Source organism: Macaca nemestrina, chromosome 13 (genome assembly GCF_043159975.1).
Source record: "Macaca nemestrina isolate mMacNem1 chromosome 13, mMacNem.hap1, whole genome shotgun sequence".
Classification (NCBI taxonomy): Eukaryota; Metazoa; Chordata; class Mammalia; order Primates; family Cercopithecidae; genus Macaca; species Macaca nemestrina.
In genome coordinates, this window is record NC_092137.1 from 38,278,654 (window position 1) to 38,422,832 (window position 144,179).

Below are 144,179 nucleotides of genomic sequence, written 5' to 3' on the forward strand. Positions count from 1 at the left end.
GTGGGGTTTCACTGGGGACCCACCCCTGTCTGTCTAGGCTTTTGGCTGCCTCCTGTTGCTATCAATAATCATTCTATTTCCTCCCTTTCCTCCACGCCGGATCACTCTTTTAGTGTTGCTTGTTTGTTATTTTGTTTTGTTTCCTGTTTTGTTTTGTTTTTTTCAGATGGGGTCTCCTTCTGTCACCAAAGTTGGAGTACAGCGGCGCAATCACAGCTCGCTGCAGCTTCCACCTCCCGGGCTCAAGCGATCCTCCCTCCTCAGGCTTCTGGAAAGCTGGGACTACAGGCACATACCACTATGCCTGACTAGTTTTTATATTTTTCATAGAGACAGGGTTTCGCCATGTTGCCCAGGCTGGTCTCGAACTCCTAGGCTCAAGCAATCTGCCTGCCTCGGCCTCCCAAAGTTTTGGGATTACACATGTGAACCACTACACCTGGCACTCTTTTAGTGTTTACCTTAGAATTGTTACATACACTTTTATTACTTAATTTGCCAGTTTTAAATAGCATCCTTTATCCCAGGTGGTCAACAAATTTATTTCATAAAAGATTAAATAGTAAATATTTTAGGCTTTGTGGTTCAATTTCTATCACAACAGCTTAACTGCCATTATAGCATGAAAGCAGCCATAAACAATCAGTAACAAATGAACATGGCTGTGTTCCAATAAAACTTTATTTATACAAAAACAGGTGGTGGGCTAGATTTAGCCTGTGAGCTGTAACTTGCCCATCCCTGCTTTAATGTAGCAATTACAGTAAGCACTTATATAACTTTTTGCCTTCTTTCTCTTGTTACTTTCCAACTTTTGTTAGTTACATATGGTTCATATCATCAAGGAAAATAATATTTACATTCTCTTATGTCACCCTAATTTCCATATTTACCTAGGTCTAGGTTCTACAGTTCGATGGATTCATTCAGTACTCACCACCAATGTTTTTATCAGTTTTCCAGCCTTCTTGCAGTTGAATATACTCTTTTATCTAGTAAATTCCTTAAGAAGGGTTCATGGGAACTATATTCCCTGAGTTCTTGCATGTTCAAATGGTAAGTTGCCTCTATAACTGAATAAAAGACAGGCTGGATACAAAATCTGCAAATCAAACTTTCTTTCTGGGAGGATTTTGGAGTCACTGCTGTTTTTTGTTTGTTTGTTTGTTTGTTTGTTTTTTGAGACAGAGTCTCGCTCTGTAGCCCAGGTTGAAGTGCAATGCGCAATCTCCATTCACTGCAACCTCTGCCTCCTGGATTCAAGTGATTCCCCTGCCTCAGCCTCCCAAGTAGCTGGGATTACAGATGCCCACCACCACTCCTGGCTAATTTTTATATTTTTAGTAGAGATGGGGTTTCGCCATGTTGGCCAGGCTGGTCTTGAACTCCTGGCCTCAGGTGATCCACCCACCTTGGCCTCCCAAAGTGCTGGGATTACAGTCATGAGCCGCCGTGCCCAGCCTGTTTTCTAACATTGAATGTTGCTGTGCAGAAACCAAAGCTCAGTCTGCTTATGCTTTATACATGACTTGATCTTATTGCCTAGATGATAAAACACAGCAAAGAGTCTATACCGTGAAATATTTACAGAAGTGGTCAAAACAAAAGCACAATATAAAATAACATAACAGACTTATTTCTTGTGTAAATTAAAGAAAAAGACTTCTAGACGATCTCACAAAAAAAAAATCTAATTCCATCTATTGTTTCTTTTGCCTTATAAGAAAATAACTAAAATGTTTAAAAATTTAGGAAGGTTGACTATAAAAGAATGGCAAAATGCCAAACAGAAAGAACATAGAGGTTACGATTATGAACTCAGACAATGCTCCCAGGAGTCTTTAAATAGAGTTCAATTGCAGTATATTTATTAAGATCTGTCTTCATGTGGATCATTCTTGGTCAATTTTCTCTGAAACCCTATTTACTTTTCCATTAAACACATTCAAGTCACTTATCGCAGGAAGTTGTGTTGAATTATATCAATAAATTTGTGTTCTGTCCCATTAATTTGATAATTTTTCTCTTGATCCTTCAGTTATTCATATTTCCTTTCCCTGTCTTCCCATTTCATCATTTTCTTTCAACCTTTTTCTTTTTCATTACCAAATTTTAAGTCTTTTGTTTTGTTTTGTTTTTAAAGTATTTGCTTTTTACTTTTTAGTTTTGCCTGTTTCAAATAAGCATGCCTTTACTTTTTATACTTCAAATCCTTAAGATAATATAGTACTATAAATGAGACTATTTTAAAAAATCCATACATCAATTTGTAGAAGGAGGAAACTCATTTTACAGAAGGTAAAAGGTAAGAGTCTGTTCTAAGAGTACACAGGCTAATAGTGTCTCCTAGCCTTTGAAATCCTTACTTTCTTTTTGTTTTACTCAGATTTCTCATGTATATCCTCTACAATCAACAGTGTCGGTTTTCCTTCATGTTCCTTCCAACAGAGCCCTAATTTCAATTATAGGATCTGTTTTTGTTTTTGTTTTTGTTTTAATTCTAGGCTCTGTGCTTGTGGGGGATGATAGATGTTTGACAGCGTTCTCACTTGCTTCTAATGTAATCGGTTTATATAGATATGTTATCATCCCTTGAAACTTATTTGGTAAACCATATTATCCCTATTTATATATCAGCAACTTTTAATTCAACACATCCCCCCCCCCCCCCCCGATCTTTTTGTCTCTTTGTTTTGGGTCCTTGGTTTAATTACTTTGTAAATTAATTCTAAAATATTTGCCTTTTTTTTTTTTTTTTTTTTTTTTTTTAGACAAGGTCTCACTCTGTGGCCCAGGCTAGAGAGCAGTAGCGTGATCGTGGCTGCCTGCAACCTTCATCTCCCAGGCTCAAGAGATCCGCTGGGCGCGGTGGCTCACACCTGTAATCCCAGCACTTCGGGAGGCTGAGGCCGGTAGATCACCTGAGGTCAGGAGTTTGAGACCAGCCTAGCCAACATGGCAAAACACTGTCTCTACTAAAAATACAAAAATTAGCTGGGCGTGGTGGCACACCTGTAGCCCCAGCTACTCGGGAGGCTGAGGCAGAAGAATCACTTGAACCCAGGAGGCGGAGGTTGCAGTGAGCCAAGATTGTGCCACTGCACTCCAGCCTGGGCCACAGAGTGAGACTCTGCCTTAAGAAAAGGAAAAAAAAAAAAAAGAGAGAGAGAGAGAGATCCTCCCGCCACAGCCTCCTGAGTAGCTGGGTCTACTAGCATGCACCTCCATGCCCAGCTAATTTTTTTGTACTTTTAGTACAGACAGGGTTTCACCATGTTGCCCATGTAGGTCTTGAACTCCTGGGCTCAAATGATCCACCCACCTCAGCCTCCCAAAGTGCTGGGATTACGAGCCACTGAACCTAGCCATAATTTTTTTAAAATAGACTTTATTTTTTAGAGCAGTTTTAGGTCCACAACAAAATTGAGCAGAAAATACCGTCTTCATATATACTCCCTGACGGCATGCGCATATAGCCCCCACTCCACTATCAACATCCCCCACCAGAGGGGTACACGTGTTATAAATGATGAGCCTACAATGACAAATCAGTATCACCCAAAGCAATAGTTTATATTAGGCTTCACTTTTGGAGTTGTACATTCTATGTATTTGGACAGATACATAATGACATGTATCTACCATTATACTATCATACAGAGTAGTTTCACTGCCCTAAGAATCCACTGTGCCCTGCCAATTCAGCCCTCCCACCACAGATCTTATTACTGTCTCCATTGTTTTGTCTTGTCTAGAATGTCATATAGTTGGTATCATATGAAGCCTTTTCAGATCGGCTTCTTTCACTTAGTAATATACATTTAAGTTTCCTGCATGTATTTCCATGACTTGATCGTTCATTTCTTTTTAGTGCTGATTAATATTCCATTGTCTAAATGTACCACAGTTTATTTATCCATTCACCTACTGAAGCATATCTTGGTTGCTTACATGTTTTACAGTTATAAATAAAGCAGCTATAAACATTTGTGTGCACGTTTTTGTTCATTTGGGTAAATACCAAGGAGCATGATTGCTGGATCATATGGTAAGAGTATATTTAGCTTTATAAGAAACTAGCAAACTGCCTTGCAAAGTGGCTCTACCATTTTGCACTCCCACCAGCAATGAATGAGAGTTCCTATTGCTACATATCCTTATCAGTATTTGGTGTTGGCAGTGTTTTGGATTTTGGCCATTTTAACAGGTATGTAGTGGTATCTCCCTTTTTTTTTTTTTTTTTTTTTTTTTTTTTTTTAATAAGATAGAGTCTCACTCTGTGCCCAAGCTGGAGTGCAGAGGCACGAGCTTGGCTCATTGCAACCTCCACCTCCCAGGTTCAAGCAATTCTCCTGCCTCAGCCTCCCACGTAGCTGGGATTATAGGTGCCTGCCACCATGCCTGGCTAATTTTTTTGTATTTTTAGTAGAGATGGAGTTTCACCATGTTGGCCAGGCTGGTCTTGAACCCCTGAGCTCAAGCAATCCACCCACCTCGGCCTCCCAAAGTGCTGGGATTACAGGCATGAGCCACCATGCCCAGCCTCGTTCGTTTTTTAATGTCATAGTTTTATGGCCTGGGCTGCAACATTCTTCTAGAGTCTGTACTTCATTTGATATTTGTTTTTCCTGCTACTTTCCTTCTTTCTTGTTGTAACATGTTTGTATATTACAAGATCCTGTGATGGTTCCTTTTTTATTACTTTTTATAGAAACAGGTGATTTTTTTTTTTCCTGTATCAGCTGTTTGCTTTCTTACTCGTGTGATTTTCCTGTATTAGCCAACCAATTATGCTGAAAATGGAGATACAGAAGGACGGGGGGAAATGGGGCAACTCATATTTCCTTTTCCCTTCAGTTGTTCTTTTTTCTTTTCTTTTCTTTCAAAAAAGAGACAGGGTCTTGCTCTGTTGCCCAGAATGGAGTGCAGTGGTTCAATCATGGCTCTCTGCACTCCTGAGCTCAAGCGACCCTCCGGGCTTAGCCTCCAGGGTAGCTAAGACTACAGGCCTGCACCACCACACCAAGCTAATTTTAAATTTTTTTGTGGAGATAGGGTCTCACTATGTTGCCCAGGCTGGTCTCAAATTCCTGGCCTCAAGTGATCCTCCCCACTCAGCCTCCCAAAGCACTGGGATTACAGGTGTGAGCCTGTGTACCCAGCTCAGTTTTTCTTTATTCATCAGTAAGTCAAAGGTACAGGCTGTTGGTAGAAAGTCTGCATATCAAAAAGTGAAATGAAAACAATCTGAGTTCATTTTGTATAGCATTTCCATTGTTCTGGTAAACACAAAATATATATGCATATAAAAACTAAGAAATATAAATTGTATAATTTTAGTGATTCTGCATAAAATTTAAATGTTCTTCTATTTACATTTAAAATTGCCATTTTATGCTAATATTATTAAATTTAAATTTTTCTTTTCTTAGAACAACAATAAATTTTAAAAACTTCATGACAAGTCGAGAGAGAAAGTGCAGAGGGAAGGAAGGAATTTTATGTTTTAGTAATTTTCATGTCACTTTTTCCTTGATTTTTGAAGGAGGGCCCTGCATTTTCAGGCCCTGCAAATTATGCAGCCAACCTTGCATAGGAGGTTAGTGCTGGAAAGACCTTAGAGATTATCTAGCTCAATCCATTCATCATACACGAAAGATGAACTGAGAAAGATGAAATGATATTTTGATGAGGAAATTAAAAGGGGAAAATCTTCCTCCATCGTCAGATCTTCAGAAGTGAACTGGAGTTTCACTGAAAGACACTAAGTCCACGGGGAGCCGCACCTCTCAGATCTGTCTCTTTCCAGGTTCTCTAACACCCACTCCCTCCCATGTTGATCTGGGCTTCTCTCACATTAGAGGGCAGTAGAGCCAAGTACCCAGCATCCTTTGCAGCTGCTGCATATTTTGGCCCCGTGTCCACCATTCTGGGTTTCCCCCAGTGGGTGTCCTTCCCACACATTCAACATCCAAGCAAGATCCTTCACCACCAACAGAATCCTGTCAGCCGTGGGCACCTACGGGGACTTCCAGTGGACACGTGTTCCATTCTTGGGAACGTTTGGTTTCTAAGAAGTCCACAAAGCCTTTAAAAATTTGGAAAAAGATTTGAAAAGAATTGTAAGAGGTGAGATTTAGAGGAGAACGGGGAGTCCCAGTGCAACTCCCTGAGTCTTCCTCCCTTAGACAACTTTTTCCTTCCTATGAAGACAGTATGCAAGGAAAAAAAGAGATTGCTAGAACTGAATTGGGAACAATGCAATGTCTCTTTCTATTGCTCTGGCAAAATCCTTGCTGAGAAACTGAGAAGTATTGATTATGAAGGTTTTTTTTAGAAATTCTTGCCAAGGCAACTTGATTCAATAACACACTTAACAAGAGTCTTTTGTTAGACATCCCGTCCTCTGATATTTTAGAAAACACCACACAGACACACACACACACACGCATGCTTGTATGCACACACACTTTCTTTTCACTTTTCTTCCCATCCAGTGCAAGGCATGCCCAGAGCATAGCAAAGCAACGCTTGCAGCTTTGAAAGGACACCATGTCCTTTCAAAACATGATTTTGAATTTCACCCTGCCTTCTTTCCACCTACATTAAAACTCTTGAAGGACATTTTCTTCTAAGGATATCTTTTTTGGGACTTCTTCATGCTGCCTGCAAATTATCTCTTTCCGAATCACAGCATTTTGGGCACAGACCATCACTGCCCATGGAGTGATGAAGCAGACTGGGGCTGTGGTTACAGAGTCAGAAAGAAGGGTCTCCTGCCCCAGGGACCACCGCACCCTCTCCCAGCATTCAAGCTGCCCAAGCTTTCTCAGAAAACATCTTTTCAGGCCATCACCACCAGTGGGTTTTACCAAGAAAGGCCCTCTCTCTGGCTTCCTTGCTGATTTGTGGGCCTGGCTAGATCCACCCGCTCACACACGGCCCTCCCTACAGACCGCTGCTTTGGCTGGATTCTTCCCTTCCACTGGCTCCTACATGCTGGACTTCTGGATTCTCATTTGCTTCCTGAATTTTGTCACCAGGACTCAGAATTCAGTCCTCCTGTCCAGTTCTGCTCTTGCAAGAGCCAACTCACATGCAAACCCTCAAATTCTTCCTCGTTGCTCTGAAGCTGGTTCCGGAGCACTTGAGCAGGGCCTGTATCCTAGCATAGTGTCATAGTGTTGCCTCCCCCACTAAACTGTAAATCAGGAGCAATGACTCCAGGCCTCCCCTTCCACCCAAATGCCTGGTGCTGGACTGGTATGCCAGTACACGTTACATGCTCAGTAAATAATTGCTGTCTGAAACGGATGTTCTCCACTACAAGCACAACATTCCTTGTTAACATACCTGCACAAAAACCCAGAAAATAAATGTGGTTGTAACTTTGATTTCAGTTTGATAAACGTCTTTCAGTTGTGTTTCCAGAACCCCTCCTCCATCAACTTCAAAAGGCTGTGAACCAGGAGGTTGTCACACGCGTAAGATCCAAAAAGCCACGTGGACTGCTCTGCCCAGCTGCAGGGCACTAGGGGCTGTTGAACTCTGAACAGACCCTGGGATCCTTTATCATTGAAATTCAGACTCCGAGAGCCTTTAGAGTCATGAAGGAATGTATTATTCTCCTTCCCCACGTGTTTCTCCTCTGTTTTTCCCACCTCCCCCTCTGACCTGACATCCGACCACACTCACAGCAGGCTTTTCAGATCCCCCAGGCCTCAGAGCACCTGTGCTTGGCAGACAGCCGCCTTCCTGCTGGACTGAGACCCACAGACCACCTGCACGCCCACACATACCCTTCTGACTGCAATGGAGCATCAAAGACTGAGAGCGAGGACCGGGTGGCCAGCTGAGGCGGAAACTCCGCCAGGGCTGACTTACTCCCAGGCTTATCTCAGCAGGGGGCTGCAGAAGTGGGGACAGGGAATTGAGGCCACTGTGAGTTTTCGGTGTAAGCTTAGTCCCATTTCCAATCCACATGATCGCCTCCCTGCCCCCTTCCCCTCCGCATTCTTGGCCTCAGCCAGTCCCTCCCATGAACACAGCAAAGGCCAGGTGACCAAGAAAGTGGAATAATAAAGGATTTTAGACTGGGGGAGGCAACTAATGATCTTCTAAGCCAGTGAATAAAAAACTCTTTTAGCTGCCCAACCTTTCTTCAAAAGAACCTTATTGGAAAGTCAAACAGGCAAAACCTATAAAAACCCGGAAAGAACAATCCACACTTCTGCTCTCTGGTTTTGCTTCTATCTGGCCATGATGTTTTCATCATTTTACTCTTCTGTCTTAGTTCCTTTTCATTCCTGACAAGCAGAGGCCTCTGACATCTCTGAGCCCAAACACAAACATGGGTACAGCAGTGCCTCTAAAGCCAGCAGTGCCAGGCCAGCAGCAGAACTTCTCTTGCCCATCCGGGAATGGTGTTTACCGAAAACCAGAGAAGACAGGCACATTGATGAGTGCATCAGTCAGAATATTCTTTCTTGAGAGTGGCTGAAACCTGTATTAGTTTGTTCTCACATTGCTATAAAGAAATACCTGAGACTGGGCAATTTATAAAGAAAAGAGGTTTAATGGGTTTATGGTTCTGCAGGCTGTACAGAAAGCATGGGAGCATCTGCTTCCGGGGAGGCGTCAAGAAGCTTCCAACCATGGCAGAAGGTGAAAGGGGAGTAGGCATCTCACATGACAGGAGCAGGAGCAAGAGAGGGACGTGGGGGAGGAGCCACACAGCTTCAAACAGCCAGATCTCACGAGAACTCACTCACTATCATGAGAACAGCACCAAGGGGATGGTGACAAACCATTCATGAGACATCTGCCCCCATGATCCAATTACCTCCCGCCAGGCCCCACCTCCAACATGGGGATTACAGCTCAACATGAGATGTAGTTAGGACACAGATCCAAACCATATCAAAGCCCAATACAAATAAGTTTAATTAAAACGGGGCTTTATTGGAAAGATAGTGGAACATCCACACACATACCTGGGCTCCCAGTACCTAGAATCGGGCCTCAGTGCCATGAGGACCCCTCTTTCTCTGCCTCTCCTCTCTCATTCTCTCCAGTAGAGATGGGTTTTCTCTGTGTGACTGCAAACACAGCCTCTGGGAGCTCTAGATTCCCATCCCTCCACACTCCCTGAGCCAAAATGCCGTCACCACCACCTTCTTTTAAAACAATCCTAGGAAAGCCTCTGATTGGTCCAGATTCCGCCATGTGCCCATCCCTGAACCAATCACTGTAGCCAGAGGGATGGACACATGTTCTCCCCATGGCCAGGGTGCAGAGTTCTGGGACTGGCAGCTCCCTCCCGGTCACCGGCAAGGAGACCAGGAAGAAGTAGTTCCCTGTTAGCCGGATGGTGAACAGCACAGGTTCTAAATATTTCGATAGAGACTCTCTTGGAAACTCCTATAACCGAAAAGATGCCTTAACCAAAAAGATTGTACCTTTGACTTCAGAATCAAAGTAACTGTAACTGAATTCCATAACTAAGAATTTAGTCCTCCTGACCAGTTCTCTCTATTGCTCTTGCAAGAAACAACTCAAATGCAACCCCTCAAGGCCTTTGTCATTGTTCTGAGGCCTGTTCTGGAGCATTTGAGCCGTGCCTACATTCTAACATAGTATCTGATCTAATTAATGTTTGCCTCCTCCATTAAACTCTGACTCAGGAACAATGAGTTCAACTCCAAGCATTAGAGGCTGGGGCAAGAGAGTCTTGCAGAGCGCCTCAGACCACCCGCAGAGAGAGCCCCCACTCTCCTTCCTTACACACCAGAATTAAAAACCAAACATTAGCTGGGAATGCATGTGTTGCTCTTCTTTTGAGACTTGATTCAACTTGAAAGGACTCTTCGTCTTATCTTGTGCAAGTGAGCAAGGGGAAGAGTGTTGGTTCTATGGTGCAATAAATAACCTCTCATTATAAGAGGCCTCTCTCCACTTAGCCATTTGGAAACCATAATCTGACATTACAGAAGCTTTCCTTGTGAGACCAGAGATATCTGAACCACTTCTCTTTTCAAGCGACTTCAGCTCATGGCTTTCCATGCTATTAGTGGAACAAGTCCAAGCTATCTTTGATTTGTGGTCGCTTGATTGGGTCCTGAAAGGAGAGGCTCTGCTTTGCAAGGAGGGATAATTGCCTGGGAATCCTGCAGAGTAATTTAATTCCTGTGCAGTTGGAGGGACCACAAATTTGGAGAAACTTAACTCCTCTGGAGAGATGACAATATATGCGAAGGTTCCTCTCTCCCACGCGGGCCCTTCCTTTCATCTGACAGCTCACTTCAGCCCTTTCTGCCTCATCAATTTTCCTGACACTGGGAATGTTTTCCTAGAAAAGAGGAGGTTCTTCTCAGATCCTGCCACACAAAGCCTGAGGCCACTTAGAAAATGATCCAGCTGCATAGCCTGTCTAACAGGTCAAACCGCCGTATCCTTAGGCACAAGGTCAGCATCTAAACTCTTGCAAAAACCAGCTCAAATGCAACCCCTCAAGGCCTTTGTCATTGTTCTGAGGCCTGTTCTGGAGCATTTGAGCAGTGCCTACATTCTAACATAGTATCTGATCTAATCAATGTTTGCCTCCTCCACTAAACTCTAACTCAGGAACAATGAGTTCAACTCCAAGCATTAGAGGCTGGGGCAAGAGAGCCTTGCAGAGCTCCTCAGACCACCCGCAGAGGGAGCCCCCACACTCCTTCCCTATACAGCAGAGTTAAAGACTCTCTGTCTGAATTTCAAACTTACTCCAGCAACCGTAGGGCGGTCAGAGTGGGAAGGTAGTAGTGTGTGAGGCCAAGAAATTGACCATCCTTTACTAATAGGAAGGGAGAGACCAAAGCTGCCTGAACCCGAGGGCCCACGGGCCCATTATAGGAGTCTTTGGTACCATTTGAACCAAAAGAGTTGATAGATCACTGCTATGGGTATTCACAGGTTGAAGGAAAGATACCAATGAGATCGCACTTGTTTTGATGTTGGAAACCTAGCTTCATTTTCAGAACCATAACAACCAAAGGTTATCTCAGGCTAGGAAGGGACTTTTTCTTCTCAATAAACTTTCTGTTTTGGAATAATTTGAGAAGTACAGAAAAGTTGCAAATACAGTACAGAGTTCCCATATGCCTTTGACCCAGTTCCCACTAGTGTTAACATCTTTCATTACTATGCTACATTTGTCAAAACTAAGAAATGAACATTGGTACAGTACCATCAACTAAATTTCAGACGTGATTCAGATTTCATCAATTTTTCCATTAATATTCCAGGATCTCATCCAGGATCCCACATTGAATTTAGTCAACATGTCTCTTTCATTTCCTCTGACATGTGATGGTTTTGTAGTTTTTCCTCATTTATCATGACCTTCACAATTTTGAAGGATACTACTCAGATATTTTGTAGAATGTCCCTCAATTTGGGGTTTGTCTCATGTTGTCTCCTGATTAGACTAGGGTTATAGGGTTTGAGGAAGAAAAGCCAAAAGTGAAGTGACTGGAAGGGATTTTTTAAAAGAAGAACAGGTGGATAAGAAGTTACAAACTGACTTATCTTCAAGCCAAATCCTGTTTTGTTTGTTCCATCCCATGTTTCTTAGAAATGTTGTATTAATTTTGTACTGATTTTTTCCAATTCAGATTTCCAGTGTCTCTTAAAAAGTAGAAAGAGCTAGTGACTCCAGGCCTCCGAGGTAGTCAGAGGTGGGCACTGAGAAATGGTTGGCCCCTCCAGGGCTGTGTATTCTTTGGGTCGCACCAGTCCTGTGGCCTACTCAGCGTGGAGGTCCAGCATCAGCTACCACTGATCATGTCCATAGTGCTGGTTTTCTTACAGAAAAAAGAATTCTTTATATTTCTATAATAACAGAAACAGACCCTGTATTAGTCCGTTCTCATGCTGCCAATAAAGACATACCCAAGACTGGGTAATTTATAAAGAAAGGAAATTTAATTGACTCACAGTTCCCATGACTGGGGAGGCTTCACAATATGGCAGACAGTGAAGGAACAAAGTCACATCTTACATGGAGGCAGGCAAGAGAGCTTGTGCAGGGGAACTCCCACTGACATAACTATCAGATCTCATGAGACTTACTCACTTTCACAAGAACAGTATGGAGGAAGCCACCTCCATGATTCAATTATCTCCACCTGGCCCTGCCCTTGACATGTGGGGATTATTACAGTTCAAAGCGAGATTTGGGTGACACAGCCAAACCATATCGGACCCAAATAATCTCACCCTTCAAGAGGAATAAGGCAAGAGCAAGAAATGTGGGGAGCTGAATCTAAGGAAAGCGCATTTAACAGGAAGTAGTGTGGATGCACTCTCTAAAACCTCCATGTGACTCTCTGTGACCACTGTCCATGTGACATGGTCCTCACCTCTTACTTGGCAACAGAAAAGAGAGATGTGGGTCAGAAGGGAAACCAACTGTAAAGGAAGTGGATGGATGAAGGGAAAGGATGGTGAAACTTATACCTGCCCTGACTTCCTCCCAAGACCTTTCCCTAGGCCAAATCCACATCACCTCCTGGGGATATCCTGTGGCCTGCCAGGACACAGTCATCTGGCACAGACACTGGATTTCCAGTGCTGCCAGTTCCTCCTCAGAAGCCTGTTAGAGGCATGGTGAGGGTCTGCCTGAGGTCTCCCCTCCTCTCCCGTTCATGTTGCCTGTGAATGAGATGTGCCCTATCACAGGAGCTAGACTTCTGAGCCCCAGTCTCCCCTTCTCAGGAAAAATGGTGACAAAATCCCCAACTTCTCTTCTTCCTCGTCCTCCTCCCCTTTCCCATCCTGCCCCAACACTCTAGCCTTGAAAGCTTTAGGATCTGCCTAGAATGTGGCCACAGCAGGTGCCAAGGCAGTGACCAAGCCAAGTCTCCCAGCACCTGCTCATGTGATAAGGCCTACCCAGTACACCATAAAAGCAGACCTGGGGCAGGACAGGGGGTGAGTGGGTGGGGTTGTACCTCAGGTGAAAGGAGTGAGCACTGGACCAGGAGTCTGAGGATCTGGACCCCAGTCCTTGTTCCAGTGCTGTGTGGTGCTAGGCAAATCACTTAACCCCTCTGAGCCTGCGTTATCTCAGCTCTCAAATCAGGTGACATTTTTACCTGCCTTGCCAACCTCCTGACTTATGCGATGTATAAAGATAATCAAGCCTGACTCGTTCCCTTTACTCCCAAGCCCAAGTTATATCCTTCTCTATCTGTCCATAGCAGCCCAACTTTCTCTTTCACTGTACTTATATCACATTCCCTGCTTATCTGTTAAACCTGCACCCCTGCCATTAATAGAATTGCCTTGGAGACAACATACACATATTTAGACATGGGGCCTAGTGCAGTGATACCTGTTCTGGGACTTGATATAGGACGTGCTCAAGAAATGTTAAATGAACAAATGAATTCAGCAAGCAAGTAAATAACATAGCGTGTGTGAAAGTGTCTTTTCAACTATCAGGCTTGATCTAAATGTAAAGGACCAGGGATGAGACCTAACTAGTTCCTGGGTAGCTGACCTGCCCTGGCCCACAGCCAATGACAATTACCTGCCCCTGCCCTCTGGTCAAAAGCAATTGGATTCAGGGTTGACACCTAACTCAAATCTGTTCATCTATTGGCTGACAAACAGACAACCAGACTCTTCCAGTATTTGAACTGTCACAGAAATAATAAATCATGAGATGAAAGTGGGTGACTGAACAGAAACATTATGTAGAGTCATGGCTGGGACAGGCATATTGGTCCATTACACGAGAAGCAACCAAAGAGAGGGGAGACAGAGAGACAGATGAGAGAGATCATCTAGGCCTTAGAATTGGAGAGGAGATCTCAGTTCCCAACATTCCAGTCACATTTCCAGTCTGACTGTACTTTGTGTCTTGTCTTTGGAAGTCTGAGAGATTTTCCGTTGACATTGTAGAAGAAATCCTTTGCTTAGGCTGGGGTTGGAATGGGGATTGGAGTATCTGTCTCTTACACTCAAATAATCTTTCATTAAAACACTGGGAAAACAAGATACAATCTCTTATTAACAGGTACAATCTTATCTACAAGGAGAAGAAAAAGACACCCACAAGGGCTGAGGCACATGTACTCATTGGAGGCAGGAGGAAATCTGAGGATTCTCCTCTGGTCCAGAACAAACTGAATCCCAAGGCTGATGGTGGGAGTGATCATTCGTGGGAGTGATCATTCTCTGAGGATGTTCAAAGATACTACTCTTGGATGAGCAGAGGAGGTTGAGCCAGACACCAGGAAAAAGTTCCAAAGAAATAAAGTGTCAGCCTGGCATGTTTTTGCTGGAGCTGAGGGCCAACAGTTGGTGGCCAGTGCAGGCAGTCTCCCAGGACCCGCTGCAGAGACTGGCTGACTAGGGCTGGGAAACCCACCAAACCAAGAGATGGCCAAGCTCACAGTAGGCCAAAACGCAAACAAATCATATGCACAAAGCAACATAACTAAGAGAAGGAGACATGGCCAGCTTCGGGCATGGTCACTGGGATCCTGGTAAGAATAGGTTCCTCATCCAGAGCTGTAAGTAACTCAGATGGTGTTTGTCATAAGATTATGAAACACTGTGGGACTTGTGGTTTCTGTAATTTGTCTGCCTCAGAAGAGCTAATGTTTATTGATTTTCTTCTGTACAAGGCAGAATCATCCATTTGGTTTCCAGTGTTGAAAGCTATTAGGTTTCTGGAAGAAGCACGAACCAAAAGAATTAAAATGAGTATCTCTATATCAGCTTTCTTCCTAGTCACAGAGAGTGAATATTGCTATCATGAAAGCTTTCGCAAACATCCAGAATTTAATTCTTTGGCAAGTCCTCAGAAATTGAAAATGATGGAAGGAAATGAGCATTTATTGAATACCTGACATGTGTCAGGCAGTGAGCTGGGGCCTTTCACAAGACAGCAGTGAACTTGATCCTTTCAAGACCTCCAAGAGTTATTGTACTATTTCACTGAAGAGAAAACTGAAGTTTACAGAAACTAAATAGCTTGTCCAATGCCCCACAGCTGTTATGGAGCCAGACTGAGATTCTGACCCATGTCTGTCTCTCTCAAGTCCCTGGTTTTTGTGTGTCATCATACTGCCATTCTATGACTGGCTTCCCTAGGACCTTAGGAACCTAAAGAGCCCATGAAGGAAAGTACTTAGGCTGCTTGTGGGGCGCTCATTCTTGACTTACAGTTTCATGTGAAAGTCTTGGGGCAGAAAGGATGGGAAACATGGAAACTCCTTTTATTAACATCCTTTTGCTAATATGCTGTTTTAAATTTTTTTTTTTTTCTGAAATGGAGTCTCACTCTGTTACCCAGGCTAGAGTGCAGTGGCACAATCTCGGCTCACTGCAACCTCTGCCTCCCAGGTTCAAGGGATTCTCCTGCCTCAAGGGACTACAAGGCCACCATGCCCAGCTAGTTTTTGTATTTTTAGTAGAGACAGGGTTTCACCATGTTGGCTAGGCTGGTCTCGAACTCCTGGCCTCAAGCGATCCACCTGCCTTGGCCTCCCAAAGTGCTGGGATTACAGGCATAAGCCACCATGCCCTAGAATAATATTTTTAATCCACCTGGAATTTATTTTTGAATGAGATCTGAATTAGGAGGGTTTTATTTTTGTCGTAAGGCCTACCCATGTATGATAGTACAATTTGTTTTTTAAAGTTATCCTTTTCCCATTGAATTGAATATGACACCTTTGTCATTCATTATGTTTTTATATTCATTCAGTCTGATCCTAGACTGTCTTCTTCTCTCCACTGGTCTATTTTAGCACCAGTTCCTTACTGTCTGAATCCTGTAGTTTTGTTTTAAATTTAACTACCTGGTAAAGCAAGTCACCACTCTTAACTCTTCTCAGATACTTATTCTTCTATATCATCTTTAACATCTTTTTGTCTATTCCTCTCCACTCACTGAAAATAATCATTTTGATTCCAATTAAATTTAATTATATTTGCATATTAATATGGATTATAAATAAGAATTAACATAAATCTTACATTATAAAATTAGTGTATATTTCTTCATTTATTCAATTTTGTCTCATGTCTTTTAACACAGTTTGATATTTTTTTCAAGTATGTCTTTTACTCATCTTATTGGACTCATTCCTGAGTATTTTGTAGTTTTTGTTTCTATCAAGTTTTTTTCTTATTTTCATTTCTAACTGGATGTGCTCATTTAGAGAAAAGCTATTGATTTTGTATGTTTCTCGTATTCAGTCACCTTAATTCTCCTCTCCATCCTGGTGAGTTATTGAAGTCACTAAATTCTAACAGATTATCTAAGTAACTGAATTATGCTTATATTTTTCTGCAAAAAAAAAAAAGAGATAATTTGTTTTTCTCTAATATTTTACACATTATACTATTGCATTATTTAAAACTTCCAAAACAATACTAAATAATGGTAATAAGGGTGGGAATGGTGGCTCGCACCTATAATCCCAGCACTTTGGGAGGCCAAGGTAGTCAGATCACCTGAGGTCAAGAGTTCGATGGCCGGGCGCGGTGGCTCACGCCTGTAATCCCAGCACTTTGGGAGGCCGAGGCGGGCGGATCACAAGGTCAGGAGATCGAGACCACGGTGAAACCCCGTCTCTACTAAAAATACAAAAAATTAGCCGGGCACGGTGGCGGGCGCCTGTAGTCCCAGCTACTCAGGAGGCTGAGGCAGGAGAATGGCGTAAACCCAGGAGGCGGAGCTTGCAGTGAGCCGAGATCGCGCCACTGCACTCCAGCCTGGGCGACAGAGCAAGACTCCGTCTCAAAAAAAAAAAAAAAAAAAAAAAGAGTTCGAGACCAGCCTGGCCAACATGGCAAAACCCCTTCTCCACTAAAAATACAAAAATTAGCTGGGCGTGGTGGCACACACCTGTAGTCCCAACTACTCAGGAGGCTGAGGCAGGAGAATCACTTGAACCCAGGAGGTGGAGCTTGCAGCAAGCCCAGATTGTGCCACTGTACTCCAGCCTGGCCGACAGAGCAAGACTCCATCTCCAAAAAATAATAATAATGGTAATAGCAGGCAATCTCTTGTTTCTGATTTTAAAATGGCTTCAGTATTTCATAACTTGCTAGAGTTATTATGTTTAAAAAGTTTTATTCTCCTATTTTACATGGAGTTTTTGTTAGTAATTTTTAAATTTTATGAAATACCTTTTATTATCTACTGTTACAATACAGTTGTTTTCTCTTTTCATCTGTTAACCTAGTAGATATATTTTTTTGATGAATACTCTAGTTTTAAACTATCTTTACACACCTAAAATAAACTTGATTCAATTTCCATGTATTATTTTTACAATTTTCTACAGGATTTCATTGACCAATTTTTGCTTAGAATTTTTGTTTCTGTATTTGTAGATGAAGTTGCCTAGTTTTTTCTATCTTTATCATGCTTTAGTATTAATTATTCTAGCTTTATAAAATGAATTTGGAGCTATTTTCATATTTTCCTATGGCCTAGGATAGTTTAAATAATAGCCTGCTACTGTTTCATGGATACTGATACGACCCTCCTAGATCAGAGACAAAAGACAATTTATTACTCATAGCAATAGCAGTAGTCAGATATCAGCATCTGTGCACAAATGTCCTAAGCCCTATCTCCCCCAGGCCGATGTGAAGAGACACAGCTGACACCTGCACCTACAAAAGGTTGGATCACAGGAGAGGCATCCCGAGCTTAGGAATCTGACTGTTTTATAAAAAGCATTAAGCATAACTAGACGCAGTATCTTCCAAGGTTGTAAGCAAACCTACCCTTTACTCTGAAGATAAACACTATCTCCATCTTCCAAAGTTATTTACTATACTAACAACCTTGAAAAGATAGTCCAGTATAAGGAACAGTCGGTATTTCGCTCACAGATGCACAAAACAGTAAGAGACCCATGAATAATTATTTCCCAGCGATGTGTAGCTGAGGCTGAAAGGACAAAACATTAGTGCTTATTAATCCTTAGGCAGTGGCCATATGAATGTCATTACACTGTTTTCTGACTTCTGAAATAGTTTTAAAACATCTGCCCCTTGGCCGGGCGCAGTGGCTCACGCCTGTAATCCCAGCACTCTGGGAGGCCGAGTCACTGAATTTATTTAAGTCACTGATCTCAGGCAGATCACCTGAGATCAGGAGTTGGAGACCATCCTGGCCAACATGGAGAAACCTCGTCTCTACTAAAATACAAAAATCTGCCGGGCGCGGTGGCTCACGCCTAAAATCCCAGCACTCTGGGAGGCCGAGGCAGGTGGATCACGAGGTCAAGAAATGGAGACCATCCTGGCTAACACGGTGAAACCCCGTCTCTACTAAAAATACAAAAAATTATCCAGGCGTGGTGGTGCGCGCCTGTAGTCCCAGCTACTCGGGAGGCTGAGGCAGGAGAATGGCGTGAACCTGGGAGGCGGAGTTTGCAGTGAGCCGAGATTGCACCACCGCACTCCAGCCTGGGCGACAGAGGGAGATTCTGTCTCACACACACACAAAAAATTATCCAAGTGTGGTGGCACATGCCTGTAATCTCAGCTGCTCCAGGAGGCTGAGGCAGGAGAATCAATTGAACTGGGGAGGCGGAGGCTTCAGTGAGTCGAGATCGCGCCGTTGCACTCCAGCCTGGGCAACAAGAGTGAAAGTGTGTCTTAAAAAAACAAAACAAATAAAAAAAAAACTCCCCTTCGTCCCCAAAAAGAAAAAGAAACGAGACTTGTCTAATAATGGAATAGTTGCCTTAAGATTTAGTGGCTGATCCGATAAATATGGGTGACTTCCCTTCAGTGATGGGTGGGGCAAGGTAGGGGCCTTTTAATTCAAAGAATCTGCAATGTTGGATGGTCAAGTTAGAGGGCATTTCAAAGAGTCCCTTAGCTATTCTTACTTAGTACCTCCTCATTTTAACGCATTCATAGGTGGATCAGGTACAGATGGTTGGAAACCTCTTGGAAATCTCTCTCTCTCTCTCTCACACACACACACACACACACTACACAAACACAATTACCAAATAAATCATGCTTGGGATTATCCATGTTTCTTAATCTCTTTAGACTTTTTAAAATGAAGTCGATGGGAGGGCTGTTATTTATCATCTTAAAGCACTGGTATATGGAAAACATAATGGACATAGGAAAGTCAATGGTGAGCAACAGAAAAATGACCCTGTTCCACAGAACTAAGTATCAGGGAAGATAAATAATTTGATAGAATAATAAGATATGATTGGATCTCAGATCCACTTGAAATTGATTTAACCTCACCTTCCACATGTACTCAACCACTAGCTCCCTGTGAAGTCATAATCCGAGAGAATAAGTACAGTTTTCTTGTGATTGTTTCTAAGACAGTAATAGAACAGCAAGGCCAGGGGAACCTTAGATTAAAAAAAGACCCAGTGGGATACTGGTTAACAAAAGGTGTTTACTTAGGTGAATTTGCTCTCTAGCTCAGATTTTCCTCTACAAAAGAAATTCAAATATCTAGCTTCATACCTCAAATAAATACTTACTGCTTTAACGCACCCAGCAAATCTAACATAGCATTAAAAAGTCCAAAATTAGAAATATTCTTTTGAGGTCTCTACCCAAAATGCAAGACCAGCATCCCCAGGACCTTCCTCTCTCCTGCCCCTTCAAACATTATGCGGACAACATTCTTGTGGACATAACGATACATAAAACACACACACACACACACACACACACACACACATTTACTTTCTCTATGTTTCTGAAAACTTCCCCTTATTCACTCTCAAAGTCTAAGAATGTAGGAGGGGCTCCTATTGCTGAAATAGACACAAGATTCACTAATGAAAATGATGGTTTCTTTATCTATCCTCTTAGCAACAATAAAAATGTGGCTGCAGTTCAATTTAAGCAAACACCTGAATAAAAATTTAGATTTATGTAAAGTATTAAATTAATATTAAATCAATTTAATAGTCTTTATTTTTGAAAAGAATCAGAGTAGGCCAGGCTGCGGTGGCTCACACCTGTAATCCCAGCACTTTGGGAAACTGAGTCGGGCAGATCACTTGAGATCAGGAGTTTGAGACAAGCCTAGCCAATATGGTGAAATCCCCATCTCTACTAAAAAATGTAAAATGCCTGTAGCCCCAGCTACTCAGGAGGCTGAAGCTGAGAATCACTTGAACCTGGGAGGCAGAGGTTGCAGTGAGCCGAGATTGCACCACTGCACTCCAGCCTGGGTGACAGAGCAAGATCCTGTCTCAAAAAAAAAAAAAAAAAAAAAAATCAGAGTAGAATTATTTTATTTAGCAACCTCTCCTAGCAACTGTTTCAGAAAAATATTTACTCTGAAAAATGAAATGTACCTGTAGTTCATTGTTTTTCCCCAGATTTGATCCCAGGGATACCTTAAATGAGATACTGAATGAGCATAAACGCAAAAGCAGATCGTAGTTTCCTTTAAAAGCTGGACTAAGTAACAATCACAACCTGCTACATCAGATATGCTGAGCTACAGCAAATGATTTTGAAAGATGGGCTTCATCTGCCCCCTGCTGTACTCTAGGTAAATAACAGGACTTCCTAATTTAGCATTGGTAGACAAGATTATTTGGCATCCCTTGCTAAAATGTAAAGGCTACGGCAAAAAAGATAGCACGTGGTTCACCACTGTGCCCCCACCATGTAACATAGTACCTGGGATATAGTAGGCACTCAATAAATGTGTTGAGCGAATGAGCATACAGGTAAGGAAAGTATGCTTACAGACTGAGTAGGCATAATACCAAGTTTTACAGGCCCAAGGAAAAAAATGCAAATGTTTTGCAATGTTCATACGTTTTTAAAAATAACTTGGTGCTCATTGGGTATGCATTGTCAGCAATTCAAACTTGCTATCCTCTAATAATTCCACTAGGCTGAAAGAAACTAATTAGAATATTCAGACTTAAGGATATAGGTAAATTTTCTAAATGTGACTGTCAAGAAATAACTTTTTGAGAGCTTAGAGTCTGAAAGGCATAAGGTATAAAACTATCGAATTGTCTCCAAGACAGCAGAACTTACAGAGATCATGCAAAGTTCCCCATGCCATCTCCCATTCCTCGCCCCAGGTGACCCCTGCAGCTGCCAGCCCTCCAGTGATTATTTCTATCTCTCCAGGATTAGTGAAGGCACAGATTGGAAGATAGGCATTATATTTAATTGGGGGTACATTTATTGAATATGAAGGAAGTCATGCGAGGGCCAAGATTTCAACATTTCATATACAGGCATCCCTTGGAGATATTGTGGGTTTAATTCCAGACAATTGAAATAAAGCAAATGCCACAATAAAGTAAGTCACACAAATTTTTTTGTTTCCTAGTGCTTATACAGTTACGTTTACATGATACTGTAGTCTATTAAGTGTGAAATAGCATCATGTCTAAAAAACAATGGATATACTTTAATTAACAAACACTTTATTGCTAAAAAGTGCTAACAATCATCTGTGCATTCAGCAAGTCTTTTTGCTGGTGGAGGGTCTTGCTCGATGTTGATGGCTGCTGACTGATCAGGGTGGCGGTTGCAGAAGGTTGAGGTGGCTGTGGCAATTTCTTAAAATAAGACAATGAAGTCTGAGGCATCAATGGATTCTCCCTTTAATGAAGGATTTCTCTGTCACATGTGATGCTATTTGATAACATTTTACCCAAAGCAAAACTACTTTCAAAATTGGAGTTAGCCCTCTCAAATGCTGCCACTGCTTTACCAACTAAGTGTATGTAATATTCCAAATCCCTCATTGTCATTTCAGCAGTGTTCTCAGCCTCCTCACCAGGAATAGATTTCATCTCAGGAAATTGCTTTCTTTGTTTATCATCAAGAAGCAACTCCTCGTCTGTTAAAGTTTTATAATGAGGTTGCAGCAATTCAGTTACATCTTCAAGCTTCATTTCTAATTCTAGTTCTCTTGCTATTTCCACATCTGCAGCTACTTCCACCACTGAAGTCTTGAACTTCTCAAAGTCACCCAGGAGAACTGGAATCAACTTCTTCCAAATTCCTGTTTATATTGATATATTGACCTCCTCCCATGAATCATGAATGTTCTTAATGGTATCTAGAATGGTGAGTTGTTTCCAGAAGCTTTTCGATTTACTTTGCCCAGATCTATCAGAGGAATCATTGTTTATGGCAGCTATATCTTACAAACTATGTTTCTTAAATCATGATATAGGCCGGGCGCGGTGGCTCAAGCCTGTAATCCCAGCACTTTGGGAGGCCGAGACGGGCGGATCACGAGGTCAGGAGATCGAGACCATCCTGGCTAACACGGTGAAACCCCGTCTCTACTAAAAAATACAAAAAACTAGCCGGGCGCGGTGGCGGGCGCCTGTAGTCCCAACTACTCGGGAGGCTGAGGCAGGAGAATGGCGTGAACCCGGGAGGCGGAGCTTGCAGTGAGCTGAGATCCGGCCACTGCACTCCAGCCTGGGCGACAGAGCGAGACTCCGTCTCAAAAAAAAAAAAAAAAAAAAAAAAATCATGATGTGTCTGGAGTTGGGTCCTTCCAGTGGGTTATTGGTCTCACTGACTTCAAGCATGAAGCCACAGACCCTCACAGTGAGTGTTACAGTTCTTAAAGATGGTGTGCCCGGAGTTTGTTCCTTCCAATGTTCAGATGTGTCCGGAGTTTCTTCCTTCCGGTGGTTTCGTGGTCTCGCTGACTTCAGGAGTGAAGCCGCAGACCTTTGCAGTGAGTGTTACAGTTCCTAACAGTGGCACGTCCGGAGTTGTTTGTTCCTCCTGGTGGGTTCATGGTCTCGCTGACTTCAGGAATGAAGCTGCAGACCCTCACAGTGAGCGTTACAGTTCATGAAAGTAGTGTGGACCCAAAGAGTGAGCAGCAGCAAGGTTTATTGTGAAGAGTGAAAGAAAAACCTTCCACAACATGGAAGGGGACCCAAGCGGGTTGCCGCTGCTGGCTGGAGTGGCCAGTTTTTATTCCCTTATTTGTCCCCACCCACATTCTGCTGATTGGTCCATTTTACAGAGTGCTGATTGGTGCATTTACAATCCTTTAGCTAGACACAGAGTGCCGATTGGTGCGTTTTTACAGAGTGTTGATTGGTGCATTTACAATCCTTTAGCTAGACACAGAGCACTGATTGGTGCGTTTTTACAGAGTGCTGATTGGTGCATCTACAATCCTTTAGCTAGATAGAAAAGTTCTCCAAGTCCCCACTCGACCCAGGAAGTCCAGCTGGCTTCACCTCTCAATAAGACTTGAAAGTCAAAATGACTCCATGATCTATGGACTGCAGAATGGATGATGTGTTAGCAGACATGAAAACAATATTAATACATATTCTTATACACCTCCATCAGAGTTCACAGGTGACCAGGTGCATTGTCAATGAGCAGTAATATTTTCAAAGGAATTTTTTTTCTGAGCAGTAATTCTCAAGAATAGGTTTTAAATATTGAGTAAATAATGCCGTAAACAGGGGTGCTGCCATCCAGGCTTTGTTGTTCCACTTACAGAGAACAGGCAGAATAGATTTAGCATAATTCTTAGGGGTCTCAGAATTTTTTTTTTTTTTTTTTTTTTTTTTTTGACAGAGTCTCGCTCTGACACACTGGAGTGCAATGGCATGATCTCGGCTCACTGCAACCTCCACCTCCCCAGTTCAAGCATTCTCCTGCCTCACCCTCCCATGTAGCTGGGATTACAGGCATCCACCACCACACCTGGCTAATTTTGTATTTTTAATAGAGATGGTGTTTTACCACATTGGTCAGGCTGGTCTCAACCTCCTGATCTCAAGTGATCCACCCACCTCTGCCTCCCAAAGCGCTGGGATTACAGGCATGAGCCACTGCGCCCAGCTAGGATTTTCATAATGGTAAATGAGCATTGGCTTCAACTTCAAGTTGCCAGCTGCATTAGACCCTAATGAGAAAGTCAGCCTGTCCTTTGAAGCTTTGAAGCCAGGCATTCGTTTCTCTCTAGCTATGAAAGTCCTAGATGGCATCTTCTTCCAATATAAGACTATCTCATCTACATTGAAAATCTGTCCTTTACTGTAGCCACCTTCATCAGTGATCTTTGCTAGATCTCTTGGATAACCTGTTGCCACTCCTACTTTAGCACTTACTGCGTCACCTTGATTTTATGTTATGTTACAGAGATGGCTTCTTTCTTTAAATATCATCAGCTAACTTCTGCTAGCTTCAAATTTTCTTCTACAGCTTCTTCACCTCTTAGCTTTCACAGAATTGAAGAGTTAGTTAACAGCCTTGCTCTGGATTAGGCTTTGGCTTAGGAAAATGTTGTGACTGGTTGAATCTTCTATCCAGACTACTCAAAGTTTCTCCGTATCAGCAGTAAGGCTGTTTTTCTTTCTTATCATTTGTGTCTTCACTAGAATAGCACTTTTTCTTTCCTTCAACAACTTTTTCCTTTGCATTCACAACTTGGCTAACTGGTGCAAGAGACCTACTTTTTTGACAAATCTTAGCTTTCAACATGCCTTCCTCACTGGGCTTAATCTTTTGTAGCTTGTGATTTAAAGTGAGAGATATGTGACACTTCCTCTCACTTGAACACTTAGAGGTCATCATAGAGTTATTAATTGGCCTAATTTCAATGTTGTTGTGTCTCAGGGAATAGGGAAGCCTGAGAAGAGGGAGAGTGATGGGGGAAGGCCAGTGGTTGGAACAGTTGGAACACACACATGTATCAATTAAGCTTGTCTTCATCTTTGGGCACAGTTTGTGGTGCCCCAATTACAATAGTAACATCAAATATCACTGACCAGAGATCACCATAACCAATATAGTAAAAAAGAAGATGTTTGAAATATTGCAAGAATTACCAAAATGCAACACAGAGACACAAGCTGAGCACATGTTGTTGGAAGAATACCAATAGACTTGCTCGAGGCAGGGTTGCCACAAATCTTCCATTTTAAAAAAAAAGTGTGATATATGCAAAGAACAATAAAGCAAGGCACAATGAGATGAGGGGTGCCTGCACCTATCTACACACCTTCCTTGGAGCAGCCGAGGCTTCCCTGAGGAGCCAACACAATGTGCATGTGTGGGGCAGTTCTAAAGGGAATATAGGTAAGTAGCAATGGATGTGACATAGACAATGGCTAGAGGACTCTGCACAAAGGAAGTATCAAATGGGCCTGAGCTCTCAGGCGTGAAGAAGCTGAGCCTTGGGAAACATGGATATGAATCACCTAAGCAGAAAGCAAGCATTTCACACGGGGGAAGTGAATGAGTAGAGACAGATGGAGCGCTGGCATGCCCTGAGCCACTCTGGAGAGAGAAGTGACTTTTCTTCTCTGCTTGATAAAGGTGATCCCACCTTGCTTTATCCCCTCTCTCTCTCTCTCTTTTTTTTTTTTTTTTTTTTGAGGCAGGGCCTCTCTCTGTCGCCCAGGCTGGAGTGCAGTGGCTGGGTTGGTCTCAAACTCTTGGCCTCAAGTGATCCGCCCACCTCGGCCTCCCAAAGTGGTGGGAATCCAGGCAGGAGGTACCGTGCCCAGCCTGCCTTGCTTAAAGACTCTGTAATAACTACCTTAATGATATGCCAATTTTCCTCATGTCATTTCTACTGGACCTAAAACTATAATTATATCCACTTATCCCATGAGGCCAATTAGAAAGTCAAACCCTAGAGAAAATACATACCAAAACAAACAAAAAAAAAAAAGCTTTTCAAGTTTTGCTTATTTACTCAGAAAACCTGAGTAATACTATTTGTGAGAATGGATTCTGTGGATGCTAGATCATGCTAGATTGGGCTACATTGTCACAAGAATTCACTTTAGAGGTTCCAAAGTTAAAGGATTAGGCAAACTAGGAGAGGTTCTAATTGTTTGCCCTAGGACATGATTCTAATTATGTCCTAAAATCTGGACTCAATGGTGGCCTACACTAAATAAAGTTGAGATGTCAGGAATTCCTGAGTACAATGTAAAAGACTGTTTCCCCAGCCACTCCAGTGCCTGCTCGATAGCTTCAGGAACCCCATTACCATGGAAGGAGGAATGGACGGGACACTTGGGCTTAGCAAACAGACTTCACACCAAAGTTGATCTGCCTACAACCATGGCTGAGCGCCCAGTCTGTCAACTCTGAGCTTCCAATATGGTACAGGAGCCAAAGGAGATTAGTTTGGCATCTGGTTAAAAGGTTATAAAGAGCGGGGCCGGTGGCTCACACCTGTAGTCTCAGCACTTTGGGAGGCCAAGGCGGGCAGATCATGAGGTCGGGAGATCGAGACCGTCCTGGCCAACATGGTGAAACCCCGTCTCTACTAAAATTACAAAAATTAGCTGGCTGTTGTGGCGTGCACCTGTAACCCCAGCTACTCAGGAGGCTGAGGCAGGAGAATTGCTTGAAACCATAAGGCGGAGATTGCAGTGAGCTGAGATCGCGCCACTGCACTCCAGCCTGGTAAGAGACAGAGACTCTGTATCAAAAAAAAAATGGTTACAAAGACCGCTTTCATCACCGAAAGGCTACAATTTGTCTCCACTGAGACACTCATTCTGGTTATGGATTAGATTTCCCTGAATGGTATCCTTTTCAGACGTACTAAATACCTTAATCATGACCATAATATTCCACCCAAAGGTGCTTTTATTTTATTTTATTTTATTTTTATTTATTTTTGAGACAGAGTCTCATTCTTGTCACACAGGCTAGAGTGCAATGGCACGATCTCGGCTCACTGCAACCTCTGCCTTCTGGGTTCAAGCGATTCTCCTGTCTCGGTCTCCCCAGTAGCTGGGATTACAGGCTCCTGCCACCACGCCTGGCTAATTTTTTTGTATTTTTAGTAGAGATGGGCTTTCACCATGCTGGGCAGGCTGGTCTCAAACTCCTGACCTCAGGTGATCAAACTGCCTTGGCCTCCCAAAGTGCTGGGATTACAGGCGTGAGCCACTGCGCCAAGCCCCAAAGGTGCTTTCTATGAAGAAATTTATTTTACAATGAAAGTAATAATGCAATAAGCCAGTGCTCACAAGATATATGGCAAGACCAGTGAATGCTTTTGCTGTGAAGCAGGTAACCTTCTAGAATGGCAGAATGGCTTTCTGAACTCTCCAGTACCAGCCAAGAAACAGCACTTTGTAAAAGTGGGTGTTGTCCTACCAGGTGCAGGACAGGCTCTTAACAGGAATCGAATGGTATTTCGCCAACAGCCAGAATGTATGTCTGGGTATCAATAAATAAAAGTGAGTGTATATATAAGTATAACTATCTCAAGAACACAAAGCTTTTAATTCTGAAATGCAGTTTTGTTTGGGGGGTAAGAGAAACAGAAGGTAGAAGGAATGTACTGGGTGTTCTCATTTGTTTGTACTAAAACATGCCCTGATCAATGAAACCTAGAATGATTCATGCTAGATGTGCAACTTGTAAAGAATTAAGAGGTAAGGTAGATGGATCCCCCTTAAATTTTGAGAAAATCAGTGATGCATAGAGCTCGTGCCACCCAATGGGGCAATGCACATAAATAGTAAGTTCACCTCTTGTAGTGGATGGTCAGGGACACTGGTGATAACAAAGATATTGATGAGACAACTGGGGAAATGTGAATGCTGACTGGATATTTGATATTAAGTAATGATCTATTATTTTAGGATAAAGGTATTGTGGTTGCTGATATGTGCCCAAGTATTTATGATAGAAATGATATAATATCTGGGATTTCCCTCAAAATAGTCAAGCTTCAGGTGGGGGGAATGGAAGTGTGTAGTTAAAACCAGACTGGATATGTGCTGATAATCATTTAAACTGGGTGACAGGTACATGAAACTTCATTATTCTCTCTACTTTCATGTTTGAAAATCTTCATAGTAATGTCTTTAAACAACCTTTTAAATCTACTAGGCTACAGGTAGGTTTAAAATTTTTCTGACTGACAATTGGTTGAGTTTATCTGAAGACCTGGGATAAATAGAAACAAAATGTCCGGGTTAAAATAAAAGATTGTGGAGACCAAAGTTCTTATTTGCAGAAGAAGTCTTCAGGTAGTAGACTTCAGAGAGAACAGGCTGTAAAATGGTTCCTATCAGACTTAAAGTCTGTGTTGATGTGAATGTCTGAGAGGTTTAATTAGGCATATCCGACCCCCACTTCCCATCATGGCCTGAACTGGTCTTTCAGGTTGAATTTTAAGAGAGCCCTGGCCAAGGACAAAGTCCATTCAGATAGTTGGGGGAGGTCTTAGAATTTTATTTTGGGTTGACAACTGAGTACCTATTTCAGAATTGTGGTAATGCAATTGAAGATACTCTAGTCAGGGCTCTCTGCTCCTCCCATTTGACAGACAGCCACATCTTCTCATGTAGCACCAGCCACATCCTGAGATACCATGGTGAAGGTGAAGGCCAGAGTCAATGGATTTGGCCATACTGGGCACCTGATCACCAGGGCTGCTTTTAACTCTGGTAAAGTTGATGTTGTTGCCATCAATGACCCCTTCACTGGCCTCAACTACATGGTCTACATGTTCCAGTATGATTCTACCCATGGCAAATTCCATGGCACTGTCAAGGCTGAGAATGGGAAGCTTGTCATTAACGGAAATCTCACCACCATCTTCCAGGAACAAGATCTCACCAAAATTAAATGGGACGATGCTGACGCTGAGTACATTGTGGTGTCCACCAGTGTCTTCACCACCATAGAGAAGGCTGGGGCTCACTTGTAGCAGGGAGCCAAAAGGGTCATAATCTCTGCCCCCTCTGCTGATGCCCCCATGTTCCTGATGGGCGTGAACCATGAGAAATATGAAAATAGCCTCAAGATCATCAGCAATGCTCCTGTACCACCAACTTCTTAGCCCCTCTGGCCAAGCTCATCCATGACAACTTTGGCATTGCGGAAGGACTCATGACCACCATCCACACCATCACTGCCCCCTAGAAGACATTTTACAGCCTATTCTCTCTGAAGCCTGCTACCTGAAGACTTTCTCTGCAAATAAGAACTTTGGTCTCCACAATCTTTTATCTTAACCTAGACATTTCCTTTCTATTTATCCCAGGCCCCTCCAGGAAACTGTGGTGTGATGGCCACGGGGCTCTCCAGAACATCATTTCTGCATCTACTGGTGCTGCCAAAGCCGTAGGCAAGGTCATCCCTGAGCTGAATGGGAAGATTACTAGCATGGCCTTCTGCGTCCCCACCACCAATGTGTCAGTCGTGCATCTGACCTGTCATCTGGAAAATCCTGCCAAATATGATGACATCAAGAAGGTGGTAAAGCAGGCGTCGGAGGCCCCTCAAGGGCATCCTGGACTACACTGAGCACCAGGTTGTCTCCTCCAGCTTTAACAGCAACACCCACTCTTCCACCCTCAATGTTGGGGCTGGTATTGCCCTCAGTGACCACTTTGTCAAGTTCATTTCCTGGTATGACAATGAATTTGGCTACAACAACTGGGCAGTGGACCTCATGGCCCACATGGCCTCCAAGAAGTAAGACCCCCAGACCACCAGCCTCAGGCCCTCAGCTGCTAGGAATTCCCTGTTGCACTAGGTCTCCTACCACACTGAGAATCTCCCCTCCTCACAGTTTCCATGCAGACCCCCCTGAAGAGGGAGGGGTCTAGGGAGCCCCACCTTGTCATGTATCATCAATACAGTCCTCTGTGCTCAGCCAAAAAAAAAAAAAAAAAAAAAAAACTCTAGTCAGCAGGATTCCATGATTTTTCTCCAACAATATTCAACTGCTAGGTGTCGGTACACGTAGAGACTTGGGTTTATAAACAGAGTTGAAGTTTCATTAAGTGGGTACACAGAGTAGCTAAGGATATTTTTAAGGAATGTTTGTAGTGCTGGACCACTGCATCTCAGCTGAGTAAGAAGGCAAGGAGATGAGGGCAATATGTATGAACAAGCAGTAGGGTGAAAGGATGAGGCTTCAATGAGATCAGAGGATTGTTTGAAAGGAAACACTGCAGTCAGTGAACTGAAAGGAAGCCATAAAATCTAGATTTGGGAGGTAGTAATGACACAGTAGAAGGGTATGACTTATGAGTGAGAAGACATGGAGGAAAGGAGGTCTTTTGGGGGCTGAAGAAATCAAGAGACGAGATGGGTCATTCATGTGGCATTAAGGATCCAAGAATGATCACAGAAGGAACAAGAGAAAAAGGCTGGAAGCCAGGTGCTAGAGTTATCAATGAAGGAGGGGGCATGGTAGGGAGGTCAGTAGATTGCCCACAGTAAGTTGGGGTGACAAGTGGAAAAGTCCAACAACTTTAAAGAAGCTGTTTTATTTGCTGTTTAATAGAAAAAAGACTTGAAAGGGAGCAATGGAGCACAGGAACATCACCTCTGTTAGGACCAACAGTAGCTAGGGAGGGAGAAAGCCAGCCTTGAGAGGGCTGCAGGGGAGAAATTCTACTAGGGGAATAGAAGACACCAGGGTTTCAGTTAAAGTGAACAATGAAGAGAATGCACACAGAGAGAAAAAGTGTTTAGGCAAATTGTTAATAACAGACTGTGGAATATACAGAACACAAAAGACAGGTGTGGGAGGCCAGGGAAGAGCTGAAGATGGGGTTAGATTAGGTAGTGGTTCTCAGTCCTAGCCGCACAACAGAATCATCTGGGGAACTTTTGAAAATACTGATTCCTGCACCCAGATCAACTGAATTAGAATCTCTAGGGGGTAAGGCCAGGGTATGCACAGCACAGTAACCAAACTTTCAAATACAGTCATCACCCAGTATCCATGGGTGATCAGTTCCAGGATCCCTGTGGATACCAAAATCCACAATGCTCAAGTCCCTTATAGAAAATGGCCTGCATAGAAGCTACACACATCCTCCCATATGATTCAAATCATGTCTAGATTACTTATAATAACTAGTACAATGTCAATGCTATGAAACTAGTTGCTTAGGGAATAATGACAAGGAATACAAGTCTGTACTGTACATGCTCAGTACAGATGCAACCATTCACTCTTTTCAATTGTCCATCCGAGGTAGGCTGAATCCATGGATGCGGAACCAACAAATACAGAGGACCACTTACTTGCACACACTAACACAAATAACAGATGAGAAGGGGGAAAATGGTATCGGTGTTTATCTCTGATGAGTACATCAGAATCTTAAGGGTGAATGTCTTTATACTTTCAAATTTTCTTGTGCATATTTCAGATCGAATTTAAAAAAGGGCTTTCGTTTGTTTGAGGGGGATTGCTTAAAGAAAGGGGTTTATAATACAGTCTCAATTTCTACTGTTTACACATGGAATTTATTTGGTCTGTCTGACCCAATCTGTTTCTGGCAAAAGGAGCATGACATGAGCTTTGAAAAAATATCTAAAACTTAAAAATAAAGGAAAAAGCAGTAGATCATGTCCTTTCAAAGTTATACTGGGGCATTGCTTAGCATGCCTATCAAGAAGGCTTCTAGGCAAATTGCTAAAGAAATTTATATATTTCTTTATATATTGAATCCTAGCAGATTGTGGGGTGTGTGTGTGTGTGTGTATAGTGTGTATATATATAGTATGTATATATATATAGTATATATAGAGAGTATGTGTATATATAGAGTATATATAGAGAGTATGTGTATATATATACACACACACAATGAAATATTCAGCCTTAAAAAAGGAAATCCTGCTGTTTGTGACAAGGAACCTAGAGAACGTTATGGTAAGTGAAAAGAGTCAAACATAGAAAAATACTGCATGATCTCACTTATGTGTGGAATCTAAAAGAAAGAAAGGGGGAAAAAATCAAATACATAGTAACAGAGGGTAGAATGGTGGTTACCAGGGGCAGGAGAATGGGAAGATGTAGGTCAAAGGGTAAGTCTAGAGCTCTAACACGCAGCATGAAGACTACAGTTAATAATATTGTATCGTATATTCGAAATCTGCTAAGACAGCTTTTAGGTGTGCTTAGTACCAAAAAAGGAGGGGGTAACCACGTGAGATGATGAATATGTTCATTTGCTTGACTATATCATTTCACTATGTATATAAAAATGGCATGTTGCATACCTTTAATATATACAATTTTTAAAAGTTAACATATAATTGGCTTATTTTTTAATGTTTTAACATTTTTGTTTTAATTTCTAATAAGATAAATACTGGCAGACCATTTGGGGGACTCAATTTTTAAGAGCCAAAGGGGTTCCTGCGACTAAAGTCTAAGACTCACTGATCTAGATCTGTTTGGCATTGCCATTTACTACTAAGGGCTCACATCACTCAGCATACTCATTTCAAAATGCCCTTCCTGGTGGACTACATCACTCCTATTTCTCCAATTCTGCTTTGAACCAGCCTTTTGCCATCTCTGGTTTCCTCGTTAAGGAGTTGAATACATTTTCTTATGTATTCATTGTGTATCTGGATGACAGTCATGTATAAATTTAAGGATTATACTTTGATAGGAGGTACGGTCTGCTGATTTATACCATTAGTCCTGAGGTTCTTTTCTCTGTATTCCAAAGCTGATGAAAGAACAGGGAATATTATGAAGTGTCACAATCATTCTTAAACATTTCCCTAATGAAATGAAAGAAGACTGCAATAATCAGCTATGTCTAAAACTATTGTGTTCCTTCACAAAAGCATTTAAAAGGAAAGAACAAGTACAAAGCTTGTGAAGCAAAATGGCATAGTTTTGAAAGAATATCCAAGCTTCAGAATGTGTCTATAATTTGAGAGACAACATTTACTTTAACATGGAAGAAGCGCACGCTTCCAATCTATGGCCAAGATCTTTCCCTCCCGATACAAGTTCCACCTTCCTCCCAGGGAAAGAACACAGTACAACAACGTAATTCCAGCTGTCTGTGCAGAAATCTTTCCTAGTCAGGAAAGTATAGAAACAGCAGGAGAAATCCATAATTCTGCTACTCATTAGGAAACACTTAACACTGATCTCAAGCTTCAGTATGCATTAGAATTATCTGAGAGACCTGGTAGAAATACAGATTTAAATTCACTATGCAATGTGGATGGGGCCCAAGAGTGTACACTTACAACACAGCACTCCAGGTGACTCTAATCGAAAATAAAAAACGAGCCAGGTAGAATAGTGCATGCCCATAGTCCTAGCTACTTGGGAGGCTGAGGTGGGAGGACTGCTTGAGCCCAGGAGTTTGAGACCCCACCCCTAGCCCGTAAAAAATAAAAATAAAAATTCATACTTTGAGAAACTAGAGTATTAGAATTGGCCGCTTAGCTGTTCTATTTTTCTAGGAATCGTCCATGTAACCTTAATATCTAAATATCAAGCCCGTCTACCTGATCTGAAAGGCCCTTCACAATCTGGCCCAGGTCTTTAAACTTCAATTCCACTCCTACATCCATCTCTGCCCTTCAGTAACTCCCTAGCAGAGCCATGCTGGCCCGTTGCTGCATTCCTCCTTGATGTTGACCCTTCTCTCTCTTTCCTCCTCTCTGGGAGGGACTATTTACTCTTCACAGTGGTGTGACAGGGTGGGTAAGTACATAGCACTCTGAACTCTAAAGCCAGTAGACCTGGTTTCAAATCCCAGAACACACTCCCTTTGGTAAATGTGGTTGACCTCTCTGAGCCTGAAATGACTCCTCTATAAAATCAGAGGTAAGAATAACCCACCCCAAGGCTACTACATGAGCACTGGCAGCATTTAGTATAGATGACAAACATGTTTATATCCCCCGACACACACAAAACCTTCAGTCTTCCCAGGAAAAACTGCCCTGTCCTCTCTAAATAATATAAACATCCCTCTTGGAGATAAACGCACACACACATTTTTATATGTATATGTGTGTGTTCATACACACACACACATATACAGGCCTGTCCTCACAGGACAGCCTGTAAATCCAATTCTGGTAGGACTTATATAAGCAGATACTCAGGACACTGCATTAAATCAAATCAGTATACTAAAGTTTTAAAAATAAGACAGGCCGGGTGTGGTGGCTCACACCTGTAATCCCAGCACCTTGGGAGGCCGAGGTGGGTGGATTGCCTGAGGTCAGGAGTTCGAAATGAGCCTGGCCAACCCCATCTTTACTAAAAATACAAAAATTAGCCAGGCGTGGTGGCGGGTGCCTATAGTCCCAGCTACTCGAAGACTTAGGCTGGAGAATCGCTTGAACCTGGGAGGCAGAGGTTGTAGTGAGCCAAGATTGTGCCACTGCACTCTAGCCTGGGTGACAGAGTGACACTCCATCTCAAAAAAAAAAAAAAAAAAAAAAGGATAATCCAAATCTGTAAGGTAGCCTACCCTCACCATCCCCCCAAAGTTATTTTACTGAGGGTTTTTTTTTTAAATGATCATATTTCTTCATATTTTGATATTTTGATGCCAAGGGGAGAAAAAGCAACCAATATTTAGGATCCCACAGTTGCCAAATAACCAAGTTTACCTACAGTAGGTGGCATATGCCTACGTATGGAAGGCGGATGGAGTTGAAATTGACTAATCCAGTCCATGTTAAAACATTCTGAGCATTTAGTATGCACAAAAATGTTTGATAATGTAAAAAAGGTGCATAAAGTATGGTTTCTTCTTTCAAGGAGCTCAACCTATTTGGGGAAAAGTACTGACAAAATGCTTTCTTCCATAGACAAAAATAGCAGTGACTACCACCCTCCAAACTTCATCTTGTTCATCCTCTTCAGGAAACAGAGGAAGTTAAAAATAAGTACAATTTGGAAGATAGGTGTTTGTTTACAAATATCAGCGTCATAAAAAAGATTTAAAAGACTGTCTGCCAGGATGTGGAAATTCTCATCACATCCTCCTAACATCTGTGAGCGGTAATATTAGTCCTATTTTATAGATGAAGCAGCTGCGGCTCAACTGCTATATAAGCGTTAGCACCAATTCATGAAGCTTGGGTGGTGGAGCTAAGGAACAAAGTTCAGTTTTAACTATAAGCTCATCTCCTTTGCTTAGAATTGAAATTTAAGTATTATTCCAGATCTAGGTTGAGTTTTTAGGTAGTCTTCATGTTTTGTAACCGAGGAGTCTAAACCATGCCATTTTAGATGACCTGTCTTACTGTCCGTGGCTGCACACCCATTTGGCTCCAGAATGAGAGTACATTGTTTACTAATTACCATATAAATTTGTCAGAAAGTTAGAGAACTCTTAAATAACAGCCCAAATGCCGGGGATGGGGTGGGGGTGGTCGGGGAGTAAGTTATGGACAAGCTTCAAGTACAGGTGGCTAAACAGCAGATCCAGCCTTAAAACAAGCAAACTTGAGGGCACGATTTTCTGTTCTTGAACCTGCTTCCCAAGCACCCTTCCTTCACATTTTATTTGATTCTCTCAACAATCCTATTATAGGAAGAAAATTGTCATAAAAAGAAAACTCTTAGCAGTTGTTTCAGTCCTTTTTCACACTATTAGAAAGACATGCCCAAGACTGGGTAATTTATAAAAGAAGGGTTGACTCACAATTCCACATGACTAGGGAGGCCTCAGGAAACGTACAATCGTGGCGGAGGCAAAGAGGCACGTCTTACGTGGCAGCAGGTGAGACAGATTGAATGAGTGAAGGGGGAAGAGCCTCTTATAAAACTATCAAATAGATCTCGTGAGAACTCACTATCACGAGAACAGCATGGGGGAAACTGCCCCCACGATCCAATCATCTCCCACCAGGTTCCACCTGTTGATTATGAAGGTTACGGGGATTACAATTCAAGATGAGCTTTGGGTGGAGACACAGAGTCACGCTATCTCAGCAATGATCCCAGGTCTAGTGTTCTCTCCTTAAAACTCCACCTACCCTAAGAATCAAAGTAACCATTAAATAATTATATAATGACCTAGGAAAATATCCCTGTTACATGAAAAAAATATATCATGTGCGGGATAATTCTATTTTTGTGTAAAACAAAAAACGAGTATATTTTATGCATATGTAGACATGTCAATAAGCAGAGGAAAGGTTCCAATAGTACACACCAAAGTAATGGTTCTCTCAGGTGTACAATCAAATGGACAGGAACATTTCTACTTCTTGCGTCATTTTTTAGAGTGGTAATGTTATGGGTAATTTTCAGCTTGTTTCGGTATTAGCAAGATGTTACTTCCTCCACTTACTGCCTTTAGGAATGCAGCCAAGACAGTCCTTGCATCTTGAGTTGGGAACATTACTTGTCATTGTCTAAAGCTTCTAACTAATTGAAACCTCTGGAGGTGTATATAGTAGAGTCCTAAGTTGCAAGCCTGAGATGCCCAAGGTTCTTTTGGTTGAAGTGGTTTCCTACCTATCACACAGGACTGCCATGAGTATGGAGGGTACTAACGTATATATGGAGGTGCTTTATTGAGCTATGCAAAGGCTGTGACTTCCCTCCCCTAAGCCCTTTCCTGTATATCTCTAGGCAGTTTGGACCTATTCAGCTGATATATTTGGCTCTGAAAAGCAGCAAATGTCACAATCCTAAAAGGACATGAAAGTTGTATTTCACTGAGTACATTAAGGGCACCTCAATTCCTCAGTCTAACTTCCAGCAAAATGCAAATCTGAAAGACAGAAGTTCCTAGGATCTAATGTAAGACTTCAGTATGGAGAAGGTAAGGGAGCAATTCTCTGTGCTGCTTGGGATGCCCCCCATCTAGCTTTGACAGGAACCAGTAACTGGAAGACTCCCGAGTCACATTCTCTTTCTGGCAGAGGTTCCAAACAGAATCTAACAGTCATTTGATGAGTAATCTCCGGCCAAGTGAGAAGACGGCTACCAGAGGCACAGCAACTCAAGCTAATTTTCATCCTCACTCCACGACTATGACACGAATGGAAAAAACCCAAGATGTGCAGATCCATTCTGGTCAAGTTAGAGGGAGGGAGGGAATTCAGGACACGAATGTTTAGGCTAAAGCCTAAAAGTGTGAAATGGACTTAAGCAATGCACACTGGCAGATAAGCAGCTAATCAAAAAGCCTATTTATTACCTGGTTAAAAGCCTAAGCATCTGCTTTCCAAAAAGCCATTTGGATATATACACAACAGACCATTAACAGTCATCATCACAGTGCTTTCCAAAATTTCGTGGTATATTTTAATAGGTTCTTAACCACACTAAGACCAAAAAAATAAATTAAAAAAAATCCCATAATAACAAAACAATGCAATTAAAACAGCACTCATACCTACAGCAAAAGAGGTCTCTAGCCCGCCAAGCTTAATTCTGAAGTAAAAAAAATACAGCAACCCCAGCCCAAAGTTCTCCGGAAATGTAGCCCTCAAGAAGGAAATACTGCTATTGAGGTCTATAAGTAGAATATTTTCACAGTGCAAGCAAGACTAGCTATCTTCATGAGAAGTATGTAAGGAATACTAAATAGCAGGGTCACAGATGATTGCCCCTTTCACAACAGCGAATTATCTGTATCTTAATTAGGAAGATAAATCATTTGTTCTTGAGAAAATCTTCATCTCTTTTTAAAAACCTCACTGGTAATATAATTACTAAAACCTTTGCCACAGAAAAGATGCTAACACCAAAGCTGATGTGTCAATCAACTATTTTCAGTTTGTCTTTCATCCTCTTACTGCTTCGTGCCTAACAATGTTCGGAATCTTCCAACAGAAACACCAAAGTGCTTTCTTGGAATCCTGCAGAGAATTGTCTTCTTTGAGGAAAGCACGCTTTTCCAATAAGAAATATAAGAAAGCCAATGGTCTAGATTTTCACTTTTTAAAGGTAAGCTAAGTCTTTAATTTCAGAAAATCTGCTATTATACAACAAATTATTTTTTCATTCATAAAAAACAGTCCACAGCATTCATAAAACAGGGTGGCAGAATAAAGACACTTTTCAGGTGGATTCTTTAAGAACAGATGAGTAAGTTAGCAATTTAATACAGATGAAAACAAATACAATCCATATAAAAACAGAATCTGGGAGTGGGAGGGAAGATGTATCAACCAAAGTAAATTCAGAGTTTTCACGCATGTAACTCAGCACCTGCATTTTCTTCGCTTAAAAACCAAACTAAGGGCCGGGCGTGGTGGCTCACACCTGTAATCCCAACACTTTGGGAGGCCAAGGCAGGTGGATCACGAGGTCAGGCGATTGAGATCATCCTGGCTAAAACGGTGAAACCCCATCTCTACTAAAAACACAAAAAATTAGCCGGGCATGGTGGCACACACCTGTAGCCCCAGCTACTCGGGAGGGTGAAGCAGGAGGATCACTTGAACCCAGGAGGTGGAGGTTGCAGTGAGCCGAGATCACGCCACTGTACTCCAGCCTGGTTGACAGCGAGAGACTCCGTCTCAAAAAACAAACAAAACTAGGTACTTTAATAGGTGTTCATAAAGAAGACTACAAAAGTACTGAAAAAATATTAGCCTTACATATACCACCAAAAAAAAATTTTTTTTAAAAAGAGAAATTAATAATCCCCATCTACAACTAGGTTAATCATAGGATTTCCCTTATAGAGACAGACAGAGAAAAGTAACTTTTTACAAGCTTAGCTTTGAGGTACAATGCCTGAGAGCTCTCAACTGGGGTGTTTCCTGCTCATGCTCTCTTCACTATAAACAAATGTGGTTTATGTAGTGGAATACATACTTGAAAAATTCCTTTAAAAAGAATCACAAGTTTCATTTTATATATACAACAAATTTTTAATTATGTACTGAAAATAAATTACAGGAAATAACTTTAAAATGCAACAAAGGACAAAGTCACAATAAACATTCCCATTGAATTCCCTTGGGGCGGGGGGTGAGATTGCAGTGCTCAAGATAAATATCACAAATATATCAAAAACTTCAAATTGTCTATGCATTCACACACTGACATGAGCCACAAACATTCCTTTCACAGGGACTGTACTTATTTAGCCTACCACAGGACCAGATTTTGCCATAAACTACAAAACTTTTAATACAAAATTGTATTTATATATTTATAATTCATATACATGCCCTATCTGTGATTTTAGAAAATAAAAGCTACACACTGTACAGACACTCTTAACTCATAGCTGTAGGCAACATTTTTGGATGGAATTTCTTCCCCAATAAAATTAATGGCATATTTTATGTACATGAAGGCTAAACTGCAAAAGACAGTTCAGTTTCCCAGATATGCATCTCCTTTTAGGGCAGGTTTATAAATTTAAAAAGGCAAGACAAATGTACACCTCAGAATTACTTTCTTAGCTACAAGAGTTGTCATGTAATTTCTGTGAAGTTTCTGATACATGCATTTATGTAATACTGGTATTGAAGGCGGTAAAGCAATATATACTTTTAATGTAGTGGCTCAATAAAGGCTTCATTGTCATTCCAATCTGGTTCTTGAAACAGTGATTCATAAATTCTCTAAAAACTAAAATTTCAATGGGACACTGTGTTAAAGAGACTCTAAATAGACTTCTGAAAATATTTCCCTGAAATATCCTTTTACGTAAGACAAATTCACTAACATTAGATTAAGTAAAAAGAAATAAAAGAATTAAACATGGCACAAAGGTGCATGATTAACCAATGCTCCTCAGCAAATCTGCATGTCTTAGGAGCCATTAAAAGAATGCTTAAAACTAACAAACAATTTTCACACTCTGTGGCAGCCATCTGTGAAGCCAGTTACACTAAACTACTTCTACAGTTGATTGTAAACTTTGGTTTATTTTTATTTGAGTTCTCATTGTACAGCAAGCATGAAAAAAAAGAGAGTGGAGTCCGTGAGGAGATGAACTGTCAGTCTGTCTTTAATCTGGCATGATGAGACACCTGGTCAGTCAGGCCTGCTTTGATAGAGTTTGTTACAGACTGCCTTATGTTTTCCTCCATCAAATTATCACCCAGGGGCTTCAATACCTGTGGTATGAGAAATGTGCAAAACAAACAAAAACATGAGGTAAAAAAAGAGTTACATATAAAAATAGATATAAAAATTCAATTCAAAGCAATGATGAAAATAACCAGGAATATGGGAAATAAAAAGATGCTTCTCTCAAAAAAACTTATGATGCTACTAGACATTTTATAATGCAACAAAAATTACTTTCCTCTTATTCAAACCATTTACAATTCCTATGAGATGGATGTGCAATTCCATACCCTATATGCAGCATCAAATCTGGTATTGTGTATACAGCATTTATGCAGACCGGCCCAGACGGTCCTGCTTATTGTCCTACATGTATAAGTGTGAACACTTCAGATAGAGAAAAAGGTTAAAAATACTGTCTAATTTTTCTTCTTGTTATTGTTGGATGACAGTCTCTGTCGCTGTGCTGATGAAAGAGCACGATGAACCATTCGACGTCTAGTAACTTCAAAGAGTTTGGAAAACACCTAAAACATGAAGTGATTTGTTAGGAGAATGACTCAGAGTGCCTCGAAGCTAAAGAGTTTAAGACTACAAGAACTTGAGACTGTAGGTTCTCACCTTCCTGGGACTCCTCTGAAGCAAAAGAAAAGAGAAATGCAAAGAAATTTAGACAAGGTTTGTTGACACAGCACAGATCTGACTAGTTGATCACCTTACCTCAACTATACTGAAAATGATTTTATACACTTTAGATTCTTCCATTTAATTGTTTTGTAATAATGGTACCTCTAAAATCCTAGAATCAATGCTGTTTAAGAGATGAATATTTCTCAAAAGAAGATATTGTACAATTATTGAAAATTATATTGCAGAAAATAATGATCCAAAATTTTAAAATAGCTAATTTTTTCTTAAAAGTGAAGCTGCGATAGTTTTGCATCCATCTTCTATTAGAAGATATCAAAGAAACATCAAGTAGTGAGATTGAGATAAAAATTTAAATAGAATAAATACTCAAACATAAACTTCCCAATCGGATCTAAATAGAGCATTTCTCTAAAGAGTAAATACAAAATCCAAATTAATATAGTGGGTCACTTTATAAAATAACATCATTACAAGAAAAGTCAATATCCAATCAACTTTCTTCAAAAAAAAAAATGGTCTGCTTCTTCAGTCTTGGAGTTTATAGCCAAAACAAACACGGACTCGCATATCCTAGATCTTCAAATAAGTGCAATATTTCATGAGCCCAGAAATGGCATCTGAAATGCCTATTACAGTGGTCATCATTAATAACTGTAGCTTTCATTCTGGTCCTTGACATGATGTTCAAGTATTTCACAAAGATCATTTTAATAGCATCCGTAAGTGGAATTTTCTGTCCACAGGTAATTCCAGCACACAGGAGGCAGATACACAAAATGGCTTTCCTTAGTAGATACTTGCTGGGCAAGAGTTCACAGCCTGGCTTTGAATTCTGCTTTGAGGTAAAAGATTATGATGGAACGTGGTTCTCTGCTCATGGCGCTTTGCTTTACTAATTAATATTTCCATAATACAAAAGTCAAAGTTTCCTTGGTAAGAAATCCCTACAGGATTGTTCCTCATAGTACATCAGGAAATCACTACTATCTTCATGGAAGGCAATGAAGACCTGTCTACCATCCAGCATTTCTCCTGCATTGCTGCTTGCCAGTATTAGGAAGAAACTTATTTTCCTTTCCAAAAGCACCACTTCCAAACTTCTTCTCCTTACCTTCAAATCATTCATTGTTTATATTTTCTTTACTCAAAGAAAAAAAATCATTACAGACTCTGACCCTGCCCACCATCTGGTATAATCAGGCCTACAACTAAGAATCTGTCCAGAGGACAGTACAGATTTAGGCTAACCAAAGTACATTAAAATTGTAACTTTAAAGAAAAAATCTTAAATTCATAAAGATTCTACATCTGAAAACAGAAGACATCCTTTTGACATTTCTCATATGAAGGAAAAGTAGGAGTACAAATACTGCAAAGGATGGAAAATCACAGGAAAATAAGATTAGCCACTGAAAAACCAAAAGATAGATACCAACCTGTTCCCATAGTGTTTCAGCAATCTGATCAATCATTGTTCCAATTTCTCTGAACTCCCCAGAGTATTTAACATATGCCCAAGTACAAAGAAATGTCAGTGCTAACCCCATGACAAGGTTACACAAGACGGCTATAGAGTTTAGGCCAATGAAGCCAGTCAGTCCTGAGATTATATACATAGCAAACATGACCGCAAACAGTGTGGCTGGGGTACGAGCAGCATAGAAGATATTTTTGCCATCATTGTGCTTTATAAAATTTGCATAGGTTTCTTCAATTTCAGCTTCAAGCTGGTCCTGATAACGTCGGCAGAACTCATCTCCACCCATCTTTTTTACAGAACGAAATTGTTTGATCGCCACTTCCTTGAGATCCAAGTGTTTTCGCTCCAGATCTGAAGGTGCAATGTAAGGCTTGTCCCCTCCACATACCTGGACACAGAGAATTACAGTATTACATGCTGGAAATAATTAACACTTGAAAGAAGTTCCTGTTCATAGTTTTTAGTCTCAGAAAGTCAAACCACTTACATGATTCAGTTTTAAACTCACAATACCTCACAGGTTATCATAATCTAGTTATTTTTTATATGTTGAACCTACTCAAGCAAAATAATTTTCCAATTATGACTAACTGAAACTGAAGACAAAAAAATTTTACACTGCGCTCTGTACCTGCCTTCACTTGACCATCCATACACCATAATAGTACACAAAACTGTTGGCAAGAGAGTGGGGAAAAGATAATGCCCCAAAAAGGTATTTTAATGTTTGAGCAAGCAAGTACAGAAACTGCTACTGGCCTTAAACTAATGCTACTAACATCAGAAGTCACTAATAACAGCACTCTGAATCACACATTTGTCAGAAGATATTTCGGTAGAGTTTATCTAATAACTTACTGCTCAAATTCTGTTCTCTAAAATGTGAATTATTTTCTTATAGTTTATTTCCAGCAAAGACCATAAAGGGGAATTAGGGAATAATGTACCAAAAGCTGCACGAATTAGCTCAATTATTTAAAAAAAATTTTTTTTAATACTTTTTTAAAAAATTTAAAAATCTTCTCACTCCAGCTTCAAATTTAAATTTTAGGTACAAACCTGTTCCATACTTTTACAATAGGTATCTCTTGCTCCTGCTACTGCAGCAAGATTATTAGCTTCAGCTGTTGCCTAAAAAATAAAATGTGCCATTATTATGCAAAAAATACTCTATGACTCTAAAAATTCTGATTAACATAATAAGTTATGTACAATAAACCCTAACCTTAACCCTAACCCTAACCAACTCTGAAAATGAACCAAATAAAGTAACTTCCAGTTTTTCTTTCCTATGGAAGGGTACATTGGTATAAAGGATACAATGGTAAGTGGTTCCAATAGGACTGCCTGCCTAATTTTGTTTCACTTAGGTTGATGTTAAAGTGTGTCTGTACAAAACACCACATATGCTCAGGAAATGGATAAAGATAAACAGATATAACCCTAAAATGTGTGGATCTCCAGGTGCTAGGAATCGAGAATTACTCATTTGGTTCTCTCTCATAATCAGTATTTTACAAGACATTTTCAAACCCACAAAACTTATTGCACGAATTTTTATCAGCAAATACTGTTTAATCTACTATAAAATGGAAAAATAGCCTAAAGTAGTAAATTTTTAAAAATATGAATGGGTTAAAATGGCACTGTCCCAAAGGAACACCATTTGAAAGAGGGAAAAAAAAAAAAAAAAAAAAAAAAAAAAAGACTATATATTCACTAGAAGTAGCTCTAAATCATTAACACCAAATAAAAATAAGACTTATTTCAAACAACATTCATTGTCAAAGACTCAGAATAGAAGCAGCTTAGTTCAGAGAGGCCCACATTAAGTCATCTTATAAAACAGAAATTTTCCTGTACTTTGAGCATCAGGAGAGAAGGTATTGTGGACTCTTATTTCTGGTGGCCTAGACACATGGAAGGCCTACAATCTGCAGTTACAAAAAATGTATGAAACCTTAGGACCCATGACACATACGGCCTTAAGCAAAATGTATTTGCGTGCAAAAAAGCACCCCCCATTTTCAGCATTTCTCTCTAAAGCAAAGATCTTTATTCTCCCTCATAAATAGGTATATGTACAACACACATCACTCTCTCACTCTCTCTACCTGAAGCATGGACTTTGGATGTGGAAGTTCCTCTCCTTGATAAATTTTGATGTAAGCCTAAAAAGGGAGAAGATTTGTTAGACTGATGGGTTATGAAATTTGGCTCCCATCCCCCAAAGAAAGAAAAGTCATTAAATATTAAAATAGTTCACACCATTAAAAGTAAATTCTAGGCTTTAAAAATCACCTTATTCCAACAAAGTTAACCCTATTCTCAGTATTATTAAATTATATGCTGCTAGATAATATCATAGATATTTCTATAACAAATAAAACATAAAAGTTGTAACGCATAAAGTTAGATATAAAATGCCATCCTCTTTATGAAAATAAATTCACAATTACCCCCTACTGCCAGTGTTTTAATATTTAAAAAAAATTTTTTTTTCTCTTTCTTTAGAGATGGGGTCTCACCCTGACACTGAGGCTGGAGTGCAGTGGGATGATCACAGCTTACTGTAACCTCGAATTCCTGGGCTCAAGTGATCCTCCTGCCTCAGTTTCCCAAGTGGCTAAAACTACAAGGTGTGTGCCACCACATCCAGCTTAAGAAACAATTTTATCCAGTATTTTACTTTGACCAGCTTAAATTGTATTTCAGCTCAAGAAAAAAAAAAAAAATACCTAATTTGTGGTTTAAGAGTAAGAAGGAAAAGATGAGAGTTTGTTAGAAGTCCATATAGGGTCTTTCATCTCAACTTTTTTTTTTTTTTTTTAAAGACGGAATTTCGCTCTTATTGCCCAGGCTGGAGTGCAATGGCACAACCTCAGTTCACCACAACTTCCGCCTCCTGGGTTCAAGCGACTGTCCTGCCTCAGCCTCCCGAGCAGCTGGGATTACAGGCATGCGCCACCATGCCCAGCTAATTTTGTACTTTTAGTAGAGACGGGGTTTCACCATGTTGGCCAGGCTGGTCTTGAACTCCCAACCTCAGGTGATTCATCCACCTCAGCCTCCCAAAGTGCTGGGATTACAGGCTTGAGCCACTGTGCCCGGCTCATCTCAACTTTCTACTGACAAAACTCATTCATAACTGGGAAGGAAGCAGAGCAAGATGGCCAAATAGAAGCCTCCAGTGATCACCACCTCACAGGAATATAAAATTGAACAACTATCTACATAAAAAAGCACCTTCATAAGAACCAAAAATCAGGTAAGCAATCACAGTACCTGGTTTTAACTTCAAATCACTGAAAGAGTCACTGAAGAGGATAGGAAAAATAGTCTTGAATCGCCTACACCACCTCTCCCCCATCCTCTCAGCAGCAACCACATGGTGTGGAGAGAGAATCTGTGTGTTTAGGGAAGGAGAAAGCAGTGACTGTGGAATTTTTGCAATGAAATTCAGTGCTGCCCTGCCACAGTGGAAAGCAACACGGGGCAGAACTCAGTCAGCACCCATGGAGGGAGCATTTAGAAGAGCCCTAGGCAGCCAGCCCTGCCACCATGGGCTACAGTGCTCTGAGGTCCTAAATAAACTTGAAAGGCAGTCTAGGCCCCAAGAACCAATTCCTGGGCAAGTCCTGGTGCCATGCTGGGCTCAGAGCCACTGGACTTCGGGTGCATATGATATAGTAAGACACCAGCTAGGGCAGCCAAGGGAGTGCTTGTGTCACTCCTCCCCCAAGCCCAGGCAGTGTAGTTCACAGCTCTAAGAGAGAGTCTTTCCTTCTGCTTGAGAGGAGAGGAGAGGGGAGAGGAAAGAGGCCTTTGTTTTACAATTTGGTTACCAGCTCAGACACAGTAGAATGCGGCATAAGGCAGAGTCCTAAGGCCCCAATTTCAGTCCCCAGCTCCCAGACAAGATGTCTAAACACACCCTGGGCTGGAAGGGAACCCACTGTCTTCAGGGGTATGACCAAGTCCTGGCAGGGTTCATCACCTGCTGACTCAAGAGCCTTTGGGCTCTGAATAAGCAGCAGTGGTAGCCAGGCAGTACTTACTATGGGTCTTGGGTGAGATTCAGAAATGTGTTGCCTTCAGGTGTGACCCAGCACATTCCCAGATGTTGTAGCTATGAGGAGAGTCTCCTTCTGCTTGAGTAAAGGAGAGGAAGGCCGGGCACAGTGGCTCACACCGGCAATCCCAGCAATTTGGGAGGCCAAGGTGGGCGGATCACCAAAGGGCATCTCTGGGACCCACCCAAGGCCAGAGGGAACTTGCTAGATTTGCCACCTGCTGATTATAGAACCTTTGGGCCTTGATTGACCACAGGCAATAACCACGCAATAGTCACCATGGGCCTTGGGCAAGACCCACTGCTGTGCTGGCTTCAGGTCTGACCCAGTGAAGTCCCAGGGATGGTGGCCACAATGGTGCTTGTGTCACCCCCTCCCCCAGCTCCAGGAAGCTCAGCACAGAGATAGAAACTCCATTTGTTTGAGAGAAAGTAAGGGAAGAGAACAAGAGTCTCTGCCTGGTAATCCAGGGAATTCTCCTGGATCTTACCCAAGAGCACCAAGGCAGTACCTCTACAAATCTGCAAGAATCACAGGATTATGGGCTTGAAATGTCCCTAATGCAGATATAGCTGCAGTGACCAAGATCACAACACCCAAGTCCTTTCAAATAGTTAGAAAGCCTTCCCAAGGATGACAGGTGCAAACAAGCCCAGACTGCAAAGACTATAACAAATACCTAACTCTTCAATGTCCAGACACCAACAAATATTCACAAGCATCAAGACCATCCAAGAAAACATGACCTCACTAAACAAACTGAAATAAAGCACCAGTGACCAATCCTGGAGAGATACAGATAAGTGACCTTCAGAGAATTCAAAATAGCAGTTTTGAGGAAACTCTAACAAATTCAAGATAACACAGAGAAGGAATTCAGAATCCTTTCAGATAAAGTGAACAAAGAGACTGAAATAATTGTAAAGAATCAAGCAGAAATCCTGGGTCTGAAAAATGCAACTGACACACTGAATAATGCATCCAAGCCCCTTTTTTATTTTATTTTATTTTTTTTGAGATAGGGTCTTGCTCTGTCTCCCAGACTGGAGTGCAATGGTGCAATACTGGCTCACTGCAACCTCTGCATCTCAGGCTCAAAAGATCCTCCTACCTCAGTGTCCCAAATAGCTGGAACTACAGGCATGCACCATCATGCCTGGCTAATTTTTGTATTTTCTGTAGAGAGGAGGTTTCACCATGTTGCCCAGACTGGTCTCAAATGATCTGCTCACCTCAGCCTCCCAAAGTGCTGCGATTATAGGCATGAGCCACCTCACCCTGCCTTAGAGCTTAACACAAGACCAGAACAAGCAGAAGAATTAGTAAGCTTGGAGACAGGTAATTTGAAAATACACAGCTGAGACAAAAGAAAAAAGAATGAAAAAGAATGAAACATGCCTACGAGATCTAGAAAATAGCCCCAAAAGGACAAATCTGAGAGTTCACGGCCTTAAAGAGGAGTAGATAAAGAGATAGGGGTAGAAAGTTTATACAAAGCAATAACAAGAGAACTACTCACACCTAAATACCAATATTTAAGAACAAAAGACTACAGAACACCAAGCAGACTTGACCCAAATAAGACTGCCTCAAGACTACCTACCAAACAAACTCCCAAAGGTCAAGGGTAAAGAATGGATCCTGGTTGGGCATGGTGGCATATGCCTATAATCCCAGCACTTTGGGAGGTCAAGGTGGGAGGACTGCCTGACCCTGGAGTTCAAGACCAGCCTGAACAACATAGAGAAATGACATCTCTATTAAAAACAACAAGAGACTAGGCACGGTGGCTCACATCTGTAATCTCAGCACCTTGGGAGGCTGAGATGGGAGGATCACTTGAGGCCAGGAGTTGGAGACCAGCCTGTTAAACATAGCAAGACCCCATTTCTATTAAACAACAACAACAACAAGAAGCACGAATGGATCCTAAATGCATCAAGAGAAAAGAAACAACACACAAAAGAGCTCCAATACATCTGGGAGTAGACTTCTCTGTGGAAACCTTACAGGCCAGGAGAGAGTAGCATGACATAAAGTGCTGAAGGAAAAAACATTTTTCCTAGAATAGTATATCCAATGAAAATACCTCAAACATGAAGGAGAAATAAAGACTTCCTCAAACAAAAGCTGAGGGATTTTATCAACATCAGACCTGTCCTACAATAAAGGATTTTAATGAGCAATAAGAAATGACCTAAAGGTTCAAAACTCACTGGTAACAGTAAATACACAGAAAAACAGAATATTATAACACTAATTGTGGTGTGTAAACTGATCATATCCTGAGTAGAAAAACTAAAAGACGAACCTATAAAAAATATTAACAACCACAACTTTTCCAGACATAGACAGTATACTATCAATAGAAACAACAAAAAGTTTAAAAAGTGGGGGGATAAAGTTACAGTGTAGAATTTTTATTAGTTTTCTCCTTCCTTGTTAGTTTGTTTAGGCAATCAATGTTATCAGTTTAAAATAAATATATTATAATTGCAAACCTCACGGTAACCTCAAAAAACAAACAACAGATACACAAAAAATAAAAAGAAATTAAAACATACCACCAGAGAAAATCACCTTCACTAAAAGGAAAACAGGAAGGTAGGAAGACCACAAAACCACCAGAAAACACTAACAACATGGCAGAGGTTAACTTCTTATCAGTAACTTTGAGTGTAAATGGGCCTCTCCAATTAAAAGGCACAGAGTGGCTGAATGGGTTTTAAAAACTGGTGATACACACTTCATCTATAAAGACACGCAGAGACTGAAAATAAAAGTATGGAAAAAGATACTCCATGCAAATGGAAATCAAAACAAGAGCAGAAGAAGCTACACTTATATCAGACAAAGAAGGTCATTATATAATGATAAAAGGATCAATTCAAGAAGAGGATATAACAATTGTAAATATATATGCACCCAATACTGGAGCACCCAGATATATAAAGCAAGTATTATTAGCAACTAAAGAAAGAGGGCTGGGCGCGGTGGCTCATGCCTGTAATCCCAGCACTTTGGGTGGCCAAGGCAAGTGGACCACTTGAGGTCAGGAGTTCGAGACCAGCCTGGACAACATGGTGAAACCCCATCTCTACTAAAAATACGAAAATTAGCTGGGCATGGTGGTATGTTACTGTAGTCCCAGTTACTCAGGAGACTGAGGCAGGAGAATCACTTGAACCTGGGAGGCAGAGGTTGCAGTGAGCTGAGATTGCTCCACTGCACTCCAGCCTGGGCAAAAGAGTGAGACTTGGTCTCAAAAAATAAATAAATAAATAAATAAAAATTGAAATCATATCAAGTATCTTCTCTGACCACAATGGAATAAAATCAGTAACAAGGAATTTTGGAAACTATACAGACACATGGAAATTGTATTAATACAACAGGCTCTTGAATGACCACTAGGTCAATGAAGAAATTAAGAAAGAAATAAAACACATTCTTGAAACAAATGAAAATGGAAGCACAACATACCAAATGTATGGGATACAGCGTTAAGCAGTACTAAGAAAGTATATAGTAATAAATGCCTACATCAAAACAGAGGAAAAACTTCAAATAAACAACCTAACCATACATCTTAACCAGAAAAGGCAGAGCAAACCAAACCCAAAATTGGAAGAAAATAAATTAATGAAATTAAAATAAAAATAATACAAAAGATCAGTGAAGCAAAAAGTTGATTCTTCAAAAAGATAAAGTCAACAAACCTTTAGCCACACTAAGAAAAAAAGAGAGACGACCCAAATAAATAAAATCAGAGATGAAAAAGGAGACATTACAACTGATACCACAGAAATCCAAAGGATCATTAGAGGCCACCATGAACAACTATATGCCAATACATGGGAAAGCCTAGAAGAAATGGATCAATTCCTAGACATATACAACCTACCAAGATTGATCCATGAAGAAATCTAAAACCTGTCAGACCAATAACAAGTAACCAGATCAAAGCCATAATAAAAAGTCTCCCAACAAAAAAAAGCCCGAAAGCTAATGGCTTCATTGCTGAATTTTATCAAACATTTAAAGAACTACTACCAATCCTACTCAAACTATTCCAAAAACCAGAGGAGGAGGGAATACTTCTAAACCAATACTACAAGGCCAGTATTACCCTGATACCAAAACCAGACAAAGACTCATCAAAAAATTACAGGCCAATATCCCTGATGAACATTGTTGCAAAAATCCTAAATAAAATACTAGTACACTGAATTCAACAACACATTAAAACAATCATTCATTATCACCAAGGGTCAGGCAGGGATGCAAGGATAGTTCAACATACACAAATCAATCAATCAATCAATCAATCAATGAGTGTGAGACATCGTGTCACCAGAATGAAAGACAAAAACCATATGACCATTTCAATTGATGCTGAAAAAGCATTTGATAAAAATTCAACATCTCTTCATGGTAAAAATCCTCAAAAGGTACAGAAGGAACAGATCTCAATATAATAAAAGCTATATAAAACAGACCCACAGCTAGTATCATACTGAACTGGGAAAAACTGAAAACCTTTCCTTTAAGATCTGAAACAAAACAAGGAAACCCACTTTCACCACTGCTATTCTACACAGTACTGAAAGTTGTATTTCAGTACAAACTTTGAGAAAATGATAGTGGCTTCAATAAATGGTGCTGGGAAAACTGAATATCCATATGCAGAGGAATGAAACTAGACCCCATCTCTAGCCACATATGAAAATCAAATCCAAATGGATTAAAGACTTAAACCTAAGACCCCAAACTATGAAATTACTAAAAGAACATATCAGTGGCCAGGCATGATGGTTCACACCTGTAATCCCATCACTTTGGGAGGCGGAGGCAGGCAGATCACTTGAGCTCAGGAATTCGAGACCAGCCTGGCCAACATGGTGAAACCCTGTCTCTACTAAAAATACAAAAATTAGCTAGGCATGGTGGCAGGTGCCTGTAATCCCAGCCACTCAGGAGACTGAGGCCAGGTGAATTGCTTGAAGCCAGGAGGCGGAGGTTACAGCAAGCCGAGATCACGCCACTGCACTCCAGCCTGGAAGACAGAGCAAGGCTCCATTTCAAAAAAAAAGAAAAAAGAAAAAAAGAAGAAGAAAACATTGGGGAAACCCTCCAGGACACTGGTCTGGGAAAAGATTTCTTCAGTAATACCCTACAAGCACAGGCAACCAAAGCAAAAATGAACAAATGGGATTATATCAAGTTAAAAAGCTTTTGCACATCAAAAAAGTGAAGACGCAACCCACAGAATGGGAGAAAATATTTGCAAACCACTCATCTGATAAGGGATTAGTAACCAGAATATATAAGGAGTTCAAATGACTCTATAGGGAAAAGAAAAAAAAAAATCGAATGATCTGATCAAAACATGGGCAAAAGATCTGAACAGACATTTCTTAAAAGACATACAAATGGGACAAAGGATATGAAAACATCACTGATCATCAGAGAAATGCAAATCAAACTACAGAAAGATATCATCTTCCTCCATTTAAAATCGTTTTTATCCAAAAGACAAGCAATAACAAATGTTGGCAAGGATGTAGAGAAAAGGGAATCCTCGTACACTGTTGGCAGAAAGGTAAATTAGTACAACCACTATGGAGAACAGTTTGGGGTTCCTCAAAAGACTAAAAATAAAACGGCCATATGATCCAGCAATCCCACTGCTAGGTATATACCCAAAAGAAAAAAAAAATCGGTATACAGAAGATATATCTGCACTTTCATGTTTACTGCAGCACTAGTCACTACAGCTACAATTTGGAAGCAACCTAAGTGTCTATCAGTATACAAATGGATAAAGAAATGTGGTTCATATACACAATTAAGTACTATTCAGCCATATAAAAGAATGAAATCCTGTCATTTGCAACAACATGACGGAACTGGAGGACATTATGTTAAGTGAAATAAGCCAGGCACAGAAAACAGAAACATCACATGTTCTCACTTATTTGTGGAAGATAAAACTTTAAACAACTGAACTCATGAGATACAGAGTACTAGAATGATGGTTACTAGAGTCTAGGAAACCATCGTTCTAGTACTCTGTTATACTATCAAATACTAGATCTCATTCTAACTATATTTTCCTAGACTCTAGTCTAGACTAGAGGTTAGAGGGGAAGCAGAGATGGTCAATGGGTACAAAAATATAGTTAGAATAAGATCTAGTATTTGATAGCATAACAGGGTAGTTACAGTCAATAATAACTTACTGTACATTTTAAAATAACTAAAAGAGTATAATTAGATTGTAACATAAGGAAGGGATACATGCTTGAGGTGATGGACACCCTATTTACTCTAATATGATTATGATGCATTGTATGCCTGTATCAAAAATATCTTATGTACCCCATAAGTATATATACTACATACCCACAAAAATTTTTAAAAGTAAAAATAAATTTTAAAAAATTCATTCATAACTAAACAAAGATAATATGAGAGTAACTATCAAGTATCCAATAAGTGAACAAAATACACTCTTAGTTAAAACTACTACAAATAATACAACCTTTCACAACGGTCTTGTTCTGGCAGGCAAGCTATAAAGACTAGAGAAGAATAGAGAGGAAAAAAAAACCTAGGAATACTTTACTTGAACCAATATGAATACTTTCAGCTGTTCTTATCAAGTCCTCAGAACTCTGAGGGAGTGTTTTCGTGAGAAGTTAGGATGTAAAATTATGTTCTCCATTCCTATTATCATTCACTAATGACAGAGTAGTAGTATAGTATGATGAATGGCTTGTTCTCTCCATATCTGAGATGGAGAAAAAGTAAGATAATTCTGTAAATAAATTAAATCACTGTCTAGGAGACAGAAATCTGCTATAATCTTTTAAATATCCTTAAACACAGGTACATCTAATTCAAGTCAGAAAGATAAATTACAAATCTTACATTTTTGTTTTAAAATAAAGACAAGGAATTTCTTATATATACAGATGAGTTTTAAGTCAACTACATTTCTATCTTAGACAAAGCCATTTTAGAGCTCACCTACCTTAAAATATTCTACAAGATCTCTACAAGTGACTTTAGATCCACTTATCTCTTTTTCTACCAAATTTTCAGGGGCAAGCAGCAATGGAACCAGATTTCGAAGCTCTCGTTTAAAGTCTTCATCAATATCTAGAAAACACAAAATTGAGCAGCATGTTAGTCCAAAAAAAATTAGGTCCCTATTGGTACGATTTCATAAAATTCTGTTTTATGAAATAAGAATACATAGTATCTATTACTGAAGTGGATTCATTTAAAAAAAAAAAAAAAAAGCTCATCAAATATGCCATATCTCATAGGAAAAAATATAATCCCCCCCTACTCTACTAGGCTATTTTCCCCAACCCCCCAGTAACACTGCCAGTTCAAATAATAAATAAACCATAAATAAATTTGTGGACTACCAAGACAAATTTCACATTTAGTATTAATGAAAATGTCCTTTTTCAAGAGGCAAACAATTCATAAAATTGTATCAAATTTTACTACTAGATTTTGTTTTACCAGCCATGCTGTAAAAGTTTTGTCAATCCCCAAGCGTTTTGCCATCACACTCAAAATAATCCAACATACACCAACTATACTATCACTCCTGAAACAGAGACTTATGTCTGATTTCATCAATATAATAAAATGATAAAGCCTTTTAACAGACTGCAATCCATTGAAAAGAAATGCTCTCAGCCTTCAGAATTTTCAGGACATCAGTGCTGAGCTACAGACATTATAAAATAGGTTAATCAATATGCTAGACAGCTGCAAACAAATCAATGGAATGCTAGAGAAACAACACAGAGCATTACAATCACAACATGAACAATACATCTAAACATTCTCCAGTATAAAACTGGACATTTAAGGCGTCATGTATTTTCTTAAAAAACTTTCCACCTCTAATAAATAAGTTCAAATTTTAATAAGAATGGGAATTCCCACCTTTCAATCTCCCATCAAAACTAGGATTAGTTGCAACTTTAAGACCAGGATGTGGCAAAAGGAAGCAACCAAGATTTGAGAAACAATTGTGTATGTGCTTCCTTACATTCTGAAGCTCTTCATGTTGATTTTTTTTTACCTGAGGGCAGAGAGAGACAGGTGAAGTTGTAAACAGCAGAAGAAAAATTTCTTTAAAGAAAACACACACAGACTCGCATGCACACTTAACTCAGATGCTACTCCTAAGGAGTCTTTTTTGACAATACAAAAAATTACGAAGGCCCATTTCTGACCACTTTGTTAAGATCCCACTATTTTTTTTTTTTTTTTAAAGACAGAGTTTCACTCTTGTTGCCCAGGTTAGAGTGCAATGGTGCGATCTCGGCTCACTGCAACCTCCGCCTCCCAGGTTCAAGCGATTCTCCTGCCTCAGCCTCTTGAGCAGCTGGAATTACGGGCATGCACCACCATGCCTGGCTAATTTTGTATTTTCAGTAGAGACAGGGTTGGTCAGGCTGATCTCGAACTTCCAACCTCAGGTGATCCACTCGCCTCTGCCTCCCAAAGTGCTGGAATTACAGGCACGAGCCACCGCACCCAGCCAACCCCACATTTTCTTAAACCAGAAAAGATGTTTTTCCCAAGTAAGCTGCCTGGAACAGCAAAAACTACAAATAAGGTAGTTAATCACAGTATCTAATAGCCAAATAATGAACTATGGTTGTGACTTATATACCAGTAAATAAATTAAGAATTTACCTTTAAAGTACTTATAACAGCAACAAAACAGAACAAAACAAAAAAAAGTATAAATTTGCCTACAAATAAAAAGTTTAGCCCCTAAGCAAAGTAAAAGCTAAGATAAAAAAATTACAGTGCAGTACAAAGACCTTAGAAATGTGTTAGGATTTCAGGTCCCTCTCTAGGTGATTTATGATTTATGCTAGTTACAGAACTTTGAGAAGGGAAACTGGCATGTATTGGGGGGAAGAAAATCTTAAACTTAGAAACATTTTAGATAATTACTCATTTATCCAAATATAACTCACATAGTCTCCTAAATACTTTTCTGGAAAATAATTTTAACAAAATATGCGCTATTTATAATTAAAACCTGGAAACTACCTAAATCTCCAATAACAGCAGAATGGAAAAACTGTTGTCTATTCATTCAATGGATACTATACAGCAATGAGGATAAATGAATTAAACTATATGCAACATGGATTAACCTCAGAAACATAATATTGGGTTAAAAAAAAAGCTAGACTCAAACAAATACATTCTTTATGTGATTCCATCCACATAAAGTACAAAAACAAAGCCTGTGAGAAGTCAGGATAGTAGTAGAGGGTTTTGGGGGAGGGTTGGTATATGGAGGTAGGTGCTTCTAGGTGCTGACTAAATAGCTATGTTCCTTTTTTACAAATTCATCAAGCTACACGCTTATGATTTGAGCAATTTTCTGAATATATGTATCACATTTCAGTAAAGTTTTTTCAAAACAACTTTCTTGTTTTTCAGTTACATAATTCTGAGTTTAGTTAGTATGTCTATTGTGCTTTGTGTTAATTTCTTCTGAATGAGCCAGAGAGAGAAAATGCGATGACTCAAATTATTTCCAAAAGTAGGATCTGGAAATGCCTTTCGAATAATCTAATTATGTTGAATTGGTTTTAACCTCATTTTAAAAATTTAAAAAAAAATGGTGCTTGCTTTCCCCTTCACCTTCCGCCATGATTGTAAGTTTCCTGAGGCCTCCCAGTCATGCTTCCTGTTAAGCCTGTGAAACTGTGAGTCAATTAAACCTCTTTTCTTCATAAATTACCCAGTCTCAGGTAGTTCTTTATGCAGTGTGAGAACAGACTAATACACAAGTACTTCCATGGGGGGGCTACCTTTAGGAATAAAGGATCATGATCCTTAATTTTGATTCAAGGCACTATCTTCTTTGATAGGAATGCAACCACTTTACTTTTCATCAATTACAAACAGAGTCACTTGGGCTAACCCGGAATACTTTATTCCAACGACACGTAAATACTGGTAATGTGACCAGCAGTCCGGACAGCCCACCCCTTTGTCTGGCTTGGTGCTTACGCTCTCCTCTTTAAGAATTAAGTCTTACCTGTAATCTCTTTTCAAGAAACTGCTTTCCACCTTCCAAACCATATGAATGTTCGTAAGGATAGCTCCAATCTCGAATCAAAAACATTAATGTCTATACACAAAAAAATAAAAATTGTTTATTTTACAATAAAGAAAATTTACGAAAAAAAAATCACAACTCTAACAATTGAAGCCTCCCTTACTCTCCTGAACAATGCTTATCAAAAGTTATAGTAACCAAATGGTTACTTCCGGTCATGGTTATATCAAGGACCCACTTAAACAACATTCCCAGGCCCTATACCAAGCAATATATTTAGTGAAGAACTTCACTAAATATAAAGAGTCACCACAAGCAATAATACAGAATTTTTAAAAACGAAAAACGGGTATATCAGGACATACAGATCATAATTTTATATCATGGTTGTATAACTACAAGACCAACTAATTCTAGATGGCTATCTAGACTGATTATAGATCTGGTGTCAATAAGGACATTTTCACAGGATGTTTTTACTCGTAGAGGGTGAGATTTCTCAACCTCAGCACTGCTGATATTTTGGGTCAGTTAATTCTTAGTTATGTGTAGCTGTACTGCGTACTATAAAACGTTGAACCATATTTCTGGCCTCTATGTGCTAGATCCAAGTGGTGCTAAGCTCCCCCACAAAACTGTGACAACCAAAAATGTCTCCAGACATTAGCAAATGTCCCCTGGGTGGCAAAATTATCCCAGTTCAGAAAAAACTGATATAGGCCAAATAGGGTATATTTCACCCATAATCTGCTCAACTACTTAATAAAAATTGGCATGACTGTCTTATATTTCCTATTAAGTTTAGAATAACATCTATTAAGAGAAACATTACTCCCCTTAATCTAAGTGAAAGCATTAAGAATTAGCCTAGATTCATTTATTCTATTTATCCTGTTAGCCTATTACTGGTAAGTATGCTGATGATGACATTACCAAAGGTTAGTTTCAACTGCACTTAATCTGTTGCTAGTGATGAGTCTGTTGTAATATCCTGGTGTCTCCAAAATTACAAACTGAGGTGGCTTCACAACTTCTCACAGGCAAATCTTTAAAATGTTAAAATAACTTTTTTACCTGAAATGGTTTCTGGTAGATTTCTTCCATCGCAAGTCTTCCATACTCTGTAAATAACTATTAAATCGAGTTAGTTAAAATAATGCCTCTAAAGAGATTCAAAGAAGACATGTGTAAACCTGTTCTACATCAAAGCTCCAGGTACTAGAACCTTTAAAATCATTTGAAAACCAAACATTTAATTTTCTAACACACTAGGTATATACAAAATTTCTTCCAGTTAAGAAGTCATACATCAGTTTAAACCCATATAACATTCAATCGTGTTACCAATATTACAGGCTTCCAAGTGTAAATTCCCAATAAAGTGAGAATTAAATTTTCAATACTTGGCACATTTTCTTTAAGAAATATGTGCTTGCAGCTGGGCGCAGTGGCTCACGCCTGGTAATCCCAGCACTTTGGGAGGCCGAGGTGGGCGGATCACCTGAGGTTAGAAGTTCAACACCAGCCTGACCAACACAGTGAAACTTCATCTCCACTAAATATACAAAATCAGCCAGGCACGGTGGCGCACGCCTGTAATCCCAGCTACTTGGGAGGCTGCGGCAGGAGAGTCCCTTGAACTTGGGAGGGGGAGGTTGCAGTGAGCCGAGATTGTGCCATTGTACTCTAGTCTGGGCAACAAGAGCGAAACTCCAACTCAAAAAATTAAAATTAAAAAAAGAAACACGTACTTGCAAATGTTGAAGATCATCTTCTTGAATATTCTGAGACAGATTATATACCTGTTAAAACAAAATTTATTTTGTTTTTTATTAGTGTTTTGTTTTGAATACCCGGCTTGTATATAACTTTACTTGTGGAAAAAAGGTTATTTTGTACCTCAGCGCAAAGGAATCACTTAACTACTATCTTGATGAGTGACATGTGAAAAGGATTTTCTCTTTTTTCCTAACAATAGTCAAGATAGAATACTAAGGAAGAAGCAGTGGTGGTAAAATATGTAAAACACATGAATATATGCATATTCATGGCCTAAAAGTGGTAGAAAAACAAGTGTGCTATCTAGTAGGTTTCTTTTACTCCTTCTCAAAGCTCTTTAATGTTATGATATGATCATCTTTTAAAGAGTGTAGGTTATTTCCACCACCATTTTTCTAAATTAGTGAATATAAGGGGCAATAGTTTACAAAGATAAATTCCTCCCTGGTACAATGAGTATACAGTGACTCAGTGGGTACCTCCACTACTACTGACTCTAGTGTGGTTCTCTTTTTACTCACACTCCTCAGTTTACTTACTCATCAGTTTTTACTTCCACTCAACATGACAATTTTACTGGCCTGTGGAAGCTAATAAAAATAACAGTAGGTGGCACTCTTGCCCTTTCCAGAATTTTTTGGAGGCAACTAGAGCTGATAAAGGAGGGTCTAAACATCCTCAGGAAAGGGGGATTTTCATCCATTAATTCTAAGACAGATCTTTAGAAAGTAATCTACACTGCCAGAGGAGAAAAGTGGCCATCAACAGATATCACCTCTGCTAAAATAACTTACATCTTAAGGAACCAGGGTGACTTCAAAGACCAAACAATCTGTTCTAAGAGCAAATAAGTGATACTCTAGCCAAACCACTTGGAGGTCAAGAATATAGTCGATTTAGGCCAGCAAACCTAAAATAATATTCTTAGCTACTAATTCCAAACAAGGATTTAAAAGTAATTGATGACTGAGGTGATGACTTTAGATTTTAATATTTTTAACATAAACTCTGACACAATGATTAACCTATGTGGGCCTCTGCTTTTAGAAAACAAGCCTGGATCCTTTCATTGTCAGGGCCAGGAAACAGAGAAAGGGATTTATTTAACTTAGATCACTAGTACTTAGCATACTGTCTTGTATATAACAGGTGCTCAGTATGTATTTGTTGAAGGAATAAATGACAAGAAGATCAAATTAACATTTATCTATCAGCCAGATATCTTACACAAGGAAAGAAAACTACCCCCTCAAAGGCAAGGAAGAAAATAATCATAATCTTAATCTTCTTGGTTATTTATACTTTACAAAGCACTTTCATATGCATTATCTCATTTAGCTCTCATTTCTGACTGCACACAACCACCACATGCAAGATAGGCAAGATGACTAAAACTCATTTTACAGACAACAAAGTGGCTGTACAGCTTTAAGTGGTTGTCTAAAACCAGGTCTCTTACTATCAAAAAGTTGAATAAACAAAGAAAAAAAGACCAAGGGATAAGTTATAAGACAGAGAACTCTCTCTAGAGCCAGCTAACCTGAGGGGCTTCTGCTTGCTTCAAGAGAATCACAGTTGTGCCATCTTGCAAGATCAGAGAAAAAAGAGACTTAGAGGGTCCCCACCAGCATCACTTAGTGGGTAGTGACAAATATCCCAACCCTATAATAAACTGAAGCCAAGCTGAAGAGTATAATTCCTTTAGCTCATGTTAACAGCCAACCTTCTTTCCACTCTGATGGCCAGGTACTTCAAAGTGAGGAAGGAGGAAAATGGGAGCTTAGAGAGACGAGTCATATGTTCCAGACATTACTGGAAAGCATTAAAAAAATCCAAGACACTGTGACAGCATCACCTATGATCTACCATTGATAAGAACAATTTCTTATCTTGGGAGGATCACATACCCATTTTTAAAAAATATTTGCAAATATACTTCTTGATACACCATCACCAGCTGGGCCTAACCGCCATACTTCAATAATTCATTTTTCAGAGATGTATCAGCCACAGATGATCTCAGAAAAGAAAAAGTAAAGAAATACCAAATGACATGTGGTAGTTTAATTCAGTCCAATCCATCTAAATTATACAGAAAAGAAATGGCCTAGCCTGAAGAAACTAGAACCTGATAGAACACCAAATACAATTTGAATATAAGTGAAAAAGAGAAGGGATTTTATCCCTTCCTAAATGAAGATGCTAAAAATCCTGTTTATTATTACATAAGCATTATTTGGGTTTCCTAAATTAAACATTAATTAATTATTCTGCTTTTATCTCCTTTAGTTCAAATAACTGAGTACCACTTGTCACAGATATAGAATAAAAAACTAGACTTCTAAGCTTAATTACTTGGGTTTTTTGTTTTAGCCAAAAAAAAAAAAAAAAACAACCAAAAATATACTCTCCATATTGCTGTGTCTGGTAGCCATCTAACTGATTTCAATTACAGATAATATGATATCTTTTCCTTTTTAAAAAAAAAAAACAAAAAACAGTATATATTCTATAAAGAAAAAATAAGAGACTGGTTGTTGGTTTATTGCATCCTTTTTAACTATCCAAAGTACAAAATTTCACATCCTAAGCCAGAAAACCATGCATGGAAATGTAAATAACCAATAAGAAATGTAAATAGCTTTCAAGAAATGTAAATAGCTCTCTTTAATTTTAATTCCTTTTTTTCCCTTCAATCAAAAGGCATTTTGCCAGCACAAGGTGGCACATGCTGATAGTCCCAGCTACTTAAGAGGCTGAGGCAGGAGGATCACTTCAGCCCAGGAGGAAAAAGCTAGAGTGTGTATGATCACACCCATGAATAGCCACTGCACTCCAACCTGGGCAACATAGTAAGAATCCATCTCAAAAAAAATTAAAACGGCATTTTCAAGAGGGGCCAAACACCGGGCGCGGTGGACCATGCCTGTAATCCCAGCACTTTGGGAGGCCAAGGTGGGCGGGTCACCTGAGGTCCGGAGTTCGAGACCAGCCTGGCCAACATGGTGAAACCTGTCTCTACTAAAAATACAAAAAATTAGCTGGGCATGGTGGCGGGAGCCTGTAGTCCCAGCTACTCGGGTTAGGAGAATGAACTCGGGAGGCAGGGGTTGCAGTGAGCCGAGATCACGCCACTGTACTCCAGCCTGGGCAACAAGAGTGAAACTCTGTCTCAAAAAAGAAAAAAAAAAAAAGGGGGGGGTCAAATGATTATGTGAACTGATTGCACCACTTACTCTTGTGTCTCACCTGGACAGAGCTAGTCATAGTGCTCAGAGCAAACACCGTTGCACAGTCTTTGATAGTTGACTGGCTATCAAAGGCACCCTGGGTATCCATAAGCAGCACGGCAACCTAGGAATTTGAGAATTTAAAATACTTAGTAAAACAGTGGCCAAAAATGACTATAAAAAAAATCAAATGATAAATTTGAAAATCAGTCATTAAATTAAGAAAAGTACTTATATCTCATACATTTGACATAATAATCCATATGTTAAAGTTATCAAACATTACTAGTTCTGTGTTGTTTTGATTTTTGATACCGGAAAATAGCCCAAGAAAGAACACAGGGTAGAAAAGTATAGACAGATTTTTACTTTCGTTCCATTAGGTCTGTCAATCACAAATACTTCATTCCAAACTTGTATGCCTGTTGTTTCTCTTTCACAGCCACCTCGCCATGTAAAGCCTGTCAATGGTTCATTGTTTCCACCAATCCAACTTTGAGAATCCTGTCAAAGTTAAGGATAAATGTAAAATAAAACACAATTAAGAAATAAAAGAAACCCCAAAAATCACCTATTCTTTATTTTACAGATGGGGAAACTAAATCCAGAGAGAGAGAAAACACTGTGTAACAAACAAGTAGTTACAAAGCAGTCCTTAAATCCCATGTGGGGTTCTTTTTCTTGTAGAGATGTAGTCTCCTCCAAACTTGAATCTTCTCAAATCAGCTCACACTACTACTCTCTAGGCTTCTAAATAAGTGGGGTCATACTTACTTCCCTCCTTTTTAGAAAGATTTCCTGGCTGGGCATGACAGCTCATGTCCGTAATCCCAGCACTTTGGGAGGCTGAAGTGGGCAAATCACTTGAGGCCAGGAGTTTGAGACCAGCCTGGCCAATGTGGCGAAACCCCATCTTTACAAAAAGTACAAAACTTAGCTAGGCATGGTGGCACACTCCTGTAGTCCCAGCTACTCAGGAGGTTGAGGTACGAAGGATCACCTGAACCTGGGAGGTTGAGGCTACAGTGAGCTGAGACTGCACCACTGTACTCCAGCCTGGGTGACAGAGTAAGATCCTGCCTCAAAAAAAAAAAAAAAAAAAAAAGAGAGAGAGAGAAAGATTTCCTAAAATGTTAAAAACCATAAAAAAAAAAACTCGGCACCAATTATTTTAACAAGATCTTACACAGATAAGCAAAACTAAGTTTCAGGTAGAAAGACTGTCAAAACAGCATTGCTCTCTTTAGAAACAGCTTATACTAAGAAGTTTTCACACTGCCTTCATTTCCTCTTTAAAAAATAATCAATTTTAGGCTGGGTGCAGTGGCTCATACCTATAACCCTAGCACTTTGGGAGGCCGAGGCAGGTGGATCACCTAAGTGGCTGAAGTGGGCAAATCACTTTTGAGGCCAGGAGTTTGAGACCAGCCTGGCCAACATGGTGAAACCCCATCTCTACTAGAAATACAAAAATTAGCCAGGTGTTGTGGCACACGTCTATAATCCCAGCTACTCAGGAGGCTGAGGCAAGAAAATCACTTGAACCTGTGGGCAGAGGTTGCAGTGAGCAGAGATCGCACCACTCCACCCTGGGAAAAAGAGTCAAACTGTCTCAAAAATTTTCAAAAAAAATCAATTTAAAAAGTAACCCCAAGACTTGTTTGGAACCTGATTTAAACAAACCAACTATTTAAAATGCCTTTTTTGAAACCAATAGGAAAATATGAACCCAAATTGGTTATCTCATTAGATGGTGTTAAATTAGGGTAAAGAAGATTGTTTGGTGTGCTAATGATACTGTGGTTAAGAAAAAAATATATAGTCTTTATTTATTAGATACTCAAGTATCTGTAGTGAAAGGATATGTCTGGCATTTGCTTTAAAATATTCCGGGAGGTGAGGAAAAAAGAGAACAGATAAAACAAGACCAGCAAAATGTTGACAGGTACACTGGAGTTCATTATATACAATTCTCTTTATTTTAGGGTATGTTTAAAATTTTCCACAATAAAAGTTTTTAACTAGAACCACAGGGCTAAATTTTTATTATGAAATAACATGAAAGTTAATATATAAGGTAATTTTTCTAGAAAATTAAATCTGGGACATAATAAACGAGTATCTTTGACAGACGTCAAGATCCCTATACTTCAGTATACTTAAAGTCCACATAACCTTTACTCAATGTACCCCACAGGAAAAATTCCTTTGTTTCAGAAATACTTCTAATAAGCCTGGATATCTAGTCTAAAACAAATTACAAAGCCTGAATTAGGAGTGGAGAGACGTTTAAGACAGGACCAATGAGGGACGAAGCAATTTATTAAAAGCAGACACACAGTGGCAAAAACAAAAACAAAATAGTGTCAGCCAGGCATGGTGGCTTACGCCTGTAATCCCAGCACTTTGAAAGGCTGAGGCGGGTGGATCACTTGAGGCTAGGAGTTCAAGACCAGCCTGGCCAACATGGTGAAACCCCATCTCTACTAAAAAGACATTAAAAAAAAAAAAAAAATTAGCCAGGCGTGAAAGCACATGCCTGTAATCCCAGCTACTTGGGAAGCTGAGGGAGGAGAATTGCTCGAACCCAGGTTTCACATGGGTTGTGGGAAGTGGAGATTGCAGTGAGCTGAGATTGCACCGCTGAGCTCTAGCCTGGGCAACAGAGAGAGACTCTGTCTCAAACAAAACAAAACAAAACAAAAAGTATCATCCAGACCATCACCTAACATAGCTTTAAACTTCAAACCATCTTTAATTATTAATTATTATTATTATTCCACAAAACTCTCATCCCCAGTAGACCCACCAATCCTATCAATTACAAACTTCTCTTGGATTCATTTCTTTTTCTTCAGTTTTCAATACCTTCAACTTAAAGACCTCATCTATGCTGGTCAGAAGGCTGCCACCTGAGACAATTCCATTCACAGTATATATGATGGACTTGTGTTTCAGGAGGCACCCTTCACAGGACTCAGAAGATTATTTTGACACTCCCCAGACAAGCAAAATTGGTGATCCTGCCCCTTGACTGCATATTTGGATACTTCATATTGGTCCCTATGCAACTCCTGCTCTATCCTCTAATCCATTTTTCCATAGTCATTGAATGTTCACAAGAAATGTAATCGTGCCACTGTCCTGCTGAAAAGTCATCTGTGGCTCCCCACTACCAAAAAGACCATCTGGAGATCTGCTGCATTAAGAATCCTTTTTTCTTTTTCTTTTTTTGAGACAGGGTCTCACTCTGTCACCCAGGCTAGAGTGCAGTGGCCCAATCAGCACTCACTGAAGCCTCATCCTCCTGGGCTCAAGTGATCTTCCCACCTCAGCCTCCCAAGTAGCTGGGACTGCAGGTGCACACCACCACACCTGGCTGATTTTTGTATTTTTTGTAGAGACGGGATTTCGCCATGTTGCCCAGGCTGATAACAATCCATCTCTAATTTACTCTTCTTGTCTGTGCTCCTGATATTCCCCACAGATCTCAACACACATCTCCCTGATTCTACCATACCAAAAGTTACCATTCCCCAAACGCATATGTTGTTTAGCTTAGGTATACCTCTGTTCCAGCTATTGTCTGCCTAGACTCAGCCAGCAGTCAAGAAACTTCAACTTGTCTGTACTGTTAAAGCATATTATTGATACTGCATGGTTGTTACCTTTATATAGTTTTGCAGTTCTTATGTGAGTCTCTTGAGAGCAAAGGCTGTAAAGAATCATCTTTGTTCACCAAACTGCTCCTATCAAAATGCCTTGCACTGTTGTAAGTTCTCACACGGAGAATCTCATTCCCCCACAATGTCAAAAAAAAACCCTGGTACTTAATGAATTTATGATTTGTAAAAGTTACAGCCTACACAAATAACTCCTCTAAGAGAACTCTGGTTTTACTCTACATTTTACTTATTTCTATCTCCTCTACAAGAAGGTAAGTTTCACTAAAGTTGTGTTTGTTTCATTCTCAGCACAAGTTTCATTCTCAGCACAAGTATTCCCAGCACAGAGAATAGTGTGCCTGGCTCACAGTAGGTATTCTAAGTATTTCTTAAATAAACAAAAAAGTTTACTTATAAGTTTCGATGTACTCCCTTTTGAGCATGGGTAATAAATCCAGAAGAAATATGATCTTTGTTATTATTCCTAGAAACAAAACAATTACATAAAGAAGACAGTAAAAATAAATTTTTAAAAGTATAGATGACTGAAATAATAGGCTTATATGTTTGCTAGCCGCCTCTTCCAAAGAAACTTTAAAAAGAATTGGTGTCTCATAAAAATCTACTATGTATCATCTCTTCCTAAGTTACCTTGGAATAGAAATGTTTAAAAAAAAAAATACTAAACTGATTAGTCAGCAAAAGGATGAAAGAAGCTAAGTGTGGTGGCTACACTTGTAATCCCAGCACTTTGGGAGGCCAAGGCAGGAGGATCACTTGAGCCCAAAAGTTCAAACCTGCAGTGAGCTATGATGACACCACCACACTCCAGCCTGGATGACAGAGTGAGACCTCGTCTCTATTTAACAACAACAACAACAAAGATGAAAAAATAAATCAGAGAACTAATCAGACTCTTCAAAACTTGTAAAAGTCTATAATTTCTCTAACATAGCGAATACTGACAGCTTTCATAAAATACAGTCATTCATTCATTCATTAAATATTTATGGAACATCTACCACGTGCCAGCCATTTTTCTAGGGATACAGCAGTGAACAAGAATAAACATTCCTGCCCTCAAAGAGAATTTTAGTGGGAGCTAGAGGCAGCTTTGCTGATAACAGACCCTATTTGCTGTGATAATTTACTAAAAGCAAACCTAAAAACTTGAAAACACTAATCTGATACTATTTACTACTATGGAGACAAAAGCCTCAAAACTCAGAAATACGAAAAACAAACAAACAAACAAACGCGTAGTTACAGAATAAATCTCAACTGCCAAAGGCAATCTAAAATCACCAGAAGTTTTTTTTTTTTTTGAGATGGGGTCTCACTTGCTATGTTGCCCAGGCTGGTCTTGAACTCTTGAGATCAAGCAATCCTCCCACCTCAGCCTCTCAAAGTGCTGGGATTACAAGCAAGAGCCACCATGCCCAGCCTAAAGTTTAAGTATAATCAAATAGTGAATAAATACAGCCCTTGCCAAAAAGACGTTCTACATAATATAATTATCAGCAATAAAGAAAACTTACCTATTCTAAACAGTAAGAAACAAATTCATATTTTGTCAAAGGAAAGGTACAGTCCCTAGCAACAAAGTGAAACAACTATGTAAACATTTATTTATTTAGTTAGAAAGAAAAAGAGACAGACAGACAGACAGACAGGGTCTTGCTCTATCGCCCAAGCTGGAGAGCAGTGGCACAATTATAGCTCGCTGTCCTCAACCTCCTGGGCTCTAGTGATCAAACAAAGTGTTGGTTCTCCTGCCAGGCCTACATGTATCAGAGCACACCCGCTCCTGACTGCTGGCAAGCTGACTCCCTTTCACAATGGATAGGCTGGAAAAATAAAGGTTCATACAGAAGCCATAAATCATCACAACTAGGAGCAAAAGGAATAAAAACGATGAAATTAAGATCCAAGTAGCACTACAATAATAAGCGAGACCCTCCCTAGTTGCATGGCATTCCCCACACCACCACAAATGAAAATCTTCATCTGTATAAAACTAGTACCTATTCAGGAGACAGGGTATGAACACTCAGCCTCCAAACTGATGGACAGAATAAATACTGTACACATTCTAACCACCAACTGTATTTACTATTTTCATTTGAATATGTGAGAACACTCTGCAAGTCCTGGAACAAATTATAAAACACTTGACTTTAAAATAGTTAAAAACTGTCTAACATCTTATCCAATCCCATCCTCATCCCATACCCAACTCTTCCCATCTGAGGCTGGACAAATCAATGAAATTATGACTGAACCAAGTCATGAGCCCAGGAAAAGGACAACTCTAACAACTCAGGTACACGCTGAAGAGGAATTTAATATATTTTGATAGAAGGTTCTGTTTAAAAGGTTGTCTTTGACCTTGAAGACAGAATGCTAAATGAAATAGGCCACACACAAAAGGACAAATATTCTATGATTCCACTCATATGAGGTGCTTAGTCAAATTCACAGGGACAGAAAGTAGAATGGTGGATGCCAGAGGATAGGGGAGAGAAATGGGGAGTGAGTTAGTGTTTAACGGGCACAGAGCTTCAGTTGGGGAATGAAGAAGTTCTGGAGATCGATGGTGGCAATGGCTGCACAACAATGTGAACAGACTTAGTACCACTGAAGTTGTACACTTACAAATGGTTAAAGAGGTAAATTTTACATTATGCCTATCTTACCACAATTAAAACAAAAAAGGTGCCCTTGAGGGCTAACAAAACGGAAGGAGCAGACACCTCTGGTAATTAAACTGAGATTTGACTTTAGAGTCTTCTGTTGGACTTCCAGTTTCAACTTTCTCTTGTAAAAATTTAGAAGTCATCAGACCCATCTTTACAACAAGAAAAAACCTTAGCGAACTGAAAAATCAATAACTCTCCTTTCTCAGATCAAAGAACTGAGATCACAAGTCAAACCACTCCTACAAAATCATGACAGACAAACTAACACAAAGGATCATGAGCTGAGGTCAGCTTACCAGCAACTGCTGCAGCCAACTGGTAGGAACACTTAAATGACAATTTGAATGAATTGTCAGAAGCTGAGAGTGAACTAGTTTAAGCATTAAAAACCCTAGAGTCTTAGCAAACCCCACACTTTCCTGAATATTATCTCAAAGAACTCCATAAAGTTCTCAAAGTAATAACGGAAGAAAGTTTCCCTCATGACTGACAAGGGAGGGGAAGTAACCCTGGGAAAGTAACCACTATCTGTCTGTCTGTCTGTCTGTCTGTCTATCTATCTAATCTACACACACACACACACACACACACACACACACACACACAGCAGTCCCCACAACAAAAGCCTGCCCTCCTGAGAAAACTACCTTACCGGAGCTTTATCTGACCCTAGGGAGGAGCAATCAGCCAACTCCAGCCCCATCTAGGCTTCCTGTCTAGTTTTTTTTTTTTTAAAAGGGTCATAGACCAGGACTCAGGCCCACTAAAAAACTAAGGAGCCAGGTGCAGTGGTGTGTCTGTAGTCTCAGCTATTCAGGAGACTAAGCTCAGAAGGTCGAGACCAGCCTGGGCAACATAAGGAGACTCTGTCTCAAAAAGAATAAAAATAAAACTAAGATTTAACCATAAGGTGACATATGATGCTTCTGCTCTCCTACACTTTACCACCTCATCAACAATGCTCCAATATAATGACAGTGGATTACAAATAAAAAAGTTGCAAGACACAGAGTTCAGTAAATTCAATAAAATTTCTTGGGAAATCCCCAAGACAATGTGAGAGCAGGGAGAAACTGCTAGGATCTGCAGCTACAAAACACATTAAACACAGCCCATCTCCTAACTAGATTAACATATAATCTCATAATAAAAGGCTAAATCTTCAGTCTTTATTACCTGATACTTCATGTCTGGCTTTCAGCAAAAAATTACAAGCCATGTCAAAAGGCAAGAAAAAATAGACTGAAAAGACAAGGCAAACATCAGAACCAGACTTGGATATATTTCAGAATTATAAAATAGGAAACTGATCCAGGAAGAAGATAGGTGTTTAAAACGTGTCTTTGACCTTGAAGACACTATGCTAAATGAAATAGGCCACACACAAAAAGACAAATATTCTATGATTCCACTCATATGAGATGCTTAGTCAAATTCACAGGACAGAAAGTAGAATGGTGGATGCCAAGGGATGGGGGAGCGAAATGGGGAGTTAGTGTTTAACGGGCACAGAGCTTCAGTTGGGGAATGAAGTTCTGGAGATGGATGGTGGCAATGGCTGCACAACAATGTGAACAGACTTAGTTAGACAGAAAGTTATTTATGTCGCCAATACCAAGCAGGATAAATACCAAAAAATCTCTACTATGTATGTCACGGGCCTAGCTGCAAAGTAACACAAAGAGAAAAATCTTGAAAGAAGTCAGGAACAAAACACTTTACCTATAGAGGAACAAACATAAGAATTACACTGAACTTCCCATTACAAATCATGCAAGCAGCTGGGTGCGGTGGCTCCTGCCTATAATTCCAGCACTTTGGGAGGCCGAGGCAGGCAGATCACTTGAGGTCTGGAGTTCGAGACCACCCTGGTCAATATGACAAAACCCCCATCTCTACTAAAAATACAAAAATTAGCCGGGCGTGGTGGCCCGCACCTGTAGTCCCAGCTACTTGGGAGGCTGAGGCAGGAGAATTACTTGCGCCCGGAAGGCAGAGCTTGTAGTGAGCCAAGATCACGCCACTGCACTCCAGACTGGGTGACAGAGTGAGGTTCCATCTCAAAAAACAAAACAAAACAAAAATCATGCAAGCAGGAAGGAAATAGGGTAAAATGTTTATAGAGCTGGGTGAAAAAAAAAATTCCTCCAAACTAAAATTCTGTATCCAGTAAAGTTATCCTACAAAAGAAGTAAAGACTTTCTTAGCCAAAAACTGAGGAAGGTTGTCGCCAATACATCAGCAAAAAGGAAAATGATATAGGTGAGAAACTCAAATCTACATAAAGAGAGAAAGAATGTCAGAGAAGGATAAAAAGGTAAAACAAAATCTTTTAGATGGTTATAGTATATAGATCAGGGAAACAAATGACAGCAATGTATAAAAGACAGGAGGGAGGAACTGGGACTACGCTAAGGTAACTGCACTATCCATGAAGCAGTATAATATGTGAAAGTGCACTTAGCTTAGTTGTAAATGTATATTGCAAACTCCAGGCAGCCACCAAAAAAACACATTTAACAGATACATTAAGAGAGTACAGAAAATGCAATCAAGTTAAATGTTCAACTAAAATTAGAGAAGGCAGAAAAAAGGGGAAGATAAGAAAAAAAAAGTACACACACACAAAAAAAACACCAGAAACAATTATACGCATGGCAGCTATGAATCCAATTATATCAACAATCACTTTACATGTGAATGACTTAAATATACCAAGTAAAAGAAATTGTCAGCTGGGCACAGTGGCTCATGTCTCTAATCCCAGCACTTTGGAAGGCTGAGGCAGGTGGATCACCTGAGGTCAGGAGTTCGAGATCAGTCTAGTCAACACGGGGAAACCTTGTCTCTACTAAAAATACAAAACTTAGTCGGGCATGGTGGCAGGTGCCTGTAATTCCAGCTATTCAGGAGGCTAAGGCAAAATCATTTGAACCAGGGAGGCGGAGGTTGCAGTGAGCCGAGATTGCACCACTGCACTCCAGCCTGGGTGACAGAGTAAGAGCCTGTCTCAAAAAAAGAAATTGTCACAAAAATAGAGCCAACTACATGCTATCTATTTGAAAAACCCCACTTTACAAAGACACGGGTTAAAAGTAAAGGTATGGGAAAGACATACCATGCCAACACTAATCAAAAGAAAGCTAGAATAGCTCTGTTAATTACAGACAAAGCAGTTTTCAAACTAAGAGAAAAACGACTTCTGAACAAAGGTTAGAGTTGCATTACACCAAAATACGTAAAGCAAAAATTGAACTCCAAAGAGTAATAGACAAATCCACTATTAAACTGGGAGACCTCACACCTCTTTATAGGTAGCTGACATACCCAGCAAGTAGAAAAACAGTAACACAGTTGAGCTGAACAGAATCAGCAATCAAATGGATCTAACTGACATTACAGAACACTTCATTCAACAACAGCACAATACATACTCTTCTCAAACTCACAAAGAACATTCACCAAGGTAGACGATATCCTGAGCCTTAAAATACACCTTTAAAAATTTAAAGGGATAGATAATACAAAGTATGCTCTCATACCACAATAGAATTGAACTATTAATAGAAATCAATAGCAGAAACACAGCTGGAAAACTCCCCAAATAGTTGGAGTTTAAAACAACTCACCTCAAAATAACACAGGAATCAAGGAAATCTCAATAGAAATTTTAAAATACATTGAACTAAATGAAAATGAAAATAAAACCTATTAAAATTTCCGTGATTAGAGGAGATTTGTAGCATTAGATGCATACAGTAGGAAAGAAAAAACAGTGATTAGAGGAGAATTTATAGCATTAGAGGCATAGAGGAGGAAAGGAAAAAAGTTCTAAAACCAATACTCTAAGCTGCCACCTCACGTAACTGGAAAAGAAGACCAATATAAACCTAAAGTAAGATGAATAAAATCAGAGCAAGAACCAATGAAACTGAAACAAGAAAACAGAAAATCACAACAGAAAAAACAAATCAATGAAACAAAAAACTGGTCCTTCAAAAAGATCAATATAATTGATTGAAGAGAGAGAGGGGCAGAAAAAAAGAGAAGACAAACTAATATCAGAAATCAAAGAATCATCATCATCACTAATTCCATGAACATTAAAAAAAAAAGAATACTAAGAACTCTATGCCCACAGATTTAGTAACTTAGTTGAAACGGAGCAATTCTTGGAAAGAAACAAACTACCAAACTCACACAAGGAGAACTAGATCATCTATTTAAAAAAAAAAAAAAAAAAAAAAGGCCAGGTGCAGTGGCTCACACCTGTAATCCCAGCACTTTGGGAGGCTGAGGGGGCAGATCACCTGAGGTCAGGAGTTCAAGACCAGCCTGGCCAACATGGTGAAACCCCCATCTCAACTAAAACTACAAAAATTAGCCAGGCATGGTGGTGGCAGCCTGTAATCCCAGCTACTCAGGAGGCTGAAGCAAGAGAATCGCTGGAACTCAAGAGGCAGAAGCTACAGTGAGCTGAGATTGCACCACTGCACTCCAGCCTGGGTGATAGGCAAGACTCCATCGCAAATAAAATAAAATAAAATAAAATAAAATAAAATAAAATAAAATAAAATAAAATAAGAAGACCAATAAATAACCTTTCAAAAGAAGGATTTACAAAGCCCAAGTGACTTCACTGGAAAACTCTACCAAGCATTTAAGGAAGAAATGGTACCAGTTCTCTACAAATTCTTTCAGAAAATAAGCAGAGGGAATACTTCCTAATTAATTCAAAGTATTACCCTAATACCAAAACCAGACAAAGATACTACAAATAAAGGAAAACTGCAGACCAGTACATACCATGAACATAGATGTGAAAATCCCTGACAAAATATTAGCAAATCAAATCTACAATGTATAAAAAGAATTACACACCATGATCAAGTGGGATTTATTCCAGGAATGCAAGGCTGGCTCAACAACTCAAAGTCAATAAATGTAATCCATCATAACAATAGTCTAAAAAAAAAAAATCAGCTGGGAATGGTGGCTCATGCCTGTAATCTCAACACTTTGGGAGGCCAAGTCGGCCAGAATATCTGAGGTCAGGAGTTAGAGACCAGGCTGGCCAACATGGCAACACCCCATCTCTACCAAAAATACAAAAATTAGCCAGCCATGGTGGCGCACACCTGTAATCCCAGCTACTGTGGAGGCTGAGGCAGGAGAATTGCTTAAACCCGGGAGGCAGAGGCTGCAGTGAGCCGAGATCGTGTCACTGCACTCTAGCCTAGGCGACAGAACAAGACTGTCTCAAAAAAGAAAAGAAAGAAAAGAAAAACACATAATATCAATAAACACAGGAAAACTATTTGACAAAATCTAACACTCATTCAGGACTTAAAAAAAAAAAAAAAACTCCCAGCACACTAGGAATAAAGGGAAACTTCAATTAAAAAAAAAAAAATCTACAAAAAATCCTACAGCTAACATAGTAGTAAGAAACTAGATGCTTTCCAGAAACTAGGTTAGAAAACAGACAAGGATATTCACTATTTATCACTTGTACTCAATACTACCGGAGGTTCTAGCTGGGACCATTAGCCAAGACACAGAAATAAAAGTTTCCCAGATTAGAAAGAAAGAAGTAAAACAAGCACCATTTGCAGATGACATGATCTTGTATATAGAAAACTCTAAGGAATTCGCTAAAAAAGTTATTGAAACTAATAAACAAATTCAGGATTTGTTTCAAGGATACAAGATTAATATGCAAGTCAAGTAAATATGAACTATGAACTTGCATGAACAATTCAAAAATGAAATTAAGAAAGCAATTCCATTCATAGTAACATCCACAAAAGGAATAAATTGAAGTGCAAAACTTATACTCAAAAACTCTAAAAAACATTTTTGAAATTAAAAGATAACATCCCATATTTATGGACTGTTAGACTTAATATTGTTAACACAGTAATATTTCCCAAATTGATCTTTCAGATTCAACCAATCGCCAATAGAATCCCAGCTAACTTCCTGTAGAAACTGAGAAGCTAACTCTAAAATTCATATGGGATTGCAAAGAACCCCAAATAGCCAAACAATCTTGAAAAAGAACAAAATGGGACTCACTTCCTCATTTCAAAATTTACTACAAAGCAACAGTAATGAAGATAGTGTGGTACCGGTATAAGAACAAGACATGGTCTGGCGTGGTGGCTCACACCTGTAATCCTAGCACTTTGGGAGGCCGAGGCAGGCAGACTGCCTGAGCGCAGGAGTTCAAGACAAGCCTGGGCAACACGGTGAAACCACGTCTCTACTAACATACAAAAAAAACTGGCCAGGTGCGGTAGCTCACACCTGTAATCCCAGCACTTTGGGAGGCCAAGGCAGGCGTATCATGAGGTCAAGAGATAGAGACCATCATGGCCAACATGATGAAACTCCATCTCTACTAAAAATACAAAAAGTAGTTGGGCATGGTAGTGCGTGCCTGCAGTCCCAGCTACTCAGAAGGCTGAGGCAGGAGAATCGCTTGAACCCGGGAGGTGGAGGTTGCAGTGAGCTGAGCTGGAGCCACTGCACTCCAACCTGGCAACAGAGAGAGACTCTGTCTCAAAAAAAAATTAGCTGGGTGTGGCGGCGCATGCCTGTAGTCCCAGCTACTTGGAAGGCTGAGGCAGGAGAACCGTTTGAACCCAGGAGACGGAGGTTGCTGCAGTGAGCCAAGATCACACCACTGCACTTCAGCCTGGGCAACACAGCAAGACTCCATAAAAAAGAACACATATATAGATCATGGAATAGAACTGAGAGTCAAGAAATAAATTCATGTCTATAATCAACTGGTTTTCAACAAGGTACCAAGAGCATTCAATAAAGTGTTAAACAGTCTTTCCAAAAATGGTGCTGGGACAAATAACCAAAAAATGTAGGAAGAACCATCTTTCATATTATTATAACATATACACATATATTTTACATAATTAACATACTATATATTAATATGATTTATAGCATTACTCCTAATAGTCATAAAGTTGCAAACAAACCAAATGTCCAATAACTGACGAATGGATAAATAAAATGTGGTATATCCATACGAGAGAATATTATTCAGCCATAAAAAGAAGTACTGATACATAATATAATATGGATGAACCCTGAAAATATTATGCTAAGTGAAGCCAGTCACAAAAGACCACATTTTTTAAGATTCCACTTACATGTATGTCCAGGATAGACAAATCCAGGAGATACAAAATAGATTAGTGGTTCCTTCAGGTTGAGGGTTTGGAGAAAGGATCTGGGGTAACAGCTAAAGGGCTGTTACCGGGATTCATTTTGAGATAATGGAAACTTTGTTTCTTTTTGAGGCTGCATCTTGCTCTCTCTCCCAGGCTGGAGTACAGTAGCACAATCAGGGCTCACTATAACCTCAACCTCCTGGGCTCAAGCCATCCTCCTGCCTTAGCCTCCTGAGTGGCTGGAACTACAGATATACACCACCACGCTCGGCTAATTTTTTAATTTTTTGTAGAGATGGAGTCTCCCTATGTTGCTCAGACTGGTCTCAAACTCTGGGCTCAAGCAATCCTCCCACCTCAGCCTCCCAGAGTGCTGGGATTACAGACATGAGCCACCATGCTCCGCCAATGGAAACATTTTAAAATTGTGGTAATAGTTGCACAACTCTGTGAACATACTAAAAACCACTGAACTGCACACTTTAAGTGAATGACTTATACTGTAAGTGAATTATATCTCAATAACACTGTTAAAAGGAAAAACAAAAAAATCAAATACCCTTAGTGTACAAGTTCAACAAAGACTCCTAGTCACATGAAACCAACTTGTATAACACTACCAGAGTCTAGGGGAGAACAAATGGCCCACTGAAGTTTCTGTTAACCGTCCATGTATTAGTGCAATGTGACATAAATCTTACGGCTTGAACTTGCTTCTTGATGAAAGAATTATGGTATACATTCTCCAATCCATAGAAAATGTATCCTATTAAAGGAAAGAAATTCTGAAGCCAGGCTCAATGGTGCATGTCTTATAGTCCCAGCTACTTGCGAGGCTGAGGCAGGAGGACTGCTTCAGACCAGGAGTTCAAGGACAGCCTGGGCAATAGAGCGAGACCCAGTCTCACAAGAAAAAGAAAAAGAAATTCTGAACTAAAATTTATAAGCTGGGCCACGCACAGTGCCTCACACCTACAATTCGAGCACTTTGGGGAAGCCAAAATAGGAGGACTGCTTGAGCCCAGGAGTTCAAGACCAAGCTGGGCTAAAGAGTAAGGTCCTTCAGGGTTAACCACCTGAGCCCAGGAGTTCAAGGCTCAAGTGAGCTGTGATTATGCCACTGCACTCCAGCCTGGGCAACAGACTGAGACCATATCTTTAAACAAATAATAATTTTTTTAAAAATTTATAAGCTGAAAAGCAAAACTGTCCTGGCAGAGTGAGGGAAGGAGGTAGGGAGTTAATTACCTTTAAAAAAAAGTATCAGCCAGGCATGGTGGCTCACACCTGTAATCCCAGCACTTTGGGAGGCAGAGGTGGGCGGATTATGAGGTCAGGAGATTGAGACCATCCTGGCTAACACAGCGAAACCCCGTCTCTACTAAAAATACAAAAAATTAGCCAGGCGTGGTGGCAGATGCCTGTAGTCCCAGCTACTTGGGAGGCTGAGGCAGGAGAATGGCGTGAACCTGGGAGGCGGAGCTTGCAGTGAGCCAAGACTGCACCACTGCACTCCAACCTGGGTGACACAGCGAGACTCCAACTCAAAAAAAAAAAAAAAAAAGAAGTCTCCTCCAAAAACAGTTAATATTAACATAAAAGGAACTTACATTATACAAGGTGGCTTAACTCCCTAAATGTTCTAAAGCTGGTGTTTGAGTAGTCAGTGTTTATGTGTAACGGGTTGTTGCTTGAAGTATTTTTCAATAAACAGCGTAAATAAAACAAATTACTTTAGAAACAGTTAATGTAACCTACTGGAACAAAGACTTTGGAATGAAAAAAGATCTATAATTTATGTTCTCTCAAATCCAAAATAGAAATATGTGATGACAGGAGGGCCATAATATTTATGATACTGCAAAAGAGGCAGTACATACATTTGGGGCTAAAAGCTGCAAAGGACAGAGTATTTTCAGGCAACAGGTTCAGGAATGTAACCAAGAAAGTCTCTCCTAAAACACTGCAATAAAGACTTCAAACAATATTGTAAACACTTTCTTCCATCTCGTTTATTTCTGATTCCTCTACCTGTGGCAACATTTGATGAAGTTTTTCTAACTGAAATCTAATCCAATTTAAAACCTGCATATGGAAGAATTAAAAATTAGTTTTGATTCCAAAATCCAAGTCTTAGCACCAGGGACCCCAATATGCTAAGGGGAAAATAGTCCACATAACCTCTGTATCCAATCCCCTTATCTTTTTTTTTTTCTTTTTTTTCTTTTGAGAAAGAGTCTCACTCTGTCACCCAGGCTGGAATGTAGTGGCACGGTCTCAGCTCACTGCAACCTCTGCCTTTGAGGTTCAAGAGATTCTCCTGCCTCAGCCTCCTGAATAGCTGAGATTACAGGTGCCCACCACCACCCCCAGCTAATTTTTTTGTTTTTGGTAGAGACGGTGTTTCACCATGTTGGCCAGGCTGGTCTTGAACTCCTGGCCTCAAGCAGTTGACTTGCTTCGCCTCCCAAAGTGCTGAGATTGCAGGCATGAGCCACCAAGCCCAGCCCAATCCCCTTATCTTATTTTCAGGTAATAATAATAATAAGCCCACAATTTTTTTTTCCTTATTGACTCTTAAAATTCTGGTCAAAGTTTGCCTGCTTCTCACATTGGCAAAAATAATACAAAATTCAAATTTTCAACATTTTGTTACATAAGTTCTATAGTTTCACTTATAATAAATATTCAAAAGTGAATTCAGTTAAAGTAATAATTAAATGAATAAGCTAAACTACATTAAATCTGGCAGTTTTATGAGCAAATGAACTTGTATACAGATGTATATAGGTAATTTTAAATCAACAAAATACACATCAGAATAGCTAACATTAAAAAGATTGACAATACTGTTTACAAGATATACAGCAACTGTAAGTCTCTCACAATGCTGGTGGAAGTGTAAAATTAGTGAAACCACTTTGGAAAAAACTTTGGCAATCCCTACTAAAATTAAATGGGTATTTTCCCATGACCCAGCAATTCTACTCCTGGGTATAAACCCAACAGAATTTAATGCTTACATCACCAAGACTTGTACAAGAATGTTCATTAGCAGTTTTATTCATAACAGACAAAAACTAAAAACCCGTAGTTCTCTAAGTAGAAAGGGTAAATTACGATATATTCATCCAATGAAATATCACTCAGCAATAAAAATAACATACAACATATTTTTGACACACGTAACAACGTGCATACACCAGTCTTAATGCTTAGTGAAAGAAACCAGACACAGGAGTACATACTCTATAATCACATTTATGTGAAGTAGGCAAAACTAATCTACATTAATACAAGTCAGAACAAAAGTGGCCCTTGAGAGCTGGAAATAGCAGTAACTGGGAAGGGGAATTAGAGAGCCTCCTAGAATACAGGAAATGCTCTCTCCTCATCTGAGAGACAGTGGTTACAATAGCATATGTATATGATAATTAACTGGCTATATTAAAGTTTATACACTTTATGTATATAAGTTACACCCAATAAAAAATAAATAATAGGCCGGGCACAGTGGCTCATGCCTGTAATTCGTAATCCCAGCACTTTGGGAGGCCGAGGCGGACGGATCACGAGGTCAGGAGATCGAGACCATCCTGGCTAACACGGTGAAACCCTGTCTCTACTAAAAACACAAAAAAACTAGCAGGGCGTGGTGGCGGGTGCCTGCAGTCCCAGCTACCTGGGAGGCTGAAGCAGGAGAATGGCGTGAACCTGGGAGGCGGAGCTTGCAGTGAGCGGAGATCGCGCCACTGCACTCCAGCCTGGGCGACAGAGCAAGACTCCGTCTCTAAATAAATAAATAAATAAATAAATAAATAAATAACCCAAGGAAGAAGCATTTTAAAATATTGTTCCTTCTCCAAATACATTTCATTCTTGAGAAAGAACATAAAACAAAGCTTTTCTTCACGTTTTGCACATGTCTCATGAAATCTCGGACACTGTTATCCTTAAAGAAGAAAGTAAAATCAAGTTCAACATCTCATAGGGCTCATTCTGAGCTACTTGTGCTTGTGGCCAGTTATATGTAGCAGTGCATATTGATTCTTAAAGATATTTTTCTACTCCTGGTCTCTGGCAACAGTTTGGGGAGCAGCTCTTTAAATAGCAAAGAATAAAAACATAAAAGACAGTTTTTTTAAAGTGCCATTAGCAAATATGCTGTGGATGGAGTTAAAACTCTTGTGTAGCAAATAGAGCAAGGACCCTTTATTTACTAAGCTTAGATACCAGTGGATAGCAAGAAATTTACATTTGCACTCACACATATCCTCCCATCAGTCTAGTTCAACTCTGAAGTAAATAAAAGTAAATATTTACAAAAGAATAATTTAGTGTAGGTATATCCTATAAAGTAACCTGTACTTTACATATTGTAGATATATGAGAAAATGACCAAACATAATTTTACATAATAGTTTTTAGAATAATGGCTTTGGGATCAAATTGCCTAGTCTGGAATTTAAGCCTTGCCACTTACTTTGAGTCTCATTTCTTCAACTACCAAGTTGAAATACAATTATCACTGCACAGGGTTATTTCTGAATACTAAGTAAGATAATGCCTGTTAAATGCTTAGTAATCAAAATATCTAGAATTCAGATTCAAAAATCGTTACATCATAAAATAGTATGTGCATCTTAATGGAAGAACACATCATCATCTATGAAGTACTCTTGCCAAAAGAGTGTCAAACCTGAGTCTGATGAAGTCTCTAGATTCAACTAACAACTTACAGAAGATTCACAGAACACAGAACATGTAAAACTACAACAATGGGATGCAATCAGCAAATCCAGAGTGGGAAACCCTATAACCAACATCAGTATCTTCAACAATAAACTGCCAAGAAAGAGAGAGGGAGGAAGGGAAACCTAAAATGCATTAAAACACTTTAAAGACAACCAATCACAATGTGGACCTCAGCTGGCTGGATTCAAACTATTAAAAAAAAAAACAAAACAAAACAAAAAGCAGTTGAGATGGCCAGGCACGGTGGCTCACACCTGTAATCCCAGTACTTTGGGAGGCTGAGGCGGGAGGATCACTATAAGTCAGGAGTTCGATACCAGCCTGGCCAACATGGTGAAACCCCTATGTCTACTAAAAATACAAAAATTAGCTGGGCGTTGTGGTGCACACCTGTAATCCCAGCTACTTGGGAGGCTGAGGTAGGAGAATCGCTTGAACCCACAAGACAGAGGTTGCAATAAGCTGAGATCACGCCACTGCACTCCAACCTGGGAGACAGAGAAAGACTGTCTCAAAAAAAACAAAATACAAAAGCAGTTAAGGCAAATTGAAAATTGAACACTTACAAGACATTTTATAATGTTAAGAAATTATTTTTATGATAATTGTTGTAATGTTCAAAAAAGTCCTTATTTTTAAGAAACACATACTGAAATATTTATAAATTAAATGATTTCTGGGATTTACTTTGAAATAATACATCAGGTGTAGAGTGAGTTATAGCTGAAATGAGATTGGAATTGATAAGTGCTAAAAATTGTTTAGTAGCTGGGCATTTATTATATTATTGTCTACTTTTACATGTGTTTATTAATAAAATTCTTCGTAATAAAGTTTTAAAAAGAAAAAACAGGAAATGGTATAAAAGTAGAAGCAACTCTATAGAGAATTAAGAATCCTTATCTAAGAGAATTCAGTAATAATAGCTATCACCATTACTTAGCATCAATATCACAAGCACTGTGTTTAGTTTCATGTATGTAATTCTACTAAATTAAGTTTTGACCGTTGTAAACTGATTCCTAGAATTCAAACTATTTTTACAACAGCTAGATGTGACAATCTAATCAGCATTTTTCTGTTTTTTCAGTTCCTACTGACACTGGAACAATCTATTTCACTTTGAAAGGGTTTAACTAAAATTATGCAGCCATGAAAAAGAATGAAATCATGTTCTTTGCAGCAACATGGATGCAGCTGGAGACCATTATCCTAAACAAATTAATGCAGGAACAGAAAACCAAATACCACATGATTTTACTTAAAAGTAGAAGCCAAATAAGGGTACTCATGGACACAAAGATGGCAACAACAGACAATGGGGAGTACTAGAGGAGAGAGGGAGGGAGGGGGCAAGGGTTGAAAAACCACTGGGTACTATGCTCAATACCTGGGTGACAAGATCAATCGTACCCCAAACATCAGCATTAGGAAACATACCCTAGTAACAAACCTGCACATATAGCCCCTGATTCTAAAATAAAAGTTAATTTTTATTTTTAAAGTAAATAGTTTGAATTATAACTCAAGTATAAATGAGCCCACACTGATATAAAGGATTGAATAAATAAATAAATAAATAAACCAGGAGAAGATATAATTCTTCCCAACAGAAGAATCCTAAATAATATATTTAGATGCCTTCCTTTTATCAGAAGGTAGAGCTTAATCCTCCTCCTTCCCTATTCTTTGAGGTTGGGGTGGAATTAATGACTAAAAAATAGCAAGTGTGCAGTGGTGAAACCTGGCAAACACAAGCTTAACCAAGAGATGAAGAGTAACATTCCTAGCAGTATCACATGACTATACGCACCCCCAGATACAATGTGATAAGAAGGGTATTTGACCTCAGTAGTATTCTTGCCAAAATCCCATCACCCCAGTCTAACCATGACAGAAATGTAAGACAAACTTAAATTGAGGAACATTCTTCAAAATACCTTACCAGTACTCCTCAAAATAGTCAAGATCGCCAGGCTCCCGCCTGTAATCCCAGTACTTTGAGAGGCCAAGGTGGGCGGATCACCTGAGGTCAGGAGTTTGAGACCAGCCTGGCCAACATGGTGAAACCCAATCTCTACTAAAAATACAAAAATTAGCTGGGTGTGGTGGCAGCCACCTGTAATCCCAGCTACCTGGGAGGCTGAGGCAAGATAATTGCTTGAACCCAGGAGGCGGAGGTTGCCGTGAGCCGAGATCACACCATTGCGCTCCAGCCTGGGCAACAAGAGCAAAACTACGTCTCAATTAAAAAAAAAATTAAAAAAAAAAAAAAAAAAAAAAAACAGAAAAAAAAGTCAAAGTCAAGATCATGAAAAAAAGGAAAGGCTGATAAACTCTCACAGACCAGAAGACACTAAGGAGACATGACAGCTAAATCTAGGAATCATATTCTGTATCAGATCCTGTAATAGAAAGAAGGGCACCAATGGAAAAACTGCTGAAGCCTGAATGAAGTCTGGGGTTTAGTTAACAGTACTGTACCAATATTGGTTTCTTAGTTTTGCAAACGTATCACACTAATGATAACATCAGAAGAAACTAGGTAAAGGGAACAGGTATACATGCTCTCTTTGTTATATTTCAATACAAAAAATGTGTTTGAAAACTTAAAAAACATATGACCTCTAATATTGTGTTAAAAATGGAAAGAAAGAAAAAACAACTTTAAAAAAAATCAGTCTGGGCATGGTGGCTCACGCCCGTAATCCCAGCACTTTGGGAGGCCGAGGTGGGTGGATCACCTGAGGTTGGGAGTGAGACCAGCCTGGCCAACATGGAAAAACCCCATCTCTACTAAAAATACAAAATTAGCTGGGCATGGTGGCACATGTCTGTAATCCCAGCTACCTGGGAGGCTGAAGCAGGAGAATCGCTTGAACCCAGGAGGTGGAGGTTGCAGTGAGCCAAGATTGTGCCATTGCACTCCAGCCTGGGCAACAAGAGCGAAACTCCATCTCAAAAACAAAAAAAAAAAATCAGTTGACTAAAAATTGTAATATCAAAGCAAAACCCCATCAACAGTTAAATGGATAAGTAAAATGTGGCATAATCATACAGTAGAATATTTAATTTTATTTTTATTTATTTTTGAGACAGAGTTTCGCGCTTGTTGCCCAGGCTAGAATGTGATGGCGCAATCTCGGCTCACTGCAACCTCCGCCTCCCAGGTTCAAGTGATTCCCCTGCCTCAGCCTCCCAAGTAACTGGGATTACAGGTGCCCATCACCACACCCAGCTAATTTTTGTATTTTTAGTAGAGACGGGGTTTCATCATGTTGGCCCAGCTGGTCTCGGACTCCTGACCTCAGGTGATCCACCCACCTCAGCCTCCCAAAGTGCTGGGATTACAGGCGTGAGCCACTGCGCCCTGCCCTCATACAGTAGATTAAGGAAACAAAAATAATGCAAAAACATGGGTACATCTCAAAGTTAGAATGTCAACAAAATAAGCCAAACACAGAATACCTATGGTATGATTTCATTCATGTAAAGTTCAAAAACAGCTAAATGAACCTGTGGTGAGAAGTTCAGAACAGCAGTTACTTTTGCGGGGGTAGATATTAACTGAGAAGGAACACAAAATGGGGGTTGTTCTATATTTTCATCTGGGTGGTGGTAGTAAGGTGTATACCTATGTAAAATTTCATCAAGCTGTACACTTAAGATTTGTACACCTTTTCTGCATGTAAATTATACTTCAAGGGGAAAAACTTTTTAAGGAAAAGATACATTTATCTAAAGCACACCCCTAAATAAGTAAATAAGAATTAGAAGTGGGGGGGCGGGGCATAGAATACTTGAGTGTAACATTTATTTAGGAGGGGAAAGTCAACATCCCTCCGTGTTGGGAGATCCACTGCTCTCCTCAAAGCTGTCAGACAGAGTCGTTTGCGTCTGCAGAGGTTTCGGCTGGGAGTTATACCTGATGTAAATGAGTTGATGGGTGCAGCACACCAACATGGCACAAGTATACATATGTAACAAACCTGCACGTTATGCACATGTACCCTACAACTTAAAGTATAATAATAATAAATAAATTAAAAAAAAAAAAAAAAAAAACAAACATCCCTCACACCAGACCATACCCACCAATTCTGTCTTTGATTAGATTTTAATCTCCTGTTGTAAAACTACTCACTACTTTCGTCAACTGCATACTTACACACATTGACTCAGGTCAACATTGAAAACTTACACTGTCAGTATGTCACTAGTTTTCTTTCAGCTAGCATACCACCTGTGCAGGCATATAGGTTAATAAAATAAACCCAACTATCCCATTATTTCTCCTTCTTAACTTTTATCTCATAGGAAAAGCATGACCCACCACATCATCAGTGTAGTGGAGGCACATTATCCAAAAATCAGATTATCATTTAAATGCAATTTTTGATTGACAGAATAAGGTGATTTATATCAGGAATTCTATAGGGCAATACTATAAATGAAAGCTAATAAAGATATTTCAGCTTAAAAGCCATTAACTAGATGTACAACCTCGCTCAAGCCACCTTAACTTTTGCAAGGCTTCTGCAACTCCCCCAGGAAAGAGAGTTCCGTTTGCACAGATATGGCAAATATATGACAACGGGGCTGCTACTCCACTCTGAACAGCCACTACTAATGGATCAGAGATGGAAACAGAAATGGCACCTGAGGTGAAACTTATCTGCCATTCCTAGATAAGTGATCTAAGCTTCCCTCCCCTTCTAACTTTCTACTGTCTGTGACCTACTTGCAACAAAATACATTTGCACTGAACAGCTTAGACACAGATAAATACAATATACACAAGCTAACTTAAGGACTTAAGGGGACCTCAAAATATAGAAATCTTTTATCATCTTTAAATGTACAGTTTTTAAAAAAATATGTCACTACTTAAACATTTCTGTATTTCAGATGTCAAATTCTAGATCAAGTCTAAATGGGAAACCCTTAGCTGAGCGTGGTGGCTCATACCTGTAATCTCAACACGTTGGGAGGCTGAGGTGGGAGAATCACTTCAGGCCAGAAGTTCAAGACCAGCCTGGACAACATAGTGAGAACCCCATCTTCACAAAAAAATTTAAAGATCAGCCAAGCATTGTGGCGCATGCCTGTACTGCCAGCTACTTGGGAGGCTGAGGTGGGAGGATCACTTGAGCAGAGGAGGTTGAGGCTGCAGTAAGCCATGTTCACACCACTGCACTCCAGCCTGTGTGACAGAGTGAGATCGCGTCTCAATCAATGAGAAAAACTTCAAAATGATTTATCTTTCTCAATGTCCCAAACATGTAAAATATTGTTCTCTAATATAAACTATGTTACTGATACTCGGGTATATTTGAGAATGCCTGAAATGATCCCCATGAAAAAACTTTACAAAAGCTTCCTGGAAAAACAAACAAAATGAGAATGTTTACCTTATTTCTTACTCGAAGACAATGCACACCCAATTACAAATGTACACAGAACTCATAAAGGTGATCATCCTGACAGGTGTTTAGACAATTACATAATTCTGTCAAAGTGTTATTTCTAATAATTCATGTGGCTTCTGAATGTCACAAGTTCCCTATATAGCAATTCCACTAAGTGTTCCACTCCAAAATTTCCAATTCCTTCTCCTGTTCCCTTTCAAACTCCCATTCCCTCAGTCAAACTTGCAATTATCAGAAAAACATTCCAATTCAAGTGAAAAATTTTTTTCCCCCCTTTTTTTTTTCAGAAGAGAAAGAGTCAGGTAGAGATAGGTAAGTAACAATTGTCTGGTACCATCTCAAAGTGAAAACCCATAGAAGGGAAAGAGATTCATCAATTAAAATGTAAGTATCTCCTAAGACCCAATTCTTGTGCCAGGTGCTTCATAATCAACAGAGGGCCCACACCCATGACAGAGATTAAAGTAGCCAGAAAAAAATAAGCAACTAAAGTAATATCAATAAAACATACAACCATGAGTTAGGAAGAGGATGTAATATAGTCCTAAATGTCATGGAAGGCCCCCATGAAAAGATGAGACAAGAATACCATAATATTTGAGAAAAAAAATGGCATACTCAAGGAACAGCAAAAACTATAGTTTATTTGACATATGAAGGGCAAGAGATGAGATTCAAAGATCATGGATGCCTTGCAGAAGCCACTCTAAGGAGCTGGACTTTATCTCCAAAGGTAATAGTCACTAAAACTAACTTGTCTGAGGAACATAGATACACTTTTTCAAAGGTCTCTATCCGTCTACTTTACTCACTGTAAAGGTGGCCAAAAGGAAAGTGTGAAGAAATAACAAAAAGGGAAAGAAGATAAATAGTACTTCAGACTTCTAGGATATACTCAGACAACTTAGGTCAGAGCTACAATGCCTGGCACACAGAAGCTCAATCATATGCTTCCTTATGCAGTATATGCAGAAGGGAATTATGGCAATGAAGAATCAAGAGCTCAAACTTACATTACTGTATTGACCAGGAAGTCCTATAAAGAATTATATTTCTATAGAATTAAAAATGCAGTTCTGTCAGCCTGGACAACAAAGTGAGACCCCCATTGCAACAACAACAACAAAAAAGTTTTTTTAAGAGTTGGGCAGGGTGGCACACGCCTGTAGTCCTAGCTTCTCGGGAGGCTGAGGTGGGAGGATTGCTTGAGATTGGGAGGTTGAGGTTGCAGTGAGCCATGACCACACCACTGCACTCCATCCTGGGTGACAGAGTGAGACCACTTAAATTAAAAAAAAAAAAAAAGATACAGTTCTGGTTTTTGTCTATTTTTTTAACAGGCTTGGTTGGTACTTTTTTCTTTTGAACTGGGTTCAATTTAAAAGACTATTCACCTTGTTATACATGTATCTAAGCATGAAGTCCAGTAGAAATGACTTCCCTTTACGAAAAGCTCCTGCTACAGATACCACTACTATGTTAAGATCTCGTATGTGCTCCTGTAGCAGTATCTGCTCCAAAGCTTCTTCATCAAGTTCAAAGTTATGGTCATCTTCATGAGCAAGAACAATCTGTACTGGACATGGTTTCTTCATAACCTCATCAGAATTTACTAAGTCATCATCTTCATAATTCTCACCTAGAATTTAAAAAGAAAGAAAGTGGTTACTTTAATCCCTACATTACGAACTTTCATTAAGGACCACAACTAAAGCAAAATTTCAAATAAAAAATTGCCCCTTCCCTCATTATATATTATTACAATGTTCCTTTGGATTTCTCACTCCTTCTGTAACAGGACAAAGAATGCTGATAAGATTTCCCACTTGATATGGTTGGCTGTGTCCCCACCCAAATCTCATCTTGAATTGTAGCTCCCACAATTCCCACATGTTGTGGTAGGGACCCAGTGGGAGGTAACTGAATCATGGGGAGGTTCTCTCCTGTGCTGTTCTCATGATAGTGAGTAAGTCCCACGAAATCTGATGATTTTATGAGAGGTTTCCCTGCACGAGCTCTCTTCTCCTCTGCCACTATGTGAGTGAGATTTGCCTTTCACCTTCCACCATGATTGTGAGACCTCCCCAGCCACATGGAACTGTGAGTCCATTAAACCTCTTTCTTTTGCAAACTGCCCAGTCTCAAGTATGTCTTTACTACCAGCATGAAAATGGACTCATACACCATTATACATACAGATAATAATACTAAATATGGCCTCTATCTCAATGAAGTCCTAACAGCTAAATGTGAACAGCAGCTGTTTTTGAGCCCTGTATTATTCTGTAAATAACTTTTGCAACTGTATGCACACAAAAACTAAAGAGGGGAAAAATCAATTTCACCTAATGCTTCAGATCCCAATTTTCCTGTAAGCATCACCTAGAAAATTTACAAACATTACTCTCCTTTACAAACGTTAAAAACATATTAAAATTGTTCATGTGGCTGGGTGCAGTGGGTATAATCCCAGCACTTTGGGAGGCCAAGGCAGGTGGATCACCTGAGGTCAGGAGTTCAAGACCAGCCTGGCCAACATGGGGAAACCTCTTTTCTACTAAAAATACAAAAATTAGCTGGGCATGGTAGCGGATGCCTGTAGTCCCAGCTACTTGGGAGGCTGAGACAGGAGAATCACTTGAACCTGGGAGGCAGAGGTTGCAATGAGCTGAGATCACGCCACTGCACTCCAGCCTGGGCAACAGAGTGAGACTCAGTCTCAAAAAACAAAACAAAAAAAAATTATTCATGTTATTTTTCATTCTGAAACCTAAAGAGGAAAATTAGGGTTCTAACAAGTTTCCAAAAATGATACTTACAACGAGTCCCTAATTTAATAACAGTAACCTAGTACTACAGCCTCCTCATTAAAGCAAAGCATAGGATTAATGTTCAGTAAAGAACAGTCAGTGACATGCACTTATATCTCAGAATTTCATCTCCCACTGGAGCTCTTTCTTACCAAACACTACAGCCACCACTTTAAGACTACATAGTTCCCCAAAACAGCCATATAAACCCTTCCTTTGTTCACCACAACACACTAAAATTAAGGTAACCTTTGCAGACATAACTTTACTGAATAGTGATGAAGAAGTACAGAAATGTAAACAGCAGAGATAAACTTCCAAAGTCTAGGTTTCTGTTCTTCTTTAAAAAAACACCTAGCTTCAGAGGACACATACCTTGTCTGACTTTCTTCTCTACCAACTGCTTGATCCCATGTAGCAACTAGTTACTCCAGGGGACCTTATCTTCTCCCACATCAAAATTTCTAAGAGACTCCCTCCTTGAGCCTGTCTACTAAGTGTCAGTTTCCACTCTAAGGACACATACGGTATCCACTGTTTTCAATGCAATCAATGACTGTCCTACTCTGAGGAGAAAGCCAGTCCACTGAGGCGTGGTACATTATTAGTCAACAGTTCAATAATACCTTATCCACATAACCAATATTCACAGAGCAAAGATTATATAACTACATTAGTGGATTTTTAGTCTTATTACCAAAAGAAGCATCTCATTTCTCTGATTTGCAAGGACTATTAGAGCCTTTACCTCCACATCACAAGGCACCTTTAACCGTATATAGCGAAGTCAACAGCACTATTTCAACATGTGCTGCAAACAATGACAATGCATTATAAAGAGCAAGCCGCTTCAAAGGAGAATCTCTGAAAGTAAAAGCAATCATTATTTAATTAAAGAGGACATTATCACTGCCTGTATCAATGGTATATAGCAACAGTCAGGTATGCTATTTGAATGCATGCAAAAAAGTGAACTTTCCAGGAAAAGTTCCAATACAGATAAATTCTAAGCTAATGCCTCATTAGGTAGGTCCAGATAAATAACAAAACAGGATGCAAATGGTGTAAGTTTCTAAGCTTAATTAGTGGTTTAAGACCATGAACTAGGCAGCAAAACTGCCTCGATGTATGTCACTTAACTTCTCTGCACCTGTTTTCTCATCTGGAAAATGGGGGTGTGTAAAACAAGCATAGCAGTACCTAACTCACAGGGTTGTCATCAGGATTCAATGAGTTGAAATATGTATGCTACACAGTAAGCACCATAGGTGTAAGTTAACAGTAACTTCAAAATAACCAATCCAACAGAAGCTTTTATTTTCCCCTTGAAATGTCAAAATGCTATGGTGATTTTCACTTGACCAGTGTAGCTGTGTACTGACACTGTCATCCACCCATTTGCTCTGGCACAGACCTGCTGGCTGTCCTTGACATACAGAGATACATCTATGCGTCTTTTACTTACCCCTAAATCTAATCAATAACCATCTTCTTAATTTCTTCATTTCTGAATCTCTATTGATAACATTCCTGCACTTGTCACTGCCATCTTATCTCACATTGTAGCACCTAACTGGTCTCCCCCTTCATTAATAATACTCTTGTCCTCTTACCCAATGCAATGTAATCTCCACAGAGTAGCAACTAAATAATATAATTAAATGTAAAGTTAACCAAGTTACCCTCCTTAAAATCATTGTTACAGAGGACTAATGACTAAAATCCTACACATGCTCTATAAGGTCCCGTACTCACCTCCAATCTCTGTTACCTCATTTGGTGCTATTCTTCTCTTTAAACCAGTGGTCCCCAACCTTTTTGGTACCAGGGACTGGTGTGATGAAAGACAACTTTTCCACAGAACGTGGAGCAGTGGTTTCGGGATAAAACTGTTCCATCTCAGATCATCAGGCATTAGTTAGATTCTTGTAAGGAGCACACAACCCAGATCCCTCACACATGCAGTTCACAATAGGGTTCACGCTCCTATGAGAATCTAATGTCACCGCTGATCTGACAGGAGGCAAAGCTCAGGCACTAATTCTCGCTTGCCTGCTACTCACCTCTTGCTGTGCGACCCACTTCCTATCAGGCCACAGACAAGTACCAGTCCAAAGCCCTAGGGTTGGGAACCCCTGGTTTAAACTAGGTAGCCAAGCTAGCCTTTCATCAGATCCTCAGGCTGCTGTTAAGCTCTTTCTAGATTCTGCTATAATATTCCTCTGCCTAGAGTACTCTTCCCTGTGTTGTTTCCTAATCAATTCAGACTTATTCCTTACATCTCAGCTCAAAAGTCACTTTCCAGGAACAAGAATCTTCCCTGAGGATTCCAACCAAGTTTAGTCATCCTATACTCCCCAAATTTTAATCACTTGAATATTTATGTAAGTACATACTTACTAAATGTCTCCCCACTTGGATTGCCAATTTACCACTTAGTTTCCCATCATAAGCAGAAAATAGACAAACAAAAGAAGAAAGCCCTTAAATACCTTACCATGGCTTCCACAGTCGTATGCGATCTGGGCCCAGCCTCCTCTCTCTAGAAGTGAGCAGGGGACCTTATAAAGCATGTTTCATTTTACAACACACTCCTATTCATTCCCGAAGCCTGGACGATCTGGCCTTCTTGTTGTTCCCTGAGGAAGCTAACCCTGTTTCTCACCTTAGAATTTTTGTCGTGTGTTGTCCCCTATCTGGAATGCTCTGTCCTTACAAATTCACATGGTTTATGTTTCCATCATCCAGCTCTTCAGCTCAAAGGTTATCTCCTCAGCGTGGCCCTCCCTGACCACTCAATCTAAATCACAGACCCCCTTCCTTAACACTTTAATGAAACAGGTTTATTCATAGTTCTTTTCAATTCCTAAAACAATCTTTTTTCATTTGTTTAAATGTGTACCTTATATCTCCCGCTCCACAGAATGTGTGTGCCACTAAAGTAAGGATCCCAATCACCCCATTAACCATTCTCTACCAGCACCGAGAACAGTGCCTGACACCTAGCCTAGCAGGTGTCTAGTTTAAGCATTTTACTCAGGAGTTTTACATCTGCCCTTCCTTTTTTTTTTTTTTTTTTGGAGGCAGAGCGCTCTGTCACCCAGGCTGGAGTGCAGTGGTGCGATCTCAGCTCACTGCAACCTCTGCCTCCTGGGTTCAAGCCATTCTCCTGTCTTGGCCTCCAGAGTAGGTGGAACAACAGGCGCCCAACACCTCTCCAGGCTAATTTTTGTATTTTTAGTAGAGACAAGGTTTCCCCATGTTGGCCAGGCTAGTCTCAAACTCCTGACCTCAGGTGATCCACCCACCTCAGGCTCCCAAAGTACTAGGATTACAGGCATGAGCCACTACGTCTGGCCCTGTCCTTACCTAGTTTATAAGCAAATGTGATAATCAAATAGTTTAGGGAAATACCTCTGGCAACTCAAGAGTATTAAGTATATATAACACAAAAATTCCATTAAAATTATGAAGTTTGGCCAGGCACAGTGGCTCATGCCTGTAATCCCAACAATTTGGGAGGCTAAGGAGGGCAGATCACCTAAGGTGAGGAGTTCGAGACCAGCCTAACCAACATGGAGAAACTCCATCTCTAATAAAAATACGAAATTAGCCACGAGTGGTGGTGCATGCCTGTAATCCCAGCTACTCAGGAGACTGAGGGAGGAGAATCGCTTGAACCCGGGAGACGGAGGTTGCGGTGAACCAAGATTGCGCCATTGCACTCCAGCCTGGGCAACAAGAGCGAAACTCCGTCTCAAAAACCAAAATAAAAACAATTATGAACCAAGTAAAACACTTTTAAAAAGAACTCAAAAGTAATAACTGCTAAAATATCACAATGACCAAATGTGGAGGTTGGTGATTTTGCTAAAACCAACAAACAGTTTTGTTCTTATTGTAAAGAAAGCATTAGTTGGTTTTTTAGAAGTTTAAGGAAAAAAAAACCCCCACTGGGCAGAAAACCTTTGTTAACTTGAAAATTCACCTACATTAGTTGGCCACAGTTACTATGCGACCAAATTTATTAGCATAGACAAAGACAGGCCTTTCAAATAGACAGAATATGTCTACATATTTGTCACCATTATCTATTCTACAGCCTTTTAAAGAGAAGGGCTAGCAAATAGATTTCAAAGGTATAATGGAGCATAACAATGATGTGATTCACCTGCATCTGTCTACTTACTCCCCATGGTGATTTCTTTACCAAATATGGACTAAATACAGTACTCCATCAAATACTGATATAAGCAATTGAATAAAAGAGACTTGTAGGTAAAGTTCATTAGGATACCTGCAAATACTGTATTAGCATTTAGTGATTACCTACAATTAAAAGTCTTTAATTTCGGCACTACACTAAAATTTTAAACTGAAGTTACATCCTGTGTATAAAATAGTGATTTTATTTCCATTTTTCAATGTCAAAAATTTACTGGGAGAAGTAGATTTCAGTCCTCCAGCACATTTTTGTGATTCACAGTTTCAAGTCAGTTCTCCCTACTCTAGCCCCCAAATGGGTCTTTCAAGGTCAAAGCTAAAAGACACCTACAGATGATCACCTGCTTCTCAAATATCTCTCCATACATTAACACTAAGGTACCTACCTAATATCTATTTGCCACAAGGCCTAACAAAAGGAAGGTGTCTTAGTAAAAAGACCTGTGATTGCCAGGGGTTGGGGGACAGGGAGGGATGAACAGGTATAACACAAAAGATTTCTTAGGGCAGTGAAACTATTCTCTATAATACGAAATTGGTTGATACCTGTCACTATACATCTGTGAAAAACCCATTGAATGTACAACCCCAAGAGTGAACCCTAATGTAAAACTATAGACTTTGGATGATAATAATGTGTTAGTGAAGGTTCATCGATTTTAACAAAAGCACCACTGTGGGTGAAATGCTGATGGCGGGGTAGAGTGTGTATATGGAGGGGCAGACAGTATGTGTGAACTACACTTTCGCTTCACTTTGCGGTGAAGCTAAAATTGCTCTAAAAAAAAAACAAAAAGTCTATTTAAATAAGACACCTGTCTTTTTGTTGTCTAATCACACTTTATCTTAAATCTGCCAAATTCATACACTCAGCATGTATTCCAACAGCAAAATTTACACTTCAGGGGTGACCTAGATCCATCAGCAAAATTCAAGCTTAATTATAACTAAGATAATAAAAAAAGTGCTACATATCTACATTATAATAAAATGTAGCATTAATGTTAGATTACATGAATCCAAAACTAAACTTATAAAAAGAGAACAAAGAATAATTCACCTTTCAAAAGGAATGAAAGGTATATTTTATTATTCACATTCCAAACAAAAACTTGAAACAAATTTTTATGGGAAGTAACCTTGATTCAGTCTATTCAGTCTACTTATAAAAATTAGTTATCCCACAAAAGCTAAGTAATGTGTTAGTGCCTAGTACTTGAACCTCAACATTTATGTTTCATAACCAAGTGAAAACAGTACCTAGGTATTCAAGTTTATTCTAGCACATATTTTTTAGGAGCCTTAAAGAGGTTATACCATGGTTAAATATATTTCTAGGGATTTATTATAAGGAAATAAAGACGCTAATGAAGATGTTCAAGTTTACCAATTTTATTTCTGGGGGCAAAAATTAATGTTGCATACCTCAAAACTGGCAAGTGGCCCAACAGTTATTTTAGCCATATACTGACATATTATGCAGCCTAAAAAACACATTTACACTCTTAAAAAATTATACATATATATATTTAACTTCTTTTTTTTTTTTTTTTTTTTTTGAGATGGAGTTTTGCTCTGTCGCCCAGGCTGGAGTGCAGTGGCGTGATCTCGGCTCACTGCAACCTCCACATCCCGGGTTCAAGCAATTCTTCTCTCTCAGCCTCCCAAGTAGCTGGGACTACAGGCACCTGCCACCATGCCTGGCTAACTGTTTTTGTATTTTTACTAGAGACGGGGTTTCACCTTGTTGATCAGGCTGGTCTCAACTCCTGACCTCAGGTGATCCACTCACCTCGGCCTCCCAAAGTGCTGGGATTATAGGCGTGAGCCACCGCACCCAGCCAAAAAATATATGTATTGTTTTAAACAGCATAAAATTGGCCAGGTGCAGCTTTTCAAGCACTGTTTTTCAAGCAATGGACAACAAGCAGCACAAGGAAACTTTCAAGGTGAGTGCCATGATCATTCCCAGCTCTTCGCCTGGGAACAATTTCCTAACTATAGCATGAGGAACTAGAGCACAAAAATCTGAGTTCAAGATTACTAGAGCAGTAGGAATCTGTGAGGCAGGATATCAGAGAAAAAGGATCTATGCAGACATGGAGCCCAGAAGTCCTTGGACAAGGACAACAAGCATCACAGGTGCAGGGGAACACAATACTATGCAACGCTTACCAGAAGGAAGCTACTACAGGGTTGAGAGAGAAACATAAGTCAAACATTACTGAGACGCTTTGGAGTTCTGGCCCAGCCAGAGTGGAAAGAAACATCTATACCTCAGGCATCAAGCTGAGACACTAGAATGGACATATCTTAGAATTGAGGGTCAAGTTCTAGAGTAAGGCCTACTGACAATCCATCCAATCAAAGTCTAAAAAAAACCAAGACTTGAAAAGATCTGCAAGCAAGGTACACAGTTTGGAAATTTAGTACCACTAAGTCAGGGAGATTTCCTCTAAGCTTTCCACAGAACCACACTAACGAAGTATGAAGCAAAGCCAAGGTCAAGATCCATCAGTAATTAAACTACTTGCCAAACCAAAAACAAGGTAAGAGAATTCAAAATCTCTACAATGCATAACATTTAACATACAGTATATAAATCAGAAATTACTAGACATACAAACAAAGAAGGAAATGGAGCCCATAGTCAAGAAAGAAAAGCAGTTAACAGTATCAATTCTGCCATGACCCAGATGTTGAATTTAGCAGACAAACGCTTTTAACCAGATACTGTAAATATGTTCAAGGACTTACAGGAAAATAAAGTCTTAATAAATAAATAGATGAGGAGTCTCAGCCAAAAAACTACAGAAACTATTAAAAAAACAAATGAAAATTCTAGAACTGACAAGTACAGTAATTAAAATGAAATACTCACTGGACGGACAGCAGCAGACTATAGGTAACAGAAGAAAGTTTGTAAACTTAAAAAGAGATCAAAAGAGATTTTCTAATCTTAAGTACAGAGAGAAAAAAGAATAAAGAAAAACTAAGAGAGTCTCAGGACCCTATGGAACACTAACCAACGTGCATTTAGAATCCCAGAGGAACAAAGTGAGGCTGGAGCTGAAAACATATTTGAAGAAGTAATAGTCATAATGTTACCAAAATTTGATGACAGAGATTTACAGGTCCAAAAAGCTCAGCAAACCTCCAGTATACAAAGAAAACCACATCAGCCAGACTGCTAAAAACCAAAAACCAAAGATAACAGGACACAGAGCAGAATAATTCAAATAATTATTATATAGTCATTTAACAAGTATACACTTATTATACAGAGCAGAATAATTCAAATAACCACTTCTTATCACATCATCACTGAAGCACTGAAGGCCAGAGGACAAGGGATTGATAGCTTTATAGCGTTTCAAAAAAAGTGTCAACCTAGACTTTTATATTCAGTGAAAATGATCATTCAAAAATGAAAGTAAATAAAGACAGAAAAAGCAAAGAGTATGGCCGGGTGCAGTGGCTCACACCTGTAATCCTGGCACTTTGGGAGGCCGAAGTGGGCAGATCGCAAGGTCAGGAGATCAATACCATCCTGGCCAACATGGTGAAACCCTGTCTCTACTAAAATACAGAAAATCAGCCAGGCGTGGTGGTGCACACCTGTAATCCCAGCTACTTGGGAGGCTGAGGCAGGGGAATCGCTTGAACCCGGGAGGCTGCAGTGAGCCAAGATCGTGCCACGGCACTCCAGCCTAGCGACAGAACAAGGACTCCGTCTCAAAAAAAAAAAAAAAAAAAAAAGCAAAGAGTATCTGTCATCAGCAGATGTGCATTACATGAGAGCTATATAATGTTCTTCAGGCTGAAATGAAACATTATCAAATGGAAAGTCTCTTTATTCTTTCCTATTGCTCTGAATCCAAAATAGTAAATAGATACAAACATAAAAGACTAGTTCTTTCCTCCAACTAATTTCCTTAAAAGATAATTGATCAATATGGGGTTTATAAAGTATGTAGAAGTAGAAAATTTTAAAAGACATGTTACGAGGCAAAGTAAATGAAATTACACCCTAAGTTTATGATTTTAAAGTGGAAAGTGGTAAAACTTTGATTCTAAATAGACAGATATATTAAAGATGAGTATCATTAGCCCTACCTAGAGCAATGGCTTTAAAACAAACAAAAAAAAAAGTATAGCTTAAAAAGCCAATAAGGGGCCAGGTGTGCTGGCTCATGTCTATAATCCCAGCACTTTGGGAGTCCAAGGCAGGAGAATCACCTGAGGTTGGCAGTTCAAGACCAGCCTGACCAACACGGAGAAACCCCGTCTCTACTAAAAATACAAAAATTAGCTGGGTGTGGTGGCACATCCCTGTAATCCCAGTTACTTGGGAAGCTGAGGCAGGAGAATCCCTTGAACCCAGGAGGCGGAGGTGGCAGTGGGCCGAGATTGCGCCACTGCACTCCAGCCTGGGTAAGAAGAGTGAAACTCTTTCTCAAAAACAAAAACAAAGCCAATAAGGAACCAAAATAAAATACTAAAAAATATTCAATGAACCCAAAGTAAAAAAATAAGAACAAAAGACAAAAGAGATGAATGAAAAACACGCAAGATGGCAACCTTAAACCCAACTAAATTCAATAAATACATCAAATATAAATACACTAAACACTCCAATAAAAAGGCAGAGATTGTCAGATTGGGTAATAAAAGCAACACTACATACTGTATTTTTTTGTTGTTGCTGTTGTTGTTGTTGTTGAGATGGAGTTTCGCTCTTGTTGCCCAGGTTGGAGTGCAACGGCACAATCTCAGCTTACCGCAACCTCTGCCTCTGGGTTCAAGCAATTCTCTTGTCTCAGCCTCCAGAGTAGCTGGGATTACAGTTGCCCTCCACCACGCCCAGCTAATTTCTGTGTTTTTAGTAGAGACAGGGTTTCATCATATTGGTCAGGCTGGTCTTGAACTTCTGACCTCAGATGATCCACCCACATCGGCCTCCCAAAGTGCTGGGATTACAGGCGTGAGCCACCACGCCTGGTCATACTATATTTTAGAGGTGCCCTTTTAATAGAAAGACAGAGCTTGGTTCAAGCAAAAGTTTCAAAGTAAAAGGGGAAAAGGTATACTATACAGACATTAATCATTAAGAAAGCTAAAGTAGCTACATAAACATCAAAGCTGGCTTCAAGACTAAAAGCATTACCAGATATAAAATGTGTACTCATCAGAAAGCTATAATAATGCCAAGTAAGAAACTCGAAAAACATGAAGCAAAAATTCCGAGAACTAAAAAGAAAAATAGATAAATGCATAGTCGCATTTAGATGTTTTCTTTTTCTTTTTTTTTGAGAGTCTCCCTCTGTCAGCCAGGCTGGAGTGCAGTGGCGTGATCTCGGCTCACTGCAACCTCCACCTTCCGGGTTCAAGCAATTCTGCCTCAGCCTCCTGAGTAGCTGGGATTACAGACGCGCACCACCACGTCTAGCTAATTTTTGTATTTTTAGTAAAGACCAGTTTCACTATGTTGACCAGGCTGGTCTTGAACTCCTGACCTCAATGACCCACCCACCTCGGCCTCCCAAAGTGCTGGGATTACAGGCATGAGCCACCATGCCTGGACACATATGGAGAATTTAACAACTCTAAGCAATCAATATAACAAGAAAACAAAAAATTACCATTAAGAATATAGAATAGTGCCAGGCGTGGTGGCTCACAACTGTAATCCCAGCACTTTGGGAGGCCGAGGTGCGTGGATCACGAGGTCAGGAGATCAAGACCACGGTGAAACGCCATCTCTACTAAAAATACAAAAAATTAGCCGGGTATGGTGGCAGGCACCTGTAGTCCCAGCTACTCGGGAGACTGCGGCAGGAGAATGGTGTGAACCCAGAGGGCGGAGCTTGCAGTGAGCCAAAATTGCACCACTGCACTCCAGCCTGGGCGACAGAGCAAGACTCTGCCAGGCCGGGCGCGGTGGCTCAAGCCTGTAATCCCAGCACTTTGGGAGGCCGAGGCGGGTGGATCACGAGGTCAGGAGATCGAGACCATCCTGGCTAACATGGTGAAACCCCGTCTCTACTAAAAATACAAAAAACTAGCCGGGCGTGGCAGCGGGCGCCTGTAGTCCCAGCTACTTGGGAGGCTGAGGCGGGAGAATGGCGTGAACCCGGGAGGTGGAGCTTGCAGTGAGCTGAGATCCCGCCACTGCACTCCAGCCTGGGCGACAGAGAAAGACTCCGCCTCAAAAAAAAAAAAAGACTCTGTCTCAAAAAAAATACATATATGTACACACACACACACACATATATATGTGCGTGTATATCTATATAGCATAGACAGCCCTATCCACAAGAAAAATTAGCCACTTATGTAATTTTAAGTTTTCTAAGTCACATTTTTTAAAAAATCGTTTAAACAATATTTTTATTTACTAACCCAAAATATTATCATTTCAACCTACTCAGTATTTTTTACTTTTTCTTTTTTTTGAGACAGGATTTCACTCCCGTCAACCAGGCTGGCGTGCAATGGTGCAATCTTGGCTCACTGCAACCTCTTCCTCCTGGGTTCAAGCAATTCTTCTCCCTCAGCCTCCCAAGTAGTTGGAACTACAAGCGTGAGGCAGCTAATTTTTTTTTTATATTTTTTGTAGAGATAAGGTTTCACCATGTTGCCCAGGCTTGTCTCAAACTCCTGGGCTCAAGTGATCCACCCACCTCGCTCAGCCTCCCAAAGTGGTGGGATTACAGGCATGAGCCACCATGCCTGGCTGATTTTTACTTTACATACAGTCTTCTAAATCTGCTGTGTATTTTACACCTACAGCACATTTCAACTTAAGACACTAAATGCTTATCAGAAACACATAATCATTTAATTTCATAAAACTTACAACTGAAAAAGTAGACTTATGTATAAAAGTTGTTCCAACAAAGTTTTCCAGCATAATAACTGAATCAAATATTAATCATTTTCCATTCATATGTGTATCCATACTAACAAAACTGTTTTTAATGTAAATTAGTAAAATTAAATAAAACTGAAAAGTTCTTCAGTCACACCATTCAAACTGCTTTAATACTCATTTCTTTCACTAACAACCATTTCTCTATGTGTTTCCTCTTATATGAACTGTCTATTCACCATCTAGATAGCTTTAAAGAAATATTTAAATTACCACCCTAAAGTCCCTTTAATTCTATACTAAATCAGATGCTTAAACAGTATTTTACAGACAGGTTTTTTAATTCAAAAAACTTTGTGTTGCCTGTAAACTGGAGTACCTTGTATACAGTACATAATTTAATGCTGGAACTCTAATTTAAAAGGTTTAGCCAGCTGGGCACGCTGGCTCACGTCTGTAATACCAGCACTCTGGGAGGCCGAGGCAGGTGGATCATGAGGTCAGGAGATCGAGACCATCCTGGCCAACATGGTGAAACCCTGTCTCTACTAAAAATATAAAAATTAGCTGAGCATGGTGGTGGGTGCCTGTAACCCCAGCTACTCGAGAGGCTGAGGCAGGAGAATCACTTGAACCCGGGAGGCAGAGGCTGCAGTGAGCCAAGATCGTGCCACTGCCCTCCAGCCTGGCAACCAAGCAAGACTCCATCTCAAAAATAAATAATAAATAAAATAAAAAGTTTATAGTTACTATACATATGTTTGTTTAATATATTTATGATTAACTTCCTACAGAACCCTCAGTCACAAATGTTTCCTATCACATTTGGGATTAAGGAAAAAAAAGAAGTAGACATGGTGAAACCTCGTCTCTACTAAAAATACAAAAATTAGCCAGGCGTGGTGGCGTGCCTGTATTCCCAGCTATTCGGGAGGCTGAGGCAGAAGAATCGCCTGAACCCGGGACGCGAAGGTTGCAGTGAGCCAAGATTGCACCACCGCACTCCAGCCTGGGCGACAGAGCAAGACTCCGTCTCAAAAAAAAAAAAAAAAAAAAAAAAACAACAACAACAACAAAAAACAACCTCTAGAGATACTTTTTTATATTGGGGAGGAAAAGCATTTTCTAAGAACTACAAGGTTTTAGGCATTAATAGAATATACATATATACCCTAGAATATATATCAAGATACATGAGAACATTCAAGTTCTAGTACATAGGCTTAAAAATTATCCTCAACACTTAAAATTAAAATGATTATATCACTCCCACAGGCTTTAGAGATTATGCAGCCCAATTTGCTCATTTACATACAATTAAACCACTGTTTGGGGGGAAATCAAGGCCAGGTCTTATTTAATGTTATTTTGTCTACAGCAGTGCTTGTCAAGTTTAACATGAATATACATCATCTGAGTATCTTGTTCAAATACATATTCTGATTCAATAAATCTGGGCTTGAGCTTGAAACCACATTATTAAATCCAAGACGATGCCAACATTGTTGGTCCTCAGGATATAAGGACTAACAAGGTTCACTCTGTTTCACAAGTGTTTAGGTAAGTGCCATTCATTTAATTTTATTTCATGTAGTTTCTAACAATATTAAAATAAAATTTTCAAGGAAGGAAAAAAGTTTTCAAGCTAAAACTGTAATGCTCTATTTTTCCTGGGAGACTGCTAATACTCTGACACAACTAGCCACTCCAGGGTTGCTATCAAGGGTTTGATATACCAAAGTTCAAAACAGTCAAGGTACAAAAAACAATCTCTACTTTAAAAAGGAAAAAGCTATAGAAATTATTTTAAAATGTTAACATGATATACAGCTAGGATTGAAAACTATTAGCTAGTTGAGCTTTATTAAACTATTAGTCTAGCTCATCCAATCACCTGGGTGAGCTTTTATGACAGTGCTGGGTCTCCCCCACAAGACCGATGCGCCCTGGGATACGAGAATTACAAGTACTGACAAAGACACAAACTTGGACTTCAATAAATTTTTTTGAAAGAAAAAAACAGCTATTAGTCAAACAGATACTACAAGAAAATATTTTAACTTATAATCTGGTCCTATAAAACATTAAGAACTTATAAAGTCAAATTTATCTCATATAAAATTAGAACTACAATGCAAATTACAAAAGCAAAAATTTTAAAGACTCCAGGAAAGGACCTATTAACAATTTCAGTTACCAAGTAGTTTCTGCATTAGCCTTGTCCCTTTCTAGCCAACAACAAAAGACCACCCTAAAATAGACTCTGAAAAATGCTTTAAAGAGGGCAGATGCAGTGGCTCATGCCTGTAATCCTAGCAGTTTGGGAGGCTGAGGTGGGTGGATCACCTGAGGTCAGGAGTTCCAGACCAGCCTGGCCAACATGGTGAAACCCTGTATCCACTAAAAATACAAAAATTAGCTGGGCGTGGTGTCACATGCCTGCAATCCCAGCTACTTGGGAGGCTGAGGCAGAAGAATCGCTTGAACCCCAGAGCCCGGTATACGGAGGTTGCGGTGAGCCGAGATCCCGCCACTGCACTGCAGCCTAAGCGACAGAATCAGACTCTATCACGAAAAGAAAAAAAACAAAAGCTTTAAAGAGTATATAATATCATTCATCTTCCTTCATTACTATTAAATCAGGAAACAAAGAGTTGTTTTTCCTATAGGATTCACACACTATTTTCCACTTGAAATGTACCCCGTTTCCATAGTAACTACCACTGATGTCACAGAATTTTTGCTGTTCCCACTCAAAGAACACTAAAGCATAAAAATGCCTTTATGCATTTATTAAAATAGATGAAGAAAAATGTAAAATGGTTTATAAATGTATAAATTCAAACTATTTTTCCCAAAGTTTGTCATCAAATATTAACCAGTTCTTAAAGCATACACCTGAATATAAGTGTACTTAAAAAAAAAAAAACTAAAGTTAGCTGGGCGCGGTAGCTCACGCCTGTAGTTCTAGCCCTTTGGGAGACCGAGGCAGGTGGATCACTTGAGGTCAGGAGTTCAAAACAAGCCTGGCCAATATGTTGAAACCCCATCTCTACTAAAAACACAAAAAAATAGCTGGGTATGGTGGCATATGCCTGTAATCCCGACTACTCAGGAGGCTGAGACAGGAGAATCGCCTGAACCCCGGAGCAGAGGTTGCAGTGAGATGAGATCGCCGTGCCACTGCACTCTAGCCTAGGCAGAGCAAGGCTCCATCTCAAAAAAAAAAAAAAAAGAATACTTAAGTAAATTTAAATTTGGTATTTTAAATGAGGTTGAAATTTATGAAGTCAACTTTGTTAGCTAGTCAGGAGATTCTAGAATGAACGATGGCTCAGGGGAATTTTTTTTTAAGATTTTGGGTGTTTTGCCTGTTTGTTTCGAGATGAGGTCTTGCTCTGATGCCCAGGCTAGAGTACAGTGGCACAATCACAGCTTACTGTGGCCTTGACCCCCAGGGCTTAAGTGATCCTCCCAACTCAACTTCCTGAGTAGCTGGGACTACAGGCATGCACTACCACAGTCAACTAATTTTATTTTTTATAGAGACCAGGTCTATGTTGCCCAGGCTGGTCTCAAACTCCTGGACTAAAGGGGTCCTCCTGCCTCGGCCTCCCCAAAGTGCTGGGATTCCAGGTGTGGGCCACCACACCCAGCCTCGAGCCTCGGGGAACTCTATAATCAACAAGACAGAAATTCAGACATTCTATTCAGGTTCTGCAAGTCCTCGCATTAAGGCTCTTCATTTCCTTCTACAGAGAAGTCTTGAAGAAAATCTCACCTCAAGTCAAGACCAAAAAAAAGGGTCTTGGACTGGCTCTTTTCTGGGGGGAGATGAGGGAGAACATACTTTTGTTATGTGGACCAGATTTTTAAAGAATGAGAGCACACAATATTGAAACTTTCTTACTTTAATATTTTTTAGGTAAGTTGTTTACATCCTAGAGAAATTCCTGCATACATATACAAAAAGAACGAAACATGGTTCCTTGTTCACCAAAGTATTGTTTGTAATTACAAAAAAAAAAATTTGGAACAACCTAAATACGCATGGATAAATAAAAGTCAGAGAATTGAAATTAATGCATAAGATCTAAATATTTACATATGGATAAGCTTCCACACCAATGTGGAATGAAAAAAATTAAATCAAGCTACAAAAGAATACAGTCTGAACCACTCATCATGTTTTAAACACAACAAAATACTGTATATTATTTATGAAATAGGCAAATGTTATAAACTATTTAAAAACCAGAAAGCATACACCACTTTCAGGACAGGTGTATATCTATGAAAAAAGGGGAAAAGAGAAAGGTTATTAGGAGAACCATTCAACTGCATAGTAACATTTTATTTCTCTTTTAAAAAGGATTTGAAATCAATATGGCAAATATTATATATTAGATTAATGCAATGGCTACTTGGGTATCTATTTTATCTTTCTCTGTCATTTTTGTAAGTTTGAAATACATTACAATTGCTTTGAATGAAACATTTTAATTTGCCTAAAAATTTACTTCCACAGGCAAGAAAACTTACATTTACTGAAATGACTCAATGAAATAATCCTCTCAACAACCCAGTAACTTAGCTATTAGCCCCATTTCAGAGAGAGGAAATGTGGATATTCAAATATTTTTTAAAAAATTATTTAAGATTCTACAGCTAAAAGGTAATGCATGCATCAAGATTTCTTTTAAACCCATGCTGTTTCCACTATACCAAACTGCTTTTCGATGTTATAGGATTAATTCTTAAACAGATCAATCATTGTTCCCCAGTGATACAGCCATAGAAAGGAGATTCAAATCAGTCCACATAATGGTGCTTATCATTTAAAATAAATCCCTAACATTAGCTAATAAATTCTTATGAGTACAAAACTACAAGTGCAGAATAAGAATGGGTTTAAAGAGCTTGTTTTTGCTTGGGAAAGGTGGATTCACTAACATCTGGTATTTGAGATTTCTAGCTCCCTAAAGTTCCACATTAAACTAGATGTTTGGGAAAAAACTAGAGTAACCAAAATAATCACAATTACAAATACACCTAACCCTTCCTCACCATACATATCACAGGGTAAAAAAACTGCTCACTAAAGAAAGGTCAACACATTTGTAATTCAATTATTTATCATGGACCTATGACTGAGTTAATACTGTCAATATTGAATGAGCCATAGCCACACCGTAGAACAGTGAGTCTCACACCCACTAGAGTTTAAGAACCATCTGGGTAACCGGCTCAGAATACAGATTCTTAGACCCCACCTCCAGAGTCTAATTCAGCTGATCCATGGAGTCCAGAAATCTACATTTTTAACAAGCACCCCATTAATCAGCACCATGGCAATTCTGACACAAGGGGTGAAAGGTCTAGAACTGGAGATGCATAAATCTTTATTCTTTCAATAGTCACTGAACACCTACAACACAGTTCTGAGAACTATAGATTCAGTAGTAAAACAAAATTAAGAACAACAACAAAAATTCTGCCCATAGGAGCTTACATCCTAAAGATAGAGCAAGAGAAAACATGTATGACATCAGCGAGTGTTAAGTGCTACAGAGAAAAAAGCAAAGCAAGCCAAGGGAAATGGAGGCAGGAGTTGTCATTTAAGACAATAGTCAGAGATAGCTTCTCCTACAAGATGACATTTGAGCAAAGAACTGAAAGACATGGACATCTGGAGGAAAAGAGGAAATATTATTAGTAACTTTCTCATCCCTCAAAATAATTTACTGTATGAAATAATTTTAGGTGTTGTAGCTTTTACTACAAAGAGTGAAAAACACAGAGTGCCTACTATGTGCCTATTATCTCTTTAAACCTCAAAATCATTTTGTGGAGTAGCTATGAGTTTCCTCGTTTCCATAAAGGAGGACACTGAAGCTCAGATTAAGCAATCTGCAAGGACACACATTTTGTAAGTAGTCAGCTCAGGATGCACAACCAGGTCTTTGTAATTGTCAAAATGCATCATCTTCCAACTAAGCCAAACTGTTAGTGTCTTCATTATCAAATGAGCATGTTTGTTGAATAAACTCAGAACTGAATTCTTATATGCTTAGTATTTCTAGAAACCTGAAAAAAGTTACCAAAAATACAAGTTGTTTATTTAAAAGGTGGGGGGGGGGGGGTTATTTATCATCTTTGTAACAAATCTTGGCATACAGCTATTTTTCCAAAAATTTCCTAGTTAATATTTATTTATACAGTCAGCAAATCATTTACATAGTCTCCCAATATTTGGGGAACAATTTTTTCTTCATAAACTTTCTAGAAGGGCAAGTGTTAAATTGCATACCTTTAAAATATAGGATGCAATAAAAGTCTATTTGCCCATCTTTGGCAAGATATGCACATATATTTAAATATAAGTAAATGTGCAACTCCCTGTTTCCTATTCACTGACTCCAACAATTCTCAGGACACCTACTATCCAATGTGTTATGAATTACGAGGAAGACCTCCCACCGTACCTACTTCACACTGGTAACTAGAGAGCAAGGCACTATGCTAGACAGAAGTACAATTCAATAACAACAGTCCTTACTCTTAATAGTTCTAACACAAACAAGTATAAAAGGATACTATAATATAAAGGAAATGCTATTTGAGTAAAAAAAGCAGTCCTTTTTGGATTATCTAAACTAGGGTTATCAATAAAGACATTCTGAAGACGGCTGCATCTCTTAAGCCCTGAGGATCAGATTCAGGCTAACTTTAAAAATGTAGTCTGGGCCGGGCACAGTAGCTCAAGCCTGTAATCCCAGCACTTTGGGAGGCCAAGGCAGGCAGATCATAAGGTCAGGAGTTGGAGACCAGCCTGACCAACACGGTGAAACCCTGTCTCTAGTAAAAATACAAAAATTACTCGGGCGTGGTGGCGGATGCCTGTAATACCAACTACTCAGGAGGCTGAGGCAGAAGAATCACTTGAACCTAGGGGGCAGAGGTTGCAGTGAGCCAAGATTGCGCCACTGCACTCCAGCGTGGGCCACAGAGCAAGACTCCATCTCAAAAAAAAAATAAAATAAAACAAAAATAAAAGTATGGTCTAAGAATGCTGGACATCATCCCTGAGGAGTACCACTGACAATTTCAGAGCAGAGGAGAGAGAGATTCAAAAATGTGTTGCAGAGATAAACTCAAAGTGATGAGTAAGAAGTGTAATGAGCAAATCAGATATAAGGCAATTTCAAGAGCCTGGATATAAAGTGAGAAGTCCAAAGTCAAGAGGTGACAGTAAAAATGGAAGAGCCAGTTCTTCAACATCATTCTTTGGCCTAAGGCCACAGATAACACTAAATTATTCCATATTTGTTATAAGAGACACTCACTTTTTTACATGCCTTATAAAAAAACAATTTACTACATTTCTATTTCCGGAAGTATTTTTAGTACAATGACTCTAAGAGCTTCAAGATTTTGTAGCACAGGGATCAAGAATTACTCAAAAACAGAGGTTTCCTTGACTCGGGCATATAGTTTAAGCATTCTCTTTTAGGCTCAAAAACTAACTTTGTAAGAGTTGTAAAGTATCAAGCCCATAAAAGAACTATGAAATTTGGGATAGCCAGTTAGCAAGGGAATCATACACACACACACACACACACACACATATACATACATACATATATACACACACACTTAAAGTTAGAATATTTAAATTTAGAATAGACATTTAGATTGAATAGGGCTACTATGACAAATTTCAAAAAGCTTTATGCCAATACTCTGGAAATTTAGACACTAAGTTCCATTCTGCCACATCTCTCTACCTCTGATGACTGTTACAGCAGCAGTTTAAAAAAAGAGAAGGCCAGGCACGGTGGCTCACGCCTGTAATCCCAGCACTTTGGGAGGCCAAGGCAGGCGGAACACCTGAGGTCAGGAGGTCAAGACCAGCCCTGCCAACATGGTGAAACCTTTCTCTACTAAAAATACAAAAAAATTGACCAGGTGCAGTGGCTCACACCTGTAATCTCAGCACTTTGGGAGGCCAAGGTGGGTGGATTACAAGGTCAAGAGTCCGAGACCAGCCTGTCCAACATAGTGAAATCCCATCACTACTAAAAATACAAAAAAAAATTAGCTGGGCGTGGGGGCAGGCGCCTGTAGTTCAAGCTACTTGGGAAGCTGAAGTAGGAGAATCGCTTGAACCCTGGAAGCAGAGGTTGCAGTGAGCAGAGATCACTCCTGGGTGACAGAATGAGACTCCATCTCGAAAAGAAAAAAATTAGCCGGTTGTGGTGGTATGTACCTAAAATCCCAGTTACTCGGTAAGCTGAGGTAAGAGAATGGTTTGAACCTGGGAGGCGGAGGTTGCAGTGAGACGAGACAGCGCCACTGCACTCCAGCTTGGGCAACGACAGCAAAACTCTGTCTCAATAAAACAAAAGGTAAGTATTCACTCAAATTCCAGACTTGGCTCAATACAGACAAAATTCCTACTACAAGAGCAGCTGTGAAAAGAAGGGAATGGTGCCAAAAGAAGACAAACAAACATCCTTCCAACTAGATAAAATGTGACTAATTTGAAAAAAACAAAAAAACAAAAATAAAGTCAGAGCTTCGCACTATATTCTCCTTTTGTCCCCTCTCTAGTTTGGCAATTTGAGGGTACATGTCAGGATTCCTTGTAGTAAATAAACACACACACTCAAAAACAGGAGGAAGGAAGGAGACATTAGCACAGTTTTTAAGTTGCATTTTGAGCCCCTCAGACAGTTTTTCCAGGAATTGTCCAGTTATTTAAACCAATTCTTTGCTCTATTTGGCTACGGAAAAACAGCCCCATTTCTTTTTTTTTTTTTTATTAGGCATACTCTAATACCATTTGGTCTTTCAGTTGCCTCTAATTGCTTTTAAGTATTTTTTTAAGCATCTCTCTTAGATTGAAAAATTCTCAGAAATCAGGGTCAAATGTTTAAATTATGTCATAAAAAAGTTACCAAAATACTGCCTATCTTTTTATCTTCAAACCAGTGGCAAAGCCTACACTTTGCTCTCTAAAATCTAACCATTCTTCAAAGTGTGACAAAGCCTCCCTCTTCCATGAAATGTTCCTCTACAACTCTTAACACGTGGCAATTTCTACTTCAGAACATATAAGCTTAATAATAAACTTAACTCACAAATATGCATAAAGTCTCTATGATCTACACGAAAGCTTAGAGGAAGCACCTGTCCCACATTATTTTTTGTAGGTATTAGCTACAAGCAGCTCAAAAGCCCTTTTATAAGGTAGCTACACAATATGTCAACTAAAACCATCAAGGGAAAAAAGCTAATTCTTTGTCTAAGTATGGTCCTCTATTTGTCTGTCCCATTCCGGCCTCTAGTCCCAAAAGAAAACTAACCCCAGTCCCTTCATGTCCTACCCTCAAGAGAAGAGATGATAACTTTGTGCACTCAGTACATGCCAAACACTTTAAGACATTATCTTTATTACTATTACTATTATTTTTTAGCAACAGAGTCTCACTATGTCACCCAGGCTCAGCTCCATCCTGCAGCCTCAGCCTCCCAAAGTGCTAGGATTGGAGGCACGAGCCACCACACATAGCCAAGACATTATCTTTCAATCTTAAAACTTTTCAGGTAGGTTGTTTTTACTTCAGGAAACTAAAACTTGTTTGTAGAGATCTGAACCCAGCTCCTAAGCTTGCTTCTCTTCTACCACACTACTAGGCACTAAAAAGAGATGCCCACTCTCTGACAATAAAAAGAGATAGGAATAAACAATCAATATATCATTAACAATTTAAGGCCAGGTGCGGTGGCTCATGCCTGTAATCTCAGCACTTTGGGAGGCCAAGGCAGGCAGATCACAAGGCCAGGAGATCGAGACCATCCTGACTAACATGGTGAAACCCCGTCTCTACTAAAAATACAAAAAAAAATTAGCCGGGCATGGTGGCTGGCGTCTGTAGTCCCAGCTACAAGGGAAGCTGAGGCAGGAGAATGGCGTGAACCCAGGAGGCGGACCTTGCGGTGAGCCGAGTTCATGCCACTGCACTCCAGCCTGGGCAACAGAGCGAGATTCCGTCTCAAAAAAAAACAATTTGAAACAATTTTTTTTTTTTTTTTTTTTTTTGAGATGGAGTTTCACTCTTGTCACCCAGGCTGGAGTGCAACAGTGCGATCTCGGCTCACTGCCACCTCCACCTCCAGGGTTTAAGTGATTCTCCAGCCTCAGCCTCTGTAGTAGCTGGGATTATAGGCGCTAGCCACCAGGCCCACCTAATTTTTGTATTTTTAGTAGAAACGGGGTTTCACCATGTTGTCCAGGCTGGTCTCAAACTTCTGACCTCAGGTGATCTGCCCACCTTGGCCTCCCAAAAGTGCTGGTATTACAAACGTAAGCCACCACACCTGGCCTAAAACAACTTTTTTAAAAGTACTCCAATAGCACGCCTAAAGACTAACAGACTACCACTAATACGTTCAAAAAAATTGCCAATTTATTTAAGAAAAACACAAAAGAAACCAACACACACAATTCTCACCAAAAAATACAAAATTAAAAAGCAAATATGAAAAATAATTTCCTGCATGCAAACAGGCTTTTATAAAACAATAAAGGAAATACTGAGAAATGCTCAAAAAATATTAAAAAGCAATTAATAAAAAGAATTCAGGGCTGGGCACAGTAGCTAACACCTGTATCCCAGCACTTTGAGAGGTGAAGGTAGGAGGATCACTTAACCCCAGGAGTTCGAGACTAGCCTGGGCTACATACTGATACTTCATCTCTAAAAAACTAAATTAAGTAATTCACATTTTCAATTACCATATTACTATTCCAACATTAACTACAATCAAAAATTTGCAAATTAAACTAGTACTATGCCCATTTTTACCTATACGTTGGCATTTATTTTTAATTAACAACACCCACCGTGAACAAAGGTACTTGCAAACAAGCACAAACCTAACCCTCATGAAGAACAAATGGGTAAAACCTTTCTGAATGGATCTAGCCATGTGTGGCATTACTCTTGAAAATGTACATGCCAGACCGGGTGCGGTGCCTCACGTCTGTAATCCCAGCACTTTGGGAGGCCAAGGTCGGTGGATTACCTGACGTCAGGAGTTCGAGACCAGCCCATTTTTAGTAGAGATGAAACCACATCTCTACTAAAAATACAAAATTAGCTGGGCATGGTGGCACATGCCTGTAATCCCACCTACTTGGGAGGCAGAGGCACGACAATCGCTTGAACTCAGAAGGTAGAGTGAGCCGAGATTGCTCTACTGCACTCCAGCCTAGGTGACAGAGTAAGACTCTGTCTCAAAGAAAAAACAATTTTTTTTTTTAGTAGACACGGGGTTTTACTATGTTGCTCAGGCTGGTCTCGAACTCCTGACTTCGTGATCCACCTGCCTCAGCCTCCCAAAGTGCTGGGATTACAGGTGTGAGCCACCACACCAACCAATTTTTTTTTTTTAATTAGCCAGGCACGGTGGCACACACCTGTAAGTCCCAGCTACTCAGGCGACTAAGGCAGGAGGTTCACTTGAGCCCAGAAGGTGAAGGCTGCATATTTGAGACCCTGTCTCAAAAATAAGTACATAAATAAAAAATAAAAAGTGCTGCTAAAAAGAAAAGAGCAATTTGTGAAGATGTTATTAATAGCCATCTTGAAAAAAATCTAAGAACAGGGGTGTTTTCCCGTCAAAACTTCTCTCAGATTTGTCATTTAAAAAAATCAAGACCAGAGGGTGGCTCACACCTGTAATCCCAGCACTTTGGGGGCCGAGGTGGGCGGATCACCTGAGATCAGGAGTTTGAAACCAGCCTGGCCAACATGGAGAAACCCTGTCTCTACTAAAAATACAAAAATGAGCCAGCTGCGGTGGTGGGCGCCCGTAATCCCAGCTGCTCGGGAGGCTGAGGCAGGAGAAGCACTTGAACCCGGGAGGTGGAGATTACAGTAAGCCGAGATCACGCCATTGCACTCCAGCCTGGGAGACAGAGTGAGACTCTGTCTCAAAAAAAAAAAAAAAACCGGCCGGGCGCGGTGGCTCAAGCCTGTAATCCCAGCACTTTGGGAGGCCGAGGCGGGCGGATCACAAGGTCAGGAGATCGAGACCACAGTGAAACCCCGTCTCTACTAAAAATACAAAAAATTAGCCGGGCGCGGTGGCGGGCGCCTGTAGTCCTAGCTACTCAGGAGGCTGAGGCAGGAGAATGGCGTGAACCCAGGAGGCGGAGCTTGCAGTGAGCCGAGATCGCGCCACTGCACTCCAGCCTGGGCAACAGCCTGAGACTCCGTCTCAAAAAAAAAAAAAAAAAAAAAAAAAAATCAACCCAGCCGGCACAGTGGCTCATGCCTGTAATCCCAGCACCTTGGGAGCCCAAGGCAGGCGGATCACTTGTGGTCAGGAGTTTGAGACCAGTCTGACCAATGTAGTAAGACCTGTCTCTACTAAAAAATACACAAATTAGCCAGGCATGGTAGTGGGTGCCTGTAGTCCCAGCTACTTTGGAAGCTGGGGCAGGAGAATCGCTTGAACCCAGAAGTAGAGGCTGCAGTGAGCCAAGTCGGTGCCACTGCACTCCAACCTGAGCAACAGAGCGAGACTCGATCTCAAAACAAAACAAATCAATCAATCCCTGGCCCAGCAGGGTAGTGCAAGCCTGTAGACCTAGCCACATAGAAAGCTGAAGTGGTGGGGGAGGAGGGCACACCCCAGAAGTTCAAGGTTGCAGCAAGCTGTGACAGAGCCACTGCACTCCAGCCTGGGCAACAAGACTAGCCCCTATCTCAGGGGGGTGGGGGGGGGGGTGGAATTAAAGAAAAAAATATAAAAAGATAAAAAAAGATTAGGAAATGGCAAAAATCAACTCCCCAATTCTGATAAAGGTAAAATTAAACCAACTTTTAGCATCCCACAAATTCATTCATTGAAATGTTTAAAAAGCTCCCCATTTACTGCGCCAACTTTCCTCCTTTAACGAGTTTCTTTATAGAAGGCTTTCAAATTTCTAAAGTGCATTTATAGGTTTTACCTCTTTAATAAAAAAAAAAAGAAGAAAGAAAGAAATGGCTGGGTATGGTGGCTGATGCCTGTAATCCCAACACTTGGGAAGCCGAGATGGAAGGATCACTTAAGTCCAGGAGTTTGACACTAACCTGGACAAGACAGGGAGACCCCATCTCCACAAAAAAATTTTAAAACTTAGTCAGGCATGGTAGTACACTCCCGTAGTCTTAGTTACTCAAGAGGCTGATTCAGGAAGACTACTTGAGCCAGGGAGGTCAAAACTGCAGTGAGTGGTAATCACGCCACTGCACTCCAGCCTGGGCAACAGGGCAAGACCTCATTTCAAAAAATAGAAACAAAATAAAATTGAAAAAAAAAAATCACTATAAGTTTGCTAGGGTAGATATTAACCATTGGGAAGGGGAAAAAAATGTTACAGAAAAACATTACAGACCCAGGCAGGGTGCAGTGGCTCATGCCTGTAATCCCAGCACTTTGCGAGGCCAAGGCGGGTAGATCACCTGAGGTCAGGAGTTCGAGACCAGCCTGCCCCACATGGTGAAACCCCATCTCTACTAAAAATACAAAAATTAGCTGGACGTGGTGGCAGACGCCTATAGTCCCAGATACTTGGGGGGCTGAGGCACGAGAATCGCTTGAACCCATGAGGTGGAGATTGCAGTGAGCCAAGATCACGCCACTGTACTCCAGCCTGGGTGACAAAGGGAGACTCTGTCTCAGAATGAATAAATAAATAAATAAATAAATAAAAATAAAACATTACAGACCTAGTATTAAAACCCAAGTCTCCATTCTAAATCCATTTCAAAAGTCATAGGAAGTTTACAGAACTAAAGTTAAAATGTTAAAGATGGATGTAGCTCTAATCACTGTCCATGACTCTATTCTAAAGGATTAAATGAAGGGAAAAATAAGGTTTTATGAGATTCACTGTTAGTACGGTTTCAAGTTAATAGGGTTTTTTTTTGTTTTTTTTTTTTTTTTTTTTTTGGCAATCCTGTGCATAACAGATCCAAGTTAGATTTTGCAGATTTAGGCCGGGCGCGGTGGCTCACACCTGTAATCCCAGCACTTTGGGAGGCCGAGGCAGGCGGATCACAAGGTCAGGAGATTGAGACCACGGTGAAACCCCGTCTCTACTAAAAATACAAAAAAAAAATTAGCCGGGCGCGGTTGTGGGCGCCTGTAGTCCCAGCTACTCGGGAGGCTGAGGCAGGAGAATGGCGTGAACCCGGGAGGCGGAGCTTGCAGTGAGCCGAGATCGTGCCACTGCACTCCAGCCTGGGCGACAGAGCGAGACTCCGTCTCAAAGAAAAAAAAAAAAAAAAAAAAAGATTTTGCAGATTTACTGTTTGAAAAGCCAATGCACTATACAGTCAAGTCAGCCCTCCATATCTATGGGTTCTACATCCATGAATTCAACCAACCAGGAATAGAAAAATTCTTTAATTGCATCTGTACTGAACATGTACAATTTTTTCTTGTCATTATTCCCTAAGCATACAGTATAACAATGATTTACATTGTATTAGGTATTACAGTCTAGAGATTAAAGTATATAGGAGGATGTACATAGGTTCTATGCAAATACTATACCATGTTATACCAGGGACTGGAGCATCCTTGAATTCTGTCATCAGAGGAAGGTCCTGGAACTAATCTCCCATGGATACCAAGGGACAAGCATACTTGGAAACTGCTGTAACTACTCACATGAAATCCTATAATTGAAATAAACAATTCCAGAAGAACTACTTTGCCCCCAGGATTAAACTGTCTAAAATGCACGTTTATTAAAATGAAGATAGCTAAGAAGCATGAATATATAATCATATCTTATGTTAAAAACTGAACAAACACCTTCCAAGTTGCCTATTTTGAAAATTACTTTTTAGTTCAAAGGTTCATCTTAAATAACCACCCGTTAGAGTAACCACCACCTCCAACAGACTATTTGACACTGGGTTAAGCACTTTTAACACATTTGATACTTACAATAACTCTATCATGAACATATTATCAACATTTTACAACTAAAATTTAAAATTTGCCTACCACCCTTGCCCAAACTAAATCTCTGTCCACATTACAGGAAAAATTATAACTTTTTATTGCAAATATACACGTTATATATAATAGCATAATAACACAAGTAGCCACACTGGTACATTGTTACATATATGTTACTATGCCTTAAGACACTTTTACAAACTGTAAAGCACTACAAAACACTTGTACCCTATCATCTGTTTCCCACGACAGCCTTGTTACAGATTATCACTACTGTATGAGGGCTCAAGGCTCAGAGAGCTTAAGTGAAATCACTCATTTGACTCCTCGTTCTTTTCCCACTACATTATATCCTCCTTATGATTAAAGACGCATTGCCACCACAATCAGAGCATCTTTGCAATGCTGCCACAATCAGAGCATCTTTGCAATAAAAGATAAAATGTACTAGAGATCCTAGATAAGTATCTTTCACCAGTTACATACTTCTCCAACAAGTTATTACAGTTACCCGCCAGCAGGATATCCAGCTAGCCTCTAAGTGGTTGTTTGGGTGCCAATTATAAAGTTGTATGAACAAGAGTTGTATGAATACTACTTTTTATTAAGCTAGTAGCTTAAGCAAGGGAATCCCCTAGATTCTACTTGTACTGATCAGAAGATCAAATCCAAGATCAATCAAAAGTACATACTATCTTCTCGGGAAAACAGAGGATGTTAGTCTTTTATGACTTGAAAGTTGTTTCTAGTAACTATCATCAGACCATACACCACACAGCCATTTGTCTCAGAATAGGTAGTGAAGGTGGCTACTTAAATACACATATTTTTACAAAACTGTATCCAAGTTTAGCAATATGTGTGTACACCCAAGCACATAGAGACATGTTCCATAACTTAGAAAATCATTTGTAAAAGTTATTTTGGCCTTGCACTTCTGAATACTTCATGCTTCTCCATGTCCGTAACAGAATTGTTCTACTTCCTTTACTAATTGTTCTACTTCTTTCTATAATATCTACCAAGTGTTATCCTAATGCCATCATATTTTCAGGTTGGTATTTTCTTCCTGCTATCCTTTTTTTGGGGGGGAAAGAATTTTGCTCTTGTTGCCCAGGCTGGAGTGCACTGGCATGATCTCAGCTCACTACAACCTCTACCTCCCAGGTTCAAGCAATTCTCCTGCCTCAGCCTCCCGAGTAGCTGGGATTACAGGCATGTGCCACTGCAACCTCCACCTCCCAGGTTCAAATGATTCTCCTGCCTCAGTCTCCCAAGTAGCTGGGATTACAGGCATGTGCCACTGCAACCTCCACCTCCCAGGTTCAAGTGATTCTCCTACCTCAGCCTCCCAAGTAGCTGGGATTACAGGCATGCGCCACCACACCTGGCTAATTTTGTATTTTTAGTAGAGACGGGTTTTCTCCATGTTGGTCAGGCTGGTCTCAAACTCCTGACCTCAGGTGATCCACCTGCCTCGGCCTCCGAAAGTGTTGGGATTACAGGCGTGAGCCATCACACTCAGACTGCTATCCATTTTTAAAGCCGTAGAGAAAGCCCTCAAGTGTTCTGTATCACGCGTGGTGTGGAGGACTAACGGATAGGAAGAAACCAACTAGAGTAATGAATTAACCGTGGAATCAAGTTCAGTTATTCTATGTTCACATCTACATTCCTTAAAGTAAATAACTCGCAAATTTTCGAGCAAGTAAATAATACACCTGGACTTTGAAAACCCAAAATGTCTAGAAAATCAGAATACCATTACACTTTAAAAAGAAGAAAGAAAATTAAAAAACTGCTTCACTGCACCTATCTGGAGAAAATCCTTGCTCTGTAAAGCTCTAAACCACCATTACCAAAAAAATGTTTAACTTCTACTCCTATGCCTTACATTTCCGGCTGTTAACTTTAAGAGCCTGCCAAACAGCTTTGCTGACAATTGTGTGTGTCAAACAGGTCTTCCAAATGACCGTTAACAATTTTTTAATACATCTTGCTATGAAGTTCTCAAATTTAAAAAACATATGTTGAACTTCAGCATCATCAAACTAGTTAACCAGTCTCCCCGTATTCTTAGCAGCTGCCTAATACCAACTGTGGAAAAAGCATAATTTTGGAAAAGGTCTAACAATTTCAAGAAAGTTACTTATACTTGTGAATATTCCAAAACTTTAAAGTTACAATACAGTCACAGAAAAACGAATCCTGAAATACACCTATGTGTACTTGACTTAAGGCCATAATCTTATTTTCACTCAGGGTTTCTTTTCCCTATAATATCTTTACTGTAAGGCAGCTCCTTCTCCCTAAATAATTTTGAAGTATTCCAAAACACTTTACTAAATAGATTTAATCATATCTACAGAATCCTATCAACTTTAAAAGCAAATAAAATGAGGGCTTATTGGCTTTCTAAAGATCCTACATTCCTAAAAGAATAAACACAAATCATCTTCCTAACACTAAACTACTAAAGTGACACTTGAGTCACCCCAACTTGGTGTTTGAAGCTTATTTCTCCAGGAAGCAGAGGGAGACAAACAGTTTCTACACAGTCAAAAATAGATGATTCCCTGTTCATTCACAGCCTGTTTCTTCTTACTTTAAACACAAATCCTACCAACTTCATCTAGTTTTTAACTCATTAATGAGTGACTCGGAGCAAATAAGCAGATATAGGAGCTGTTTTAGGCAATCATTTGCTAGGAATGGCTATCAAGTGAAGGTCTTCCTGCCCCGTCCTAAAAAATAAAGGACAAAAACCTATGAGTAGCAGACAAAAGCATTTATTAAATAATAAATGGTGGGCCCTATTTCAACAATAATCTGAAGAGTATCACCTCTTCTCAAGGTACCACAGCACAAAAACTTTGATAACCATAACTGAAGTATAAATGTATGTTTCTTTTCATAAGGTAAATACACAGAATATTTTGAAACTGCATCTAAAACTCTTACCTCAAAAAAAAGGAAAAGAAGAAAGAAAAGAATACACACATCTTCCCCTAGAGTCCAACCAAAAGAGCGAAATTAATCCATCCGCATTCCAAAACAACTAATTACTTAAGAAATCCAACCAGCACAGATCTAAGGCGAAGCTGCTTCTTTGGTAGTATTTTATTCTACAGAGTGCTACCATTGTACAAACAGTTCTGTCAAGTGTTTTGGTTGGCAGACAATAATAAAATAAGCTTTATTTCCTTTTCTTTCTCCCTTAGCAAAACTCCGGTCTGTCATCACCTCTGACATGCGCCAAGGACTACCGGGAATGATGAAGTATATTTCAAATAAACTTTCCTATTAAAGCGAGTCCTTGTGGTTAATATCATACCAAAATGTTTTACATTGTATCCAGCAAAACCTTTACAGACTGTAAAAAAAGGAATCTTAAGACCCGAGCTCGTATTTAGTGTATTTAATAATAAACTCTTATCTTGGCCGTACTTACCAAACCGTAGGCTTTTACTATTTATAAGCCTTTGAAAAAACTTTACGCCTTTCTTAAGTACCATCAAAATTTTCAATCAGGATTTCATGCGATCAATTCGCACCACAGTGCGAGATCAAATGCTAAACTCCTATAAATAGGGGTGTTATGAGTGAGAGGGATACACAACACTGCGCTGCCAACGCAACTGCGTCTTCAAGGGGGCAGGGGCGCTCCTGGTACACGTACAGTAGGAGCTCACATTCAGCAAAAGCAGGGAGTCAAGGATCAGGTGACTTCACACCACAGACACTTTCAGAGTGATCAGGCCTTACTATCGTCCAAATGACTCGTAAACGGCTCATAACCCCAGTTTGACCGAAAATCTGGACTTGCACCCTAGCCACGCACAACCCGCGCGAATGGGTTCGGGAGCCGAGGAGCCCCGAAACGCGAGCCCGGGGACAGAGCCCTGGCCTGCGGACTGCGGTTCCCTCCAGGAAGGGTGTCTAAGGAGCTTTCGGACCCGGCAGCAAGGTGTCTGCTCTCCGCGCGACCTCCTCCTCCGCGGGGCCCATCGTGCCCCGGCCACCCCTTCCTCCCGGTCCGCGCGAGGCACAGCGAGCGCCCGCCAGCTAACGGGTCGCCCCGCCACGTCCGGAGCTCGCCGGGCAGAGCGGAGCCGCAGCCGACCTCCCCGCGCCCTGGGCATGCGGCCACGGCTCAAGGCCGCCCCCTAAGGTCGGGGCGGACACGGCTGCAGCCACGCGGCGGTCTGGCGGGCAGGGGGCCGGGCCGGGCGCAGACGCGCGCGCCACTGGTTCTCGCAGCAGCTACTGGAGCCGCGGCCCACGAGCAGCCCTTTCAGGCCGCAAGCTGCGGGAGCGCGGGGCGCGGCTGAGGCTAGGCCCGGCGGGCAGGCGGGGCGGCGGGAGGAGACCTCAGCCAGCCGCGGACTCCGACCCCGCCGCCTGCGGCCGGTGCCCGCGAGCCCGAGCAGCGAGCGTCCTCTCCCCACCAGGGACCCGCGGCCTCTGCCCCGCTGGCCCGTACCTAGGGAGGTCGTGGACGAGACGTGGTTAACCGCGGCGCTTGGGTCGCTGGTCCGCCGCCGGCGCCGCAGCCCCTGGTGCGGTTGCTGCCCTCGCGCTGCCTCGTCCCCCTCCGCCATCTTGTACCGATTTAAAATTAACTCCCCACTGACGTCAAACGCCGCCGCCGCTTTATCAACCTCCCGGGAGCCGGCGGGGCGGCTGGCGGGTCCTAGCGCCTCCCTCGGCCCGTATCTCCTCGCCCAGTATCTCCTCGCCCTCCCTCCGCCCCCGCCCCGCCCATCGCTCTCTCGCTCCGCCCCCGCCCTGCCCGCCTGCAGATCCGTCTCCCCGGCTCCAAGCTTCTGGTCGGACTGGAGCGGGGATGTCCCTGTCGCCGCCGTCTCACACCCCCACCTCCCTGAGCTCAGCACCACACCCCCTTAGCGCTGGGCCAGGCTGTGCAAACGCAGAAGGGATCTCCACAGAACTAAGTCCCTCCCTCCCAATTCGCTTTACATCTCTAATTGATTCGTGCGTCCTGCACGTGAGGTGGCTTTCGCACCCCTTCTCTCCTTTTCATCGCCCCCTCCTCATCACAGCCATTCCCCTCCTCTCTCCCCACCCACCCCCCAAGATGTTGCCAGCGCCGTGCTTTTCCGCTTGATCTTTTCTCTCCTCACCCAAGTCCCTACTGCTGCTTCCCCTCCTCGCCACCATCCTAAGGTTTGTTTGCATTCGTTCCCCATCTACTTATGAGACCCTCCCCCATCTTCTCAACTGTGTATACGCTGGCCCTGTGCTCCTAGCACCTAGCAGAAGCAAGCCACAAAGCACTCTAATCGTAAAATGAATCGTGGCAGGTTCTTTCCTAATTGTGATGAACCTTCTTCTGGGGATCCGGTAACATCCGGTAGAAAGTTCAGGTCACTTTATAAAATACAAGTCAGCCTGTGGAGGCGTCTGTGAAACATGATGCCTTTGGATTTTTACCATGCTTCCAGCTGCATTAGAAATTCCTCTTCTCCGGTAAAAACAGATGTCCGGGTGTACAAACAGCTGTTTTGTCCAGGTCTTCTCATAAGTCTAAAATTCACACCCTGCACGATCTCTAGAAAAGCATTGGTGTTATTGAAGCTTTCAAAATCCCATTTTAGGCAGGGCGTGGTGGCTCACGCCTCCTGGGTTCAAGCAATTCTCTGCCTCAGCCTCCCCAGTAGCTGGGATTACAGTCCCCCGCCACCACACCCTGCTAATTTTTGTATTTTTAGTAGAGACGGGATTTCACCATCTTGGCCAGGCTGGTCTTGAACTCCTGACCTCGTGATCCACCCGCCTCAGCCTCCCAAAGTGCTGGGATTACAGGCGTGAGCCACCGCGCCCGGCCCATCCAAATATATTTCAACAGAATATGGAGTTTGTTCTCATTGTCATATAAATCTAGGTGAATAACTATATGCATGTTCTTGGCAATATTCTTTGAGTTACTACGGTTCTAGTTCTGGGACTTGAACCACCTCCCCAATCCAAAGAACAGTTACCCTTCCCCCTCCTTCATATTGGTGACAGGCTCTTTATCAACTTGTTAAGTGATATTCCTCTTATGTCCTTGTGATATATGATTTGGAGAGCTCACTTTGTCAAGACATTTTCTGTTTTATCATTGGCCTGAAAAACATAGTATTGAAAAGGAAGAAGAAGGAGGAGGAGGAGGAGAAGAAGGGCAAACAATCTTCACAAGGATTGTTCTACAAAGATTTATTTGCTGTCATTTACTCACTAAACAACATTTGCTTAGGCACATGGAAAAAAGAAACCATTTACAAACAGCACAGCATAGGCTGTTTGCTAAATTAAGATTGATACAGTCAATGACAACAAAAATCTACCTGAATCCTTACCAAACTGCAGTATTTACCTGCCAGATCACTCTCTATGCTTAGCATAGGCACTCCTTTGGAAGATATTGAACATCTTACATGTAATAAAAGACCTTATGGTTTCTTTCACTGTGCCTTCGATTTTAAGGACTTCAATTCTATCTACTAATCTAGGCTGCCACCCTGTGTGTTTCGTGTTTTGCTTTGCTTTGCTCTTTTCTTTTTTTTTTTTTTTTCCCTTGCCTATGTTCTTCTCTTTTTGGTGTTTTGCCTATCTTGTCTCCCAAACCCACTCTCTCCCCAATCTGTGGTTACTATACCTGAATCAAGAGAAGTCAAACCCTTACTGGAAAAAAAAAAAAAAAAACCAGGCTTGGTGGTTCATGCCTGTAATCCCAGCACTTTGGGGACCAAGGTGGGAGGATCACCTGAAATCAGGAGTTCAAAACTAGCCTGGCCAACATGGTGAAACCCCATCTCCACAAAAATACCAAAATTAGCCAGGCATGATGGCGGGTGCCTGTAATTCCAGCTACTTGGGAGGCTAAGGTGGGAGAATCACTTGAACCTGGGAGGCGGAGGTTGCAGTGAGCTGAGATCATGCCATTGCACTCCAGCCTGGATGGCAGAGTGAGACTCCATCTCAAAAAAAAAAAAAAGGCTGACCCTGGGTACACTGCCTGTGAGTTAGCCCTGCTCCGCAAGAAGCGATACCGTTCAAAAAAGATTGCTGCCTGACACCACCAGCTCAAAAACAGAATTAATTAATTAATTTTTTGCTGTCCAGAAAAAAGTCAGTGATTCCTAAGGAAATTTTTTCCCTGCCACCTCTCAGGGAGACATTCCTTCTTATAAGTCTCCTATGGGAAAGCACAGGGTACTGAGAATATGAGAACTGACAAGAACTTGCCCTAGATCATTTTAACCTTCATGGAGATGGTGTAAGATAGAAGGAATGGGCCGGGTGGCGCGGTGGCTCATGCCTGTCATTCCAGCACTTTGGGAGAACAAGGTGGGTGGATCCCTTGAGCTAAGGAGTTTGAGACCAACCTGGGCAACATAATGAAACCCTGTCTCTACAAAAAATACAAAAATTAGCCAGGCACGCACCTGTAGTCCCAGGTGCTGAGGAGGCCAAGGTGGGAGGATTGCTTGAGCCCATGAAGTCAAGGCTGTAGTGAACCAAGATCATACCACTGCACTCTAGCCTGGGTGACCAAAAAAAAAAAAAAAAAAAAGATAGAAGGAAAGGTCCCCCCTGTGAGAGGTAGCAATTTAGATATCCATTTGTGGCAACCACTCTCTTGCCTGGGATGGTATCAGATGGATAGGGCAAGGTTAGAGTAGGGAAAAGCCAAAGACAAATATAAAGCAGTGTTGTCAATAGAAAAGGTGTTGGATATTGCTGAGGCTGAAATGAGATAAACTACACTCTCTGAGAATGAAAAAGGCTGTTTATGTTGCGGGCAAATCGCATCTCTGCAGACCTTGTTATCTTTTCAGTGATGTGTTTCCTGGAAGTTTTGTTTAAGCTACACCCTGCTTGCAAACTGTTGCTCCTGAAGATATGTATTTTCTTGTGCAAGAATGGTTTACAGAAATGAAGAAGTTGTTTCTCTGAGACTATGTGGAGTTCTGGACACAGGCAGAGCTGCTTCAGGGCCCAGGTTACAAAAAGCAGAACAGAGCTGGTAAATTGGCCTCAGAGACCTGAAGCACTGGAGGTACTACAAAGCAATGTGCTTGACCCGGTCGCCGATATTCTCATGATGGACTCTGTAGGCTCTGTTCATTGACCTGAGGGGTAGAGACCACTGATTTGTCCCAGAACTTGTACATTGACTGTGGCTAATGAACTGATTTGCCACAGGCGAGGCTTCTTGTGGGGGAGGGGCCCGGGAGGAAATATTTTGTAGGGAAAGAGGGAAATCGGAGTTTCTGCTGGAGTAGATGTGAACAAGAAAATGGACTCTGGTCTTGGCTTTCTCTTTGTACTTGAAAAGTAAGTAAATAGAAGAGAATAGCATAGGGACTCTGGGTTATTGACTGGCAGAAAAATTTTATTTATGTCCAAAGCTAGTGATTCAGGGTCTAAGAAGACCTTCTAAGAGAGATCAAATTAAGAACATCAAGAATTGCTGGGTACGGTAGCTCACGCTACTTTGGTACCCCAAAGTGTTGGGAGGCCAAGGGGGGTGGATCACAAGGTCAAGAGTTTGAGACCTGGCCTGGACAACATGGTGAAACCCAGTCTCTACTAAGAGTACAACAAGTAGCCAGGCATGGTGGCACGTGCCTGTAATTCCCGTTACACAGGAGGCTGAGGCAGCAGAATTACTTGAACCGGGGAGGCGGAGGTTGCAGTGAGCCGAGATCCCACCGCTGCACTCCAGCCTGTCTAGGAAAAAAAAAAAAAAAAAAAACAACAAGAAAGGAAAAGAACATCAAGGGTTTCTGGGGCTAATATTTGTTGTAGGAGCCTGGACATGGGCGCATACCTCTCTTCAAAGGCATGTATTAGCCCCATATGAAACACTGTGGGTAGATGGGTTTCTGCCTGGGTTTACTGCTTAATATTAGGTGTTCTTTTTTTTCTTTTCCTTTTTTTTTTCTTTTTTTTTTTTTTTTTTTTTGAGACAGAGTCTTGCTCTGTCGCCCAGACTGGAATGCAGTGGCACGATCTCGGCTCACTGCAAGCTCAGCCTCCCAGGTTCATGCCATTCTCCTGCCTCAGCCTCCCAAGTAGCTGGGACTACAGGCACCCGCCACCATGCCTGGCTAAGTTTTTTTTATATTTTTAGTAGAAACAGGGTTTCACCATGTTAGCTAGGGATGGTCTCGATCTCTTAACCTCGTGATCCACCCGCCTCAGCCTCCCAAAGTGCTGGGATTACAGGCATGAACCACCGCGCCCAGCCAAAGTTCTTTTTTTTCTAGAGCAAGGGATAGACAGCTGTCCCTTGTTAATGCAAGAGGGAAATAATGATCCTTCCTAGCCGTATTCCTCTGCAGGGGCAATGACTTAAACTGGGATACATGAGTATCAGAAGGGCTTAGTGGAAAGAACAGCAGCTTTGAGTTCACACCCCAGCTCTATCTACCTCGTGGTTTTATGACCAAGATCATTAACCTCTCTGACCTTCAGTTTCCTCTGCTGTAAAAAGTAAAGGTCTCTTCCTTGCCTTTTTCATTATGATTATAGATCACATAGATAAAGTAGCCCAGTGCTGGCACATGGCAATAAATGATAGCCATCGTGAGCTCCAATAAAACAGCTCTTTTAAGTCTAAGAAGGGATTAAAGAGCAAGAACACAATTAGTAATAATACCTGTTCATAATTTCCTTTAATCTACGAAATACTTTCATGAGGCAAGGATTGTTGACATCATCCTCACCATCAGCATTCTACAGAAACAGGGACTTTAAAATGTTACATAATTGCTTCAAGGCCATATGACTAGTAAATTGAAGAGCTGAAATTTGAACCACTGAATTCTGTCTGTTCTGAGAGCCCATGTTCTTTTTATCTTTTTCTTTTTTCTTTTTCTTTTTTTTTTTTTGAGACAGAGTCTCGCTCTGTTACCCAGGCTGGAGTGCAGTGGTGCGATCTCAGCTCACTGCAACCTCCACCTCCCAGATTCAAGCAATTCTCCTGCCTCCGCCTCCCGAGGAGCTGGGACTACAGGCACATGCCACCATGCCCGGATAATTTTTTGTATTTTTAGTAGAGATGGGGTTTCACTGTTAGCCAGGGTGGCCTCGATCTCCTGACCTCATGATCCACCCACCTCTGCCTCCCAAAGTGCTGGGATTACAGGCGAGAGCCACTACGCCTGGCGAGAGCCCATGTTCTTTTTTTTTAAGACAGGGTCTTGGTCCCGGCGCGGAGTGAGACTCCGTTTCAAAAAAAAAAAAAAAAAAGGACAGGGTCTCACTCTGTCCACTAGGCTGGAATGCAATGGTGCGATCTCGGCTCACTGCAACCTCCACCTCCCGGCTTCCAGTGATTGTCCTGCCTCAGCCTCCCGAGTAGCTGGGATTACAGGTACATGCCACCATGCCTGGCTACTTTTTGTATTTTTAATAGAGATGGGGTTTCACCACATTGGTCAGGCTGGAGCCTATGTTCTTAACCATGTATCTTCAGATAACAGACTAGCATTGTGGCTAGGTACTGAAAACTCTATAATCACCTTCTACAGACAACTAAATAGCTAGAAGCATGGCTTCTGGGTGTCCAGGAGACTGTTTTGAATAGCTGGAGAGGACAAGGTTCAGATTTAGGTCACCCATGATCAAGATAACCAGCACTGTCTTAGATGCAATTGGTAGCTCCTACTTGAACGACTGACTTCTATAGAGTTCATAGGTGTCTTATAGTTACTGAAATGATTTAGTAGCAGGAGGAACAAAAGTTCAAATCCAGAAACTGGACTTGTTTATGTTCTGAAAAGTAGATAGATACTGGTTTTTTAATTACAATTCTCATACAAAAGAACACTGGCAGGAACTCTAGGCACAGTATAATATCCTATAGTACATTTTAAAAAATAAAAGTGAAGCAGTAGCCAGGCACAGTGGCTCACGCCTGTAATCCCAGCACTTTAGGAGGCCGAGGTAGGCGGATCACCTGAGGTTGGGAGTTTGAGATGGGCCTGACCAACATGGAGAAACCCGATGTCTACTAAAAATACAAAATTAGCTGGGTGTGGTGGCGCACGCCTGTAATTCCAGCTACTCGGGAGGCTGAGGCAGAAGAATCGCTTGAACCTGGGAGACGGAGATTGCCATGAGCCAAGATCGTGCCATGGCACTCCAGCCTGGGCAACAAGAGCGAAACTCAGTCTCAAAAATTAAATAAATAAAAACAAAAAAATAAAGGAGTGAAAGTAAACACCAGGACACAGAAAATGTGCTTGTAGCTTGAAGCAAACATTGCCATGTGCTTTAGGTTCCTCTGAAAACGGGGTAATGAATGGTATCCTCCTTGGACAACCTATCTGGACCACGCCTCATGTGTTTCTCATAACTTGCCTGCCCCCAGGAATGCCTTTGAAATCAGTGGGAAATCCAGACTTCATAGAAGCAACTGCATATCTTGGCCTCTTTTAAGATTAAGACAATATCTACATTGGCCTTATTACAGCCAACATAACCTCTCTGTAAGAGAGCAGCCAAATCTTTGTTTCCAACTCACACTCAAGCTTAATTCCTAACTTCTAAAAACTGACTGGCTGATTGGGAGGAAGAAACACTATACCTTGACAATGTCTTAGAGTCACTGTCCATGTCATAACCTATTTAATTATTGGATTCACTGCCACTAGAGTCGTTTCATTATACTTTGATAGTGAAATCTGTACTCACCTCAAACACTGCCTCCCAGCCTCACACCATTTCTCCCCTTCCCAAATATTTTTGGGGTTTGTCTTCAATTATAAATGCTCAGAATATGAGTTCCATCTTTTCATTTTCCCAATAGTTCTTTGCTCAGACTCAAATATTGCATGTAATGCCACTGCCACTTGGTCGGCCTGGCAAATATTTATCTTTCAAACTTATCCTGATCACCCTCCAAGAAGGCTAGCTATAATAAGATGTAATAGCCGGGCGTGGTGGCTCAAGCCTGTAATCCTAGCACTTTGGGAGGCCGAGGTGGGTGGATCACGAGGTCAGGAGATCGAGACCATCCTGACTAACATGGTGAAACCCCGTCTCTACTAAAAATACAAAAAACTAGCCGGGCGTGGTGGCGGGCGCCTGTAGTCCCAGCTACTCGGAGGCTGAGGCAGGAGAATGGCGTAAACCCGGGAGGCGGAGTTTGCAGTGAGCCGAGATCGCGCCACTGCACTCCAGCCTGGGCAACACAGTGAGACTCCGTCTCAAAAAAAAAAAAAGAAAAAAGAAAAGAAAAAAAAGATGTAATAAAATGATTGTTGCTTTAAGACATTTTGTTTTGTAACTGGAGAGCAGCCAAATATTTCCTTTCATCTCTGTAATTTGTTATAGAACAATAGGTAACCAGAACACATATCCAGGGTGTCATACCAATATATAAACATATATATGTGGTAAATGCATAAGCAAATACATAGCAATAATAAGCTCTGAATTCAGATAGTGCTAATCACTCTCTGATAAAATTACTTGTTTGCTTCTGCTGTCTAAAGCAGTGGTTCTTAATTTTTTCATATTGTTTTATTTTACAGTGATACAAATGACAAATAGCACTCACCAACAGGACATGTTCCATAGGTGTGACCCAATATCCATTGGTGACCACTGTAAATGAGCCTATGTGCCATGTAGCTCCTATCAGGAACAGATTTAGTATTTTGGGGGGCCTGAAGCTTCTACAAGTTTGAGGAATTTCTTTAAGAAAACAAATTGTGAGGCAAGGTGTGATGGCTTATGTATGTAATCCCAGCACTTTGGGAGGCCGAGGCAGGTGGATCACTTGAGTTCCAGACCAACCCAAGCAACATGGCAAAACCCCATCGATACAGAAAATACAAAAAGCTATGTGTGGTGGTGCACACCTGTATTCCCAGTTACTTGGGAGGCTGAGGTGAGAGGATCACTTGAGCCCAGGAAGTTGAGGCTGCAGTGAGCCGACATTGTGCCACTGCACCCCGGCCAGGGCAATGGGAGTGAGACCCTGTCTTGAGAAAAAAAAAAAAAAAAACCCCACAAAAAACAAACTGTGAAAGTAAATGCTGGCCGGGCGCGGTGGCTCAAGCCTGTAATCTCAGCACTTTGGGAGGCCAAGACGGGTGGATCACGAGGTCAGGAGATCGAGACCATCCTGGCTAACACGGTGAAACACCGTCTCTACTAAAAATACAAAAAATTAGCCAGACGTGGTGGCAGGTGACTGTAGTCCCAGCTACTCGGGAGGCTGAGGCAGGACAATGGCGTGAACCCGGGAGGCGGAGCTTGCAGTGAGCTGAGATCTGGCCACTGCACTCCAGCCTGGGCGACAGAGCGAGACTCCGTCTCAAAAAAAAAAAAAAAGAAAGAAAGTAAATGCTTATTGCATAAGAAAAGAAATCCCCTCAAAATCCCAAATTTTATCTAACACATACCACAAACATTACAAACATACAGAAAAATAATTTTTTTATTTATTAACTTCATGGCATACCTTTCTAAAACCACATTTTCTGGCCAGGTGAGGTGGCTCACGCCTCTAATCCCAGCACTTTGGGAGGCCAAGGCAGGTGGATCACGAGGTTAGGAGATCGAGACCAGCCTGGCTATCATGGTAAAACCCTGTCTCTACTGAAAATAATACAAAAAAAATTAGCTGGGCGTGGTGGCGGGCACCTGTAGTCCCATGTAGTCCCAGCTACTCAGGAGGCTGAGGCAGGAGAATGGCATGAACCTGGGAGGCAGCAGAGTTTGCAGTGAGCCGAGGTCACACCACTGCACTCCAGCCTGGGCAACAGAGCAAGACTCTGCCTCAAAAAAATAAAATAAAATAAAATAAAATAAAATAAAATAAAACCACATTTTCTTTTTTCTTTTTTTTTTTTTTTTTTTTTTTTTTAAACAGAGTCTTCTCAGCTCTTTTGCCCAGGCTGGAGTATAGTGGTACAATCTCAGCTTACTGCAACCTCCACCTCCCAGGTTCAAGGGATTCTCCTGCCTCAGCCTCCTGCATAGCTGAGATTACAGGTTCACCACCACACCCAGCTCATTTTTGTATTTTTAGTAGAGACAGGGTTTTGCCGTGTGGGCCAGGCTGGTCTTGAACTCCTGACCTCAAGTGATCCACCTGCCTCGGCCTCCCAAAGTGCTGGGATTACAGGCATGAGCCAACTCGCCCAGCCTACACCATTTTTTCTGACTTTTTTGCTGTATAGCCTTTGACTCTTCATATTATGCCAATTTGGGGATATCATTTTCTAAACAGAGAATAGAAAGGCAATTCAGTTTTTCCTGTAGTGTAGTGAATAAAGTTTTTATTTATCTGTGACTTAGAAAATTCTCTTTCAGTCTGGGTGTGGTGGCTCACGCTTGTAATCCCAGCATTTCAAGCGGCCAAGGTGGGCTAATGCTTGAGCCCAGGAGTTCAAGACCAGCCTGGACAACATAGAGAAACCCCATCTCTCAAAAAAATATAAAAATTAGCCAGGTGTGATGGTGTGCACCTGTAGTCCCCGCTACTCGGGAGGCTGAGGTGGAAGAATTACTTGAGCCAGGGAGGTTGAAGTTGCTGTGAGCCATGATCGTGCCACTGCACTCCAGCATGGGTGACACAATGAGACCCTATCTCAAAAAAAGAAGAAAGAAAGAAAGAGAGAAAGAGAGAAAGGAAGGAAAGAAGGAAGGAAGAAAGGGAAAGGAAGGGAAGGGAGAGAAAGAGAGAGAGAGGGAGGGAGGGAGAGAGGGAGGCAAAAGAAAAGGACTCAGCAAATTAAAAATGATGGTTCATGGTGGTTAGGTGGAAATGGGCCATAGTCATCCCTTCTTAGCTTCCCTTGGCTGGGACCCAGAGGTCATCACACTCACTATAGAGGATTAGGGAGGTAGCTGAGTTAAGAACCAGACGTCATCATAGTGGTACAGAGGTGTTCAGTCTATGCCAGGAATCAGATGGATGCTGTAGGTAAGATTAAGACAGGTACACCAAGGAGACCTGAATCACAAAAAGGAGCACCAGGTCCTGGGTAAAAACCAAAGAACAAAGCATAGGGTCAGCTCCAATTCCAGGGATATGAGCACAAGGGACCCAGGAACCAGACTAGCCAACCCACCTCACAGTAGAGCCCACCAAAGCCCCACACAAGAGCACTAGGATCCAGGCACACATCCCAGGCATCCTCCCTACTGCTAGGTGGTCACACGAGAGAGCTTCCCACCCTGTCTGCAATCTTGTTCCTTTAACTGTTGTTCTAGGAAGGAGTAGAAACAACGGAGCCTAAGATACCCAGAATCAGATTCTCAAGTCACAGAGGAAGCTCGCTAGAATCGTCTGCTAATACTTAATATAACATCTAACATTTATCAGGTACTTATATGTGCCAGGAATTCATACGAAGTAATAATTTATTACTTTTTTTCTTTTTTTTTTCTTTTTTTTTTTTTGAGAGGGAGTTTCACTCTTGTCGCCCAGGCTAGAGTGCAATGGCATGATCTCGGCTCACTGCAACCTCTGCCTCCTGGGTTCAAACAATCCTCCTGCCTCAGCCTCCTGGGTAGCTGGGATTACAGATGTGTACCACCACTTCCGCCCATTTTTTAATTTTTAATAGAAACAGGATTTCACCATGTTGGCCAGGCTGGTCTTGAACTCCTGACCTCAGGTGATCCACCTGCCTTGGCCTCCCAAAGTGCTGGGATTATAGGCTTGAGCCACCACGCCTGGCCTACTTTTTTTTTTTCCAGTTAAACTTCACAATAATTCTAAAACAGAGACACTCTTACATTTAATATTTTATGCTGAGAAACCTGAAGCCAAGAGAAATTAAATAATTTGCCCCAGACTACCCAGTGTAAAAAATAGTGGAGTTGGGCTTTGACCCCACAGATAGAACTCTGGGGTTCACACTCGGACTACTAAACTCTGTTGCCTGTCGTAGCTTGAAGAACTCCAGATGTATGATACAAATAACTCCTTGGAGTTGGCCTAACCATTCGCCACCACAGCTCCCTTCTTTGAATTAGGATTTAGGTGATGAACAAACCATCCAAGGGTTCAGAGTTGTCAACTCTCCACTGTTGAGTCAAAGATCTTGTTGAATACCTATAGTATTTCCATTGGGCTTTTTTTTTTTTTTTTTTGCCACCACCATCACCATGTGACATCAATGGCAGATCTCAGAAGATAAAATGAGTGCTGCTCCAATGTATTCAGTCTGCTTCTCAAATTCAGAGCGCAAGTTGCTTAGTTGCTAGAAAAGCATTGTATGCCTGCCGTCACTACTCTGTGGATACCACACTGGGGCTGTTACCCATTGCATTGAGTTACAAAGGCATTGCAGGGCCTATGTGACTTAGGTGGACCTCTACCCTGCTTTTGTTGCCCAATGCAATGCCTATGTGACTTAGCAAAATTCCTACTCTGCTTTGACTCTGCATATTTTCAGAAAACAGGGACCAGGTGCAGTGGCTCATGCCTGTAATCCCAGCACTTTGGGAGGCCGAGGTGGGCGGATCACTAGGTCAGGAGTTCAAGAGCAGCCTGACCAACATAGTGAAACCCCATCTCTACTAAAAATACAAAAATTAGCCAGGCATGGTGGCACGCGCCTGTAATCCCAGCTACTCAGGAGGCTGAGGCAGGAGAATCGCTTGAACCCGGGAGGCAGAGGTTGCAGTGAGCCAAGATCGTGCCACTGTACTCCAGCCTGGGCGACAGAGCAAGACTCCGTCTCAAAAAAAAAAAAAAAAAAACAGGATGTCTGTGATCAAAGGTTCCTTCTTAGGCAGCTTACTCCACCTCTGAAGAACCTCTAACTTCATTATAATCCAATTTCCATACTAAATGACACTCCCATGGGCGCCATGACAGTTGACAATTACCATGATAACAACAGGAGGAAACCAAAAAAGGACAAAAGGGAGGCAGTTCCTTGATTCCAAGTAAATCTCTGTCCCTTCCCAAGAAAAAGCAGAAATATACCTCTCCTCGATGTTAATGCCCAACCCCTTCATCAAGAATACCCTATATGCGTAACTTCCCAGTTCCCAGGAGCCGAGAAGTTGATTTGTGAGCTATGCTCCCACTTCTCCCATTCCATGGCCATGAAATAAAGCCTGCACTGCTTGACACTCACTTTCACTTTTGTGTGTGCCGAACAGGAAAGAGCCCTTCTTGGGGTAACCAGGAGACCTGGTAGCAGGGTTGTGCTGGCAGCAGCAACCCACCCCTCCAACTTCTACCCATTTTCTGCTCCATTCGAGAAGCCTCTGCAGCATCTCCAGAGCACACTCTCTCCCAGCACAACCATGTGTTGCATATTTTTAGAAATAACCACACTTGCTGTGGGTAACCCAGAGACTGGAGCAACCGGGCTCCAGATTCCAATTCTGAATTTGTGATAAGATCCCTTGAAAATGTGCTTAACCTGGCCGGGCGCGGTGGCTCAAGCCTGTAATCCCAGCACTTTGGGAGGCCGAGACGGGCGGATCACGAGGTCAGGAGATCGAGACCATCCTGGCTAACACGGTGAAACCCCGTCTCTACTAAAAAAAAAAAAATACAAAAAACTAGCCGGGCGAGATGGCGGGCGCCTGTAGTCCTGGCTACTCGGGAGGCTGAGGCAGGAGAATGGCGTAAACCCGGGAGGCGGAGCTTGCAGTGAGCTGAGATCCGGCCACTGCACTCCAGCCTGGGCGACAGAGCGAGACTCCGTCTCAAAAAAAAAAAAAAAAAAAAATGTGTTTAACCTTTATGCACCTTCATTACCACAAAACTGAAGGGAGTGCAACATACCAGTATCATTTATAGGCTTGTTGGTTGGTTATTTCTTGAGCAAGTGTTGATGTTCATGCGATTCTGTGCCCAGCCTTGCCATCCCCTCCAACACCCCCTCCATCAGCATCTGCTTCCCTCAGCGCTCTCAAGACAGAGCCATATCCTTGCTGCTGCTGACAATGCCCGTAAAGAAAGCCAGGGTCTGTGCCAAGCCTGCAGACTGCTGATGCTCCTAGAGTCTCTGGTCCACTGGGTACCACAGCTGAGAAGAATTCTGTACACAGCCATGCTTTGTTCCTAAGCAATTCTGCTTGTGCCTGAAGATTCCCAAAATCTCTTGTGAATAGTTTTGCAGTTTCTTGCTCTCACCTCTTGCTGGGAATGCCTCAAAGTCTCATGAAGCCAATTCCTCTGTTTCTGGCCTCACCGTTCTAACCATGGGTCTCTGACACCTTCCAAGAGGGCAGGCAGGGAACAGAGACTGTGCCTGTTCCCCACCATTCACCTCTCAGGCCTTGCTTGCAATGAATCCTATCTGTCTTCCCCACAAGGGCCTGGATGTTTGACCAATCCAGCACAAAACAAGGAGACAACAGTAGGTGAAAACCGACACTGGGAGGAGGGAGGCAAGAGCTGAAAGGGACTTGAAAAAGAAATATTGTCCTCACCAGCTATATTTTGGCCCCAGCTTGGTAGGTCAAAGTTGCCCCATAACAGATGTTTATAATAATCATAGTTAGTAATTTCAGCATAGATTAAGTATTTTCCTCGTGTTCTTATTTTAAATAGGGAGAACCAAGAACGTGCAGGTCCATATGGGAAAACAGCATTTTTAGATTCTAGTTCATGGGCATATTTAAATCTGAAGATCAAGACTTATACCACCCTTGTATCCCAAATTAGGGCTCTCTCCTCACGTACGTTCATGTTTTCCTTTATTTCATCCTTAATTGATGGTGACTGAGAGGATTTTATCACATACAGATCAATGACAAAAAAGCTAGAAGGAATTCACCATGTCTGTAGGTTGGGTACTTGTTCTCTACAAGATTGGCAGGTTATTTCTCTCATAAAAATTGCAATTGTGTAAAAGAACACAGAATCTTTCAGTCTAATTCTTTGACAAGGAGAACTACTATTGAGTGGTTTTAATATCATAATGCTTATATGAAAACTGGAGAGCTGGTAGCCATTCTTCAGGGGCTGAAAGTGGTGGAGATTAAGCACTATAGTCATAAGACTGCTACATGGCTATTTCCCCCAAGTAAATCAGGAGAATTCCAGGAGGCCACTGCGGTTCCAGGTACACACCCAGACGCTCTCAGAAGGGTGGAAGAAAAAATAACAGGCCTCTGATGAAAAGTCAGGAAAATGAATATTATGGGATAAAGGAGCTCTTTGTGAGCAGTTGAGAATGGGAAAGAGGGACTAAGAGGAAGTCAGATTTATAAAGGTGTAACTGAAGCAAAGGAGTGTCCATTGTGTGTCCAGTGGAAGGAAAGAGAAATTAGGCACCAAAAATTCTGGAACGAAAAAAAGAGAAATAATGGAATGTACTTGAGTCCAATATGATTCTGGAGAATCCGAACACAATCACTAAATAATGGAGGTCCCAAGCCCCACAAGCAAAGAATGAAGAATAACATCTTAGTTTCTGGTTTATCCTCTCCAACATTCACTAAAGCAATTCCCCAAAGCAGTAATTTGGCCAGCTATTCATTTCCCCTTGTGGGGCAGGGAGAAGAAGGACGCAGACAAAGAAGGTGGGAGGGAAATAGAAAGGACAACAGCAGCAAATACTTTAATAGAGGAGAGACTTAGGAGGTGCTGCTGGGGAAACAGAAAGAAATGTAGGATCTACAGGGGGCGGGAATCTGGTAGACCCAGCCTGGGGGAGCAGTGTCTGCACTGGGCTTGCAAATAGTGATAATAGCCAAAAGGTACTTTTGTAGGATTGAGATCTTTTGATAATCTGGACCCTTTACACAGTTCAATAAGCATGCTGATTTAAGTCTGAGACTGCAAGGTCAGTCTCAGTGGCTCATCCTGTAACCCCAGAAACTTGGAAGCTGAGGCAGGAGGATCACTTATGGTAGGAGAATTGCTTGAGGCCAGGAGTTGAAGACCAGCTGGGCAACATAGAGAGACTCTGTCTCCACAAAAAAATTTAAAAATTAGCCCAGCATGATGGTGTGCACCTGTAGTCTCAGCAACTAGAGAGGCTGAGGCAAGAGGATCGCTTGAGCCCAGGAGTTCGAGGCTGCAGTGAGCTATGACCACACCACTGCATTCCAGCCCAAGTGGCAGAGACCCTGTCTCAAAAAAAAAAAAAAGAAAAGAAAAAAACCCTCCAAGATGGCACTTGATTCCCCACATAGTGCACCTAGGGATATGGCATGGGGCACAAGCTCCCAATCCACCACAGATACCCAAAATAGCTCTCTTCTCCCACCAGTGAGACCTCTGATCACACCCACACCTTCAGCAGGTTCCTCCACACACGGACAGTTGTAACCTGTGGAGGCCTTTTCTTTGAGCATAAAGGCCAACATTAGCATTTATATCCCACCTCTAGTAAGTTCTTTGTGGACACAATCTAGTCTTGAGGAGAAAGCTGGTTTTTTTCAATATTCTAAGTGGAAAATCATTGATAATATATTTTTCAGTTAGGACGCTTTAGGAGAAAGTAACAGAAAACCCAACCAGAAATGGCATCAATAAAAAGGAGACAGTAGGCCGGGCGCTGTGGCTCACACCTATAATCCCAGCAATTTGGGAGGCCGAGGTGGGTGGATCACGAGGTCAGAAGTTCAAGACCGGCCTGGGCAATATGGTTAAACCTTGTCTCTACTAAAAATACAAAAATTAGCCGGGCGTGGTGGCACATGCTGTAGTCCTAGCTACTCGGGAGGCTGAGGCAGAAGAACCACTTGAACCTGGGAGGTGGAGGTTGCAGTGAGCTGAGATCGCACCACTGCACTCCAGCCTGGGTGACAGAGCAAGACTCTGTCTCAAAAAAAATAAAATAAAATAAAAGGAGATGGTAATATCTCATATCACAGTAAGTTCAAAGGTAGGATGGTTTCAGGGTTGGGTTAACTCACTGCTCAATTACAGCATTAAGGCACCTGTTTTGTTTTCCAATTTTCTGCTTTTTTCTTCCTCTATAGGTTGACTTTTGTTCGCATATTTATCCTGCATAGCTCAAACTGTTTGCCAAAGTTGTAAGTGCCCCATAAAGATACAACAGGGGAACAAAAGAGTGTCTATTTTCTGCCTTGAATCTCTTCTTATTAGAAGAAAAATTTCCCAGAAGCCCCCTTAGACTTTCCCTCAGTCTCTTGTGTACTCAGAAGTGATATATGTGTCCACTCCTAAACTAATTTCTGGCAAGGAAAATGGACTCAACATTATTAGTTTGATGTAATCAAGGTCCACACTGCTTTGGGCTGGAAACAGTTTTCCCTGAAACATATAAGTGGCCTGATGTCTTAACAAAATTGGGATATTGTTAGCAGGAAGAAGGGTAGAATGGCTGATGGAAGGGCAGCCCGTAATGTCTGGCATTGATAAGAACACTGGGCATGACTTCTAAGCACACTCTGACCTACCATCTCCTCTTTTTCTCCTATAATCCACTTGTCACGAGGTAAATGCCCCATTTACTTGGGTATAACTAAAGTAATGAAGGCCTTTATACAACAGGAACACCTGAGAACCAGTCAAGAATTCTACAGTTCCCAGAGAAATTAATGTGAGTTACATGTGGTTTATACTGAAACATGCCACCAATTGAGAAGCTTAAGTTACACCACTGATGGTGAGAAAGGACCTTCCAGTTACCATTAAGCATCAGCCATGTGCTGTCCTTGTTCTTCCCTTGACCTGGGTTTGTATAGAGTTCCTGGGTTTTAATGAGGCCTTGCTGCATGGTTGAAAATCCTGTTTATCTTATTGTCACATGTATCCTTATAACCCCCCATAAATTGAAGTGACTTGAATAAATGTTGGGTTTTTCCCTTCAGAAAATCAATTTAGGCAAGGGACTTAGGATTGGGAGACTGAGTGAAACCTGAAGGTTTGTTTTGTTTGATACTCACATAGTTGACTTACAAAGTGTTTTTTAAATTTTTAAATTAATTACAAACAAAATCAGAAAAGTACACATATTTTTTAAAGTATGCCCCTTCTCTACAAAAAAATTAAAAATTACCTGGATGTAGGGACGCACGGCTGTAGTCCTAGCTACGTGGGAGGCTGAGATGGGTGGATTGCTAAGCCCAGGAAGTTAATGCTGCAGTGAGCCATCATCGTGCCACTGCACTTTAGCCTAGGCAACAAACCAAGACCCTGCCTCAAAAAAAAAAGTAGCTTTCTGGTTTTAAAAGCTATCTGAAGATCTGACCACCTGAGCCAGTCTACTTATATAGTGACCACTGTCTGAAGCTGACTACAGGGTCCCCCTTTGATCAGAAATAGATTCTCCAACATGCCACAGACTCCATTTCACACTTGTGCTACCTGCCTGGCCCATCTCAAGCATTTGAACTCATAGCCCCTGGCTACCTAATCAAAAATGCCCATGGAGTTACCTAATGGACCTAACTCAAGAGTTATAGCCAGTACAGTAACCAAAATAGCACGGTAGTAGTACCAAAACAGACACATAGACCAATGGAACAGAATAGAAAGCCAATAAATAATACCGCACACTTAGAACCATCTGCTCTTTGACAGAGTTGACAAAAACAAGCAATGGGGAAAGAACTCCCTGTTCAATAAATGGTTCCAGGATAACTGGCTAGCCATATGTGGAAGATCAAAACTGGACCCCTTCCTTACACCATATATAAAAATCAACTCAAGACCAATTAAAGACTTAAATGTAAAACCTAAAAACATAAAAACCTTGGAAGATAACCTAGGAAATACCATTCTGGACATAGAACCGGGCAAATATTTCATGACAAAAATGCCAAAAACAATTGCAACAAAAACAAAGATTCACAAATGGAATCTAATTAAACTAAAGTTTCTGTACAGCAAAAGAAACTACCAACAGAGTAAACAGACAACCTACAGAATGGGAGAAACTATTTGCAAACTATACCTATGACAAAGGTCTAATATCCAGAATCTATAAGGAACTTAAATTTACAAGCAAAAAACAAACAACCCCATTAAACAGTGAGCAAAGGACAAGAACAGACACTTTTCAAAAGAAGACATACATGTGGCCAACAAGCCACAAAATGTTCAACATTACTAATCATTAGAGAAATGCAAATCAAAACCACAATGAGATACCATCATCTCACACCAGTCACGATGGCTATCATTAAAAAGTCAAAAAATGCAGCCGTAAAAAGAATGAGATCATGTCCTTTGCAGGGACATGAATAGAGCCGGAGGCCATTATCCTTGAAACAGAAAACCAAGTCCTGCATGTTCTCACTTATAAATGGGAGCTAAACATCAAGTACACATGGACGCAAAGAAGGGAACAACAGTCACTGGGGCTGACTTGAGGATGGATGGTGGGAAGAGGATGAGGGTTGAAAAACTACTTATCTGGTACTATGCTTATTAGCTGTATGATGAAATAATCTGTAGACCAAACCCCAGTGACATGCAATTACCTATATAACCTGCTCATGTAGCCCTGACCCTAAAATAAGAGTTTAAAAAAAAAAAAAAACAAGTTGGCCAGGCTCGGTGGCTCATGCTTGCAATCCCAGCACTTTGGAAAGCTGAGGAGGGTGGATCAGTTGAGGTGAGGAGTTAGAGGCTAGCCTAGGCAACATGGTGAAAATCCCATCTCTACTAACAATACAAATATTAGCTGGCTTGGTGTGGTGGCTCACGTCTGTAATCCCAGCACTCTGGGAGGCCAAGGCAGGTGGATCAGCTAAGGTCAAGAGTTTGATACCAGCCTGACCAGTATAGTAAAACCCTGTCTCTATTAAAAGTACAAAAATTAGCCAGGTGTGGTGGTAGGCACCTGTAGTCCCAGTTACTTGGGAGGCTGAGACAAGAGAATTGCTTGAACCCGGGAGGTGGAGGTTGCAGTGAGCCACGATCATGCCACTGCACTCCAGCCTGGGCAACAGAGCGGGACTCCATCTCAAAAAAAAAAAAAAATTGCTATATGTGGTGACACACACCTGTAATCCCAGCTACTTGAGAGGCTGAGGCAGGAGAATTACTTGAACCCAGGAGGCAGAAGTTGCAGTGAGCCAAGATCACACCACTGCACTCCAGCCCAGGCAACAGAGTGAGACTCCGTCTCAAAAAAAAAAAAAAAAAAAAAGTTATAGACAGTTCAGAGAATGAAAAGCAAATACATTGATGAAGGAATTTCAGGAGATCTGAGACATGAGTCCCATCCCCAAAGAAAAAAACACTGTGAACCTCACAGCCCTCCTCCCTCTCCTCACAAATCTTGGGAAGCTGGCCAACACTGATAGTAGAAGAATAGCGAATAAAACATCACATTGTTTCTAGTGTACAACAATCACTGAGTCATGGGAAGCCCCAGAGCGCTAGATCTGATTACCTGCTGATCATGATTTCAGCTTGCAGAACAAGCCTGCTCCCATTAGTGACAGTATACAATTACTAGCTGACATGCTCACAGGATCTTACCACAATATGCTTTTCAGGAATTTATTTCTTCTACCATCCCCTACCCACAGACACTTACACATCCTATTTTGATATGCCTGTCCCAAATGGATTCTGGAAACTGGCTCAGATAGACTCTATTTTACTAGCTCTCTATATATGTTTCTCAAGGTCCAATTTTCTTCCTTCTTTAATCCCCATGTCATGATTATGACCATTGAAAACTATCTTTTTTTTTTTTTTTTTTTTTTTTTTTTAGGTGGAGTCTTGCTCTGTTGCCCAGGCTGGAGTGCAGTGGCATGATCTCAGCTCACTGCAACCTCTGCCTCCTGGGTTCAAGCAATTCTCCTGTCTCTTCCAAGTAGCTAGGATTACAGGTGACTGCCATCACACTTGGCTAATTTTTGTATTTTTAGTAGAGACGGGGTTTCACCATGTTGGCCAGGCTAGTTTCAAACTCCTGACCTCAGGTGATCTGCCCGCCTCGGCCTCCAAAATTGTTGGGATTACAGGTGTGAGCCACCATGCCACTGTGCCTGGCTTTTTTTTTTTAAGATGGAGTCTGGGCCGGGCGCGGTGGCTCACGCCTGTAATCCTAGCATTTTGGGAGGCCGAGATGGGCGGATCACGAGGTCAGGAGATCGAGACCATCCTGGCTAACACGGTGAAACCCCGTCTCTAGTAAAAATACAAAAAAATTAGCCGGGCATGGTGGCGGGCGCTTGTAGTCCCAGCTAGTCAGGAGGCTGAGGCAGGAAAATGGCCTGAACCCGGGAGGCGGAGCTTGCAGTGAGCCGAGATTGCTGCCACTGCACTCCAGCCTGGGTGACAGAGCGAGACTCCTTCTCAAAAAAAAAAAAAAAAAAAAAAATGGAGTCTGGCTCTGTGGCCCAGGCTGGAGTGCAGTGGCATGATCTCAGCTCACTGCAACCTCTGCCTTCTGGGTTCAGGTGATTCTCCTGCCTCAGCTTCCTGAATAGCTGGGATTACAGGTGACCGTCTCTGTGCCCGGCTAATTTTGTATTTTTTAGTAGAGACAAGGTTTCACCATGTTGGCCAGGCTGGTCTCAAACTCCTGATCTCAGATGATCCAGCTGTCTTGGCCTCCCAAAGTGCTGGGATTAGAGGTGTGAGCCACTGCGACTGGCTTTCTTTTTTTTTTCTTTTTTTTGAGACAGAGTCTCACTCTGTTGCCCAGGCTGGAGTGCAATGGTGCAATCTCCACTCACTGCAATCTCCACCTCCCAGGTTCAAGGGATTCTTCTGCCTCAGCCTTCTGAGTAGCTGAGATTATAGGCACATGCCACTATGGCCGGCTAATTTTTATATTTTTAGTAGAGTTTCGCCATGTTGCCCAGGTCGGTCTTGAACTCCTGACCTCAAGTGATTTGCACACCTTGGCCTCCCAAAGTGATGGGATTACAGGCCTGAGCCCTCACACCTGGCCTGAAACTCATCTTTCTTGTTGGATGGCGGGGCTCAAAACTGAAAGGCTAGGAGGGGCATTTCCACCAATTATTTTCAATAAGTGTCTAATGCCAAACTCAGTACTATGTAAAGCTAGTAGGATATGCTAGCTTAACATCTCAGGATCTCAATCCAGAAATAGTCAGTATTCAATATGAACAAAAATATGCATAGCATGACATAGTGCTGCATGTTGAAATGGGCCATTGATTACAAATCCTTTAGCTTATGAGATGACAGAAATAGTTCTTAAAAATTAGTATGGCTTTTTAAAAACTCAGCAAAAAGGGGAACTAAGTATCCTAGAGATTACTGTGGCCTTCGGAGCAATTTCTATCAAACTGGATTCAGCCATAAGGAAATTGGGTTAGTGTTATAAGATCTGACATTTTGAGTCCAAAACATTTCTTTAAGCATGGAGGGACACCACAGTGCTCTTTCCTAACAAGGCAGAGTAAGACAGTCTTCTGTTTCCCTTTCTGGTAGTCTAAGGTACATGCCTCAGAAAATGCAGTTGAAAATAAAAGGGCTGCAGGAGTTTGAGAACCATCTCGGCAACATAGGGAGACCCCGTCTCTAAAAAAAGAAAATTTAATTAGTCAGGTGTGGTGGTACACACCTGTAGTCCCCGCTACTCAGGAGGCTGAGGTAGGAGGATTGCTTGAGCCCAAGAGTTAGGCTGCAGTGAGCTATTAATCGTGTCACTGCATTCCAGCCTAGGCAACAGAGTGAGACCCTGTCTCCAAAAAAAAATTGAAGGGCTCATCCTACCTAAAGATTTTCAGCACTTGGAATGTAGGCTCTGGAAGAACACAAAGGATTTGGATATTTTCTAGAATTTATCTCTCGGTCCTTTCATCACCCTAAGAAGTACCTGAGCCAGGCACAGTGGCTCACACCTATAATCCCAGCACTTTGGGAGGCTGAAGAGGATGGATCACCTAAGGTCAGGAGTTTGGGACCAGCCTGGCCAACATGGTGAAACCCCGTCTCTACTAAAAATACAAAAATTAGCTGGGCTTGGTGGTGTGTCTATAATCCCAGCTACTTGGGAGGCTGAGGTGGGAGAATTGCTTGAATCTGGGCGGCAGAGGCTGCAGTGAGCCAAGACCGCGCCACTGCACTCCAGCCTAGGCAACAGAGCGAGACCCTGTCTCAAAAAAAAAAAAAAAAAAAAAAAAAAGAAGTACCTGAAAATGGGGTGATTAGGCAGAGAACTGTGAACAGAGAGATATTCCATCGATATTGGTGGCCTTGCCTCTGTCATTTAGTTCAGCCCATTTCAATAGGTGCTTCCTCAACACCTACTCTGTGCCAATACTGTGCTAAGGGCCATAGCAATGATAGAAGAAGCCTACAACAAAGACCTTGACCTCAGGAAGTTTACCATCTTGTTGAGTGGGCCAAACCTATACACATGAAGGAACTAGGGAACAAGACAAGAATAAAATTGGGCATCAAAATTGGTCTAATCTCCGTCTAATCTTAGTTTTCCTATGTATCATTTCACAGTTAAATTTACAAAATTATAAAACATTAATCTGTCTGGGTACAGTGGCTCAAATCTGTAATCCCAGCACTTCCAGAGGCCAAGGCAAACGGATGGCTTGAGCTCGGGAGTTCAAGACCAGCCTGGGCAACATGGCAAAACCCTGTCTCTACTAAATATACAGAAATTAGCTGGGCATGGTGGCATGTGCCTGTAGGAGAAGGGAAGCTGAAGTAGGAGAATCACCTAAGCCTGGGAGGCAGAGGTTGCAGTGACCTAAGATGGTATCACTGCACTCCAGCCTGGGCGACAGAGTGAGACCCTGTCTCAAAAAAAAAAAAAGATCAAATTAATCCTAATTTAAATATATTAAAATCCATTATGGGCCACATTCAAGCATAGCTAAAGTGGAAAGCTAGACAGTGCCAAGTGTTGACAAGGTTGTGGAGCAACTGGACCTCTCATACATCAACAATGGGAGAATAAATTAGTAAAATCACTTTGGAAAACTGGTAATGTCTATGAATATACGTATATTCTATAATCCAGCAGTTCTAACCTTGGATTTATTTATTTATTTTATTCATTTTTTTTTTGAGACGGAGTCTCGCTCTGTCGCCCAGGCTGGAGTGCAGTGGCGCGATCTCGGCTCACTGCAAGCTCCACCTCCCGGGTTCACGCCATTCTCCTGCCTCAGCCTTCTGAGTAGCTGGGACTACAGGCGTCCGCCACCACGCCCGGCTAATTTTTTTGTATTTTAGTAGAGACGGGGTTTTACCGTGTTAGCCAGGATGATCTCAATCTCCTGACCTCGTGATCCGCCCATCTCGGCCTCCCAAAATGCTAGGATTACAGGCGTGAGCCACCGCACCCGGCTAACCCTGGATTTATATCCAACTGAAATCCTTATATCTTTTCACCAAAAGATATAAGGAATGGTCATAGCAGCTCTAGTCATAATAGGGCCAAAGTGAAAACAAGCCAAATGATTATCAATAGTAGAATGGATATGTAGTATATTCAGACAGTAAGAAAATGCAGGGTAGCGAGAATAAACAAAACTATAGCTACAAGCAACAATATGAATGAGTCTCACCAACATCATGTGGAACAAAAGAAGCCAGACCAAAAAGGCTGACAACATATTACGTGATTCCATGTATGTAACGCTCAGAAGCAGGTAAAATAATTCATTGTAGTAGGACTCAGGATAAGGGTTACCATTCCTTGGGGATGGTATTTATTAAAATGAAGCAAAAGGAGAACTCTGAGGTCTTGGTTTCTAGATCTAGGAGCTGCTTATGTGGTTGAGTTCACTTTGTGAAAATTTGTTGAGCTCTATATGAGTTGCACCCTTTTTTATATATGTTATTTATCAATTAAAAATCCATAGAAGGGTCACATTCAGGTATTACAAATGCATCCATATTTCTTCAAAGATTTCTCTGTTAATGGACTGAGCACGGTGGCTCACACCTGTAATCCGACATTTTGGGAGGCCAAGGCAGGCAGATCACCTCAGATCAGGAGTTTGAGGCCAGCTTTGCCAACATGGTGAGACCCTGTCTCTATTAAAAATACAAAAATTAGCCAGATGTGGTGGCACATGCCTGTAGTCTCAGCTACTTAGAAGACTGAGTTGGGAGAATCACTTGAACCTGGGAAGCAGAGGTAGCAATGAACCAAGATCGCACCACTGCACTCCAGCCTGGGTGACAGAGTGAGACGACTCTAAAAAAAAAAAAAAAAGAAAAAAAGAAGATTTCTGTTAGTGGAGAATTGAAGCCCAGACAAGTTGTGGAAATTGACTTCCAATAGTCTATGACAAGAACCAGGAATTTCATGCTTCCTAACTCCCTGTTCTGTCACTGATTCTCTAGGCAATTTTAGAAAAACATTATTCCTATTATTATTCCTATTACCTCTATTTCTAAAAATAGTGAAGTTAGCTCTCATTCTTCATTCATCATCATTAGATTTGCCTTTAAGGTGAAATATGTGAAATTGTGCTGCAGTCAATGCTTTTGACATTAAAGCAAAATGACAATTAAAGTCTCTCACCATTTTCATGGCAGGTGACAAAGTCTACTGCACTGAGGGAGTGTGTTATTATCGTCCAACCTCAATCGTTATCATTAGCTCATAAATAGCCTGACTGGTAAACCACAAGTGAAGTCTGGGCTCTCTGTCATAAACCTTCATATGGAACCCAAGCTCTCTTTTCCTTCCCCCTGAGAGAGAGGTGCTTTCTCATACCTTACATGGATGAATTCTTTTGTTTTAAGGAGCCAGGAGAAATAACAAGATTTAGAAATAGGAGACCAAATGAGAAGAGAGCTGGTCTTGACAGAAGAAGACTGCTGCTGTTACTTATTGGCTGGAAAACTTTGGATAAGCCGTCCCACCTCAATTTACTTAATTTGTTTTAAAGATGAGTCGCAATTTACTCATCTTTAAAAAAACAGGGACATTAACTACCCCTCTCCTACTTACCTCATTGGTTGTTTTAAGGTGGAAATGAGACTACATATGTAAAAGCCTTTTGAAAACTAAAAAGTAAAAAGTACAGATGCAAAATATTATAATTACGTAGGAATGCTGTCAGTGAACTCTATTGGAGTCCTTAAAAAATGAGTGTCCATGGCTGGGCGCGATGGCTCACTCCTGTAATACCAGCACTTTGGGAGGCCGAGACGGGAGGATCATGAAGTCAGGAGTTCGAGATCAGCCTGACCAACATGGTGAAACCCCATCTCTACCAAAAATACAAAAATTAGCTGGGCATGGTGGCACATGCCTGTAATCCCAGCTACTCAGGAGGCTGAGGCAGGATAATCGCTTAAACCCGGGAGGTGGAGGTTGGAGTGAGCCGACATCATGACACTGCAGTCCAGCCTGGGTGACAGAGTGAGACTCCGTCTCAAAAGAAAAGAAAATAGAGCAGAGCAGTGCAATAGAAAGGGTCTAGAAGTTTCCTTAGGTTGGGTGATCAGGGATGTTCTCCTTGAGAACCTCTGAGAA

At 40.8% G+C, this 144,179-nt stretch overlaps 1 protein-coding gene and 1 pseudogene across 8 annotated transcripts; one reads left to right on the forward strand and one right to left on the reverse strand.

The window, feature by feature from the left end:
* The first annotated feature begins 28,380 nt into the window (after positions 1 to 28,380).
* Positions 28,381 to 29,497, forward strand: LOC105464865 (glyceraldehyde-3-phosphate dehydrogenase-like; annotated as a pseudogene).
* Positions 29,498 to 37,701: 8,204 nt separating this feature from the next.
* LOC105464866 (atlastin GTPase 2) lies at positions 37,702 to 118,452 on the reverse strand. Of its 8 annotated transcripts, none has more exons than XM_071076541.1 (14): positions 118,298 to 118,452; positions 86,274 to 86,518; positions 61,505 to 61,639; positions 61,155 to 61,259; positions 57,878 to 57,928; positions 57,201 to 57,257; positions 56,106 to 56,198; positions 53,978 to 54,116; positions 53,043 to 53,170; positions 44,048 to 44,104; positions 42,993 to 43,064; positions 41,890 to 42,321; positions 40,424 to 40,438; positions 37,702 to 40,329 (listed from the first exon to the last, which is right to left on the reverse strand). In XM_071076541.1, the coding sequence occupies exons 1-14, from the start codon at positions 118,413 to 118,415 to the stop codon at positions 40,222 to 40,224; spliced, it is 1,755 nt and encodes a 584-aa protein (XP_070932642.1). In that variant the 5' UTR covers positions 118,416 to 118,452; the 3' UTR covers positions 37,702 to 40,221. The 8 variants fall into 8 exon arrangements, with proteins under 8 accessions (XP_070932642.1, XP_011711267.1, XP_070932644.1 ...); XM_011712965.3 differs by lacking the exon at positions 118,298 to 118,452 and adding an exon at positions 117,266 to 117,782; XM_071076543.1 differs by lacking the exon at positions 118,298 to 118,452 and adding an exon at positions 96,601 to 96,864.
* Between the last annotated feature and the right edge of the window lie 25,727 nt (positions 118,453 to 144,179).

Excerpts from the sequence above, each read along its gene's own strand:
- LOC105464866 (XM_071076541.1), bottom strand. The coding sequence starts at position 118,415 with ATGGCGGAGGGGGACGAGGCAGCGCGAGGGCAGCAACCGCACCAGGGG. Across the intron at positions 61,260-61,504 it reads ACAGACCTAATGGAACGAAA|GTTGCCGTGCTGCTTATGGA; the intron begins GTAAAAATCTGT and ends TCAAATTCCTAG. Across the intron at positions 56,199-57,200 it reads TCTACCAGAAACCATTTCAG|ACATTAATGTTTTTGATTCG; the intron begins GTAAAAAAGTTA and ends TTTTGTGTATAG.